Source organism: Sipha flava, unplaced genomic scaffold (genome assembly GCF_003268045.1).
Source record: "Sipha flava isolate LNK unplaced genomic scaffold, YSA_version1 206_pilon_pilon, whole genome shotgun sequence".
NCBI lineage: Eukaryota > Metazoa > Arthropoda > Insecta > Hemiptera > Aphididae > Sipha > Sipha flava.
The window spans coordinates 448,119-584,574 of record NW_020272810.1 but is presented as its reverse complement, the minus strand read 5'-3'; the positions used below and the strand labels follow the sequence as shown (position 1 = coordinate 584,574).

General features: G+C 29.0%; 4 protein-coding genes across 5 annotated transcripts; 2 read left to right on the top strand and 2 right to left on the bottom strand.

Annotated features, from left to right (window-relative positions):
- Positions 1 to 14,880: 14,880 nt before the first annotated feature.
- Positions 14,881 to 82,146, bottom strand: LOC112682533 (vesicular acetylcholine transporter). Of its 2 annotated transcripts, XM_025553162.1 has the most exons (11): positions 82,058 to 82,136; positions 55,639 to 55,760; positions 32,153 to 32,341; positions 27,720 to 27,895; positions 27,059 to 27,239; positions 26,552 to 26,965; positions 26,267 to 26,490; positions 25,605 to 25,727; positions 23,514 to 23,697; positions 17,913 to 18,107; positions 14,881 to 16,610 (listed from the first exon to the last, which is right to left on the bottom strand). In XM_025553162.1, the coding sequence occupies exons 3-11, from the start codon at positions 32,198 to 32,200 to the stop codon at positions 16,404 to 16,406; spliced, it is 1,752 nt and encodes a 583-aa protein (XP_025408947.1). In that variant the 5' UTR covers positions 32,201 to 32,341; positions 55,639 to 55,760; positions 82,058 to 82,136; the 3' UTR covers positions 14,881 to 16,403. The 2 variants fall into 2 exon arrangements, with proteins under 2 accessions (XP_025408947.1, XP_025408948.1); XM_025553163.1 differs by lacking the exons at positions 14,881 to 16,610; positions 17,913 to 18,107; positions 23,514 to 23,697; ... (5 more) ...; positions 32,153 to 32,341; positions 55,639 to 55,760 and adding an exon at positions 67,385 to 69,709 and having other exon boundaries at positions 82,058 to 82,146.
- LOC112682551 (protein GVQW3-like) lies at positions 75,609 to 76,040 on the bottom strand. Its single transcript, XM_025553181.1, has one exon. The coding sequence runs from the start codon at positions 76,038 to 76,040 to the stop codon at positions 75,609 to 75,611; it is 432 nt and encodes a 143-aa protein (XP_025408966.1).
- A 16,787-nt stretch (positions 82,147 to 98,933) lies between the features above and the next one.
- Positions 98,934 to 101,112, top strand: LOC112682550. Its single transcript, XM_025553180.1, has 5 exons — positions 98,934 to 98,970; positions 99,266 to 99,315; positions 99,807 to 100,022; positions 100,505 to 100,601; positions 101,075 to 101,112. The coding sequence occupies exons 1-5, from the start codon at positions 98,940 to 98,942 to the stop codon at positions 101,110 to 101,112; spliced, it is 432 nt and encodes a 143-aa protein (XP_025408965.1). The 5' UTR covers positions 98,934 to 98,939.
- Positions 101,113 to 112,786: 11,674 nt separating this feature from the next.
- LOC112682549 lies at positions 112,787 to 114,315 on the top strand. Its single transcript, XM_025553178.1, has 3 exons — positions 112,787 to 113,626; positions 113,688 to 113,771; positions 113,842 to 114,315. Exons 1-3 carry the CDS (start codon positions 112,787 to 112,789, stop codon positions 114,313 to 114,315), a joined length of 1,398 nt encoding a protein of 465 aa, XP_025408963.1.
- Positions 114,316 to 136,456: the final 22,141 nt, after the last annotated feature.

Below are 136,456 nucleotides of genomic sequence, written 5' to 3'. Positions count from 1 at the left end.
ACTTATAAGTAATTTATATTTTTAGTGTAATTTCGAATAAGAATAAATAATCTTAACTTACCTCGCAAATCACAATGTAATAACTAATAATTAATTATTGTTCGTTGTCTGTCACTAGGCTGCTGTAAATGTATTACGTGTGTGTTTGTCAGTGGTCGAACTACAATTAATGTCGTCTATAACAGTTTACTTTAAAATGTTCTGACAATTTAAATAAAATATTTACATTTATACAAACAATATTTCCACAATATTTTGGAAATATAATTTGATTGCGCGGGAAATGGTATGGAAAAACACCTCTGCAAATTTTTTTCTATTCATCTTATTTGTCACGTCATTCTAATCGTACTGTTTATGAAAAAAAAGAAAATATTTGTAGGATATCTGTGTCATTTTGCTCATTTGACATAATTTTTCCCGTTATTTTCAGGTTGACAAGGTGTGCCCTTGGTGTTTGTCTGGAAAAGTGTATAAGGCATTAGAAGAATACGCTGTTAATGTGAAGTTATCCTCACGAACAGGTCGCTGGATCAATCGAATCATTTGTGAGAGAAATATTAAGTGGCTCCCCAAAAGTCGAGTTCTCCATAATTTCCCTCCATAAGGCCAACCCCCCAAAATATTTTTCTGGCTACGCCACTCATCGTGGGCCAAATTGTGTTTAAATTAATTTTTTAGTATATAGGTAAAAATAAGATCTTATGGTTCATAAATAAAATAAAATCTTATAAGAAAAATGTATGTACCTATGTAAGAAAATAATATTCTACATGAGCTCACATGAAAATATACTGATATAATATGAAATATAAGGAAAATCTAAGATGAGATTACTCTACTACAATGTGATGTCCAAAATAAAATACGAATTTATTATTATAATTTTCTTATCACCGTCTATTGAAAGTTTTATTGCACGTCATTGAAAATCCAAAAAATATGAAAATAAGAAACAATACTCTAAATTTGATTATTAATTTTCAATTTTATTTGCAATGATATAATTATACGAGTATATTTTAAATAGAAACTTTTTTTTTGATTCATGTATATGAAATTGTTTCCCCAAAATCTTAATTTTTATTCTTATGAGTATAGATCAAACAACTGTATTCAAATAATTGTAATTAAATTGTAATTGTAACAGCTATGGTACTTTTATATAGAATTTAATTTTAGAAAATTAAGGGAATACTTGTACGTTTTACCACATCCATCTCCATTCTGTATAAGGTTTAATTAGGATGGTGTTCTTTGTTTATCTTAAAAACATTTTAATTAATTTAATATTAGATAAAATTATGAATAAATATCTAAAATGTTTAATAACGATCTACAATTTGTTCGAATCAATTTGATTGATATGAAAAATTTAAGACTGACGCCATTTTTTGAAGGTAGATATTATGCATTTTAAAACATAGATTTCTAAATTAAAATTCTATTAAAAATAATTTTTTTACTATTAAATCGTAATAAACTCTAAACATTTTAAAATCACAATATTTGTGTAATATAATCTGGCGAAGTGTGAATACTATGTAGGAGTATACATAAATAATAATCACATTTAATTATAATTGCATTATTATTCAAATTATGTGTACAATTTTTTTTTTTTTTTTTTTTTCGGTCATTGAGACCATACCGCCAAACAAATTTCTCTCCATCTATCTCTATTTTCTGCCACTACTCTCCAAGGTATCTCTGGTTCCATGTTTTCCACGTCCCTTTTCACACAGTCTTCCCAGCGTAAGCGTGGTCTTCCCAAGGGTCTCTTACCGACCGGGTTCTCTTCGATAGTTGTTCTCACTATGGATCCTACTCTCCGCCATGCATGTCCTGCCCAGGTTAATCTTCTTTTCTTGATTTCATTCGTGATGTTCGGTCTCTGGAACAGCTCTTCGAGTTCTATATTATGACGTTTACGCCATTCACTTGTGTTTGTGTCAAAGCATGGGCCGTAGATTTTCCGTAAGATTCTCCTTTCAAATACTTTTAGTCTGGTTTCTTCTGCTTTCCTAAGTGGCCATGTTTCCGCGGCATACAGTACTATGGGTCGTATCAGGGTCATGTACATTTGTATCTTCAGGTTAGTCGATAATGTTCTTGAACTCAGTACTTTTCCAAGACCGCAAAAACTTTTGTTGCCTTTTTGTATCCTAGCACTGACTTCCATCTTCAGATCGTTATCTTGTGTTATCAAGTGCCCCAAGTATTTGAAATGTGTGACTCTTTTGAATACATGCCCTTCTACATTCATAGATTGTCCTTGTTGATATTCTCTGTCCTGTCGACTTACAATCATGTACTCTGTTTTTTCGTCGTTTATCTCCAATCCGACCTTACTAGCCATCGTGATGAGTTTCCTGCATACTTGCTTAACCGTTTCTTCAGTATCTCCTAAGATCGCTATATCATCCGCATAAGCCAAGATATTTATGTTTGAGTTTCCCAGTACTATTCCATTGTTACAATTTATTGCTCTGATTACCTTTTCTAATATTAGGTTGAACAATATTGGTGATAGCGCATCTCCTTGTCTTAGACCTGTCCTAACCGTTGCTGGTTCTGACAATTCCGATGCTACCTTTATTTTGATTTCTGTATTTTGCAGAGTGGCCTCGATTAATTTTATTAGTTTGTTTGGGAACTTAAACTCTTTTAATATGTTTATTAGACTATGTCGGTGGACAGAATCGTATGCTTTTTTGAAATCTACAAATAGTATACATATGCTTTTATTGAATTCCCAGTATTTTTCTATGATCTGTCTTAAGCTGAAGATTTGATCTGTTGTTGATCTGTTGGGTCTAAAACCACCTTGATAATCTCCCAGTATCTCTTCCGCAATGGGTTTAATCCTATCTAAAATGCAATAGGACAATATCTTGTAGACCACATTCAATAAGGCAATTCCTCTGTAATTATTACATATTTGTGGGTCACCTTTTTTATGGATTGGACATACGACAGCGACATTCCAACCTTCTGGTAGTACTTCCTGCTCCCAAATGTGGGTTAGTAACCTATGTATATGTGTTAATGAATCTTCGTCTAGCATTTTCATAATTTCACCTTGTATACCGTCCTCACCAGGTGATTTATAGTTCTTCAATCGCCTTATTTGTAATTCAATTTCTTGTTTTGACGGTATTGTACATTCGTTTAGGTTGGGTTCTGTCCTTGTCCAAGTAAAGGTTTCTATGGGGTCATTGCAGTTAAGAAGATGTTCGAAATATGTTTTCCATCTCACTACAATATCTGATCGTGCAGTAATTAGTGTTCCATCTTCCTTTACTAGGAAATTTTCATATTTTTTGTAACCTCCCTTTAGTGTATTAATTGTTTTGTATAATTGGCGTGTATTATGTTCATTGTGATATTTTTCTGCTTCTTCCAAAATGTGTACAATAGTTTCATTAATTATTTGATTGCTGAATTTTATAGAAATATTGTTATAAAATTTGCCTATAAATAAAATTAAATATTGGTGTGTATAATAGCTATGGTCCTATCTACAATTGTCTGGTGCTATTACTGGGAATTGATTTTTGAAATATATTTATATTTGATTTAATTTAAAGATCTAGGAACTTACGGATGTTATTCAGTTGCATACAGTCCATTCTTAAATATAATGCGAATTTTCTTCCACATAAAAAATTATACCTATTTTGGTTATTATTATTTTATAGGTTTGTATGTAAGTTCATCAATATATCAGTTTTTCTTATTTTTAAATAAGTTACATTAATAATAATGCATTTTCTCATGTATACCGTGATATAAATAAAGAACCAACAAATAGAAATGTACAATAATATTATATATTACAAGAAAAAATAAATATAATGAAATAAATAAATATATGTAAACAAAATGAAAAATGTTATAAAAGTATTATGTAAACAAAATGTAAAATGTAAAATAAAAATAATTTGATAAAAATAGAAAAAAAGTGTAAGAAATCAAGCATTTATATAATATTTAAAGTCATCTTCAAAATCGTTGATTATGTATTTCATTTTCGGTGAGTTGGCGTTAACTTCTTCATCGTGATGTAATTTATCGAATCTATAAAATATTAAAACATTAGTTTTATTTATCTATTATAATATAAATTCAAAAATATTAACATTTACCCTAAAAATACCATCGTTTTTGACAAGTATTTGGCTTTGAAAAGTTGTACTAATATGTTTGTAACACTTGATCTAGTTAGAAAGTTTTCGTACAATGCTGCACGAGTTATCAATACAACAAAACTAGTTTGATCGTTTTTCAATAGACATAGTATAATGGGGGATAACTGTGGAATAATATCCTGTAAATATTATGATTAGATTAACTTTATTGTATGTTGGAATTTAAAGTTGAGAAAAAAATTGAAAAAAAATATTTTCTTGACTACTTAGATATAGTAATTAATTAGTTTTACACAACAAAATTAAACAATATTTATAATTCTGTCACAATTGAAAATGTGAAAATAATAAATCAAAATATTTTTATTTAATAGTAATATAACATGGTTTATATAAGATAAGAGTATATATTATATTATATTGTTAATAGTATAATTACATAATTGCCATCCATTTTTTCTACGAAATCGTATAGTAAATCGTAGCAATCATTTTGAATGAATTCATTTATTAATTGAAAGGCAAGTGTTTTTTGTTCATATTTAAAACGAGATCCTTTCGTAATCGACTGATCTGGATCTGAAACAATAACCGACAACATAAAATAAACTCGCACTGGTTTTAAAAAATCGTTAAAATTATTTGAATCTATTATTTAAATATTTGAATCTTAGCTTAGAATAATATTATATAGTTACCTTCATGAATCCATTTATCGAAATACATATCCGTTATATCGTGTATTAACGGTCTTAACGTTGTTGACATAACTATTTCTCTGAACGAATCACGTTCTAGTATTAATAGCTGTGCAACAGCTTTGGCCATGCTGTACGTCTAGAAATAATAAATCATAATATTAGGTGAACTATTAATTTATTTCATTAATATAAATAATAATAAAAATAATAAAAATAAATTGTTACTTTTGATAATTTCGAACCAGTCAATTGCAATAATATGCATAAACAATGAACTTGTAGATCTCCGTTTTCTTTTAACAAATCTGTTATCAAAGTCCACAACGACTTTTCAGGAAGCACCCCTTGGTTGTATAGTTCAGCGTTAAATCTAACAAAAATGATTAATAAATTGTTTTACTATCAGTTCACTTTAACTATGTTATTATTATTATTATCATTATTATTTAATGATAAGAACACATACTTGCAATTGGCCAAGTAAATATTGTATTGATCAAATTGCGATTTGTTCAAGTCGCTGTAAAATGTAGGCTGTGAAAAAAAAATTAATAAATTAAAATAAAATTTAAGAAAAAGTATTGTAATTAGTATAATAGTATAATATAAGCATATAAGTAATGACAAAATTACGTTAAATTTAACTAATTACCATTTTGTTGTCCAATGTTTTTAAGGTCGGATTATCCTTTGACTTTGAGTATAGAATTCCGTAACACGTGGATAGCAGAACCATTTTGAATGACTTCTGGCTTTTGCGTTTTACAGATCTATTACTTTCGAAACCATTTACTAGGGACGTGCACAATTGAGCGTACAGTACAGTATAGTCCGGTGTGCTCAGGGCCTAAAGAGAATAAAAAAATTAAAATACAGATTTTAATTATAAATCAAACAGTCGAAGTTTTATTCTTACTTTTTTATGAATAATACGAGCCATGATTTCAAGTTCATTCACATTGTGAGCACGTAGTGCACACATTTTTTTTGTCATTTGTATGACGTTTTCAGGGTTTACACGGTCAACCACTGACTTTACAATGTTTGATATACACTAAAAAGAATATTTGAAATTCAACAAACTTGTTAAAAATTGAATTTAAAATATATACAAATAAATATAAGAGAGGGTTTAATAAGGGTGGAAATATTTATTGAAACGAATTTTTCTCCCCATCCCCCACCATCTGGCCAAGTTTTAAATAATTTTCCCAAATTTTACTTTTATAATTTCATAAATGCCAAGAACAAAGAACATAGTATTGATTGACATCTAGGTTAATTATGGCTATAATTTGTAAAATGGTGGAGTACTCGTTCCGCTTCCTTCAAATGACACTCTTAAATTAAAAATATTATTTCTTATACTTACCATAGACTTAACCATGTTTTTGATTTCTTAATAAACGTAGAAAAAATGTAAAATATAATTGATACGTGTATCTGAAATAAAATTTAACTAATTTGATAGTTGGATTTAACAATAATAATGTTTGTTGATTTCTTATTGTGTTATTTAATTGTTGCTAGGTACGGGTGTCTGTTGAAAATTTAATACTTATATTCAATAAACGAGTCGTTGCCAAAATTTAAATTTGTCACTATGTAGACTTTTTTGATTTATTTATTTTACATCTATTGAGTTTTGTGGCCAACTGATAAATTTTACTTTAGTTGTTATAAATTATTATATGGTTTTAGTTACTAATTACATGGAGATATACATAATGTTACTGTATTTTATTTCATATACATTGGATTCCGCTAATATGAGCACCGGTTAATATGGACATCCGCGTAATATGGGCAAAATGGTCTGGCCCCAAATTCAATGTATACTAACAAGATTAAAAAATACCACATTATATAGGCACTCAGTTCGATTTAAAAACGACTGGTTTAATCGAGTTATATCTTGTCTATGAGATTGTGTTTATTGAAATTAATAAAAGCATAACCATTTAAACCTTAATGAGATTTATTTAATTAGATAAAAGAGAAGTGATATACGGCTCTCGTTCTGTAACTCGATAGTAATCATTTCAGTTTCAACGTGACACTATGTCTTGAAAAGATCTCTTTCTAAAAAAAATTCAGGATTTTAGATCAAGCTAAGTGGCTTCCTCCAGGAATTTCACAACGTACAATCGTGGAAGAATTATGCGTTCCGAAATCAACCATGATAAAATTGCTCAAAGAAGAAGTCATTTTACGTGAAAAATTCAATTCAAATCAAACTGGCAATCAAAAACGTAAACGAGAAAGGAAAGATCCCGATGTTGGCGATTTTTTTTTTTATATAAATTTTTTTATTTTGAAATAATTTCGGTTATTATGGGTAATCGCTTAATGTGGATAATAAAACTGGTCCCAAAAGCCCAATCAACTGTATTATTATCAGGATTCAAGTCTTATATCACTCAAAAACAAAATAATAAAACTGTAATCGGGAGATTCGGAGCACTGTTAGTAGTTGTTCACGTTATGTATGATAGCATCGATATCTTTAAAATACACTACCTATTATTGTGATAGATTTATAAATATTTACTGTTATAAGCGTTTTAGAAAGCGTGCCCAATTGCCGAATGGTTTATTTATTACTATATTTATCTGATAACTCATCTATATCATATGATTTAAATTCTGAATGCAAAATTAATACGTTTTCCCGATTATGACGCTATTTTGAGTCTGACCTCTTATTGATGAGCGTCTTCACCTAGTCTTGTTTTAATTTTTTTTTTTTTTGTATTTTAAAACTAGTTTTTTAGAAACCAGATATCTCTTAAATTAAATTTAAAATTTTTATTTAAAATATTGCATAATTTGATTGATTGCTATGTACTTCTTGAGCGATTTAACTTTAAAATAAATTAATGAAATTCTAGGAATAAGCAAACATTTTATTTTCCACTTATAAATAGAAAATATATGTTATATTGTTCTGCAAATATCTATATGTCTGCAGATAATATTTTAAACAGTTTTAACTTCTTTTTTACTGTATATATATAGAAATATTCTCTTACATATGTAAGTTAAGGATAATAATGCTTTTTTGGGTAGGTTTTTTAAGACATTGTTGGTTATTATGTCATGTACTGGAGCTTTTTTGGTTGTGAAATTTAGATAATATATATTGAATATTATTTTAGTAGGTGAAGTGGGTTTAACTGGGAAGGACAACAGAAGAGATTAATTTTTGACTTTTTCAAATATTTATTTATTCATTTATTGAATTATATATACCCTAATAAATTATTCAAATAAATTGTATTTGAGAAATACATAAATACATATATTCATATATAAAGACAATAATATGAAGAATATAGTGTTATATTGTTATATCAAAAAATAAATAATTATAAACAAAAAAGTTAATTCTATAAATGTAAGAATGCACAATTCGGATTTTTACAAAAACCGTGTTTCATAAAATACTTGCATAATTAATTACCTGTGTATGGTCTGTATCTATGGCCTCGAATATTATGCTTCATATCTCCACTGCGAAAGCGGTCATCATAACCTCTTTTCACATATGGTGATTGTGGTGCATTGTTGATAAAAAGCTGTTCACAATGTTGTTAATTGTCGCTGCATTGATCATTATACATTGGAGTTTCTAGTGGATTTCATATATTTAATATAATATATACATTCAAATAAAATAATAGCATGTACATAATGATATACATGTAAAAGAACAAAACCAGAACTAATTTTTATATACTTAGAACTTGTGTGTTTGTTATAAGTAGTAGGTATTAGGAAAAATATGTACTGTAATATGCAACTATGTGTCAAATTTGCTGTGATAAGGTATTTAAAATTTGCTTCAATACATTGTATCAGTTCCAAATAATTTTAATATTATTATCACTTACGTGTTAATGATTCATTCATGTAAATGAAGTTGTTTCCCCAAAATATTAATTTTCTTAGTATTCATCTTAATGAGTATAGATCAAACACAGCTGTATGCGCATAATTGTAACAGCTATGGTACTTCCTTATAAAATTTAATTTTAGAAAATTAAGCAAATACTTTTAGTTTTACTACATCCGTCTCCATTCTGTACAATGATTAATTAGGATGGTGTACTCTGTTTATCTAAAAAACAAATTTGAAAGTTTAAATTTATTGTATAATTTAATTTAATATTAGTTAAAATTATAAATAAATATCTAAAATGTTTAATTACGATGTACTATTCGTTCGAATCAATTTGATTGATATGAAAAATTTAAGATTGATGCCGTTTCTTGAAAACGGATATTATGCATTTTAAAACATAGACTTCTAATTTAAAATTCTATTAAAAATAATTTTCTTACTAAAAAAAGCGTAACGAGCTACAAATAATCATGTATCTAGTCATACATTTAGTAACAGTGTTAGTGTTTTCTAATCCGGCGAGGTGTGTATGCAATTTCACTACATACTGGTGTATTTTTCTAATAGTATTATTTTTAAATGTTCACTTATGTGAATATTATGTATGAGTATACTTACATAATTACATTTGCAATATTATTCAAATTATGTCTACAATAATTTTATTAATTATTTGATGACTGAATTTTATAGAAATTTGATAATAAAATATGATATTAAAATATGCCTATAAATAAAATGAAATATTGTTGTGTACAATAGTCATAGTCCTACCTAAAAATGTCTGGTCCTAATACTGATAATTGGTTTTTGAAATATATTTACATTCAATTTAAAATATAGATCTAGGAACTTACGGATATTATTCAGTTGCATACTGTTCATTCTTCAATATTATGCGAATTTTTTTCTACGTAAAAAAAAATTATACACATTTTTGTTATTATTATTTTATAGGTTTGGATGTAAGTTCATCAATATATAAGTTTTTCTTAACTAACATTCTTGATTGTTTTGGTACTTGTTGTGAGATCTTGTTGTTTAATATTTATGCAATACCCATCATTTAATACCAAAAATAAATTCAATAGCTTTTGAATAGTTTTTTAATAATATAATTTAATAATTTATTTTGAATTGCACAGATATCAAAAGGGTCAAAAATTATTAAATTAAACTATGATTTATTAAACAATAACACTTAGGAGCATAAGAAAAAGAAAAAAACCTATTCACAGACCTACCAAATATATATACAAAATTTCATTAAAATCGGTTAAGACGTTTTGGAGGAGTATGGTAACAACCACAGTGACTAACTCCATGTTGATCCATTTTTTTGGTATTGGCCGAGGGCCCCATTTCAACGTTTCATTATGTCATATGGACAATTTTATAAGATAAAACTTGCTGTAGCTTTTTTAATTCGAAAAAACATTCCGGAATTCAAAAAATCAATCATAACAATTTTTTTAAAAAAAAAAATAAAAAATATTTAAAAAAAAGGGTTTTTCCAATTTTTTTTTCGTAAAAACCTTTTTCTAGCAATTGAGAACAACTAAAAAAAAATTTGAGCCAGATCGGCCTAGCCGTTCTCAATTGATGAAATGTTACAGATTTTTAACTCCATTTTTATATATATATAGATGTAATTGAAAAAACAACTATTAAGTATCATACTACGAAGTTTTATGCGATTGTATTAGTAAGTCTCAAGTAAAACCAGACATAATGACATGTAATACGATAAAGACAAAAATGTTTGTCGAAAAAAATGAATCCATTGGGAAAGAATGTACTTATACACTGAAGAAAAACGATGCGTCCGTTGTCAAACCAAAGATGTCTGTGTTGGATAAAAACTACGACAAACCGTTACCATACCAGACCACCACGAATCTATCGAGAGGCCAAAGGTCAAAGATACTTCAGTATGAATCAATAATTAACGATAACAAACCTAAAAATATAGGATAAAACAATACTACCACTGGCGTTATAGCAAATGAGCGATCTGATAACATTCTTAAAACATCAAAGAATTTTCGGGTATCCACAATATGTTCCAATATGGAGCACGTCTCGTTGATAGAATATACTGCTAAAAATGAGATCAATTCCAATGCAAATTATAGAAATTTAAATTCGAAGACACGGAGATTATGAAAAAATCGAATTAAATATACTAAGTTATACGATCTAACAGATTCTAGAAAGGTCCAATGTTTACGCGTGTTGTAAATCAAGATCATCCAATGTGTAAGAAAAACAGGTAAGTTCACGGGGAGAAATAGTTAACGGACAAGTGCTTGTTAATAGTTTTTGTACGGTAATAAAGAAAAAAATAGTGGATAAATCGTCGATAGAGCCAATTGTCCCTGTCGTTACTACAATGAGTGAGTTATTGATTGCGACAAAATACGAATCGTACTAATAAAATAACCAATAAAACTATAAATATTATTCCAATTTTAGAAAAGGCGGGTAATTTTTTACAAAAAAAGTCGGTTCTCTTCGATGCTAAGGCAAAGCAATCTAAAAATATAACTTCTAAGAAATCTAAGAATCAACGAAAAAAACTGTCAAAAGTATGTTCACGTGTCATTATTTCGAACGAATCTCTTAATGTAAGAAGTGCTACGAGTGAAATCAAGACAAATTTCTGTGATTTACCTAGGATTTTTAATAATAAAACAAAGAACACAGGTAATTGTTGAATTAAGAATACAAAATTGTACGATCAAAGAAAGATTCCTTAAAAATCCAATATTTGCACGTGTTGTACACCGATATCACCTAATTTATAATGCAATAATGAATGAAATTATAATAAAAATAATAATACTGTGATTGAGAAAATATAACATTTAAATGCGCAGTTAAATATAATTTCAATGCGTAATGTTGCACCAGCATGACAATTTTTAAATAGATGAATACTAAAGCGTTATTAACAATTTTATATTAGACGATACTGTTTCTCTAAACTTGGAATTCTGTTTTACAATATCAGGCTCGATTATTTTTAATAATAAAAATAAATTTGTTTTGGACATTTGCGTAAGATTTCCAAACAGAAAGTCTTTGTTCAACTGCAAATCTTTAAAAATACTAATAATTAATAAGTTTCGTGTTTTAAAATAATTTTTTTATTCCATTGGAACGTTTTTATCACGTATTTTTCATATTCGCGATTATATAGTAGGTATGCAGCAGATATACCGAGAATTAGTAAATTAGAATCTGACATATTTTTAATTTTAACTATGATTAAGGTGACCAAATATATTTTCCAATCATAATGGAACAATAAAAAAGAATTATCATTATTTCGATTATAAATAATAAACATTTTTTTTTTATTTAATAATTATTCACAAAATGAAATACTATTATGGTTTCAAGGAATAAACAAATTTAATTAATTAATTAATTACACTTATTAATAAGTAATTCGTTTTTTACTATAACAACTTTTGCTGTTGTATAAGAAAAAGCGTCTACGTAAAGAAAACAGTTGTCGATCACTGTAATACTTAAATAATGTACCGTGGAAAATAATTTGGTAATTTTGTGTTAGCACTGATCCGTGTCGCAGGAAGATTCGGTATGGCCTTGGTAAATTTTGTATTTTTATTAATTTTATTAATTTTCAAAAGTATAACTTAAAAAGTATAGACAATCCTGATTTACGCTTTGAAGCCAATCAATATGTTTATAAATTATTATTATATAATCATTTAATTATATTACCATGATTTATAATTCTATATAATTATTGGAATCGCAATGAATAAACATGCAATTTTTTGAATACATCAAAAACACTACATTTAATCTATTGATTGGTTTTCCAGAATCGATTACCGTTTTTTTTTTTATTATTCGCGTTACTAACATTGATTAATTTTCACTAATTCCATAACACTTTCGTCGTCCGATGAAGATGACATAAATAAGATACTGGCGCTAGTATAACAAGTTACTAGTTATGCATAGGTGTGTACAATAGTCATGGTTCTACTTAAACATTTCTGGCCCTATTACTGACAATTGGTCCGTTTTAAACGTAATAATAAGATCATTTTTAAGTAGTAGAAAATGTTTTTATGGTTCACCGTAGAAGCAAATAAATATGTAATTAAGAATAATATAGATACTAGGTATTCACTGTAATATATAACGTATATGGCAACCTAAAATCGTCTCTTTATATTTATAGTCAATAAATGTATTTTCATTTTTGCAAATTTCGACCTTATCATTTTGTGGTCTACTATTTTGTGTTAGCCCGTTGTGCTAATAATAATTTACATTATGATTAAATAAAACATTTATTTAATTGATTAATAAGTAATACCAAAGAAGTCTCCGCGAGACCTGTTAAGACTTTAAAAAAAGTTATAAAAAAATAATAAGTGTAAAAGATTGTGCCTACTTATTGTTTTATGTTCAAAATTCAAGGATAACTTATCACTGGTAAGGCTTGTAGTGTGGTGTCTGAACCTAAAAGTTGTTGATACGGCTATTCAATTATAATACTAATGTTAGTACATTTCAAGGAATTACATATCAAAGAGAAAAGTTTAAACATTAAACTATTCGCGAGGAAGAATATTTCAACTATCTTACATAAAATGTTTTTATTTTATTAGTTGTATGAATAAATGATTTATAAAAAAATTATATTAGTGGAAATGGAAATAGAGAAGTTTTAATTTATATAAAATTATTTACAAATAATAATAATTGATTATTCATGTCTAATGGTTACAATATATTGTATTCTATTGGCTGCTTTCAAAAAAGCGCTGACATTCATAACTTTCAAATTATTCGAAAATTCAGAATCTAAAACAATAAAATAGTTCAAATTTCTTTCAAATGTATATCCCACTTATTTATTATTTATTAAGGTTTATTTTTGACCTTGTACATTTTAATTATAATTTTAAAAAAAAAATTTACTTGATGGGGCTTAATTTTTAATTGAAGAAGTTGTCAAGCAAATAATAATATAAAATAAGATAATAATTTGACCAAGATGTATAACGTAAATTGAAAATTACACATAAAATATTTACATTCATTAAAAAATTATGAAATAGTAAGAGATTTAAGAAGAAAATAAATATATAAATTAGTTTTATTAATGTCATTCCATTTTTTTTTTAAATTCAAGTTTATTATACCATCATTGTTTTCAATTAGTTATATGTAATAGTATTATAACATTTTTTTTCTCTTATGCGCAAGTATTTTATGTGTTGAAAACTTATCTTCTAGTATAATTTTGAATAACCGTTATGTAATATGTTATTTCGATTTCTACTAAGAGGAGGAAAATGAATAGGAAACCTATACCTATATAAAGATTATAAAGATCTTAAAAAGAAGAGTCATGTGATATTTTTATAAAAATGTAGTCATTGTTCCAGTTATTATCCTTTAAAATGGTACAACGTTTCTATGACTTCACATCAGTTGGATAATGTGTTATATTTTATTGCCCAAGTAATTCGATAGTGAAAGTATGCTAACGTATAAATTGACATTTAGTCTTTTGTAAGATAAAGAGTCTCTTAATGTCTGTTTTGAACACTATTGATCGATGAAAATAAAACTCCAATTATTTTTACTTCTGATATATCTATTTTATTTATATCTAATAAGAATGATAAATAATGTATAATTATAACAGTTGATTAATAATAAAATGTTCTAGTAGACAGGATCAGACTGGAAAATAAATTGCATTGGAAAACGTATTTAAGTTACACTATTCGTGAATTGTTATTAAAACCAAATACGATTTATTAACAATATTATTAATATTATCATTAGTTTGTTCATAATTCAACGGTGTATATAGTAAAAGTGAAATTATAGTGTGACTTTGAAAGTGAATTAATAAAAATGCCCGATAGGTATATAAAAAATATTTATATCATAGTTACCCAACTTTTAATATATTTTTACACACTTTTGCTTTTAAGTATATTGGTATTCCGTAATTTGGTTGTTATCTCTTAATACTTTACATTATTTTGTTATACGCTGTTTGCTTAGAGGGATGAAACATACGATATTGTGCTATCGCGGCTATTTGAAAACTCCAACACCGTAATTTAGTACTTTTATTTAATGTTTTGTTATACATCCAGTCCGGCCCTATATAGAGACGCATAAAATATTTCTATAAGTATTCTATATATATATATAGATATAACTAGAGAGAGAGAGAGAGAGAGAGAGAGAATAAATAACAATTTAACAATAATGGATAATGTTATCAAAGAATAAATGTCACAGTTGAAAATTGATGTTTGCTAAAATATATGTCGAAAAACACAATACATATTATATGATAAAATATAGTGATGTATCTACGAACATTGTTTTCTACGGTCTATGTACATAAATTATGATGGTAGTATATATAAAAAAAAGCGATTGAATTAGCGTTTCTTTAATAATTAGCCAATAAGACTAAAGTTTTAAACTGTAACCGTACGGGATTATACATAAATAATGATTATAATTTTTATAATTTTGAAAAAAAAAATTACTTCGATAGAAATTCAACAACATTTAAACGTAACAGTGAAAATATCTAACAACCTTAGTAAATATTAAAATTATAATAAATTTTATAATGTTTATATATTTTCGATATAACATCGTCGAGTATCGAGTCTTGTATTTATTATTATACTTATAGTTGTAATTCTAATGATATGCAAATGTCAAACAATTGATATGTGTCGAGTGAACTTAATATATGATATATAATGATATGTATGAATTACATTGATATGTCTAATTTAACAACAACTTAGTACCTACTTAAAGTAAATATCTGATCATAATAAAAGTATAACTATAAATCAATAAAATTTAGATTATCTTATAAGTCGTGACACATTGTAAATAATATAACAGTAACAATCATAATAGTTAATATTAATAAAAATAATATCAAACAAAATTCAATGAACAGTACATTATTGGTGTTTAAATATGATATAGTGAATATTATATTATGTTTAACATGAGTATTCGTTACATAAATAAACGGTCACCGTTTATAAAATCATTTTGAATTTAATATTATTAATAAATTATATCTAAAAAGTCCATTTAAAAAATAATATTTTGTAACTTTATTTTTTAATTATTCGTGAGTTCCTGTATTTAAATTTAGATCAAATTTATGGTGGTTTTTACGTAATAATTCAGTCGTATCTGCAAGAAATTCAATATGAATAGCAACACGATAATATATTTATGTAACGAAGTCAAAATAACTTTAATCGTAGAATATGAATAACGTTAAAAACATACATTAACAATTGTTGATTAATGAATAAATAAACCGAACTAATAACATTAACAGTAGTGCATTAAAATTTAGATTATACTTCAAGGTGACAATAATGAATAACGATCAATAACAATACGTGATGCAATAAACGCATCTAAAATATAAAGTGACAATTATAACCAAGTAGGTAACTATAAATTTCCAAGTTTTAAGAAATATAACAGTTTTTTTATCATTCGAAGATATGTTTACGGTACTATAATATTATATGAGATAAGACAATTTGTATTTATAAGGAACATGCACATATGATCAGCGTCATCTTAATTTTTTTTCATGTAAAGCATCTTCTGCATCGCCATCAGACTCTGTTCAAGGGCCGCCGTGAACGCATTGTTGTTCGTGATCTTGGACGATTTGAACGAAGATATGCAGAATACTAATAAATTGCTCTGGGGGTTGTAGGAAACACCGTAGCCGTCGGGAACAACTGGTCCGTAGCCCATAAAGCTGTCCGTCGAAGTTAATAACTGCAACAGAGACACGCAAAAAGGTGATTAAAATCTGCATGTAAAAGTACAAGAATTATATTTATATCATTGTCAAATTTTTTAAGGTTTATTGTTGAGAATAAATGAAACTAATAAGTATTTATTATAAAATTGAAAACACCAGAACTGCAATTTACAAAATTAGTCTACCTATATTAAGTTGATCATATGTAAGTACTTATTCATGATACAAATACTGTAATATTGGCTTCGAATCCAACCAAATATTTGAAAAATCAACTCTCCATTTTAAAATATTTATTGTATTTTTGAGAAAATATTATTAACAATAGGTTTTGGGGTTTTTTGAGTTCTATAGAAGTGCATATTTAAGTAGTTTTTAGTCTACAGAATCCAATTATTCAGAGTATATATTTTTAGTGTTTTAATTATTATTATACCTAAATTACACACGTTAGCGGGTTTCTACAGAATACTATTTCATATTGCTGTATCATTGTTATAGATATAAAAATGTACAGTAAAAATACGATTTATTAATGTTCACTATTATACTTTTACTAGCTGATGGCAAATATAAATCAGACGTGCAATCATCTCAGAATGGATATAAAGTCATCGTATTATATATATATGTGTGTGTGTGTGTGTGTGTGTGTGTGTAAAAAATGTTTTGTTATTCTTAAGATTGTACCATAACATTTTGTCAAAAAGACACGGTTGTTATGAATTATTCACGATACAAAAATAATCATATGGAATATATTATTGTACAATTCAAGATGTGACTACCTGTTTCTTTTTTTAAATTACATATTTTACAATTATTTCTAAGGACTGCACAAGACAAATTAAGCAACTTGATTATGTTATGTAACTACCACTATATTTTTATTATTTTTTAAATTAAGTATTTCGGTAATTGATTTTCCATAGTACAAATAAATAATCGTATAAGTAATTATACCACTAAATAGTTAACAATACTTTTAAACAATTTGTATAATTATTTCGTTGTTTCAAATGTACATAAAATACACTATAAACACGAATAAAAATGTATATTTTGATAGTAACAATAGATTTTCCCATTAGGTTTAAGTGATAATGTAACGTATTAAAATGTAAGCTTTGCAAATTATTAATAACATTATTATTATTCTACTCGAAATTTCGTGTGGTGCATTCTATTTAATTAGTTATCACTCTGGTGTTTAGAGTTAATAAATGGTTATCATATACCGTATTACCGTATATCTATTTATTTTAATAATTTGCCTAGGTCATTAAAATGAGTTAGAAAAATTTTAAATAATTTACTTGACTCGTTGATAGGCTAAAATGATTAGCAAGTCTGAATGAATCATCTTCGAATATTGCGCAAGGTATAGCATTTTCTCTTGCTGCTTGCCTCAATCCCAATAAGTGTGCGTCTATGCCCATTCCAAGAATATTATCAATCATGATGTCAGTCTGTTTTTTTACCGCTGTTTCAAAAAGTTGAATTTTCTCGTTCTGGTAACATCATAAAATACCAAATAAATGTTGTTTCCAATAAAACATAATACACATGCATGTTTTATACATCTTACAACATTAAATCTAAAGGCCATTTTAATATATCATAAAGCATTGTCAGTTTACGTACGTAGATCATGTGGGAGTTCAAATTTCAAAAATAAAATGCATTCTCAGAAGCATTTCAGCTGTGCTGAATGTAAAATTGTTATGTTCGGAGTTAGGTGTATTAAACCGCAGTATTATTTTATTATAATATATCATAGTATTAGCGAGAATAAACATAATCAATTTGTAGCTTTTGAGATTATTCCCTTTGTAAATAACCGTTCGCTTTCAAATACATTTTGAAAAGAAAAATATTTTTTTTTTTTTAACTTAATTTTTTATTTAGCAATCTGTTACAAATTAGAACAATAAGTTTATTTGATATAATAATAAAACAAAACAGGAATGACGGAGTGAAAAGAAAAATATAATAAACATTTATTACAGGATTGTTTCCAACGCCAAGCTTATTATAAAATTAGTGAGTATATGAAATTGATCTTTACCAACCTACTCCAATAACTCTTAGGACATTGGGCTTTATAAATTTCAGTAACTAAAGTTATTTTGCAAGTCGGTTAATTTTACAAAGGCATCAAAGAATCATAATTAGTAGGATGAATTTACAAATCTGAATGTGACATTTTATTTTATATACTTTAAATTTTGAGTGAAACAAAAAAATAAGTGGTTTTACCACGATGTCATTTTTAGTTTTTGTGTTTATGTATAAGATCTCGACTACAACTTTTCCGATTATCACTATTATAAGACATTTTCGATGTGAAGTGTTTTTTAGTTGGTACTTTAAGTGAAGTAATTTTAGGAATTTTCTAACAGTTTTCTGGCGAAAAACTAATAAATAGTTATAAAAATATTACAACATTTATGGCACATCGTATTTCATTTAAATCGAATTTTCGTTTTTATTGTTACTCAAAAATAGTTATCGTAGAGACTTGAATTGATTACTGAATATTTATATCATAGTTTTCTAAAGTTTTCAAAAGATTTTTATTTTAGCTATATACAGTAGAACCTCGATTATCCGGGATAATGGTGGGGAAAGATAACACGGATAAATGAAAAACACGGTCAATCGAGACTTTTTATTAAGTTAATTATGAAAAAATATATAATTTTTGTATGCATATTAAGTGTGTATCTCAATGACTATTTTTGAAACGACTATAGTAAATGCTAAAAACATACTAAATAGTATCTTATAATACTCCATTATTTCATTATGGAACAAATTTCACAGAATTGAAAATTTCTCATATGTATTAGTTATAACTAGAGCTAGGATAGTATAGGATTTTGCATTTTTTTTTTAGGATTTACAGGACATAGCTTTTCAAGCACAAAATATGATTTGGTCATACACGAGTCCAAATATATAGTTTTTATTTTGCTTTTTTTTTGCATTTTTTGCACTTTTATGGATTTAGGGTCATTTTGTAGCATTTTTAGGTCATTTTTTCAATTTTACGGGCATTTTTATACTTTTTTGAAATCTTGGTAATATTTTTATACATTTTCATTTACACTAGATGTTCTCGATAAAAGTTTTGAATTTGTAACAGAAATAATTATATAAATATTTCAATTATAGAGATAGTGTGTTAGTACTCGTTATCGATAATAAAACCACTTATATATTACAACAATAAACTTTGATACCACGAGTTATCTTAATCGTAAAATTAGATGACAGTGGTGTAGAGTGTACCTACGTATGGTTTTGTTTAATATCTATTTAGTTAGTGTCTTCACTTTCGGGATTGCGTATAGTGCTTATACCGAAATATGCCGAAACAAAAATCATCGAAATCGAGTCGTATGCGGCTTTATGTTTCGGAATTTGGCGCCGACGTCTTTTCTACCGATGGTTTGGTGTTATATTGTAAATTCTGTGAAGTTAAAGTTGCAGCAGATAAAAAATATACAATTCAGCAACATATTACACGCGATAAACATTTACGTGGTATTCAAAAACGAAACGAGCAAACGACTTCTTTAACACAACCAATGTATTCTGAGTACGTAAATTCTAATTTTAATCTAGATTTGTGCAGGGCATTTTTAAGTGCAAATATACCGTTACATAAATTATCTCATCCGATTTTACGAAATTTTCTTGAAAACTATATAAAAAAAAAACAATTCCGGACTCGTCTACATTAAGAAAAAATTAGGTAAATAAATGTTACGAAGAAACTATGAATAAAATAAGAACATATGCCTCGGGGAAAAAAATTTGGATTTCAATAAATAAAACTTCAGATTCAGCTGGTCGATATGTTGCTTATGCAATAATTGGAACGTTGGAAATTAATCATCCAGGTAAAACTTTTCTTTTAAATTCCGAATGCCTGGAAAAAGCTAATCATGGAACAATTGCTAGATTTTTCGATAAATCTCTTTTACTTTTATGGCCTGATGGAGTGAAACGTGAAAACGTACTTTTATTTGTAACTGATGCACCTCCATACATGGTGAAAGTAGCCACATCTTTAAAGCTGTTGTATGCAAATATGGAACATGTTACGTATTTGGCTCATGCTCTGCATAGAGTATCGGAAGAAATTAGAAAATATTTCCCTTTAGTAGACGAATTCATATCAAATATGAAGAAGGTATTTTTAAAAGCTCCATCTCGTACTCTTATTTTTAAAACTTTTGCACCCGATATACCTTTACCACCTAACCCTGTGATAACTAGGTGGGGAACATGGATAAACGCATCTCTATATTACTGTGAACACTTGAGTTCAATCAAAAATGTTTTGAAAGAATTGAGTAAAGAAGAAGCCACTGCCATAGCTAAAGTCCAAGATTTGATCGACAATCAAACTCTAAAATGTAATTTAATTTACATAAAAACTAATTTTAGCTCATTGCCCGAGTCTATTAGCCGTTTAGAAACTTTGGATTTGCCACTAAAAGACTATAAAAATAGTGGTCGATTTACAACAGAAAATTCAACAATTTAAAAATGAAACTGGTATAGCTATACAAAACAAATTAAAAATGGTTTTGGAGAAAAATACTGGATTTGAAACGTTAAGTAAAATATCAAAAATAATTGAAGGAACTGAATTAGACACGGCTCATTTCCTTGATGAGTTCAATATCGACGATATCACGTTTATGAAATTTGTTCCGATTACATCTGTGGACGTGGAAAGGAGTTTTTCAACTTACAAGACATTGCTAGCAGATAATCGGCGGTCATTTGTATTTGAAAACTTGAAGGAGCTACTGATTGTCCAATGCAACAATACAATTTAAACGTAATTTTTAGAATAAAAAAAATATACGTATATATTTTTTATTTTATAGTATTTTTGTTGTTTATTTCAGAAAATTTCAAGCTGGTCATTGCATGATAAGTCCAAAATTCAAACTTGAGTTTTTTTTATGCTATTTTTTTATAATATTATAATTTAAATAATTTTCTACCGAAATATTAATTAATAAATAATAATTAATAATTATAAATTATAATTTATAATGCATTTTTATAATATTTTAAAATCATTTTTTATCTTTTGGGCATTTTTTAAGGTCATTTTTAGGTTATTTTAATGTCATTTTTTAGGTTTTTTTGGGTCATTAAAATCCTAGCCCTAGTTATAACGTTATTATATAAATATGATTGTCTCTAGCAACAACTAACAAAAAAAACGAACGACGACGACAAAATAATAATAATGTTAGACCGTGGTGCAACAATCGCGACCGACGAACGAACAACGACAAAGACAAAGAAGAGACGAAAAAAAGGGCGTTGGCCGCTGTACAAAAATAAATAGGAAAAAGACAGATTACAATTTTCAAACTAACATACGATAATACGAATAATAATAATAAAATAAGAATATAAACAGGCAATTAAAATTCACATATACAGTTGAGAAGCCGGAAGAGGGAAACAGATAAGGAGAGTGAGTCGCCATCGAGCTAATTATAATAATAATAATGATAATAATGATATCGTGCATATTGGCGCGAACATGTATGAATTTTCATTGTTTATGTTGTTATTTTACTACTGAAAGTTATGACTTCTAAAAAGTCTCAAAATGTCTTATTCAGTTCTCCTGGATTTTCCCGAAGTATAATTTCAATACAAGGTGTCTGTGTCGAAATATATTAACCCAAAATATGAAAACTCTATATAAGTTAAGCCGAACAAAGCTTTCAAGCGCTTAGCCCGTCATACATAATAATTTATACTCCGAATTTCATATTTACGATTTTATACTGTGTGGATTATAGTCTACTAAAAGCGACATGAATTAAAAGTTTGGATTATTTAAAACGAGTGTTTTTAATGTTCTTCGAAAAACCTATAACAATTTGATGAAAAATAGATACGTATATATTCCGTGTAATCGTATATTATGTTATTCGGTATTCTTTTGGTTTGCAATAAGTATTTATTATAAACGAGTTTTAGGTACGAAAAATAAATAACAATACGAATAAAAGTATGATTGATTTATATGAACTTCCGCGACTAGTGTAACAAAACATCAAACCGAGTTTATTGACTTTTAACACGTATATAGTATAATACGATTTAAAGAAAGATAACTCGCTAAAAATCATCACGAACAACAATGATTAAGACCCGTGACTAATGATATTATCGGTTGCTTGGTAACCGCTGTCACTTTAAACGACACCTGGTTACCCTAATCCGTGAATTTATTAATCACGCGAAAACGAACGTTTAAAGCAAAAACGTGCAAATCGTTATTTAATAAATTGGTCTAGAGAAGCGTATCGCGTAGCGGCTATTACTCGGAATGCGAAAAAAAACAGTTGGAAGCGGTGGCGTAAATCGGGTCCAATTTCAGATGGTGCAGAGGTGCATATTCTTAACTTATAATTTCTAACCCACAAATTTTACAACTTCCTAAGTAAAATCCTTCCCAATAAACTATATATGTCTATATATTTTCCTTAAATAATTAATACATTTCGAATTATTTTAGCAGTAAAACCTTTATTACCATAATGTTAATGAAAGAAACGATCAAAATTTTTTTTTTTAGTATACCGGTTTCTTTGGTTCTTGAAAACAATATAATAGGTGTACAAATTATATTCTGGTGGTGCAAAAGCGTATCTTTGCAGCACCACATTTTAGATGGTGTAAGCGCGCATGACAGGACACCGAAAACACGGCCGCAAAGGGTAACAAACGACCGACAAACGGAAAACGACGGACCAGGAAATCTAAAAAAAAATCTTCCCCCCCCCTCCTCGGGTCCTGTAGATCCTGCGATCCAGTGGTCCGCGCACCCGTTTACCGTTACACGATCATTTTACTGTTATTATTACGTCGGTCACGGTGTAGTAGATCTTCTTCGTGCCCAACATGCCGGTCTCGGTGACGGCCGACTGATTCATTGCCTTGGCCCATTCCAGCGCTTCCGCGGTCGCCGCCCGTATGCAGTCCACTCTTCCCAGCCGGAAACGTCTGGTGGACGCGCTTTCGTACGTGGCCACCAGTTTGCCATGCAGTCTGTAACGTAAATGCGCGTACCGCCAAAATTAAACGCGACTCGTTGTTGCTACGCTATGGAAATATGTATCGACTTGACGTTGGGTTGTAACGTTCACCGTGGTATTATTTATTTTTTTTCGTCATTCGGTTCCCTCGATTTTTAAAATGTTAAAATGCTGTACATTCGAAAAATCGGATAAAGTCTCGTTATTATTTTTTTCGACCGAAAAATCATTTTCAATCGTTATGATAACGATTGATTATAAGTGTAATACAGTCCTCGCTTATACTCAGTTGTATTTTAATTATAAAATTGAAGGGGCCACATTTTAAACTATAGCCTCGTAAGAAACAATGATAAATTTCTCGAGGAGGCCACCTATCACCCATCTTGTTTTCTCTGTTCATGAATAACGCTAGTCGAAATTTGTCCAACAGTCACATTCTTTGTTTTGCTGACGACATGAAGTTACGTTCCCGGGTCGACTCATTAGATAGCCGTCTTTGTCTTCAGGCTGATCTAGCTAGGTTCTTTACGTGGCTCACTGACTCGGTCATTTTTCTCCATCTCGCTAAATGCAAGGTTATAACTTTCTCCCACCGTCGTTTTCCGCTCATATTTTCTTATAACTTTGATACCTCTATTTTTTCTCGTGTTTGTGAATATGTTATGGATTTTGGTCTTAAGCTAAGTTATATCCTCGATCCCTACTCACATATCATATCGACCGTGTTTATATGAAGGCCTTCAAAATAATTTTCTTTATCATCAGACTGGCAAAAAATTTCCGTTCAATCTAGTCTGCGAAGATATTATTTTTTGCTCTTGCCAGACTCATTCTTAAATATGGCCCCCTAATCTGGAATCCTCAGGCTGCCTGTAATATTCAACAACCTCAACGAGTCCAACGTAAGTTTCTCAAATTCCTTAGCTTCTCTTTCCATATCCATTGCGCTTCTCGTGACTATAATCCTGTTGTTTCCTTATTAGACCTTTCCTCTCCAGCTGACCGTAGGCGCTCTGCTGGAATTAGGATTTTAAATGGACCCCTAAAAGGTAATATTGACTCTTTTGCCCTCCTTAACAATTTCCTTTAAATCTCCCTAACGTAATTCTAAATTGCATGCTTTATTTTACTTACATCTTGCACCTACTTATTATTTAGCCAATGAACCTCTCTCTCGTCTAATGTTTAATGCCAATGTTGACCCTTCTTACACCTTTGGTTAAATTTTCTCTGTATATTTGCATTAGTTTTAATTAATTTTCTTGTAAATTCTATATTAATCTATGTTAAAATGTACACACATAGTATTTTACTAAGGGCAACACCCGTATATACCAATAATAAATAAATAAATACATATTGATCATCACGGAATATTAAAATTAAACGATAATAAATAGATTGGATTGTATTAATATTACAATAACATTGAATTATGAATTCTTTAGTATTATGGGTACGCAAATTGCTAAGTGAATGGAAGATATGCGGGTTAAATATGTATTATTTCCAAGTTTATTAATAATATCTAATAGGTTTTAATAATATCTATTTATTATATCATAACATGATATGAATTTTTTTTCATCAATTTTCTCCACATGACTTTAAAGCATTACTTAATTATACCAACCGATGTTTTGTTTATATGTTAGATATTATTATTATGTGTTTTACTATAAGTATACCTGATCTAAAAATGTACCACGTTAATCTGTAAAGAGATTCTTTGAAAATAAGTTTTTCAAATACAGTTTTTATTTGATTCAAATATGTGTATAGTATTTTATATTTTATTCGATTGATAATTATACATTTAATACAACGTTTTCTAAGTCGATTCATAGTATTGCAATTAGGCCACAGTATCGTGTGCATCATGAAATAGTTATAGTAATTGTAGTGTGGTATACTTACTTATGATAAGCTAGTTGCATTGCGAGTTGTATATAAACATCTGGACTGATCTTAGAAGATTTTATGAATCCCTTTCCATACTGAGTGAACCGGAATACATGAAAGTTCAAATCCTTGACTGACCTATGAATTTTTTATATTAGCATATATATTACTTCATTTAAATTTAAACGCTACTTTTAAAAGTAAACATTTCTATTTTATGTTACGTATTTATAGGTCGTAGGTAAATTAGAATTTTATGAGTAAAACGTAGTGGTTAATTTCATGTTGTCAATAATTATTTAGTAGATATAATATAGAGTTAAACTAAATAAATAGTTTTTTGAACATGGTTTTGAAGGTATTTATTATTTAGAGTATTGACTAAAGCAGCTGATGTACATACTATAGTAATTTGTATTTAGCAGTAATGTGATTTTGAAGCTTTTTATAGTTTTTACACAATGATTTCAATATAATCACATAGGTACAGGTGTCGTTTCTAGTATACATATTAGTTTAGGATAACTCATTGTTTAACAAATAAATAAGTAACGATTTACTATTCAATAAGAAGTTGAAAAGCATAAACAATTTTTTTTTACATTTCTTTTTTAATTCAATAAATTTTGTTTGAAAAAAAAAAAAAGTTAATACGTGTAATTACTATAATATCTTACTTATCTAAAACTGTAGAAGCATCGCCTATGTGTTTTATGAGTTCGTTATTAACACTCCATATGAGTTTTTCCGGTTTTTCTGCTGACGGCGATAAATCCATTGATTTTTCCTCCAAGTCTTTAGTGCTTCTAATCAACTTTTCCATTAACTCGATAACTGCAATACCCTCGGATGGCGAATGCTCATAACACAATCCATTCGCGCCGTCCCTTCCGATTACCAACTGTAAATAGTGTTGACGTGCATAAATATCATTACGATTGTATTATACTATTTCGGTTCACCTGTATAGTCTTGTCAAACCAACGGTTGCCCGAGCAGTATTCACTTCCTCCGCCGTGGATCATTTGATGCATCATGTTTGTCTCATCTCTGTCGTTCGACAGTCTATGACCTTTCGCTCCGACCTTACATACGGAATTGAACTCCGGACCAATCGTTTCCAAGTCAAAGTTTATGAAAAACAAGCACCGTTCGATTAACGCCAAATTATTGCGATTAGAAGCACTTTTCATCAACAACTCCCTGCTGTGAGCCCAGTCGTCTCTCTTTTGCGAAGTCAGAATACCCACGGAATACGTGCGAGCAGTGTTAGCGGTCTTTTTAGCGTCCGTTATAATGTTCAGCAGCTTCGTTGCGATTTGCATTTCGGTGATGGGCGTATCATCTTCGCCCAAAGTCAATCGCAGCACGTAAAACTTTGAATACATTTATTAAGTTTTAATAGACATATTATATTATTTACGACAAAACTACAATTTAGCGTGATGTACAGCGTGGAAAAACCATACCTGCGATTTACATGCAACAATTACGTGTGGTCTCGACAATGTTAGATCTGATTCGACGTCTAATAGTCTGTCCTTAACCAGTCCTGGTTCTCTATATGATTTCATCAGCCTGTAGTACTGTGCCATGCATAGTGGTTGTCCTTTTTCTCTCGATGTAGCCTTCTCTATTGGCAGTTCTCGTCTGTACATAAAAGTGTATAACATAATCCGTACTCCGAACATGTTTTTTTAAAGATTAATTTATTTCTATTCATATTCTGAAGTGCAATGACTAATTAAATTATTTTTCAAATTTTCATATTTCTTAAAATGAACGCATTCATATTTATACGAAAATGGAACATATCAAATAAAAAAAAAAAACTAATTATTTATAATGGATTTTGCATTATGCAAGTATATACTTTTGTATAATATTTTTAGTACTATATATCATGATAATGCATATTATTTATTTATATTCATTTTTAAATTTTAAATTTTCATTCACATATTAATCGTTCTCTATAAATAACAATAAATAATGAATTACTTAAAGTAGGATATATTTTGAGAAATCTTTTCAAACATAACATATAAATATATATAATCGTAAATTAAACAACACTGCTAAGCAATACAATTTTTATTTTATTGAAATTATTATGATACTATGATTTACTTGTCCAATATGCGTTTAAAATTCATCATTTCCACAACAAATCGTGCTGAAAATTTTGCCATCTGTATTTCGGATGACAGATTTGGTAACGGTGGAAATACCATTCCAGGATTCGAATTGATTGGCAATGGTGCTTGATTGCAAAGATACATGTCATGAAGCCACCAATCGTAAACCTGAAAATTATTTTTATAAAATCGATTTAAAAATATGTTACAAGAGAAAAAGAAAAAAATGTCTCAAGAATTCCTTATTATAGTGTCATAAATTTATATTTTGATTGAAATCATTTATTCTAATACGAATAAATTATATAAAAATGACAGTGTAAGAAATCGAATTTCATAAAAAATCTCTAAATGAATTAAATATTTAAATTTTTTCACAATTAAATTTAAGTGGAAATAGTTTATTACATTTTAATACAACTTGATATAAATAGTGACATATCAATGGTATAATAATTTTAGATTTGTTGTAGTTTACATTATTAGGTAACGTGTAGACCAGGAACAAAGGCGCATACCTGTTCATCTATTTACCTTATCATTAAAAAAAATAATATTGTAATCCAAAACTTTTGTGTTTTATTAAAAGTTTATAAAATGAATTATGAATCAAATAATATGTATTGTATGTGATTTTATAATAATAATCATAATAACACATAGTAAATATGTACCGTATTTTTTATAATTGTATACTTTTTATGTATTATGACAAAAAAAAATTAATAATTGATAATATAGGTTTGTTATTTATAATAATTTATGATATGAAGGATATTGTTCAATATTCATTATTGAGGAAACTTTGACAGTTACAATGGTTTTTTTATTTTTAATTACATATTGTGTAATTATATCATGATTAAAAGACTAATTTTTAAAATAATTATCGTTCACATTATTATTGAAAATGACATAGAATGTGATCATAGTCGATATTAGTATTAAAAACATTAGTCTTACTATTGCATTAAGCATATATTTTAAAATATATTGTAAAACATATTTTATTATTTTATTTTAGTTAATTGGGTATTATTGTGAGATGGAAAATTATACCATTATTGAATATTTAAAAATTTTTCAGCGAACGTAATTTTTTTATCGTCAAGATTTATAAGTAATATAATAAAAAATATGAATAAATATATATATACGTGAATATATATTGTATATGTTTAAATTACGTCAGTCTTGACAATTCTGAAGCGGGTTTCAGATAACTATTAAAAACGATTGCTATATAAACATAATAATATCCATTATCGTTATCTTGTACGCAGTGCGATGGAAAGGGTAAATTTATTTCGACGGGTAGGAACGCAGAAGGGTAATTTAACTGTTGTAATTTTTCGAAGACCCGGGGGGGGCCGTTGTATAGGAGCTATATATAGACTCGAGCAAAGGGGGTGTAATTCATTCGGTACCCACCCGGTGGCGGGGCCAACGCTATTCGGTCATTGGCAGTCGCATCGAGACTGCGTGCCTTCAGTGTGGGCGGTACACTATCCTCATACTTCACACATTATATATATGGTCGGGAAAACAAAAAAATAAAAATATATAAAATAAATAATAATAGAAATTAAAAAAGACAATGCCGTTTTTATCGTTACGGTAATACTTATAAAATAAATTGCGAGGTAAGCTTCAGTAATCTTTATTCACGACCAGTCACCGTACAGTGTAAAATGCCATGTGAATTATTCAAAACCAAATCCCGAAAAGTTACGCCCGTGACGCTGTCGCCACAGTCGCGCCAATGTTGCATTTCTCAGTGAGGTTGATCATTTGTTTGGGTTGAAATCGGAGGTTAGAAAAATAAATTTTCCACATTATTGGGGAAGGGGGAAAAAATCTTAACGTACACTTATGATATATATCTAAATAAATAGATCTCGGGATAACCGAAATAAATACATTGCAGATGTAACAGGATCAACTAGCCTTAAATCAAGTTATCCCTACATTTACGTTTGTATGTACGAAGAACTATCGATAAATTATAGTACACAACACTTTCATCGAAGAGCAATAAGAGTGCGTAAAATAATCTCTGTTCTCAATCTATCTGCACTCGACGAGAACGAGGGGAAAATTTGAACCGTGACTTATCTCAATTTAAATAAATGATATACATTTTTTTTTCGAGTCGTAAGGGATTATAATCACAAGGATTATTCTCGATTTTAGAGTGAATTATTTATTCATTAGCAATTTCGAAGAAAAATAATGGGTATAGTATTATTATTTTTTTCACATTTTACCATTGATTATAAATATCTTATTAAGCATTTAATTTTAACTTAGGTATTACCTAAATCTGGAAAAATTGTTTTCCTAAAATTATGTTAAAACGTATATATTTTATGTTACATTCATTATTTTTTATAATTATATACATTTTCGATTATAGACTGGCATCTCGTAGTTTTTGAAGACTACATTTTGAATGCGAAAGATTTATCAACAAAAATCTAATTTTAAATTTGAAATAGAATATTATTGGATAACCTATATGGGTTATAAGGGTGGATCTATAAATTATACAAATAAGTAATTTAAGATGTATATATTCGATATGATCGATAAGATAATATTTTCTATTTCAAAGAACATAATTAATAGTTTTTAAAATGTGTAGGTATCTGTAAGAAAATTATATTCTTAACATTTTTTAACTTATTTTTAGTCAAAGATTAAAATGTAAAAACATTTGTTATCTAGGATGTTTCAAAATATTTTTGTTAGATTTAGAATATAAATGAAATGTGTATTAAACTTTTCTCTATTTTTTCTATAATCAGAAATACAATAGTAAGTAGTGTTAACTATTATTAAATTCTACTCGATACTTATACAGAAAAAAATTATACGTATATACTAATATACGTAATATTTCACTGAATACACTCTTTTCGACACAAATATTAACATTATTTTAGTTCCTATAGTTCTATGTTAAAGCGTTGTTTGATCAGGTAATATGTATATTCATAAAAGTTGTTATACTTATAATAATTGTTTTCATCAATTGGCTAATGTTCTGTCTGGCATCGATGAATGGCCCTTTTTTCAAATAAACAGCTACTTTAACTATTAATGTTTTTGTCAGTGATTTAAAAACGTAAACAAATTATTTACAATTACAGTTGAACTACTTGACTAATTTACATAATAGAATTTAAAAAAAATGTTTTTGGAAATATTTAAAAAATTCGGTATCGGCATTATTTTAATACTCGATAAAAGTAGGTATTAAAAATATGTGGACATAAAAGTTACGAAGCATACATTATTTATGATCCTAAACGCTTTAAAAATAATAATTATAAAATTATAATGACTTTAAAAAATTCAGATGATTATTTGTTCCAATTTTCCAATGGTTATGTACTACGTTCATCGATAAAATAATTATCCGTACATATTTATGTATAAGAGAAGTTTTTGCGGTTCTGATATGATTAATATGGAAATATATAATTTATTACTGGTGTTCGATACAAATATTTATTTATTATATTATAATTATAACATTTTTTATATAATTTATGCAGTATATTTATTTGAATATTATTATTTTTTGAATATGACAACTATAGAGTAAAAATACTACACCGGGTTACAAGAAACACAATTTTTGATATATCGTCACAATTATGTGAACCATTTGTCAGTACGACAATGTAAAGGGTGGTAAAGGGTGTAAAGAAATACGTTATACATGATGATATATGAAAAATAGAAGTGGCCGGTAATACCAGAGAGACGTTCTCATAGCATTTTCCGCATATCATAGAATCGTCCGGTAATCTAGTATCATAGTACGCGATTACACTGTATAAAAATAAATTAAAAAAATATGCGCAGATAAATTCAATAATTAATTATAGTGATATATTATAAAAATTCATAAACGTCATATATTTATAATTATAAATATGATTTGATTGTTCGAGCGTGGGAATCACACCAGGAACTGTAGTCTAACCGATTGGCGTTGGCACATGAATAAAATTCCCGCTTATCTCGTTTTAGAAGGGTCCTTGGCCCGTTGGGAAAACTCGTCATAGAAACAGACTCGTCACGTTTTCTACTAATTGGATTTACTCCCAGAACCGAAAAGTATCCCTCCCCCACCAGTATGCACGTATGAAAACTCAGAGCATTCGCTACTCTATTATTGTTCACGTGAGTTGAATTAATTATTTATACTCTGATATTGTAAAATGGTTTATACCCTTTTCGACAATCAGTTCCTACAAACCCAAATATGTAAAAAATTAAAATTAATTAAAAATCGTGTTTTTGATTTTATTGTTTGAAATTTTTTAAACTTTTACAATTTGAGTTCCATGTAGCCGTGTATTACAGCAGTTTATGCTCAGTAAGTAGGTATCAACCAGCAGAACAAGTACGTACCCAATTGTCATGTTCTTCTCTGCGTTCGATCAATATTTCCTGTAACATCGGACCGGGTCCACTCGTAAAATCCGCAACTAGCTTTCTAACATGTTCGTGTTGTTTTTCATTTAATATTGGTTTCAACGTTTCCAAGTATAATTTCGTAGTGCGTTCCAATAAAGGCACCGGTAGTTTCGGTAATTTTGTCTGAAATACAAAAAAAAAAAAAATAAATAAAAATATTACACGCCGTACTTAAAAAGGCAAAACAAAACTTTGTTCAGATTTCTCGACTTTTAGTTTGATTGTAAATTATGGTCTTTAATGTTATACACATTTTGTGGTTCCTTCGGATGAAGATATTTATCAATAAAGTGTCTATGTTTTATCAACACAATAAATGCATATTGCCATTGCAGAGAAGTTAATGACACTTGTGACTATTGAAATAAAAAAAATATTGATAAGTACATAGTAATAAATTTAAAAAAAACCGTTAAAATTTTAATAATATTAGTAAAATATTGATTACTAGTCTTTTTATAAGGTGATCATATAATGTAGAATGAATTATTTATATTGTAAAGTAACTGCGTTAACATTTTGGACTAATTTGAATGTTATTACATTAGTATTTTATTGTGCGTATGATTTGGATTTGGATTTATTCTGTTTTTCTTTTTCGATACGGTTGAAGAGTAAATTAAGTTTAATTTTCTAGCCACTGTTATTTTTTCTTTTGAATGTTTTCGTTTAATCATAAAACTCCCCAGGGTCGGTTTTCCACCACAGCAGTCTAATAGAAGACACGTGGTGGTGCATCCCACGGTAGCAAACAAAAAGTGCCTTCGTCAAACAAAGAGTCCGTTCCCCAAAATAAATTCCATTAATTTTGATTACAAACACTATAAAGTATACAGGTTCAGGTAGACGTGATGTCATAAATCATCTATTCCCAAATGATAGGTGAGAATGAATTGTGCATTACTCTAATAATAATATTAATCATATTAAATATGACTCATAATTGATTTAGTACATATAGGCAATAAAATAATTTAGTCATTTCATATGTGTATGGTGTACGAGTAAAATTACTCGTATAATCGGTTTTTTGTTTTTGATACATAAATTAAACAATGATAACCCTAGCCATGAAACTTCTAACAGGGATTCATTAAAATCCTAAAATAAAGTGTTTAAGCTTTGCCGACCACATTCCGGTTCAACGTAGATTTTCATAAGTTGAGTTCATATTTTAAGTGATCATGTAATAATACATCATAATTAAGATTTTATAATCTAAAATTGAAATATAGAATATTTTTATTTTATATGATAAAAATCAGTTTTTATAGTCATTGAATTAAATGATAGTGATTTTTATTATACAAATGGTTTATAGTTTAAGTTATTAAGATTTGTCACGTTGTCAGTTTTTTAATCGCACCATATTCATTATTGTATTAAAGTATATAAAAGTTAATATAAATTGTTATTTTTGACTATGATATATTTAATACAGATAATAAATTTTCATTATTTTTTTTCGCGTTCATTTTCAATTAAATTAAATAAATTCAAACTAATAAACCAACCGTTAAGGTAAATAATATATAAAGGAATATGTTTTCAATGATTTATTGTTGTTTTTAAATGTACAGTTCTCCATTGAAGTAGGAAAAACATGACATGTTGCTCTTCAGCAAACATTTGTATACCTCCGTTTACTAAACATATACATATATGTTTCATTTAGATATGATTAGTAACGGCGAAAAATCTAACTAAAATCAAAGTAATTTTATTTTATTATTTGTTTAAACTTTAAATAGGTATTAATAAAAAGTTGTGCTTATTTTCAAAAATATATGAAATTATTATTGAAGTTTGATATTAATTTATAGATAATTATATAGTATTTCCTTTAATATTTTGGACATGTTATAAATATTACGTTGAACTAAATAGAACCGTACACACTATTTCTATTGTGGCTTATTTTAACTAAATATTTATGAATTCAGAGTACCTTTAAAAGTTTTTAGCTACCTACTGGTATTTTTAGCATCAATAGTTTGTGATAGAATAAGAAAAATATAGTGAAGCGAAGTTGAAATGCATTATAAATTAATGTTTTGATGTATATGGGATATTAATATTGTATAATACCTAAATCTATATAATAAGAACGTTGAAGTGTAACTTTAAAAAAAAAAAAAATTAAAAATAAGTATACATTTTAATAATCGTAGTTAAAAAGTAATTTAATATGATTAATAGCGTATTATCATTTCAAAGGTTATTTTAATTTTAAAATCAATTGAAATATTGAATATATGATGGAAACTAAAAACAATTTAATAAGTTTCAAAGCTTTAACTATAGAATTTGTTTCTTAATTATTCACTTATAATGACTATTTTAACTTTTATTTTGCAGAGAAAACCAAACATAACATTTTATTTTTTAAAAGAGTATTTTGTCGGTTTTTAATGTATTAAATTTTACTTAGCATTCAACCCAAACGGCTGCATAATTTACATATACAACTGACTGTGAGCTGTTTAGTTATATTTTATAATCAGAATGTTCTACCATTGTAGGTGCGTACAATCAGACACGTTTTCAAATCGAATCGATCGGACTGAGCACGGTGTTGGTTCGGGTGTGCGTAAAAATTGGCGGTTATATTTTAAAGTGCGAAATTGTGTGGTTCAAAAAACAAACACACAGCGCTGAACGGTGTTATTTTTGTACGCCGAGTGGCGCAGTCAGTAAGGTCCCTGGCAGCCAGGTGAAAATCAATAAGTTGCCCTCGGCACATAGGCCGACACGCAAACGCTGTGGTCGAATTATATGTTACAATAATTCTACCCAGGGTTCCGTTTGAAACGAGGTCACCAACATTCTTGTTTGTACATGCGTTTGAAATTTTGCTGAAAATTCTATCACAAACTTGGTAAATTGCGATAAATTTGTAGAAAATGTATGCATAGAAAATATGTGTATAAATAAATACATAATTTAAAAAAAATTTTGTGCCAGCATACCTACATCTTTTGAAACATTCTCTTACTGATGTTATACTATAATTCCGTCGGTGTTTAGCAATCAACGATCATAACAATGTAGTTCGAATAAATTTCATACATAATATTAATAATACAATTCGTGTATGAATAATTGTTGGTTTTATAACACTTATCACGAGCAATACCATTGTTATGTGCCAGTTATTGTTACAAATGTATTTTAATTGTGGTTTTTAAAATTTAGGCTCTCGTTTGTCAGTTTTAGTCATCGCTCTCAAATTTCACGTTTTTTTGATAAGAAAATAACAATAAATTTATTTAACTATAATAATTTGTAATATTTTAACTTGGGGTATTTTTTTTTTTTTTTCAATATTTTATATAAACTGTATAATATTTCAAAGACCCTATTTTCTTTATTGTTTGATTATTAAAAAAATAATTAGATAAATTATTGCTATTAATAAAAATTAAAAGTACTTTTCTATTAAACTTTGAAGCGGGTAAATTACTTTTATCGCTAGTATTTTCTGATTTGTGTTCAACATTTTTGTTATGCATTAAACATTTTACCAAAAGCTCAATAAGTCGCATCCGACCCACACGTCTTTTTTATACGGTGCGCATTAAATATAAAATTTAGGAAATTTCATTAAATATCATATAAATTTTGTATGTTGTCTGGCCCGCAAAGACAATATGAACATTTTTAACATTACGTACTGTGCTTATTTCATATTTAGTTTTTAAAAGTATAAATTTCTATGTATTTTTTAATAATATAATAGTTATTTTATCTCATTTGTCAATTAATTTAAATATTGTATAATTATTAAATGATAAAGTTTTATACCTATACATTGTATTTCGTGATACTCCGCTTACTTAGTGTAACTTAACTTTTGGGCGCTTATACATAAACAAAAAAATATATAATGATTGGTTTTAAATAATATAATTAGTATTTATGGTATTTTAGGAGATCGTGGGTAGTAAAACAATACAAAATTATTGGTGGTTGACTTCGTTCGAAAAAGGTTAAGAAACACTGGTCTATACATTATAATATAGTCTTGAAAAATTATTTATAATAATGTACACGGATATTACTACACCCGTTTTACGTTATAAACCGTTGCTTTATGCACTTGAAAACGTGAAAAATGACGAAAAGTTTTCAGCTCGTTAAAAACTGCGGACCCTATGCTTCTATTTGTTTTGGTTCGACAATTTTGTTTACTCACTGGAGCGTTATTGTTTGTCCAATTTGTTTTTCTGTTCCTCGTATCCACCCTTCTGATCCAATTAAACGAATAGTTGGACTCGTCAATTAGTGAGTATGGGTTGTACAGTATGCAAGCAGTGTATAGGGATCTCAGAGAATCCCCCGATAACATGGAAATACGACGCGCGTTTTGTTGTTGTTACTTTTGTTTTTGTTAGTGTGTGCGCCTGCGCGCCCGCATGTACTTGTGTTCGAATGATTTTAAAACGTACACGAAGTGATCTGAAGTGAAAAATTATGGCTTTGAGAAGTAGACACATAAAAATATACGATATGATACAACTCAATTGAAAAACGGTGTACGGCTATAATTCTGTATTGCAATTTATTCTCGTTTTTTTTTTTCTATTTCTTTTCATTTTCTGTTTGACTTTATTGATCTAAGCGGGCAAAGAAAATTACTTATTTCTACAATTTTGTATTATAAATATTTGTATTCATTTATCTATGAACGTGCGTGTAGTATAATTACATTAGTACACGTAAGGTATAGGATTATAATATATTTGTACGCGGTGGAGTTGAATAAAATTTGAGTTATGCTTAACGTCGCCGAACGTACACGCAATTTATGAATTCTAAACGAAGCGAGTATAAATTATACTCGCATTATACTGTATAATGTATTGATTATTTTACTCTCGGGCGGTAAAAATACACTAAAACATCTACAAAGTAATTCTTTCGTTTGAAAACATTGTACCGGAGAATTATGGTGGATAGGTAATTTTTCAATTTCCTCGATAGTTTCAAAATATTGAACGTTTATTTTGAAGTTCTACCTACGGTCCCATTGTGCTGATTAAAGTAATGTTGATGATCTATAATTTGTATCCGTTGTAATGATTTTTCGATTATTAAAAGCTGAAAACGATTTTTTGTCCTAGGTCTCGAAAAACCTACGGATGTCCTTGACACACAAATTACTATATTCTATACCGTCGTCGTTGGTAACACTGTCCCATGTTCGGGAAAATGGCAGTTTTCCAGAAGGTACAAAAATGTTGTACGCTAAACTAAAAATATTTTAATGTTTATCCAGTTTACTATTAACCTATTAACGAATGTAATGTATTGTCTTTACGATGTATTCAAACCAGAGTTCAGATCGTTTTTGACGGTAAACACCGGGATTCTTTTATTCGTTTTGTTTATTACACCCATTGTTTTGTCGAATACGAGATAGCGATACATTACATCGGTACGTATCGTCGCGGTATACTCGCGGTGCGTACGAATTACGCCGAAAAGCAAATACCCAAATGCCAACAATCGGCCATCTGTCGGACCCCTTTTGCGGCGGCGGATGTTTAGGGGCGCGCGTGCAGCGCGTGTACTCGCAATTAGACACGTGTCACGTTGGAGAATTATATGCGTACGGTTTTTGTTATGGTAAGCAGCTAACGATGATGGACGATACGTTATCATGTTATCGTTATTAATATCATACACACCGTCGCTTGGACAATGATTTCGCAATGGCTGTTGCGTTATTACCGGTCAATTGAGTTCTGGTGCATTACCGCCGCAGTATCGTGACAGGGAAACTGAATAATTATAACTTTGCGGCGGGGACGACGAGCCGACGTACCTACCCGGTCTGACTGCTGCACGTGTCGCGATGGCCTGGCTTTGCGCTGCGGTTTCTCCTTTGCAGTTAGCAGTTTGTCAGGTACACGCGCATAATATCGTTTCCGACGCACACGACCACGCATGTTGCTGAACGGGTCATGTACCACGTACCAATCAATGTATTTCAAATGCTTTTGAACAATGCGGACTCTCGTCGATTTAAACGAGTCAAACGGATCCGAAAATTTAATCAAATTTTAACTGAATACAACGCGTTGGAAAATTTGAAATATTTACATTCGACCGATTCCACTGTACCTACCGCTATTAGGGTCGTCGACATCCTTATCAATTTATGGTTCGATATATTCGGTAACGCGCATCACGTCCATCGAGATTTCTTCTTTTAATCACTGAAAACGATTTAAAATTACCTTAAATCATGTCATGCGTCAAAAAATGAAATGAAATAGTCTTCAACATTTGAGTACCTACTGGTACGAGAGAAAATCTTTGCGTAGAAATATGTGTTTAAATGAATAATTGCGAAACACTGTAAATGTTCGTGCAAAAACAGTTGGATCGAAAGAGTTTTTATTGGCTTGTTGCGGACGTTTAAATTCACCCCGTTGGTCGGTAAGGTATAACGATTGATATACACTCATTCTGTTTCGAGTCTAGGGCGGAATGCGAAAAACGTCACGGGTACTTGCTGAGATACGACAACATCGTAAAGGAGGATAATGCGAATGCGGACGGTTCGCATGCGCGGGCAGTCTGCAGTTATTACCAAGGTCTAAGGCTTGAAAAAGGTATACAATGCAACGTATCAGTTTGGATTAGACTCAATGGATCGTAGGGAGATGCGAGGAATTTCAGAGAATATGTTTCCTTTCTTACATGCAAATAAATATGTTTCCGTTCGATCACACGTCGAAAGATGGACGTACCTGACTACCAGCTGGAGCAGATACGAGACACTGTATTGCATGTAGACGTGTATCGATCGTCAAAAACATGATTACAACAAAACATGATCGTTGGTGGCGGCTTTAATGGCGGTTTAGACGTCGAAAATGAATTAATAAATTCATCGGGTACGTAAGATTGTGAACGGGTTAACGACGTTGCAGCAGTACAAAAACGGAACATTTTATACGTTTACGCAATCGTTTAATATACAAAACGATTTCATTTGGTTTTCGGGAGGTCCTTGTTCGCACACCGGGTCGATTATTATAACACGGGACGGGAATTGTTGACCAGCAATACATACTTATACGCTAATGGTTACTGACCGTTCGGTGGACAATTTTGAAAAGTATGTTTTTCGTTTCGCACCGATCGCGTTGCAAAGGATTGATAACGGGAACGGTGAATAATGTAAACCGTGCTGGCAAAAAGAAAAAAAATGAAAACGACTTTTGATACTTATCGGAGACGACAACGTGTACGGTTAGATGGGCGCATGTATGCCGTATTCGCATAACGGTCGGTTTAAGGTTACCGCGCTGACGTTCGCGCGTATTATTATCATCGTCGACGTAGCCATCTTGTCTAGTTGCCATCTTCGTGTTCACGGAGAGCAGAATAAAAAAAAAAATAGAAATAAAAAAAATAAGAAGATGTATAATACACGAAACGTAATGCGTTTTCGAGTCGACGGGGCGGTGGCGGGGCGTGTAAAGCATACCAGGTGCGCGCGCGTTTCTACAGTCGCGAAACCATCACTTCGGCGGAACGACGTAATAACCGCGTGGGTTAAGGAACGCGTGCAGGACGTGCGGGTTCGTATGTATATGAGGGAGGGGGGAGGAGAGATATGTTTTAAAAAAAAATAAATATTCATCACACGGTGGGAACGGTGGCGTCAAAATAACGGGATGAAGGAAGATGATCCCCTGACGAAGGGGTCGTTTTATACGCGGTCGGTGGTCGGGGTTGAAGTTACACTACAACAATAATGATTATTGTTTCACCCCACGGTCCCTTTGTGTACACCGCGACACTACTACCACTACACCACCAACCCCAATCACCACGACTACCGCCACCACTACTACAACTACTACGCTATTATTGCATACCTACTCATGTACACACGCGTTGCAACGGCAGCATTATAAGCCCGCTCGGTGCACACGTGTCGTCGTTTCCCATTGCGTATTTATAAACGCACTACTGACACGCGCGTATTGTACGCTGCACCTACACTTATGTGTACACACACGATATTTATTACCACGTCACACGGGGTAACGTGTGGACATAGTTTTCATAGTTTTTGTTTTCGTTAGGCGTAGACTCCGTACTAAGCGTTACATTATTGTTATGTTATGTTATGTTACGTTACGTTATGTTCTATACTCGGTCCAATTTTGGTCTTTGATTAACGTTTAAGTGTGGTCCGGTCCGACTTCGGTTCCCTGGTAAAATTTGAAGTCTTGTCTGGTCCTTTAAATAACGGACCGTGCAGAGCACTAGTGCTATGTAAGTTCCTATCGCGCACAAGTCGACGAATGCGCCAAGAGAACGGTTTTAAGTGTTGTTGGTTAACGTTTTGGGTGCGACACGGTTATCTTCGTGAAACGGACAGGTGTTCCGGGTGTCCGGACCGGAAACGCGACCAAATCATACGCAGTCATGTGAAACGGTGGACCGCTGCATTGTTGTTTTCATCACGAAAGCTGTCGATACAGGGCCCCAGAAATTATGTATTACGAATATCATTTTATTTGGAAAATAAAAATAATATAGGCCCGGTACGCAAATCCGCTAACTCGCGTGAAACCTCTCAGAAAACGGGTTGTTAAATTAAGGCGATACCAATTACGCATAGCTTTGAAGTGTTGTACGCGCACGCACATGTAAAATTGTTTATCGTCGACGACGGTTCGAATTATAATTATAGTATACATTTAGCTGTATGATAACATGAACAATAGATTTCTATAAACAATTATTGATAAATTAATATATATGGCCCCGCAAAATTGGGCCGGCGCTGACCGCGGCGTAGTGTTATTGTTCCGTTGGATATCGTACGAATAGTTGGGGTAGTCGACCAAAGGCTGTACGCGACGTACTTGGACATGGTCTGCGGTCCTCCGGATCCGATGTGGACGTCACGGCGACGATTCGCTCCTACTTCTGTTACGGTATTGAAATCGTCGTTCGTTTAGCGTACTGAAGATATCGTAACGTTGGCCGAACATGTGTACAGATGTACGTTCCATTTGTGTTTTAAGTGATCAATTGCAATGGACATTCCGCGGCAACGAACGGCCAGGAAGACACAATACAAAAACGACTTCGTGTGCCACGTATACGTTATTATCACGTGTTTATTATGTTTGTAATGTTTGTACGGTTCCGTGTCGTGTCCGCAGGCAGACAAAGCGCGAGCCTGACAATTATTATCACCGTAACAATTACAATAACGGGACGGTCGAACAACGGACCAGCACTCGGTTTGCCGCACATTATATTGTACAGTTGACGGTCGGACGGAAACACGTGGGTGTTGTATGATCGTATCTTACGCTGTTTCTGTCGGCGCCCGAAACGTAATCACAATAATAATGTTGTACAGATTTTAATAACCGTCGCGATCATAAGCGCTCTACAATGATACTGCAAGCCGTCGCAGTGGCGACGTTTCACGAGCGCTTTCAAAGAATTTAAGATCATTATACGTGTAAACCAGTTGTTATATCGCTGTTGTACCGCGGTCTGGGTATTGAAAACATAACGAGCGCAGCGCGAATCGATATCTGCTCGTCGGTAATCCAATGCGTTTCTAAACACAAATCCGTTACGCGAACATCAAATGTTTTGAAGTTCAATTATGGTTGAAATAATTGAAATCATTATTTTCAGTTGGTTTTAACGTCTAACCATTAAACAATAAATTGATCGTTATGCGACGAGGTTTTGATCAATTATATCCGCTATTGGGTTAATGTTGCATACGGGAACGTGTAATGCGGTCGTAGCGACGCGATACGTAACTTATAGATATTAACGGTCAACGTTAAAACGTGAAGACCTCCAATCGTTTGATGAATGTTATTATTTACTTATTTTTTAGCTTCACGTTATAGAAACACTATTACTCGATGGTTTTAATTTGTATATTTATTTTAAATATAGATGATAAGATAACATGTATTCCTTTGAATGTATTCATTGGAAGCTTGTTAAATTTGAGTATCTGACCGTAGGTGATTTTTAACGCATAAAATATTGTCTGAATTCTGTTACTTTCTCGTAATATTAATTCATTCATATTCAATACTTATAGCCATTTAGGTTGTGATTCGATTATGATTAGTATTTTTCTCGTTTTCCTTAAGGAAATATTCTACTGCACTGTCTGCTACGCATTTGAATTATCATTTATAATTTTTCAGTTTAAAAGAACTAACTAAGCGATTGAATTCGCAAACAGGATTTGTACGCATCAAGCTGTGTGCTCGTTTTGTCGCGTGGGCCCGTCAAAGCGAAAGTAATAATATAAACTGGGTATATAACAAGGGTGAAAATGCTGTGGTAAATATTGTTTTATATATGTATAGACGTGGATGCATAAAACAACCGGATGTAATAACGAGCAGGAGGTAAAAAAAAAAGATAAAAGAACCGACGTGTGACTATTCCTACAGGGGCGGAAGGTATAGACGTCCTGCTGGCTGGCTTTTCAAATGTTCATTAAAAATATAAATAAAAAGGAAATATTATAATATTCCCGTTCTATACTGTATCGTGCTGCGACTAAGATAAATAAAAATACGGTCGGTGGTAGTTCGAAAGGTCTGTAGGTATTTAAGTTGTATGATGAAATTACTAAAATAATCATAAATCTGAATATTAAGCATATACTACTATTTTATAAAACTGAAAAAAATTGGAACTAACCGAGGCTTTTACAATTTAAAAAAAAATGTACAGTAATTATAGCAAAATAATATTATGTAAACACAGTGTATAGGGCAGAATGTAAACCAATTTTTTGTATTCTATTAAAACATTAATGTTGCGTTTCTTTTACTTATGCAGTTGTAATTTTTGTTTTTGCACTTTAATCGTATAAAACTGAAACTAAAGGTTCGGTGTTTTACTTCATAAATTAATTAAAATGTTTAGAAAATAATTATATTATTATATATAATGTTGTAATATAGTACTGTAGCCTCAAGGCAACATCCGAACATTAGCGGAACATGATGTTTTGTAACTTTTAAGTGCAAAATGTATACATAGCTATACAAGTATTATTATGAATGACGTTGTTTTTTTCTAGTTAGCTTCTGCCAAAGTCCAAAATATTAACAGACATGTTCAGGGAAAAATAATAACGAGTCTGAGTATGGTTTAAATGTGCAGTAAAATTATGATTTTTTCTATAGCACTATCAATGCTTAATTATTTATCTAAATAGTTGTAACGCGAAACTTTTGTTGTAGATTTATTATTTAAAAGTTTGATTACCAATAAAAAGTATCTAAAAACCAATACATTCCTCGCTTCGCTCAGAATCTTAAGTGAATAACTGCAAGGTTGGTGAGTTTTTTCAACGTGGTAGAGTATCGACATATTTCATTTATTTAGTTCGAAAGATATGGTGGATAGGAAATTCTTTATTTTATAAACACCAATTTCGATACGAAATAGATTGTTAAAGATTGACAGTAATGTATTCGAAAAAGTTGTATTGTAATGTATTTACCTGGTAGATTTTTGTATAACTATTCTTCAATCTTCGATAACGTTATTGTTTTATATATTTCTTCAATAAGTTTTCCATTAGAATGTTTTGTCAGGGATTTTTTTTTTATAATTTAAACATATGTATACATTTTTGTGTATTACGACTGTAATTATTTTTTAGAAGCTATAAAATATTTTCAAAGTGATAACAAATATTATAGTTTTGTTATTGGAATTATTTCGTACTATTAATTGACATCATATTATCAATATTGATATCAAAAATGGATTTTCTATTTTATCTACATCTTTTGTATTGGTATTTGTAATTTTAATGTAACAATTATTTTAAATATTTATACTCATTTTATTTAGTAACGCATGTGAATGATTTGTAAAAACGTTTTTATTGAATTTAAATAGTCAGTATGATTATGCAACATTTAAAGGCAAAAAAATATGATAATGAGCTTTTTTATTTTTTTTACTTTATTCAAAGGCAACACTGATTTTTATTTCATATTACCTTACAGAATTACTTTATATATCTATGCATAAAGTAGAATATTAAATCAGTTATTATTTTTTTATTAGATTTTTTAAGTTTAAATTGGTAGAGACGCGCATAAACATTTTCAGGGTAGCTTCCTCCGCTCCTCTGAACTGAAGAAGTGAGTTCTTAACGTTAAAAATCGCATTTAATATTATGTCTTATTAATAATAAAACCAAAATATTATTCATTTGTGTTGTTTAGTATTTTAGTAAAAATGACATTCGTTTGATGTAAAAGTAAGTTGAAACAATAAATACTCGTCCAACTTTCAATAAATTATTCTGTTTTTAGAACTTTTTTCTTTTTTAAATGTTATACTTTTTATAGCTTTTTATAGTATATGAATAAATTAAACTTTTTAGTTTATACACATATAAAAATAATTGAATTGGAACAGTGAGAATAATTTTTTGAGTACATTGAAAACAGCAAGTATGATATTAGTTGAGTATGAAAAATGAAAATAAAATATGAAGATAAGTAATAATGTAACAAATTAAAAATAAATTATACTTCTCATCAATATATAAAACAGAAAATAATGAAAAATGTATTTTCTTTCTTTCTAAAAGAAGGGTTTCGGAAAGGATTTAAAGCATTTACAATGTATAAAATTGTACCAAGTATTCAATAGTTATATAAAAGATCGACAAAAAAACTTTTCAAGAATACGCGATTTTTATGTATTTAATATAACGTTGGCATGCAGATTTTTTGATGTTTTTCACGTCTTACACGTCTTTTGTAGGATTTTATATGGAAAAGCATTGAAAAATAAAAATAGATAAAATTTATCTATAATAGATCACATATATAAAATAAATACTTATGGTATTTATTCATTTATTTCTTATACCTCATTGAATGACTTGGGACTTATTCACACTCGAAATTTAAGTCGAAATAAGCATACACAACAAATTTGTTGTAAAGATCTCAAACTGCTGGGCTTCATAAATCGTGTTTCAACAAAATTTAAACTCATCTATTCTCTGAATATCCTTAATGTTTTCTTGTTTGTCCTGTTCTTGAATATAGTTCTGTACTTTGGGACCTGTCCACTGCTTCTGCTCATAGTATGATTGAAAGGGTCCAAAGAAAATTCCTTCGTCTTGTTGCCAATAAACTCAATATCCACTATCCTCCTTACGACTATACACCAATCCATTGCCTTTTATCCATAGAAAGTGTCACTGATTGTCGGCACTCAACTAACATATCATTCCTTTACAACCTACTATCTTCCAAATTTAACAGCCCCGATTTACTATCCCGTGTTTCTTTTAATGTCTCCGTGCGCTCATTTGTCCCTTTCTATACAGCATTATCTACTACAAACTACTACCTTAACTCTCCAATCATCCGTCTTATGCGCGTCGCCAATATCGACCCTTCTTTCACTCTTTAATATAAGCTATAGATCCACGAACCTTTTCATTTTTTTTTTTTATATTATACCTTAACGTCTAATGTCTTATATTGTACAACTAATATTATTTATCTCTTACAACATATTATATATATTTTACATTTTCTTAGTCTTTTAAACTGTTTTTATTCTGCAAGTATCAAATGTTACTATAATTTCTGGGCCGGCTGTCCTGTATAGTATTATTAAATAATCCTGTATGGTATTATTAAATAAATAAATAAATAAATATGCATACTTACTATTCAGACAAAATTTAGTGGGTGGATATATCATTCATATCATACACAGTTGCTGTATTTAATCCTTTGAATTAATATTAATTTTAATATAATGTATAAGCAGAAAATACTCAAGTTACGAATAATGCATTTCTTTAAATACAATTACATTTATAATTGAATAATATATGTTAATTTAAAGGTGGAAAAACATGGTATCTAATTTAACATAATTACAATTACATTGGTTGTAAATCTAAAATATTAAATACAATTAATGGATCCCCTTATCTTATCACTATGTGTTGTACCTATTACGTGCTGCACATTTTGTGTACCAGGTTTTTTGATACATTAAAAATTATTACTAATTTATTATTCGAATTAAAAATAATCAAGTACTGGTATTCGATGTCTTATATGTTTTATATATTCAGCGTGTATACTTATATTACTTTTTGTCAATGTCTTTTATATCGAAACAGAATAATTAAAATGTAAGTACCTATAAAACGTACAACTATGGGTTTACAGTGAAACGGAGTAGAAAATTTGTTAACCCCTCGTCGTCCCCGTAGAGCATTAAACGATAGTCGATAAAAACTAATCTAGCAACGACTCATGATGGTACGGGTAGAATTACATACTTTTTAAAAAAAAAAAAAAAATGATTGTACTAATGGTCAGTTTGGAAACCTCTGTGAGTATTTCGGTTGTCGGACGGAACGATCCCGGACAATTCAATATATTTTAAAATTTTTTGCACCCCATTCAAATTATACCGTTGCATAATAACCGATGCAGTACGTATAATCATTGTTGACGACAACCAAGTTAAATCATCGACCGTTCGCTGACTAATGACAATATATTATGTATACGTTCAAATATAATAATGATACATTGCACACGGTTCGTCGCCGCGGGTTAATTCACCACCCGAGCTCGCTCGCCATATCCACGCGATTCATTGCAGGGACTTGGCCCAGCACCGCGGACGCCGCCACGGGTTTCGGTCCAGCCCCAAGGGTCATTAGCTATGTAAATGGAAACACGTCACGTCTACGAAGGCGAACAACATCGCCTCATCGTGTCCCTGCAGCGACATAAAATAACGGCGTTACGGTTACGAGTGGCGGGGACCCTTTTCGAAGACAAAAAAATAAAAATAAACCCGTCGGGCGTATACGCCTATTATGTACACAAACACACACACACGCAATACACACATACACACATACACACATATATATACACGGACGCACACGAGCAAGCGAATACGCTGATTTTCTACTAAACGATTCAATCAAGAATCGTTTTCCGCAAGCACAACGCAGTTCTTCTTATCTCGATTGTCAATTTTTATTTGAAATTTTTCGAAAATTACGTTTTCAAACTTAACACGCTCCATCATCATCTCTAGAAAATATAGTATAGCTGATCGACCAAACCTATAACGGCAGCGCAGTTTGAAAAAAAGGGCAAGTGTAGCCTCGAGGGATACAATGACAGCAAACACATGAAGGGCGAGTGACTCATTTTTTATTTTTTTCTATTCCTTTTTTCTATTCTTTTATTTTATTTTCATTTTTTCGGTGCATGTCCCAACAAAACGCTTCAAGTGAACAAGGGTGCTGGTGTTACGAGTAGAAAGGCTGACTTGATCTACTTTAAATGCCATAGCGAGAACAAAAGTCAACATTGGTTTTTATATAGACCATAAAAACATGTTGAACGAACTTCTTTGTTTTATATATGTGAAGAACGTGTTTTTTATGAATTGTTAATAATTTTAATTGATTTTATGAAATATATTTAATTTTGTAATATATGTGATATGTGTAATTTGTTAAATGCATATTTGAACATAATGTAAATAGATAAGTCCCTGATGACATTTTATGGTTTTCAGTTACTCAAGTCGAAAGTATGTATAAAGATATGCAAATAAGTTATTAATACGATTAAAGTATAAGTGTTATAAAATTACAATTGAATATGAATTGAAATATAAGAATATCAATATTGCACAAATTAAAATATAAAGATTAATAATTTATAACAATTAAATAGTTATATTATTATAGTTATTTGAAATGTCCTTACAATGTCGAAATAAACAATGAACGAATATTATAGGTTTAAATCTAAATAACTATATCCATCTGGGAGTATTAAACGCCAAATAAGTAAATGGAATTAATGCCAAAATAATTTTTCTCTAAAAGCCGGGTAATAAATTGTAACACTGAGTCTCTTATGCTTCTCATTAGGATTGTTTCGTAAGTCATGTGCAACTAATTGCAAGTTAAAAAAATCCTAAGAAAATTATAAACATATATTCACATTAATTAAAATACTAAACTAAAGATATTTTGAAAAATAAAAGTAAATAATTTTATTATTTCTATATTCCTGTTATCTGAATTCAAGAAATCCATTTTTGTAACCCTTGAATATTTTTTTAGGTTTACAAACAAACGAAAAATGGTAAAATCAGTGTAGATACAAGCCTCATAAATGTTGGAATAATGTTTTTGACTTCTATAGTATTTCCTCTTATACGTTTGTATTTGCCCTCGGAAATGGTTTCGCTTTACGGCTAACAACCATAAAAGCTCTGATTTAACCCAAAATGCTTTTTAGATCCAATGGTTGTTAAGTAAACGGTCTTATTGACGTTGTTAGTGTGGTTGTTTTTTTCTTTTTAAACTATTTGAATAAATACATTCAAGTAGATATTTAGTTAATTGAAAATTAAACTCAATGTGTTAAATAAAAATTCATCGCTATGGCTTCTATATATTAATTAAAATAACTAGTTCAAAATTAATCTTGTGTCGAAGTGATTAATCTTAATACGTTTTTATATGATAGATAAATAATATCAAAATCGAATTTATGTTAAAGTAATTTAACTTAAGATATATCTATCAACCTAAGATTACATTTATATCAGTATAACTCATAACAATTCTTAAATTTAAATTGAATGATTAATATGTCAACATTTAATAGAAAATATAAATTAACTAACCAAATAAAAAACGTAATATTATATTAGTAACAAACATGCCATTTACTGTAATAAAACTTAAGGTAAGGTAGATAGTACATATTTACTAAAAAATGCATATTTTATCTCATAAAATCGGAAATTGAAACGGTGTAGTTTATAATTTATGAAATTTTGTAATTTGCTTTCGTTATAAGGGTAAAACTGAAAACATGAAAATAGTTACGATTTATCGCTTGCCAGTTATTATCAGTAAATTATCCGATCAACCAGGCATAAGGTCGAGTATCTTACTCTTTGGTTTTACTCTCGAACATCGTAAAATTAAATAATGCATAGGATTGTTATAATCAATTTGGAAGTTTTTATAATTGTTTTACATGTAATAATTTTGTTAAAAATTAGTCATACTTATTACAGGTAAACTGGTAGTACACTTGGTACACTAAACTTACAATAAACTTAGTATACTACGAGATTGGGTTTTGTTTTTAAATACATTTTTCTTTTAATTTGTATATACATTTTATATTGAAAGATTCATTAAAAAAAAAAAAAAAAAAAAACGAAACATTTTAACTATTATTAAATAAATTATCTTTTAGATGAAATTATATTTAAAAACCGAATGAACACGTATTTAGTTATTGGAGTTTTAAAAGTAAAATAGATTTTATTATTTTTATTAACACAGGATTGATCGAAATTAGTTATTTCCAATTAATATTTTTACCATTTTATGGTTATGAAATTATAATTAATCATTGTTTAGCACTCGTTATACGAATACTTATAAGAATATAAATTTTGAATTTCAATTTATTTTCGATTATGAGTAGAGTAAGAAAATTATTTAATAATAAAAATTTTCAATATTGAAAACACCATAGGGTAATATAACGAATTGGAAAGTGTATGCTTTTACAAAAAGCTGCCAAAAAAGAATATTTTAATTAATTTCAATTAAAATAAGTACTTACATTGTGTTAATTATCTTTATATTTCTGTGTATTGAACTTTTTCCTATTATAATTTTTTGCGTATATCTTATAGTAAAAAAATATATATATATCAAAATATAATTTAAGGATTCGGGGAAATAGTTTTCAACCGAAAACTAAAATTAAAAATATGAATGAAACTTACGGATTTATGATTTTCTATCAGGTATGAGGGTAATAATAATAATAATAATAATAATAATAATAATAATAATACTATCACTGTATTATTTAATTTATATTACCTTTTTTAGAGTGAAAATGCACTAATTTCGGTACGAAAGGCAAGTGCTTTTCATAAACAAAACTTTCTATCTAAATATAAATATTTATCCAAGTGTTCCTTTTCGTTATAATAACGTTACGACGTTCTTTACAAAGTACGGTGGTTTTCCATTAATTTTGCAGGCCGTAACCAATATAAACTCGATATAATATAATCATCGGGACCAATATTATTATCGGGCCACGACACGAGTACCTGATTCGGGAATAATCGTTTTCTCGCGTCAACGTATCTGCCTGCGATACCTACACCTAGCGCCGCGTTATTTCGACTCGTTTAACATACCAGTGCCCTGGGCGCGTACGATCCTCTCATTGAAATCGAAAAACAAAATAGAATAAATGGATCGAGTTCGTACATACAGTGCGAGTTTTAGTAATTATTAATTTGTTCGACGAAAAGAAATAAAATAAAATAAATAAAATGCACGATATTCACACCGTTGTAATACCTACACGTAACACTGTTATACAAAAAGCTTTAGAGTGCGCTAGTTGGAGGTCGCTCCGTGAACTTTTGGGCCTCGTATTGATCCAGTGCCCTGCGTAGTTGTGTAGTGCGTATAGGAATATACATGTATACGGTTGGCGGGACGTTTGCTCGGTTTTGCCTACAAACGTTATTTCCCCATGCTACGGTTAATTGTACTTGTACACATACAAACACACACACACACACACACACACACACACACACATATAATAATAAATACTCATACATATACGAATTTATGTACGGATATATCTTTGTGCGTTTTTGTTCTATTAGTTATGTATCACACTCATGGGAATTCCTTGTACGACTGCGAGTATTAATCAATTCCTGAGGAAAGAAAACTGTTTTCTCTGGATCAGTAAGACGATCGACGTGTCACCACCGCTGGGAGTCGTATAGTTTTCTGTACACGCACACATATTCAGTGTGCCGCTTGACATCGAAATGCATTTTGCGTTTTCGCAATCCGATCTAAAATGAAGAGAACGCTAAAATTGCGGATCGATTTTTAACTCTTGTTATCAAGTTGCTTACATTTTAAACGTATGCATATGTTTTATACGTCAAAAGAGTATAATATTCATAGATTTAGGTAGTGATTGAGGCAGATACGTTTTATTGTATAGTAGTAATAATAATAATAATAATCATAATTATGATAATAAAAAAAAGGCGAGAAAGTAATTTGTGACCATGTGCACGCCGCCCAGTAAATATAATGGCTAAAACTGTAACGGATTATGTAATATTTCGTATTAGAACTTTAAATTGCATAAATGTTTATATAATTAGAACATATAAAATACGAAAATAGTACAAACGGATCAGTGTTCGAAACTTGAGGTGAAACAAGCGCTTACTGATGATTATTTTGAGCATCTATTTATATTTATAGTCTTACAAGTTTTGATAATATTTGAAGATTTTGGTTTTTACTGGTTTGAATACGCCAACGGTATGACCAAAGAAAAAAGATAAAAATTCAAATTTGATTGAATCGATTCTCGGCTTTAACCACGTTAGATATAATTTTCCGATACGTTTAGTGCCCACCACATGGAATTCGATTATTTGTCGCGCCGACGGGGGGTTTTCATTTCTCCGTGAAAAACTCATTTTCTTCGGTTCGTTCATAGGAAGTTTTTTCACCCCCTCCTTACACAATCGTCCCCAGACGGAATTACCAAAAGACACGCGAAACCGTATATAGGTGCTTAAATTATTATCGCGATAGGATTTTAAGGGGGCGAAAATGTTACGTCGTTTTCATTCGTGAGTAGGCTCATGTACATGAAATAATAATGCATAAGCCTTAAATTACCGGCACGCAATTTAATATTTTTTTACTATTTTTTTTCAGCTCTAGATTATTATTGCACTTAAATCATAGGGCCGTATTCTAATCGAAAATCCTTTGCATAACAAACTTTACTATTAATTTTATTTACTAGATTATACATAGTCCACCCGAATAATGAAACAAATATTAATGACTCATCAACCAATTCTCGCGTTTTCTTTTGATGTGAAGTTACAATGTTTTTCCAGTTTTTCTTCAAGTTTATTATTTTAATGTTTGAAAAAAAGTACACATTTTTGCAATATTAATACAGTATTCACTTTATTATCAATGTTTTTTCAAATACCAACAAGGCGCCAACTAGGTAGGTAAAATTGAAAGTTTAAAACGATTAGATTCGGTACTCGGTGTAAAGTAAAAAATTGGACTAACTAAATTGTCTTATATTTACTATTAACAAAATGTAATACTTTAAGAATAAAAATATGTTAAGAATTGAATTTAAAAAATATGTTTCTCGTAAATGTTTCCTGAACATTCAATTAACACTAACTATTCACTTGGTTAAGTGCCTATTAACAAACATTGTAATTTCTATAAACATATAACATCTATTTTTGTATATGTACATAAAAAATTATTATACACAAATACACAATCATGCTGCCAAGATGATCATATCGATTCTTTTGAGATTTTGAGAAAATGTTCTTATTACCAAATATAGATGCACTAAGAAAGGATTTTTCGAAAATCATATGTTTAAGAATTGAAACAGTTTTGAACTTTTTACCTAATGTATACATTTTTTCACTTTTTGGTTACTTATCTAGAAGAAATATTTTATTTTATTTAATATTTAGGTTTTAATAATTACCAATAGTTGTAAATGCTCCAATTAAATTAATATTGTATAAACAAATATCAGCCGAATGTTATACGAAGTACGAGTAAAATATTGTCATTTTCCAAACTGAGTTTGCTATTTACGTCAAAATAGTAATTGCTCTAATCTAAAATAGTAAAATATCTACCGCAAGAGGTCAGGTGATTCAGCTTTTGCTATAAATTGTTATATTGTTTAATTTTAAAAAATCGAATCACATGCAAAGCATGTAAAAAAAAAAAAAGATTGTAACAACTTGGATTAAATTTGTTCACAATTTTTAACCTATACGATGTTTAAAATATATCCGAGTAAGTGCAAAATTGTATGAATAAATTATTAGCAACGATGATTATATTTATTCGTTGTAACGGTATTTGTAACGGCGGTAGACGCCGGTCCACACGTATACCTACTTGGGTTATGGTAACCTATAGAAAATATAGAAAATAATAACTAAATTTATAACTATTACGAAATTAATAAAAACAAACACAAAAAATACATTATTCGCTTTGATAGAAATCCAGACTAGCAAATTAATGAAATTTCGTATGAAAACTTTATTATTGTTCGGATGCAACGTAATAGTTTTCGTTTAAACGTACAATATGTTAGCAGTTTGATTTTTAACATTGTTTACGAGTTATAAGACCAAAATCTAATTACAATATAACGTGAGCTAAGGGTTCATTAACCTTACACTTTGCAGACATAAAATACAATTAATCTACCACGTTTAATACCCTAGGCTTATTAAAATTGACATACCTAGGTACGGCTAAGGTACGGCCTAGACCACAGTATAACTTTTATCATATTGATTTAGGTGCTTTCGCGTCACACGCGTTTGGTAGGTATACGGAATTGTTAGTCACGATATTCAAACGCAAAGTACAAATACATGGTCAAGTGTATGGCAAAATGTCAATATGTTACAGAACAATATTTTTCAGTAATTTGATTTTAAATATAACATTTCAGTAAACTATTTGCAATATTGTGAAATGCTGGAATGAATTATTTCAAATGTTTTTTTGAAAAATTGCATACAATTCGGCTTCTTCGTTTTAACATACTATGAATAAAATTATACTCGGCAGTCAGTTTTAAACTATACTAATAGTATCTTTTTTTTTTCCGTTTTAACCGACGACGCCGCGGGATCTGCTTTCGCATTGCTTCCGCGGCAGCACTAATAGTATCTAAAAAATTAATTTTGTAATTTAATTGTTTTTTAATTTTTATACACCTCAATTTATGTTATATTTTGTCTCATGAAGTATTACTAGACCACATTATAAGATCTACAACGTATTCTGCATATTAGACAAGAATTTTTAAAAACGTTTCAATTAGAACACAATTTTGAATATTTAACGGCAGTTTATTTTTATCTAAAACGTTTTACATATACTTCTGAAAATGGCAAAATTCATAGGTCGTGTAAAATACAGAGATGAGTGAATAATATTGCTTTATTAGTATTTTATGATTGAATTGTACCATTATTTTCGAAAAAAATATTTTGAGTGAAAGAGGTCGGGTGGATTAGTTTATATTTTTAATTATGATTCATGTAACCAAAATTCTTAATTAGGTATATTGAACTTTTAATGTTATAACTTTAAAAAAAAAAAAGGAATCTAAATTCTGGGAAAATCGAACATTTCTAGTGCCTATAAATAACACAAATTTTATTATAATTGTTTAAAACAGTGAAATATTTTTATAAAAGGCAATAAATACTCAGTATATGTTAAGAGCTGCAGAAATTAATATTTATTGGAGGAGAACAACTAAATTATTAATATAATTTAAAGGTAATATGTGGAAATATTTTATTTCGTCAAAATTACATATTTAAACGGTCGTAAAATTATTTTTTGGATATAAGTTCATTTATTTTCATTAATCTGTAATTGATGGGTATAAAGAACTTAGAATTATATTTTTATTGCTTTTTGTCCAACTAAAATTATTTTATTAATATTTTCGAGAAAATAAAGCTAAGAAATTATCATAATTTAATTTAGCTAAAAATTATAATAAATAGCTCAAAAAAATCTTAAGAATATTTTACCGATTTTTAGAGAACGGTAATATAGTTTTATTGAAATTTAAAGTCTGCGAGGAAGAAAAGTGAGGAATAATTAAACTAGTTTTTTTTTGAAAACTGCTATACAGTAAATTTTTTGGTTTTTTTATAATTTTTTATCGGGTTTTCACAATTATTCAGAAAGCCATTGATAAATTTGCAAAATGATTGCCTCTCAAAATATCAACCAGAACCCATTATATGTTATGTATTTTCTCATTTGGTGATAATTGATTGGTGATCACACAAATAATTGTTTAAAATTAATTAAATATATTCTTTATTTAATTTGATTACTTTCTTAGTAAGATTCTAATAATAATTAGGTTGTTAACCAATGTTTTTTTTAGACTTTTCAATGAATAAAGTCTTTTTAATAAATATAAACTATGAATAATTTTGAATTTCATTGTCTATTGGGCCAATAAATTACTAACTCTGCCCATATCTATTGGACATTCCTAGGTCAAATATAATTGAAAAGTCTAGTATTACGAACGAACACGGCAGTTATTGGTATAGATTTTCGGTGCAAAAGGTTGTAAAAGAGTCCCTAGGGACAAATATATTTAGTGTATAAGTCTATTCGCGCAAGTCCTTTTAGGCCATTGATTTACCTCTTCGTCCGGAGTTCTTGGCCGTTGTTCGCCCGAGTCTGCAGCCACGTCCGAGTCGGTCCGTTCGGTGTTTAAATTCCACCATCCTTTTGCAATAGTTTCCTTGATATTCCCCCGCCATCCTGTGGAATAAATTGTTTCTTATATATACGACTGAAAATTAAACACCGATTAAGGTCAATGTACGAGTTCAAATGTGAATTTGCAGCAGTTTTACGAAAAACATATATTGCATTGCACGATGCCAATTTCATTAATTATTCATCGTTGTTTCGCCTGACGAAGACATCCGACCCCTACGTGACACTAATTTTCCTTGATTCGATCCTATACCCTGTTAAAGTATTACTGAAATAATTAAGTGCCTGTCAAACGAGTGATTATAAAACAGCTAAACAAGACGTATATAGTTTCAACCGACCGTGCAAGTAAAACAATTCACGTTTCACGTGATCCGTACTGTTACAAAGTAAATCATTTGTTATTATTCTTATGTTTGATCCAGGATTCTATTGTCATTGTGTAAGTGAAGGGTATCTACTATTACAGCGAATATTAAAAAAAAAAAAAAAAAAAAAAGAGAGAGGTTTTAAAAGCGCACGTGTAACATGTAAGCTGCTAACAGTGTCAACGAAAACATTATGATTTTTAACCAAAGGAACATCAAAACAGTAAGTGCTGTGTAAGATTCTGGAGATCACTTAGTTGAGTTTTTGATGTGTTTCGCAAAGGTTACTAGAAACTCCACCGATTCACAGTTCTACATTTATGATTAAAACTTGTATTTTTCCCTCAAGTTTGGACGAACTACCAACATGTATATACTATGTAAGTTTAGCCGTTATACGTTACTATTAAAGCTTTTCATACGAGCCCCATTAACGTCGTGCGACCGCCATCAGTCTCTTGTAAAACGCATTTAGATAGAAGATTATTTAATCGGTACCTCAGACACGAGTTTCCATTTGTAAACACAAACACACACACACACACACACACACACACACACACACACATACACATGCATAAAACCCAAAGCGATAAAAACCGGAAAGTGCGTTACTATTTTTATTTCCGGTTAATGGGCCATTTGCTTACTAGAAACCCGTATTCCTAGACGTAAATATACATCTATAATATACGTATATACTGAATTGTTCTCGTTTTTGTATAGTTCTTGCACGCCGTCAGGTGGAGACTTTTCGGAAATAAAAACGTCTTGCTTTCGTTAGACGCATCAATCACACACTCCGGGTCTGCCGGTCAGAAGAACCGTACACGGAACGTACACGTGTACACGCGGTGCGGTGCGACGCCCCCGGAAATGGTCCAGGCGATTTGTCCCCTCCAGCGCAAGAGTATAACCGGCTGATTAGTTCGCTCTGACTCAGACACCGTCCGTCCCTCACCGTGTACAGTGCAACCCATTTGCCGAGCTATTTCCCCCGCACACTAGCCAGGATAGAATATATGGTTCGCCCCCTCCGTTTTTCGAAATTACTTTCGACACGTTTTTTCCGACCCCTCGACCTTTCCCCTTACGTTTCTGCACCTCGTGCCGCGAGGATACTGTTTCCGAGCACACGGACTCGGCGCAATTCCAAGCGTAAAGAATGAAAGAAGACTTACACGCAGAGTTTCCGAGGGTTTAAAGGATTTTTCACCGAAAACGAGTCACGGCGGCCAACTATAATAATCAATTTCGTCCTAAGAATTAATTACTACGTACGAGAGTTTTTTCCTATTCCTGGTCCTAAAAATCTGAACTACGATTTAAAGGTAGAAATATTTTCCTATTATTAGCTTGATGATGCTTTGCGTCGCGCAGAGAACAGGAGTTCGAATATCGAATAATGTAATATATACACGTGTACACTATATTATTCGAATATAACTATATTTCTTACATTTTTAACGAAAACATTTATATGAATATAAGATATATAAGACGAATTTTATACAATAAATCGATTTCGTTTACGATGTCTATTTCATACGGCATCCTATTGTAGTACACGTGCGTGTGCAATTGCACACAGTATTACAAAAAAAAAAAATCGCGTTCGATAGGACGACAGGCGACGGGGACTGTTGACTTGAGATAGGTAAGTTGAACAGAAAGGGATGTCTGGCTCTGTCTTTTTCAGGGAACCTTAATGTTTGTTATTCGAATGTTTTAAGATGGAAGCAAAACAAACACGTGGATGTGAAGGGGAAAAGTGACATTATATATACGATAAGTTATCCCTGCGGCTCCCTAGGGATTTGCGTACACCCAGATGGGGGACAAGGTATTTCGCTCCGGTAGTAAAAACGCTTTTGTCCCTGCACTTCCCCTAGGGAATCAATGTGTATACGGAACTTTCGTAAAATTATACAATAATATAACGGGTTTATGCGACAACGATTCGTTGGGGATTAGGACTTTTAACAGTAAAAAAAATATGTATCCAAAATGGACATTCAACTATTAAACATCATATTTCAACTCACTCGAGTCGTTTATATGTGTAGTGGTTCTTTTAGTGCACTTTATCAAAACATAGACTTAATACTTTTTGCATTCAACATTATATTTTATGCTATGTTGAATAATATACTCCTCCGAAATAACAACACATTAAAGTAATAAAAGCATTTTTAAGTCAAACATTAATTATTGTAAGTGTTGTAATTAGAATTTATGCCCTGCTTTCATATTACAGTTTTTAATTTACAGCCGATTTTATTTATTTTGAACACAGAAATACCTCGGGAATTATAATTCATTTTTTTTTTACATTTAACGATGTACCAATTATATCACTTTTTATCCATTATCATAATTCTGATTCAACTTAAAAATAAAAACGTATGAACATTATGAATAGAAATCAATAGTTTTTTTTTATATTGATCCAGAGTGCAATTTTATTTTTTAGAAAATATGTTCGAAAATTGATCTAATATCAAATAAATGGTTAACAATAATTATTCAAAAAGTTAGTATAGTTATTTAAATTTTATTATTTATTGTTTAACGTTTAAATATAATATTAATTAATTAACCCTTCTTTTTTTATTATTTACAAATTTTGCTTCAACAGTTTATAAATCTTACCCAATATATATTATATTCTGTTGTGAAGATTAAAGAATATTTTTATAATCTATTATATAATGGCGTATTTACATATTAATATTGTAGGAGTATTGGTATCTTTTTATATATATACATATGCGCGACGTAGTAAAAATATTATATTGTTTTATAATTGTATAATGTAAAAATTAATATTTATTTTTATGCCTGATAGACAATTTAAAAATAGTATATTATAATAACTATTATATTATTTTTATACTCGGCAAAAATATTTGGAACGTAATTAAACGGTTTAAAAAAAACAATAAGTTTTTAACAGAAATAACAGAATATGTTAAAAATATAGTTTTAAACAAGATAAAACAGATTTTAATAAAAAGTTATTTTGAAGAAAAAAATACAAACCCCTGATTTTGCAACTCAATGTTGATTAAAATTTAAATAGCTTTTAACGTGTCGTTGAGAATGAAATCATGTTTTAAACTAAACAAATATATAATATATGAGCTATCATGACTTTACAAATTATAAAATTTTGACACTTTAGAATACTTTTCTCTTTTCTACATATTTTTCTTATACGAACAAAAAGATTCCCGGGGGTTGTGGAGTTTAAAATTTATTTTTCAAGGATTTGCCGAAGTGTGTTGTTAAATCTTATACACATAGCTAGATAATATTACGGTCCACATTCTACACGTTATTACCCGTGAAATATAATACAATGTCACGTGTCAAAAACGGAAGATATCATAATGTGTGTGTGTGTGTGTGTTATTTATTGGAGACATATTGAAATTTGAAAGCAGTGTACTATTGAGAGGTTTCTTTAATAATCAAAGACCCATCGTGGATGGATCATCCTCAGACAACCAACACAGGCCCGTTGTAGGTCGCAAGCACGTTCAAAGCTTCGTTCCGTCCCGTTCAGGACCTCGGAAGGTAATCCCACTAATCCTCAGTTAATCCAAAACGCGTGCTGCGAAGCTAACCATGGCTATCCTCATCCCCCTCGACTGTCCACACACGTCGACAACGTCGTGCCTGGATTACCGTCTGGGAAAGAAGGGGCGAACGACGATGCGACGCTATTCATCAACCCTTACCGCTTCCACCACCTCTACACTGTTACCCAACGGGGTCGTGTCACCGCCTGGATTAGCGCGTGGAATACTTTCAGCTTGCGCAGGGTTTTTATTAATCTAAATTTTGGCATTGATTTAGGTCCACTAGTACGTATATAATACATCCTCTACTTCTACGTTAGGTCAGAATTATAACGTATCAACAAACGTGTGGTATGTTGCAGTACCTTTAGGGCGTAAAAATCACACACGTATATTGTGGGACGAACGCGATGGTAATAATTTCTCGTCCTTCAACACGAGAAGGTCGTATATATATATATATATATATATATATATGTATATTGATATTTATATAAATGTATACTAGTTCATGTACACCATTTGGAGGGGAGTAAGGGGAGGGAAGAGAGAAGAAAAAATTTTTCGGCTTGGTTTATTACCGATAACCTAGCAATAGTATGGAATAAGGCTTTTAAATTTATAGCGAAAATAAATGCGAGTGTTTAAACTTTTACGAAGCTTCGAGAAAAATAGTACTGAGTAAAAATCGTCCATGTCCGTTTAAATTTCTCAGTACACCATAAATTAATTAAATGTTATATAATCTATTTAACAATTAACACTTTTTTTTAAACATTCATAACAATAGACGGTGTTGGATTAGTTGTTTATTTAAATCTCTACTACATTAGTGATTTTTATTTTTATTTTCATTTTTTGTTAGCACTTAAAAAAATGTTCATGTAAGAGTAAATGTTATTGTGATGGTTATTCATCATTTCGTATGAAATTAAATATAATAGTGTGAGATATTTGTGTGTGATGGAAAACTAAATTGCTATCATAATTTAACGAATGCCATGAAAACCGTGTTTTTAATAATTTAAAATAACTAATGGTTTTTAGTGAACATAATACTAAATATTTCAGAGTTGTTTTAATATATATTTTATAATGTTACGATTTGTTCCGAAAAATTGAATTTAACACTATTATAACAGCTTCGAATTTTTTTCGTTTGTTAATAACTGCATTTTTAGTTACTAACTATATATTTTTTATTAAAGCATCCCATTTATTGATTATGTTTTATTTTGTTGTTGTTTTGTAGTACAAGCGTAACTGACATTTTCGAAAGCTCGTGAACAAATTTGAAGAAGAAATACAGTTTGTAAACAATAATAGGTTTTAGAATAATATTAATAAACTTAAGTTATGAATACCGGTATAGAAATTACCTTCTATGAATTTTTATTGTTTTTTCTATAATAACTTTTCGACATGGTAAAAAGTTAAATAATGTTTATATTTATCGATTATCTTTGAGCTTAAATTTCTTATAAGGGATTTATTTAGTTATAATAGTCTTATTATTGAATATCATCCATAACACTGATATGATAAACTTATCATTAATAGAATAACTTCTTATTATATAAAGAATATTATTAATTTTATTGTATAATACACATTGCAAACATCTTTTGAAAAATTTTGTGTAAAAATAAATTGTTATCATAACCTTTATAGTGAAAATTTTTTAAAATCCTTCAGTGGTCTATATTATTTTTGATTTGAAAATCAAAATGATTACCAATAAAAATTGTTATCATTTACGACTCAACTTACTTATTCGTATTGGTTAATCGATTAATGTCTGTGTAGGTGTAATGTGATATTATAATGCGATTTTATCGTGATGCAACGATACGTTGTCTAAATTTGACATTTCGGTAAACAACATAAGAATTCCGTAATTGGTAGCTGTAAATCACACGCACTGTCTATAAGCGTCTTATAATTATAATATTACGTAATTGTAAGCTTTTTTCGTGAAAAGTGCTAGTGTGGTGGAAACAAAACAGTTATGGCAATCGTTTCAATGTGTTATCCTGGAGTTCAATACCGATAGGTTATTACGGTCGCACGTAGAATTGTTATCGGTTCTGTGCGTCGAGGAACTCGCGTCACCCCGTGGCCATAATATTTTCAGGCACCATCATGTTTCCAATGTACAAAGCACTGCACGTTCAGAGGCGTTCTCAAGAATTTTCAATTAATCAAAAATCACTTGACAGTAAATTATTATCGACATTTTTTTCGGTGCACCAAATATATTATTGTAAATAATAAATATATAATTGTAAATATGAATTATGCGATGACACAATGCATTTCCACCCACGTTACAAATATAATATGAATCGAAAAAAAAACCTGTCAATGGAGGGAGGGGATGAAGTTAACCCTATGTTCCCATTCTTCCCCGTGAGAGTATGAAAATGTATACGTTTCGAGTTGAACCGTGCGAATACGGTCTCCTGTTGCGGGCAGCAATCACTTCACAGGCCCAGTTCCAATTAATATAATCACCACCGGTGCTTTACCCACTCCAACGACAATAATAACAGTTTATCAATGGGAATGCACCGTCGAGGGTTTATTGAATTGGCGAAAAATCCATATTTTTATTGAACACGCGCACGGACCGTGCTCCGAACGAAAAGCACTCGACGGTGTCTGAAAGCGCGCCTTTGATGGTCCCATCAGATGATTAAATTGTACAGACTTTTGAACTCGTGCGCGCGCGGCCCCGCGAACGCGTATTCGGGGGTGGGTTAGACATTTTTCCAGCTAAATCCGTACGAAACAGCGGTGTGCCCTCCTGTCTACCATGATCGAGCGTGCACGGTAAAACGAAACCTCTTCAGTTTCGAATTTTGACTATTCGAGTCTCTTTACCCCCAGTGCCCGAGTCCGATTCCACAAAGAAACAACGCTAACCCTTTCTACAACCATACCGTCGACGACACTTGACGGCCCAACGTGGAATCGCATTACATTTCGATGGCATCAACCGTGCGGCGCACGTGTATACAATTATTAAAATAAATTGTGAACCGCACGACCATGAACTATATAGAAAGTCGAAACATTTAATAAATATAAATCAATCTCTACGTTGTGTCCTATCAACCGGATTTCGTATTAGTTCGTAAAAATTATAAAAAATATTAGATATTCCGCGTAACTCAATATAAATGAATTGAGTTTTCATCATTCTATTTTATTCATTTATTTTTTCAGTTCGTATTCGATAAATGTATTTGATAAAATTTATGAAATATGATATTTCTTAGGTAATTAGTGAAATTTGAACATCGTTAATCCATTTTTTAATACGATTAAGACTGACGTTTCTATTTTATGACAACGATATACTAAGAAAATACCTCACGTTCTCCAACAATAGTATTGGTTAATCATTGTTTGAAACGACGATGAATTCTTATATTGTAAAGTTTTCCAGTGATATTTTAGTATAATTTATGTAGAACTGTAAATTATTCGAGTGACTTTATTTAAATAATTTTCGAACTTAGTATTTGTAATGTTATCTTTTTCTTCTGTCTAATATATTTTCATTCAGGTACTTTAGGCCAAAAATTAGTAAAATTGATACAATTGTATGACAATTGAAACTGTTACAAATAAATGATTATTAATTTTTTGATGTAATTCATTATATTTCAAATGATCAAATAAATTATTTGAAATTTACAGATTGTATTCAGATTTTTTTTGAAATGTATACAATACATACAATAAATATGTAATAAATACCTAATAAATTAAGGTGATTTAAATTTCTTAGAATTTTGATTGTAAATTAATATTAACTGCAGTATTCTGTTTAGCAGGTATTTAGAGCTATTCATTTGTAATACAAATAATATAGAATTTTTTTTTACTTACAATCACCATGCTTGGTTTTTAAAAGTTTGTATTATGTACTCTTTGTAATAAAACGTATAAGACTTACGCAGATAGTGTCAGTCGAAAAACGATCGAATCTCTTAAAGTATTCAAAAGGTCTGATGGAAATGTTGTTAAGCTTTTTCTTTGGGGACGTGTGTTATGGAAGGGACATACATATTTAATGCGATGGCTGGGGGCTTACGAACTAATACAAATGAAAAAGGGTGCATCCATCAACAATACCAGCAATAATAGTGCACGGGATTAATTTTCTCTTCTAGCAACGGCGCATTAATCATTTAGAATGTAAAATTGATAATTAACCAGCAAAAACGGTAAATCTTTGAGTTAGTAAATTTAATCAAATATCTACCGTTACGGCCATAGCCATAAGGCAGATAAGAGCATTTCTCCTAAAATCAACTTTAATTGTTTTCCAATAGACCAAAGTTCTTCTTGCATAACAGAGACTTCAATTAGTAACTCGAAATCGGCTTTCTAACCTAAGAAAATGAACGTTTAATTCAAAACAGCACAACTCTAATATCAGTAAATCAATGGTTAAAGATTTCAACAGAAATTCAAACTGGAAATAAAATCTTGATTAAGTACACTTGTCCTAATAGCTTTGAATATTATATTTACGGTTATTTTAATTATAGATACCAATGAAGTTATATATTATTATAACTCGAGGAGACAAATTATTACATTGATGCATTTTTAATCTCGATGAATTTTTCTAATCGTTGTCAAAAATAATAAAAATTGACCTTAACAATACTTAGTCTGAAAAATCAAGGGAAGAGAAATTTCCAATGCTATTTACTATGGTATTGGTATATTATTATTTAAGTTACATTTGTACTAAAATTGTAAATGTCTATTAAGTAAAATGTACTACATTTTCTTGTAATATTTGAAAAAATTAATATGTCACAATTTTTCATTAAAATACATGTCAAGGTATATTTTGTACTAAAATTATTTTATTTCGATTTAGAGCTAATCGCGAGATAATCAAATAATATATTTCTCTTGGAAATAATAACCATTTAATAAATGTTTGGTCAATAACTCATGACGTATGTCATTTTAGATTCCAGGTTAGGATTGAGATAGCATGTAAGCTTTTTCATAGCTACACATGCTTTTTTTTTTTTTGTTAATAATTTTTTCGCCATAAAAGGTCAAAAATGTTACGCATCACGCCTATAATTGAACATAAATATTGTACTCTAGAGAGGTTATATTTTGAATTCCTCAGTAGTTCTTGTTATCCTCGTAAAAATGGAGTAGACTAATAAAAATAATTTAAATTAATATGCCTAAAAAATTCAATAGTAAATACGATATTTTTTTCTGTAATATAATGTTTTATTCAGGTCAGATAACAATATAAAAACATGATAAAAAAAACATTTTAACGGCTGACTATTGACCATGAAATAAGCTTTAGGTATGTATTCTAATGCTATTATTATTTTAAAATTCTAGCTTCTAGGACTGTAACAGTAAATAGGTGTAATGTGTTCAAACTGTTATTGATATTTAATGACAGATATTAATTTACAAGATTAAATAACAACTAGATAATAATAATATTCATACAAAGAAGTGTAGTAGAGTAACCTACAGTTAATATCATTATTAATTTGCCGTAATATGTACACACTTATGTTTGATAAAAACGAATAAGTCATTACCATTAAAACACATATATGATTTATATATTTTTTTCTAACATTTATTTAGACTAATGGAAAACAGAGTAGTTCTAAATAATAAATGAAACAAATTGTTTAGTGTTTACTTAAAGTAATAATTTTACATTATTATTTTTATTAATATATTTTAACATTAAACATAATGAAACAAAAAAATTAATAATAATTATTAATCACGAAATTAATAATAATAATTATAATAATAATAATAATAATAATAAAAATAATAATAATAATAATAACAATAATAATATTAATAATAATCATTTTGACAGTAATAATAATAATTGTAATAATAATTACAAAAGGAAAAAAAAAAGACTTATAATATTTACTATAAATGTATAACTTAAATAATAGAATAATAAAACCGAATAAATTGGTAACAACATAGATTTGACTTACAAACAAATAACGTTTTGTTGTCAGTTAACGAGAAAATTATTTTTAGGAATTAAATTACACAAATTACATTAGTTTTTATTATAATTCATAATATGCTTAACAATTATACTTACTGCAATACTCCTACATGGCTACGAAATTATTATTAGAACTATAAATATTAGAATGGACATAGATGCATAACATAAGTAATTAATTTCAAGTACCTATGACTATTTAGTTTTTAATAAGTTGAAAGCCAAAAATGAAAAAAAAAAACTGTAAAACTATAGTTTCCGCCGTAGAGATAAACTTATGTTAAGTAATTATTCTTAGCCAAATGATATTTATTTTTAATATTAGTCCTTAGCTTAGATTCCTTAAACTAGTAATAATTTCGAACAATGATATGTATCGAATTTGGTTTCATGATATGTGTGAACTTGGTTGCTTACACAATAGAGTGTAATTATTATAATGTATAATATATAATATATATGCTATTGTATTTACATTATACACACATATATTTATATATTATATATAAAAATAGTAATAATAATTATAAAAAAAAAATAAACATTTCTTGTACATGTTTATTATTAATTAGTATAATAATACTAATTTATGTACAACTTAAAATGTATTGATATGTGTTGATATGGTTGGTTACCTTATACGATAATTTATTATCTACACCTTAATATATATCTAAAATTATGTTTTTGATACTTGAAAAACTATAAGACGAATAAGTTAATGTATGTATAGTGATATAGGTATAATGATTTTACTGAATGCTTTACCTAATATATTAGATGATTCGAGAAGCTAACATAGTTTAAGCTCGTCTTTTTACATGGATATGTAATTGAATTATCGATGAATCGACGTTTTAAGTGTAAAAATGTTAATAATTGAATCGTAGTTGATATGTTTAATGATTGAGCGTTACTAAAACTAGATGCTTTTATACATTTATTGTGTCAGAAATTGATAAATTTTTAATTATTTTGTCCATTACTGTTCTTTTCTAGCGTTCACAAATATTTGTTTCTCAGGATTTAGCAACAATCATTATTTTTGAATATTATTTTCTCTTATAAACAGTCGTGCATTATATATTTAAATTTCAAATGTTCTCTTCGTTATCATTAAATTTAAGATACGAAAAGTGCAACATTATACTGGTTTTTAAGGATTTTAGTTTTTAATTAAACTTTATAATAATATTAGCTTAGTTTTATCATTCTTATACTCAAAATATACACTATTGGCTATGAAATATTAAAATATATCATTTAAAATTGACCTATATGATATTTTAGCACTCATTATCGACTAAATAAACTCAAATGGAATAATTGTTAGTAACTTAATCACAATTTTTATAAAATTGAAATTATTGAAATGGTATTTTTCTAGGTTTATATGTTATTATAGCTAAATAATAATCTAAAATAAATATTAATATCATATATTAAATTAATTATTATATATAGCAAAACATTTTTAAAAAATTAATTTTATTCGAAATTATATTTTGTATTCTCAGTCGAATATAATGCATTTAAACTATTAATATCGAAAAAACCATATAATTGTTTAAATTACAAAATTTGATCAACAGTGCGTGAGTTTTTTAAATAAGATATATTACTCGTAAATAATAATAATGGTGTTAATATGGAATATATTTAATAATATGGTATCTTGAGATTTCAATAAAAATAATGTAAATAACAGAACATATTTTCGTCTTCCTAGTTACCTCTGTGTAGTTATGTAATTAGTTTTAATTTCATGAAAAAAGGTACATTTTTAGTTATTAATGTAGAAGTGAATAATTGCAATAAAGCAAATTTTCATTTTGTTTTTTTGTGTTGACTTATAATTATTTAATAGTATTTAAGTTAAAATTTTTATAAATTTATATTTTCAATAATTTAATGAACAGTTATAAATACGAAAGTATGATTAGAATTTTTAATAAGTATAAATTTGTTATAAATTATTCTATTATATTATTTTATTTGAATAATATTTCCCATTGAACTCAAACAATCGCCCGACCACTAAAAACAATTAAGGAGCGATTTAAATAATTTATAACATAATAATAATATGTGTATATTTTCATTCATGTTTAACATGACTGTGCTACACAACATAATATTGCTTAGTCTACACATAACATTTATATTAAGTCTTTTTTTTTTCCCAAGTAACTATTCTGTAAAAACCGGTAGATATGATATAAAGTATCTCACCTTCTGTTAATAACAGAATAACGATTTTCTCGGTTAAGCATGTTTAATACTGCTGTTGCCTAAATGGATTCCTATCTTGGGTGGGCTGTGATGGTCTTCTAAAAGGATTAGTGTCTTGAGATTGATGGAATGTTGCATTTTCATTTTCGATCGCGACATGGCCATCCACATCAGTTTCAAACTGTCCTTGTAATCTACCATACTCATTGCCTACTGGTATGGGCTGCTCCTGCATGGCATATGTTTGATATTCTTTATCAGGTGGATCAGCCATTAGTATATTTGCCTCGTTTTGGAATGGTTTGAAATCGTATATATTCCGCAGTCTCATCAGAGCCGGGGCATACGCTAAATTTGAGACGGCTATGATAACATTTAACCACGTGAACCCAATCATTTCGACCACTTCGCCTGCCACTATAGGACCGATGGCGTAAGCTAAGGAATACGAAATGTCTGCAATTGCATAAATGCTACCGTACACCGAAACATATCGGACGTCCACGATGTAGCCGAGAGTTGGCAGAATAGCCGTGTCTACTAACGCTATTCCAAAACAAATGATGCAGATAGGAATCATCAGCATTTTGTACGAGGTTGAGAATGGAATTATCAAACAGCTCAGACCTTCCAAAGACAATCCGACGGCTACCATAAGCCATTGATAGTTTGGGAACAACTTTGACAGTTTTACCGTCAGCATAACGCCAAACACGTGCGGGAAGAATGCGGGTAGCCATATCATACCCATCTTCCAATTATCATGAGTAATGTTATCTTCCATCCACAGGGATATAGTTGGTTCTAGAAATGCGAGGGCGACGTTTGACATCATCAAGGCTCCGGAACACACGGCTATATAAGGGTCCATAAAAAGCTTCCATATGGGTATGGTTGGTACTTTCTTCAAATGTTTTTGTTCTTTAAGTTGTTGTTTTATAGGTTTCATGACGAGAAGTAACATCAAGCCATCGACGAGACAAACGAACGCCAAAATAAGGAAAGGAATTTCTTTGCCTGCAAATTGATACAGAGCACCTCCGAATGGTGGTGCTACTAAACATCCGAAACTGATAAACGCCAATGCGATGCCCAAAGCTTGGGCTCTTTCGTTTTCTTCGGTAAACCGATCGGCTATCATTGCTAAACCAGATGTATCAGCGAACGCCGAACCTACTCCTTGAAGACTTCTAGCTATAAATAGGACGGAATAGCTTCTTCCGCAAGCAAATATCGATGTAGATAGAAACATAATTGACAAGCCAATCATCATTGGTATATCGTACCCAATACGATCGATCAGAGCGCCAGAAAACGGATTAACCATGAGTTGTACAATTGCTTTGGATGCAAAAAGTACTCCAGTAGCGGAATCCTGTCCGTGATGTACAGGTGGGGTATCGGCATCATCCGTAAAGTTTACTCCCGTAGGCAAATCCCCCCAAGAATCGACGTACCTTAGATAATCTGGTATGATTGGTACAATGACCATGTACAACATATTGTCCAGTAGCAAGGCTATAGATACAATGACCAGGATCAGTCTTCTTTGAATAACTGGTTCTTGAATCTTTTCCCATAGTATTTCTTTCAGTTCGTTGACTTCTAAATTAATGAGTGGCACTTGAAACGTGCCTACAGCGTCCCAACACCGAAGCAATGGATTTCCTGACGGTTCCATGATGACGATAGTGATATCACATTACATTACCTCCCCCGATGAAACGATGATGGAACTCACCATGATTGATCCCAGACCTTCAACAAAAAGATACAAAATTATCGTGTTAGAAAATTAACGTAAAACAATAGATAAAAAAAAAAGAAATAAAAAAACTAATGAGTGTATCTCATTGCAAAGGTATGAAATCCATCATGGAAAGTTCTTCAAGAATATAGATAACGATAGTTTACATAAATAAATAAAATATGGAATCTGCAACCTTTGCTGTGAGAAAAATGTTGTTAGCATCATTCATTTTATAAAATACAAATTATTCTTATTACACGGATTATAACAGTACATTCTATTAAATAATATTTTTAATAATAGCAACGGCTGAACACACACAATTTTACTTCATTATTACTACGTAATATTATTACATGACCGACTATCGAATAACATTAATTATTTCAATGTATTAATATTTTTTCAAAGGAATATGGTGATATATTTTCTATTGAACCTCATCGCGACCCCATCGTGTAAAAGACGTGATAATTATAGACGTTATAGTTGCTATTGGGGCTTATATATGTTTAAAGTTGCAAAACTGTCAATGAAAGGGACTGTCAATTGCACCCGTAACCTCCCGGCGTAAACGATTCTCTTTTACATTTTCAAAATAAATTGCATGCCTGCTAGCATAATGAACCAACTCAACTACCTCTGATAATTGAGTTAGGTTATGCTCATATGAAATATGATTATTTTTTGGCTACTCTTTTCAGTAATAATTTTTCATTTATTTCATACGTAGGAAACAAAAAAAAAAAAAAATGCAATGTTAATTCGTTGAATATTTATATCGAGATTAATATACGATCTAACTAATCGAGTTAATCAAAAATCTCTTGGTTTTATGTGAAAGCTGTTATAAAACAACGAGCTTTGTAATATAATATTTATTGAATTATCATTTGGTCGTAAAACATTTATCAATCTAGAAAAAATATGGTTTATTTCATTCCGAAAAAATATAGTGTTTACGTTTAGTCATCATCTCCCTCGAAAATTATTTTCGTGTTTGTGCTGGTTCCCCGAAAACATTTCGGGCCCATTCCATGAAGACATTCACGACCCTAACATCTCATTATTTTTAATGATGCAATTTGCTAATTAACTGGTCACCCATACACATCGAGAGGGAGCGACCCTCCAACTAAGTTTCGTTATAGGGTTCGAGTGTCGATAGTCTACGTGTTTCACTTGATGCAAATTCGTTTGACATTAATAGACCCCCCTCCCACCCTTCTCTGAAAGTGAAATAGAATAGTACATGTTATTATTATAGTTGTATAGTTTGGGTAATAGGAAGGAATAATTGGTCTTGGGGTACCTATCGAAATAGTTACTTTAATTTCAGGATTACATTTCATCTTGAACATTTTGTTACAGGTAATTTTATTAATTTTAAAATGTAAAATAATACAAAACAATGTTTATAATATTTATTGTTCTCCAAATGTTGCCATTTTTATATTTAATTAATTGTATTTAATTAGATTAAATACAATTTATGATGGCATATTGTACTTTCATATGTAAATCAACCTAATAAATATAATTAAATTATTAATTCCTATACACATGAGTCTAGAATAATATTTTTATTTTAAAAATTATTCGAACATTTTATTTGTAAATTATCATATAAATATAGTTGATTTTTATGAAAAAATACGAGTATTTATGTATAATATTTATGTATTTTAGTGGCAATAAATAGATTTCCACGTTTATTTGTAATTTTTGATTAATACTTTAATTTAAAGCCATTGGTTTTCTATAGTTAGTTATTACAATTAATTAATGAACAATTAACTTTTTATCGAAATATAATTTGTACGGAAATGTACATATTCGTGTTTGTATAGTTTATTATTAGAGAATAATAAATGCACTATAAACATAATTTTACGAAAAAAGTCAAATTAGAAAATATAGTATTTATTATTTTAATTATGAAAATGATTTAATGTTAATCATATGATTTCGGTTACTATGGTAAATGTCTTTGACTCGAATGTCTACTGATGTAATCACATAAAAATAATAAGTGCTAATACTTACTAATAATTACTTTTAGTAATATTATTGAAATCAACTTAATTTAATTTTAATTTTAGTTTGAGTACATTTTTAAGAATATAATATATTCTTAAATATTATAAATATTATTACAATATTATTGTACTAGTATTATGAAAATATAAAAATTGGTCCGGGAGAGCTCCCTATTGGCTATGTTATAAAAATTGAAAAATGAAATGTTATCAGACTGCGATTAAAATACTAATGAAAAATATTATTTACATTTATCTGTTTGGAAAATTCGTTTACGCAAATACTAAAAAAGGGTAGATTGTCCTTAACGCGACGGAAAAAATATTTTTTTACCGTGCGCACCTAAGTTAATTTAATCACGTTTCAAAAATTCAGTATTCCGTTTAAATTAAATCAACTTACATAAACAGATTATATTCTTTCTTCTTGTTTTATAAAAGTACGTCGAAGTGTTTATTTTTAAACTTTGATTGCCAATTTTCTTTGTTTATATGTGAAACAGATTTAAAATATAAAAATCACGATAATCATGATGTAAATTTATAGAAATCTTTTATTAATCTAAAAATAAAATAATAAAATAAAATAACCAATATATTTATTCGAAGATAATATTAACGCAATAATTTTCTAATCAAATAATTTGAATATTTCAACTAAGTTTATTAATTTAAAAAAATAATTACATTTTTTTTTAAATGTTGGGTTATAATTACTGAAATTAACTAAAACCAATAAGAAATAATGATGATAATTTAGTGAATAGGTTAGTACTATTTTAATAACTTCATTCTTGATTTATTGGTCAAACGTTCCGTTAGTTATGTGAAAATGAATTGCGTACCAGAGATTCGAAATAAGAAATATTTTTCTGATATTTCAGTCAGTTTTCGCGATTAAAAGCGATAAAGATAGCTCGAGTGTACGAGTACTTTAAGGCTGTGACCTCGAGGGACCTTATGGGACCCTAACGGATCATTGCTGTTCATCACATCTTCGGTTTCGGAAAAATCTAAACCCACCGTCGGACAGGCGAAATAACTATTCAGTTACTGAGGCTGCACCGTACAGAACTCTACAGACGGTAACTTCGTGCACGGAATCGAACAAGATAATTTATGCGGGAAATGGAACTGACAACTTTGGCCGAATAGAGGTCGGGACGACGCGAAAAACCGTCGACACAGCATAGCACAACAAATTTCGAAATGTTTACAGCATTTTTCCGCGGTCCCCATTCCCCTATGCCGAGTAGTCCGGCCGCTTTGTTTGCACAGAACGTCGCACGCCGCACCTAATCAACCCCCACCATGGCGGAGCCGGTGAGAGGGTTGCCACACAGTTTGTCGCTACAACCCTCGTCGCGTGAGTCGCATGTCCGATTTCTCGAATGTCGTGACCGCGCGCACTTTTCCTCCGTCTCCGTCAGCTCATGTTTACGGGTCCCTTCGGCCGCGTAACTGCGGTTTTACGACCGGGACGTTTCACGGTGGACGGCAGGGATGGAAAAACATTTGCCGGTGCAGAGTACGATAATATTAGTTATGACGATGACAACGGAGACGATACAGATATGATATTTATAAAGGAATTCTCAGCGGAAATCCGCAACCACGATTGAACTATTTCTTTTAAATCCAAGTCGTTTCACTTCGATCCCCGGTGTGCACTCTCGTACAATAACGTATGCCATGTTTAAGTTTGTTGATGGTATTCCTTACTTACCGGTATCCAGAATTTTTGGTATTTAAAACTTCTGATTTATTGTATTTCTGGTAATTATTACAAATTACGTCTTTATCGTAGCAGTGCCGTCAGTACCGTGAACACCGATAAAATGGTGACAAACAAATGCTTAATTTTTATTAGGAATAATTATTTTGTATTATTTTCCTTGAAACATAAAATGTAATATAAATGTAAAAAAAAAAACAAATTTTGTTTTCTATAAGGTAAAAATATTTATTTTTTTCATAACACTGGTTATGAAATACTAAAAAAATGGAAAATTCAAATTTTATGTTTTACATAAAGGTCATACTGTCATGCTAGATTTTTATTAGAAACTATTTAGATGTTGTTTGATTTTTCGTGCATTATCGTTATCTACAAATCTGAATTGCACTGAAAATCTTTGCATGAACGTCCAGTGGATCGCGATACTAACGATTTAAGCCGAACGGCGCGTAATCAGGTTGACTTTATACAAAACTCGTTGGATGACTACGTGGTTAGAGTCCTCGTGGTCGCGACCGACGAACGCGGAAACAAAGAAGAAACGATGTAATAACTGCGGTGGTGGTATGAGTGCCTATCCTGAGGGCTCTCGCGATTTCCTGCGATTCCCGAAAAAGAAAACCATCGTTAGAGGGCGGCTTGCGTGATACGCACCGCAGTGGGGTGTAGTAGACTCGTCGGTGAGCGCGCAGGAAGTAATTGAGTTTGCTCGGGGGCTGAGGGTGAAAATGCCCACGAGAAAAAGCCGCCACAACCGCTGCTCGCCTTTTGTTTCTGAAGCCGAATGCAAACGCGGTCGTGTTTCCCACCACCGACGCCGCCATCCCCTAACATTCGCACATACAAGTATAGCCGTGATGGGATCAGAAATTGGGTTAGTTTGCTCCCCTTTTTTTCTCTTTCTATTTTTTTTTTTTTATTCTTTCCTCAAAACAAGAACCCATCCGACTGCCGCGACGGATTGATAATGTGGTTAATATATATGTATATATATGTATGTATTTGTACAAATGTGTGTGAACGTTGATAATTCCGAAAAAAAATATTACCTACCTGCGGTTGTTTGGAAACAGATTTGTCTGTACTATCTGGATTTGAGCAGTAGAAGTTAAAAGCCTGTGAAAAGAAATGTATTCATACGCTATCCGAAAAAAACGTAGATTTTATAGTTACGGTGCAGCACAGAAGCCGTTCGCATGTCGTGTTCTTAAAAAGAATTTTTTTTGATTATTTGCAAATTTTTTAATATTTAGCCAATTATTCGGTATTCGGTCTAGCTTATTAATAATCATGTTCCGAATATTAATCTGCGATTCGGTAAATGGTATGTTAAGACAGTATTTTAAGGAATATTTTATACAAGGTAATCGGTCATACATTGTGATATGTGTAAAAGTTTTCAAATTGCGTTTACTTATTATAACGCATCTGTGAATCATTATTGACAATGCCATCTACATACTTTTAATGAAATAACTGATCCAGGGCTGATTATTTGATTGTATAACCGTACTTTTCTACCAAGCTGAGATTAAAATATAAACTAAAAGAATTATATTATTTCCCGTTTCGAAAAAAAATCCATATTATCTTCTTCGATGTACTGAAGTTTCGGACCTTTTGCAGGCTTCCATATTCAGAGTGCTCACAGGCCACAATATCACTTTAATGACGTAACGCTGGATTAATTTTTATTTCGACCTATACTAACATTATTAGATGTTGCACTCTTGGTTAACTTTTGTTATCTTTTGATGTTTGTACCATGTAGGCTATCGACGAGTAACAAATTAAGAGAAAGTGACTGGTGCGTACAACTACCAAAAGGTGATAACAAAAGATAAAATAGTGAATCCAATAGTATAAATATGGATAGGAGATAAAAGTAAAGCAATAAGTATGTTTCAATCAACGAAAATGCGAATATGCACTTTGAAGATGGAATCTGAGATGTGCACGAAACGTCAGTAGGTACATTACTACATAATGGTATTGATCGTTCGTAAAAAGAAAATACTGTATAATATCAAGCTTTAACCAACTGAAAAAAATACATTTTTTAAACACTTAATATTTACCAAATATTCTGTTCATAATAGTATAGAATATTTAGCATAGAGTCCTAAATAATTAAGTTTCGCAATATAATATACGAGACATTCGCACGTGTTTTTGCTCCGCCGAAAGGTTCTTCGGTACCATCTTGGCACACAGTTTTTTCATGGACAAATCATCAGTTAAAATTTTTATAACGGTTTCTCGTTTCAAATTAAGTTCATCAGCCAATATTCGAACGGTTAAATGCCGATCTTGACGCACGAGAGTGCGCACACGCTGAACATTGTTGTCAGTTCGAGATTCAACCGGTCTCCCACTTCGCGGTTCATCCCCGACGCTTTCACGACCATTTTTTAAATTTTTATGCCATCGAAACACCTGAGCACGACTTAGGGCTTCATCACCGAACACTTTCACCAATTTACCGTACGTTTTCATAACGGAATCACCGAGTTTAACGCAAAATTTAATCGCGTACCGCTGTTCAATATTACGTTGTTCCATATTTGTGACACGCCTTACAAACACGTTGTCGAAAACAAAACACAACTGGAAAACTAATTATCGTACGAAAATCGCAATAACATGCATCGATAGAGGAGAGATGAGAGATTAACCGAACGAAGTTTCAGATTCGTAGTGTTACCACAAGCGTGGCAAAAAAAACAGTCTCATTACTTATTGGTCAGACCTTGTATTGTCCAGTATTTTCAGTAAAAAATAACCATGGGAGTTTCAGCAATTATTCTGTGTTCATCCATCCTTAATTTCGTTGAGTTGGTACAAAACTCATTACAATTGTATTCTTAACAATTCACCTATGTATTATGATACTTGATTTTTGTTCAGTTAATCAAACACATTTAATTGATACGACAACTTGGAATAAGATTTTCTCAATTCATAATTTTTCACGATGAATCATGTCATTCTTTCTACTCATAAAAAACAACGCCGTAATAACGACAATTTAATATACAGTTGTGAATGAGATGTTATTTAACCTATGCGTTATATTAGAATGAAACTGAGAAACTGTAGTAGCTGTGCAGCTATATCAAAGTGTAGAGATGAAATTGTTTCAAGTGTCGATTTTGATGTCACCATAATAATACGTTGAAGTATTTAAAGTCTTAGCAACTCGATTGAAATGTTGAAACACATGATTTCTAATGTTTTCACACCAGTTGGTTTTTGATAATTTTTTATTTATTACATTTAATTACGCTATACACTTACGAATTTTCACTAATGAACATAACCAATGGTTCATTCAGTGGTTATTAATTCTAATTACGAACAAAATCGAATCTTCTTTTTTAGGTGTGAATAATGAGCTAAACATTGAAGTTATACAGAGCTTCTACTGTATATAAATACATGAATATTAAAGAACTGTCTTCAATATCAGTCATGAATATTAATTCAACAACTACAAGTATCTATTTTACTTAGGTGGTATAACGTGTCAAAGACGAAATTTGTAAATTTTCAATAGGCACGTAGTAATATATTTTTATAAATATTTTGTCTAGATGATTTCTATTTTACAGAATATTTTAAACTAAATTTATGCCCAAGAACATAAAATAAATATCAAATAATTAAAATTTATAATTTCATTTAGGGATCTATTTTCTACAATTTATATTTAATTTAAAAAGGAACGTGAATAATTTTGGATCAAACAGTTACAGAAATAAAAAAATTAAAACAATTTAGAACACTTTTAATTCGATTGCAGTTAAAACACGATCATTAATTTGCAATAGCAATCTTTAAATAAGTTATTGGTTTAAAGAATTAGTTAATAATTTTGATTTAGAAATAAATTATATTTAGAATAATTAAAAGTTGGCTTATATCAATTTATGAAACTTATATATTAATTTTATGTCACACAAAATAACGGATTATAATTCTTAGTTATTTTTCTATAACTTTTTTACGTTAAAACAAAATTTAACCAAAATTAAAGATTTAAATAAATTAAATATTGTTCAGAAGTTATAAATAGCTAAATATAAGTAATTTTATCAAATCTTGATATTGTTTATTATATTTTCTTCAATTATTTTATGGCTTTGAACAACAAAATAATTAGTTTGGTACTTTATTAAACTGGGTTTAGGAGTGAAATGCTAAAAAAAAGTTTGCCATACATATTGATTAAATTATAATATTTTAACATCTGCAATCAATCGTTTTAAAATAATGTCACATGTTACGATTCACAAAATTTTTATTTTGTACGTTATTATAGTGTATAAATTATTGTAATTTTACAATTTTTCTAGATTTAAAATAGAGTACCACACTTGTGTACTATATATTTTATTGATATCAAGCAAAAAGCTTCCTTTTTTTCACATCTTGTATCATATATTAATCAAGCATATAGCACTTATTTAACACTTATGTAGTCGGTATTCTTTTTATGTAATAATCAAACTGATTTCACATATAATTTATATTATTTATATTTAAAGAAAAATGTCTCATATTCTACCTCAGTATTTTGTTTTCTTATTTTACTAAAGACAAACCATTTGCACATTGAAATTGTAGAGTGAAGACATAAAAAAAATAAAAAATAAAAAATACCATCAAAGGCAAATGAAAACTTAATTTTGTATCGGTTACAACTTTTTAATTTTTGCTCGTTTTTCTAACGAAAGATATTCTGATATTTAATCTTTGTAGAAAAAAACGAAATAATATAAATCGATTATTTTTTTTTTTTTTGTATTTCCAGAAAATAAAATAACTTCCTGCCGTCATAAACCTTAAAGTGAAACGAAAATAAGCAGCAGATTTTATTGTATATTTTTTTTGTTTTTTTTTTCGCATGTCCATGAATTCAGGTCTATTCTAAATTTTGTAAATTTTCACCTCATGTTTTTGCTTACTTCGACTCGCTTATGTGATATATAATATCATATATAATTTCACTGATTTATTTATCATAAAATTAAGTTTTTATGAACTAAGAAAATATATGGTTCTTCATAGGATAAAAATAATGTTAGATTTTGAGGGAAGTAAAAATGTATTGGTTTTATTTGCTGAAAATACTTTTAAGAAATGAAATCAGCACCAAAAGATTAATACAACCTCTTAGATTAGAAATAGGTCACAGATGGTATTTTAGTAAGGTTATATTTTTTGATCTTCTTAAGATATCTACTAAATGCAAGAAAAAATTGAACATAAGTAAACAAAAACATATTTGGATATTATGGAAATTATATTACATACAATAATGTCTTTGGTAACTTAAAAGTTTTATTTAAAAATAATCTAATTCTTATAAACTAACTCTATCAATTCAAAAAAGTTAACTCAGTCATGTGTTTTTAAAAAATTAATATATTTTTAATTAATTATACATTTTTTAAATTTATTTATTTTTAATTTTTTTAAATTTTATTTAGAACTACACCAAAATTGTCATGGATACTAACGGTTTACGAAGGTATACTTATTTTAATGTATATATATATATATATATATATATATATACGTCACATAAACTTTCACATGAAGTCGTTTTCGAATAAAATAATCATTGTTTTCAAATATGTACAATCAAGTCCCAACAACTAATGCAATTAAGGAGTTTCCGACTTCTTTGTTTCTACAGATCAAAATGTAAGACGAATATATAAATTCTCAATAACTGAAACTGTCGTAGTTAATACAATTATATTGTTCTAATAGACATTTCAAATCACACCTACTCGTATGTTGACGATTTACATCTAGTGATAGAGCGTTTATTAATTGCGAATCGCAATAATGTGTCGACACAGGGTTGTTTAAAAATAATCTTTTGATTTGAACACAAATCGTGACGTGCTAAAACAAAGAATACTGTGTTAGGTTATTTCCTGATCTGGATCCTAAATGCCGTGGGGGTTTGGAGAAGATTGTAAACGACAGTTTTGAATCGAACTTCATTCAAGGACGACGGTGGTGTGTGATGAAATCTTATACAAATACGTAGTTTATCTTACTGATTACCCCGTAGATACGTGACAGTGAGGTATGTGTTCCATTCGTATTAGACAGACGCAGTTACGTCATATTTTTGAAGTGACAATGTCCATTTAAAAGGATGTATGACAACAATTATGTGTCGATTCATTAAATTGTTGGTGGTAGATCACGTATTATTAATTCGGCACTGCAGTTTTCCGCAAATCGAATAACATATTATGTAAATATAATGTTGATTTTTTTCAGATTTATATTTTAAACTACTTATTCTTTATTCCGACGGAATTCTTGAATGACCGTATTAATTCCCCGTATAGTTTTTGTTACATAATTGCCATTAAAAAAAAAACTAAATTTACTAATTTCTAAATGCGCAATTAGACTTAATAGTTGAGTATTTTAAATCAGACTTATAACTTAGTAAATATAGAAATCGATTTGGAATTAATAAAGTTTTTTTATTTATTCATCTTGAAAAAAAAACTGTTCAAGTTTTGTTGCTCTCGATTTCTACTGTACCTATATAGATTAACTATCAACCAATCAAAAATTATGAAATAATTTGCATGTTAAAGATTATTTAATTATTAAAGTTATTTTATGGTTTAAGAAAATAAGTTTTCATTGAGTTAATTTATTTTAAATTTCTAAATTTGTCAAAATTGATGTGTGAAACAATGAAATATAATTTTTTTTAAAACTTAATAACCATAAGCTAATGGGAAAGCATACTTGATAATTTATTTTGCATGAATTTCAGACATTGCAGAATACAAATAAAGTTAAATCAATTTAAAATAATCAGAAATTACCTAATAGTAAGAATTAGGTGGGTCTATTTTTTTTTTTTTTTTTTAATATTCGAGTAAGAAAAGGAATTTCAGTAAACTAATAAAACTTGTTTAATGTTTTTCCATTTAAATAAATGTAACTGTGATAAAAGACAAATTTAAGATTTGTGTTATACTATGTGATAACATACTAGATAAAGTTGTGATTATCAAAAGATTGATACACAATTTGAATAAAATATAATGATTTATATTATTTTTATATACTTAGAAAGATTCTATGAAAAATCGGTATTTCAGAAAGAAAGAATTAAATTAATTAAATCAAATTATTTTACACCTTATGAATTGTATGTATGTTTCCTAAGACTTCAATGGACGGATTCTAAACACAGCATTTTCATAACGGTAAAAACTTTGACAATTTTTCTTTTGTTTTGTTACACGTTGATCCACGTAATAATAATTTGTTATACATTATATCATTACAATTAATTAATTAAATTATGATTGATTCTTCTAAATCCTTATGTATCAAAAATTTTGTTTTCATCGCATTTTTATTATTTCTTAATTTCAGATATAAATAGATAGTTATGTAACCCAGAGAAAGAAGACAATTTTCTATTCATCTTTCTATAACCTTTGAAAAATGGTGTACCGAAATACTAACCTAGTATTAAATTTACTATTATTGATATCATTGACGTATCAATAAATATATATTGATTTAAACTAACAGTAACAATTTCTTTATTTAATAATATATACACTTTGAAATGTCAAAGAATATATAATTATACAGTCAGATGACATGACTTGAAGAAGATTTAATTAGATGACCGAGATATAACGATGAAACAATTTCATTATTACTTGTCTACACTCTTAAATGCTCATAAGCAATGTATATTTTTTGACAATATGTAAGTCATACATGATAATAAGTGATGGAGCCGAACTTGCATGCAAAAGATTCGGAATTCTATTGAATACTAAAAATATTATTCATAATCAACTACAATTTTCTCGTATACGCAAATACACATTTTCTAGAAAAATAAAATCGTTTAGAAGCAAAGAGGAAAAAGTTTGGTTGAAACAACTGGCGAGTAAACTGGTGAGCATAAACGGGTTATCGGCAGTGAAACTATGAGTTCAAAAGACAAATTCTGTAACTTATTCTAAATTATACAAACGTTATTATATGATCATGTTCACGTTGTAAAAAACTTTGTAGCGTTCTTTGCATCTTAAAATTACAAGTTTATTCAAAGAGTTTCTGAGATGTGCATGAAATATACTTTAAAACAAAACAGCTGAGTAAAATACACATTCAAATAAAAATAAATCTATAGACCGTATTTTTGTCCGACATCTTTAATCAGATCTCGAGCTATACTAAACGATTTATAACTGTTAATCGCGTGCACTTAGAATACCATTTCAAACGAAATCATCGAACCCATAGGGGGTCGTTCTTTTTGTACATGACGAAAACCGTCTTCGCAACAACGATCGCGCAGCAACTCAGCGTACCGGTAGGACCGTACGAAATCCGGTGAAAAACGATAATCATGTCGAGTAAACACCTCGATCGAAAACGGTAATCGAACGAAATCCCGTCCCGGTAAACGGTGCACGGGTGGGAGGTTAGCCGGTAGGACGTGGATGGCGGTAACGCGATAATCGAACGATCTACGACAGTGACAAAAAATGGTTTGTGCTCACCTAGAACCGAGTTCGCAGCCGGGCCCGCGGACGTCTGCCAGAAGCCCCGGATGGTGGTGGCTATCCTCGACGGTGACGCCGTGACGGACGCAATGGCCGTGTGCAACCGAGTGCCCACGCCGGAGCTGGCAGCGCCTCCGTTTTTTGCCGCTGCAGCAGCAGGTCCGCCGGCCTGGTCGGCCGTCGCGTACGTCGCGTTCGTCTCCACCTTGACCCGAGAGCCGACTTGGCCGCACGCGATCCCGTGGCCCCCACCCCCGTACTCGCGCGAGCTTTTCAACGGAACGAGCACGTCATAAGGGTATGTGTCTTCGGCGCTTGCAGCGGTCCCGTGCTCGTCGTCCGTTTAGTGTCGCAGACCAGTAATGGACGCGTTGCGATGCGAGATCGCTGCGAGTTTTGCGCGAGACGAGAAACACGGGCGACGGACAGATGCGACAGTCCTGTCCTAATGCTGCAGGACGGCGGCCACGGTGAGAGCAGCGGGTACCGTGGTCGGGGGTGGGGGCTTCTGGCGGCTGCTGATCTTGAACCTGATCCTCCTGCTGCTGCTGCTGCTGCTGCAAGGGATGGCGGGGGAAAGTGCGGCGGCTACAGTCGCGGTGATCGAGCTCGGGCGCGTGACGAACGCTCAGTGCGACCGGTCGGTCCCTTCGGACACCGGCAGCGCCGAATCCGTTCGTGGGCGTGTCCTTGGCACTCGGCGACACGCCCGAGCGCCGCCTCGATTCGCATAGGTCGCCCCTGGCCGTCCCGGCGCGTATCTGGGTCAACGCGACCAGGCGCAATGCCCACGATTCCTTCGGATCCAACCCCGACACCCCCAACACCACCACCTACCGGCACACCACCCACTTTGTATGCAAATTAAGACCGAGAGGACTAACTATACGTACTCGCCACCGAACACCTATATTGTCTATATACGAACGCACACACAAACCCACACGCCTACACAGCATGCAAGCTGGAGTTTTCGCAAGGAAGATATTACAGAACGGGCGATGTGAAAAATATTATACACAAAGCAAAAACTGTTGCGAAACAGAATAATCGTTGTCCTAGAGAAATATGGCGAGAGACGGGAAGAAAGTTAAGGAGCGATGGTGAGTGGGAGGGGGAGAAAATAAATGACGCTTTCCTTATACACGATTTCTCGAGAACGCTGCATTCGCGAACATAGACAGGGTAAACGTTCAGTTACCTATAATATATAATATATAATTTGGACGACGTGGTCCTAATGCGGTGAAGGGACAGAGGGGATGAGAAATTGTACAAGTCGGATTTTAACATTTTTTTTACAATATTCTACTTATCGATTTCGAGTACAAGATGTCTTGTACCACGACCATCGGTGTCACTGCGTTGAACGCATGCAAAACCGTTGTCAAATTATTTAATAGTGCAGTAAGTCATGACTTATGAGTCATGTTTAATTTGTAGATGGGTGGGAAAAGTACGATCTAAATAGGATTTGAGAGAAAAATCACTTGTTTTACATCTTTCCGTATTAACACTCATAAAGTTAAAAAAAAAAAAATTAGTTATAGAAAAACCTACTAGTTTTATTATAAAATTTGATGTGATAAAGTGCGACATAGTGGCTATAAGTTGTTTAGTATTATCGATTCAGTGATTTGGATGTGAGTGGTAAAACCAAATCGATTTTTCATGTAACATCGAAGTTAAAATATTTAAAAAAATCTTTATAATGTTAACTGCATATGCAATATCTAACACGTATTATAATTAAATTTTATTGCATTCAAATTATTAAATCCAAATTATCAGTTATTTTTTAGCCTTAACAAATCAAAATACTATGTAGATTGATTTGATACAAATGTTTTTAATATAATATAAAATATTATTTATCATAATAATTATAGTATTGTCACTATATCAATATTTTCTATCTATTACACATATATTGGTAAATCTGATTTAGAGTTATATTTTATAATTTTTTATATAATTTTAATGTTGCATCAATAGAGGTTAGAAATATATTTTCTGTGAATTAGAATATTAATTGTTTTTACTAAGTACATTATTACATGTTATATAATTTACTTATTAGAAATAAGTATAAGTTAATTATAAAATATTTGTTTATGAGCTATAACAAAATTCTGCTCAATATAATCGTAGACAATGATATCGGTAGTTCAGTATAAAATTGAATTAATTACAACTACCAAAACAAAAATGTTATTGATGTTTTTTTTTTTTAGATAATTCAATTTATGATTATACAACTGTGTAAAGTAGATATACATTTTTTTTTTTTTTTAATTTACATTGAAATTGGTGAAGATAGTCAAAGTTAGATTTCAGAAGGTAAAAGGATAATTGTAAGTAATTTTTAACGATAAAATTATAGAAATCATGTGAATATATTCGTATAATCCATATTGCGATGATACATTGAAATGTTTATTCATAATAATTCTTACAAAGGAACATCATACTTTTGCCTAAAGAGCAGTAAGAATAATGTAGAAATTATATGCGTTATAAAAGTGAGCAATTTATAATAGTGGTAATTATAGCGTTCACATCAGACGGAAAAAATAAATATTAACTCAACATAGCCATTCAAGTAAAATAACTATAGCTGAGAGTATGGTATATAAAGTATTAATATAGCTTGAGTGAACACAAACTAAAATTAAGTTTTTAAAAAAGAAGACTGGACTAGAAATTAGCGTAAACGAATTTGATTAAAAATGAACGTACATTAATAACTTGTCACAACAAAAATCATATTATTTAAATAAAGGTACAATTCGAAAGTATTTTTTATTAATTGCTTACCTACCCGTATAATTTATATTATTACTGCGTTTACTCGGTTTAACAGCTCGATGTAAAATCATAGATTATTAATTAATCAAAGAAATTAAAATAGTTTGAAGACGAGAAAGATCTCTTTTTTTTATTTTATTTTTTTTATTTTAAAGAAATTTACAATCTATACATAAAAACAAAAACAATAAGTAAATATGATAAATATTATGAATAACAATAGCATGAATAGCATGATTGGGGGAGAGGCCCATTGGCAACACCCTCATAATTTGTAATTTGGCAATTTATTATAATAGGTCACGGGATCAGTTCCTTTTTAAACGTCGTTTTGGATTTCCAGGTAGAACGTGAAAAGACATATTTTTTATAAGAGGATTTTTATGAGAGTCGAGTTTGGAATATATCAATTTCTTTTTCAAATAATAAGTTATGAAGTTCTTGTTTGGTTGAATGGCACCGTTTGCGTTCCAGAGTAAAATGTTTAATGAGGGATGGGATTGGGTGGAGTTATTCATTATTTTTTATTAAAAGTTTGTTGATAACCGTTGGGAGAAGTGAAATAAGTGGATTAATAATTAATTTAAAATCATCTAGGAATGAGGTGAGCTGTTAGGAAAAGTAATTGGTGATTTTTTCATGGATTTTTGTATTATTAAATTGACAAGAGGCATCTGCGTATGATTGAGTGTGAGGCTGATTATTAGTATTAATATTATCATTTGGGGTGGTGCAATAGACCTCTTTAACAAGTATGGGATTATTGTTACTTAATAATTTAATATCAGATTGGAAATCTTGGTTAATTTTATTTTTATTTTTCTGGTGTCTTTGTTGTAGATTTTTATACACAACGCAACCTCGATAACTTGGTGGGTGTTGTCCTTCGCAGAGTACGCATTTTGGTGGTTGGTGGATGGGTTTTAAACAGGCAGAAGTATTGTGATTTTCCCCACATTTCACGCATCGAGGTGCGTGATTACAGTATGTTCTCGAGTGACCAAAATCTTGGCATCGGGGGTGTGGTTCTACAACTTTAATTTTGGTGTAGCATATTGAAGTTAATTTAAATATTTCTTTGTTATTTTGGTCAGGTTCAAGGTCTATGAAAAATAGGGGTAACGGTAGTTTTGTTGTTTTATTTTTTACATTTACAACTTGTCTTGCAGTGAATTCGTTTTCATTTAATTCTTGGATAATAAGATCGATAGGCGTGGTATGATGTAAGTTCCGAAAAACGACTCTGTATGGTTTATCTTGTTTAACTTGATAAGTGTGAAAATCAACTCCTTTTTCTTTGAGCAGTTTAGTTACTTTTCGGAATGAATCAGCCGATTTTGTTTGAAGTTTTAGGTTATTTATAAGACTTTTGCAAAAGAATTCTTCGGGACCGATTAATAGTTTGATAGCGTCACAGAAATTTTTATAGTTTAATTCAGATTTGATAAAAATTGGAGGTGGTAATTGTGGTTTGGTATTTGGTAATTCAGACGTTTGATCAGTATCCATTTCCTGAGTAGATAAGTTTTCAGAAAGTGAGGCGTAACGATTTTTTGTTGTAAACTGACTTGATGTATTGCTTTGTTTGGTTTTGGGAGACGTAATAGGTGATGGAATGTGCTGACGTTTTTGGGAGTAAGGAGACATTACCAATGTCCAATCAACAGATGATAAATCGTCCGGGTCGGTGTTTACTATTTCATTTTGTTTAATTATTTGATTGCCATTTACAATTTTAATTGGAGTTATCGGCTTGTTGTTGTATGGCTTCTTTTGTGGTGGTGAGCGCAGTGACGTGTTATTTTGGTTAGATAACGAGCGCGGCAGCGTATTATTTTGGTTAGACATTTTGTGCAATGGTAATTAAAAATGTGATTTTTCTTACCTTGGGGCTGCACAGACCTCCGTAGTGGATAAGACCTGAAATACTAATGATTCGTCTTTTTTTTCCCCTTTTCAACGGTATTGATTTTGTTAAAATCGACAATGTTTTATAAGTGAAACATAAAAAGAATCGCGGACGTTTAATAAACATGTGTGCTCGATAAAAGCTGTGCACGGAGAGTGCCGTTAAAAGTTAAACATTTTTTTTATACTTTTAGTCAGTTAATTATCATTAGTATTTTTTTTTTTATAGATATTTAATAATATTTATAACTCTTCGTTGTTATAGGACTTACTGAAGGTAATAATTTATTTTCTTTTAAATTAAAATAAAAATTTTAAATTATGTATACTTTTATTAAAAATATTGAGAAAAATTGAATTTAAAATTGTGAAAATTTAAATTTAATCCATCTTGTTTGCATTTATAATATAATTTTTATTATTTTAATTTTAATTTTTAACTACAATTTTCATTATTTGCCTATAAATGTGCATAGGTTACTTATCCAATACTCACCAATAGTATTTATACTTAGAAAAGCTATCCAAAATTGCAATATTTTATTTGTATTTATTTAATTTGCTTTTATTTTTAATATTATAGTGAATATTTTATTTTTATTATATACATTTAAGCTTACATAAATACATACATAATAATCTTATTTTTATTGGTATAAATGCATTTAGGATTCATTTTATTAACTGTATTAAGGCTGGTCCTAAACACAGTTTATAGTTCCTGCTTTAAAAAGTTGATAAATATAACTTTGGCTCCTACCATTTAATTTTATTTAATTTATAAATTTAGAATATTGTCTACTAAAATTTAACAGAACTACGTGTACTTAAAAAAAGATAGTAAAAATGTTTGTACATCAATGTAACTTAATACAATGACTTGTATTATCCATGAGTATTGTGGATTAAGAAATTTCAATGTATGTTATATTTTTCAATGTTAATGAAAATTAAGTTACACATTGATTTTTAAAGTAAATTCACAAAATAAACAAATCTCACGGTCAATTATTGATCATACTCAAAATTTTAAAGCCAAAAAAGCTACTATTCTTGAGATAACACAGAATGCTATAATCTCCCAGCATGTATGTATTAACTGAATAAATCCAATATTCATAACCATAATCAATAACTCTTGGGGAAATCAAATGATTAAAACAACCCATCATTTTCTTTATTGAATAGGTAGGTATTATTGAATTTTTACTTAGGATTTGAACATAATTGTTAATATATTTGTGGTTATTGTGCTGTGCTAGGTTTGAAGACAAAAAAAAAAAAAAATCAAAGTTCAATTATGTACTCATAAAATTTTGAGTAACAATATGACCTACATGGTTAAAGAAAAAAATTAAATATCAATCAAGATTTCTTTTAACATGATATAAAATTGACCTTTCATTTAGCTTTAAATATTTAATAAATAATCAATGGTTTAATTACCAAGTGTTCCCAAAAATAATTTGTTTTGGTTTATAAATTTTAATAATTGTAAGTGACATCTAATATTTTAAGACGATATTATTATCAATAAATTATTTGATAACTCGACATTTTCATATATTTATAGTTAAAGTCATCGAACTTCAACATTCTATCAAATATTAATTCGTATAATAACCTATATACTTGGATGGTTACTTGTTAATATACCTATTTACTATACACATAATTACTGCAAAAATATATTAGCAAATGATGGTTTTAGAGGTTTCTTCATAAAATACTACCCACGCAAAGAATAAATGTTGTAACCGTCATAATCGTTAAACCAAAAGTTTTTTTCCTTCCATTATGAAAATAAAAAATCGAATATTTGAAAGTAAAGTAATTGAGGTATAATCTAAGTTGAAATGTATTTGGTTATCGATGAGTTATATGCTCAGGTGTGTAAAGAAGGTTAACAATAAACTATTGAAATTATAATTTATGAAACGGTGAATCGTCAATGTTAAATTTTTATTGTATACACTCAAAACTGGAATTATAGCTATTGGTGAAACCAACATTTGATGTTATATAATTTTTTATCTTTTTTTTCTGTCAAGAGTCTTGATTTATGTTATGCATCTACGTAAATGTGTAAAATAATTACATAAAAGAATAGAACATATAGTTAACCATATCATCGTGAGTTTTATTAATACATGTCAAAATGATAAAATAAATGAAAAAAATAATATTTGAAATGATCTAATTGAAAGTTCATCATCAGATTTAAACGAAGTCAATAAAATCGTTGAAGAGATAATTTATTTAGGTAGGATAGAATATTTAAAATAATTTTTATAAGACATATGTATGTTAAGAAACATAAATACTTTGGTTATCTAAAATGTATTGAAATAAGATATTATTTTTGAATAATATTTTTTGTTCGCACGTTTAAAATATTGTTAAAATAATTTTTGTTTATTTCATTGTGTATGTTTAACTTATCTAAAACTGAGATATTGACTCAGACGGTCTACATTACGACCGCGTTATGACCACGATAAAGCGGTCCCTCGTGGTTGATACATTAAAAACAAATAAAATAATGTGATAAACGTAATCTTACTCAGACGGATATAAATTAATAATATATAAATCAAAATATTACTTGGTAATAAATAGCGACAATTTCCGTTGTATTAATTCTGGTTTCAAGAAAGAAAAGAACAATAATGAGTATTCATCCCTCGTCTGCAATCCTCTGTAGACAGGCCCCTATAAAATATATACTATACATATATGTGTGTATTTATCTCGCAGTAAACGCAATTTGTTACTGAAAATTACGTTTGTTACGATTTACAAATAATAATGTTTCACTTTTAACGTGGTTGATTTCGCCTCGTTCTGTCTTATATCATGCACAGTATGTACACAAACATCACTTTCGGTGCAAAAGTTCTAACCAGCTAACCCGAGTGACCAAACAAGTATTTTCTATGAACGACAAAGCGTTCAAACATTCAACTATAAACCATAAACTTTTATTTGGATTGGTACGTATATAGTTTAGTGTAATTTACTTAATACATTATTCTTAGTGAGGTAGGAATTAAACGGATAAACTTTTTACTTGAATAAGTGATGACTATGACTATGACTTTGGGTTTTAGAGCGAAAACATTTCGTTTGTGTGCAGTGTGTTAACTTTTACACAAATTTTATAATTTTATTTACTTTTATGATCTTATATCATCGAATTAATTAACTTTTTTTTTCTATTCGTATTTTAAATGTATAAAAACTAGTTATTTGAACAAAATAATTTCATTTAATAATGTTATATTGTTGGTGACAAATTATAATATTTAATAATATTTAAGTGATAAGAAAAGTAACATTGATATCGATAAAATAACGTGACATTAATTTCACAAAAAAATAAGTAAATATCTAAGACCTGATAAACAAACAAAAAAATTTAGTCAGTAAGTGTAATGAAGGTAATGAAGGGTTTTGCATTTGAATTATTTGAATTTTATACTTAGTATATTTTTTAATAATTAAGATATAGATATTATTATTTCTCCAAATCCATATTATCATACTACAAACGACTAAAATTTGGAAATCATTAAAAATTGCTAACCTATACACAGCACAAATTTAATTAAAATATTTAGGAAAAAATTAAACGTTTTTAAAATTCTAATATAAGTACTCAGTAAATATTTCGTGTTAGTAATACTAGGACTAATATTTAAACAATAACAATTAAATAACTACAGTAATTTAATTAAAATTCTTTGAAATACTCAGTTCCATAAAAATTTAACACTTTAAATTTTTTTTATGGAATAGAGCTAAATTTGTTTTCTATCAACCAGTATAGAATTTGAAGAACTTTGTAATATGTTTTCAAGGTATTTTTCTAACCTAAATAATTTATTGACAGTTTACGAAAAAAAACAATAAAACATGAAATTTTCAAGTTTTTTAAATGACTTAAAAAAATTCAAAATAAATTGAAAACTAAGCCATCGTAGCACTATATAGGAATTTGATGAAAATATTAAGTGTCAACGATTATTATTTATTTAGTTACAATGATAATAAAAATTCGATTTTTCCGAAAACTGGTGTGCCGTGAATATTTCCGGTTTTGCATTTTTTTTCCAACTATTAAAACTGTTGGGAAATTTGTAAGATGCTTTCTAAAAGTACCAACTATCCAAAATTAACTATTAGAAATCTTCAAATATTGTGTCGATCAGACCTTCTGGTCGAAATCGTGTAAACAGACAAAAAAATGTTTAAAATACACATCATGGTGCTTAGTGTGTATATGTAACTTGGTGAATATTTTAACCATTCTCCGAACTATAGGGTAATAATCAGTGGTCAAAATGATTCAAGATAAGTGGAGGGATGCCTTACAATTCAAATTTTCTGATATCATCATAACATTCTTCACACCTTGTGTACCTATAATATATATATATTTTTTTTTTTATAGTTCACATAAAGTATATTATCCTAGTCCGTGGCTCTAAATACGGGTATATTACGGATTGCGAAACAGCTTTTACTAAACAACACGATAAGCCGGGCGCCCGGGTCTGAATGTTAAAAACAATTATTTTCACCGAAAAAAAATAATTTCTTATAAATATAAAAATGATAATAAGTATATCATTTTAAAATACAAGTCTTAGGAGGAATGCGTTATTCTAGACAAAACAAGTAGAGGGATGAAAACTGTAAATACAAAAAAGTAGAGGATGCCATCTCTCCGTTCTCCCTACTTCGAGAACTGGTGATAATAAGTTGTCACATACAGTGAATAAATGATGTCATAGAATATATACTATTTTCGAACAACAATTTTGGGTGACATAATTTTTGTAAAAGTATAAAATAATTGTCGAATAGTTTACGTAATATTATTAAAATAAGTTTTTTCAATTCTTTCTCTTAGTCTACTGCATAGCATTTTGAAATATCATTAATAATAACAAGCACTATGCGTAGGATATTAATACTAACATGGTTCAATAGTTGAAAGAAAAATAATTATGTTTCTCGTACAAAAAAAAATCTACGTGTTCTTACTATGGTGGCGAGTGGGATTAAGGAGCACTATTCAGTAAATATTTATCGACAAATAACATTAAATATGTACACACTTAAAGAACTAAAAAAAAATGAAATAAATTACAGGAATATATAAAAAGGGAAATATTTTTCGATATGGTATTTTGGCCACGTTCATGAACTACTGTAAGAAACGTATATAGAAAGTGTGCATGATTTTCATTTTCCGTATGCTACGGAAAAAATCTTTCTCGTGCAATTGCGTAAACTCGTAATCTTCAAGAGTACATAACGTGAAACTTTACCGAAACTGAAAGAACAACTTTCGCATTTTCATACTATTTTATTGTATATTTTTATTCAGTAACTATGTACACGGGAGTCCTGTTCTAGTATTTTTTTTTTTTTTCATTATTATATAGTGCGTACCATGGTATGTAAATAAAACAAATCACTAAACCAAATAGGTACGTTTTATGGTACGTGAAAATAATTCAAGTGTAATTATTTATTCTTAGCTTCAAAATCGGATTTTATATTATTGATGCTCGAAATCGAAATGACAAATTTGACAAATTGACAAGTACGAAAGATGGAATACATTAAACATGGGTATCGTAGGAAGTTAGAATTATGAAATATAGTTATAGATTTCTATTTATGATCGTATTATTGATATGTGACGTTTATGATCAATATATTTATATAAATATATTAATAATAATATATATATAAATATATAAACCCGTATGATTATAATATTTAAAATTATAACTAAAGCACAGCTATCATATTACACAAGATTAACGTTTTCAACTTTTTTCATAAATAATCTTTATACAACAATTTTTAAATGCTTATATAGTGATTTACACTTTGTGATAATTTAAATTATTTATATACAACTATGACCTAACTTGGAAATTTCAACTGAGTGTACAATAAATTATGTTCTGTTGTACGCGCTCACGTATATAATATATAACTCTGAAAAAAGATACCTGAGAAATTTCGAACGAGTGTGGACCAAGATAAATGGTTCTCTCTGCATTAAAAAATAAAAGATCATTGTGACACACACACAGATATACATTTTTTATTCGCCTATGAATAATCACTCAATATGCCCATTCATGTGACCTAACAAGTAATGCAAGTTATGCAGTAATATAGTTTTGGGTTATTTTTCATTTACTATACTCAATGAATTTTTTTTTAATACTTGAAAAAATTCAAAACTTAATATAACATATTTTCTCCGATATTAACAATGGTTTTAAATGTTTTTAATTTGTCGAATGATTAAGCACACATTGTGTTCTTAAGAAACCCAAGATCATCATTCGTTTACCAACGTTCAATTTCTATGCTGTAACATTATGCACTGTATAAATTGTTATACTTACTATACTTTAGCAAATCGTTTTTCATTTCCATTTTAATTAGATAAAAATATCATCAAAAGCTCTTTTTAAACTTTTAAAAAACACACACACACATACACATATATTCATGCACATATCACATATTATACAATATGTGTGACATAAATTTTAACAGATTTCTTACTGTATACTTTAAAAGTTGTATTCAAAAAAAAAAAAAAAGTGTATTCAAAAGTTTTTAATCCCAAAGTTTTTGGTCGCGAAAAATTGAAAACAGACTTTTAATTAGTTATTTCCTAAGAAATTTGATCAAAAGCCTTATAAGTTAATTTGACTTCGAAATCCAATACACGATACAAACATAATATTATACTCCATTTAAACATTATACGAGTATATTCGGTCGTAAAACAACTAACCTATAAAACTAATAAGACAAATAATTCATGCAAAATGCAAAAAACACTGTAAAATACTTTGGACTGCACTGAGATAAAATGTTAGAATATAAAATGTTATAATGTTTTACAACTTCATACTTTTTGTTTTTAATGGTTCTAAAATCTCTACGTATCGTAAATAATTTAAAATATATGAAAATAAAAAAAATTTGCCACGGCAATAATCATTTGTATAAAAACGTTGTTTTTTTAAAACCTCATAAATAACCCAAATTAGTTCATTTGTTGAGAATTTAAGTAAATAATCAGGGAAATGTTGGTGAACATTGAAAATAGTTATTGATGAATATTGAAATTTGTATTTTAGTTCTAGAAAAAATTTTAATCCATCAATATTTGACTGAGAGAATTTATAACACGAAAAAAAATGTCTTAGCTAGACGTTGTATTTGGTAGTTGTGGCGATTTTTTGTATAATTTCTGAATATCACGTATTTAATTCAGAAATTATACAAAGAAAAAATAGTTATTACTGATTATACGAGGACTATTAGGAAAATAATTTCCCAGTTTTTCACAGTAAACATTTTTTATAACTATTTATCGAATTTCTTTAATTCAATTTAGTATCTATAGATTTATCATAGTATACCATAGTATGCTTTAAGAAACAACTCTTTCGTTCAATTAATACGTAGATAAACACTCAGTATAATGTGAAGTGTTTATTAAATAATATTTTCGCGTTGCATAGAAAATGCACACACAATTATATTTATTCAATACATAATTATTGTTTAAAAACACTATAAACTATTATTTTAAACACTGCGACCATGTGCAAGAACAATTTATAAATTTTGTACAGTTGTTTATAATTCCTTTGTTTTTATATATTTATATTAATACTGATCAAAGTAAATAATTTGGTACATACTTATATGTTGACTTTGTTTTAAAAAGTATTTTTTTTCTTTCCTAATAAAAAGTTATAACGTACCGGACGGAAATCAACAAATGCAAGTGGTTTTTGACAATACTATACAATCGATCTTATTTATTCTTTTTTTTTTTTTTTTTTTTTTTGTAGTAACCACTAAAATATGAATGCACGTACTGCATAAGGTTTAGCATTTGGTACAATACAGTGTTACTATATAATCCATTACCTTCATTCGAACTATGAGAACTAAAAAAATCTCAGGGCTCTTGACATTCAGAAAATGAACACTCGTAACACTTAAGCACGTGAGATATTTACGCGAAAGGTGATGTAGGTACATAAATGGCGTGAAATATAATGTTGTGGTGTCATTTCCGGAATTCTCGGTTCAACGTAAGGAAACGCATACATTTTCAACCAAATAATGCAGGTATTTCGAAACAGTTCATTATAACGAATACACTCATAGCGCTTAATCCGATTTAATCTCTTCGTTTACGAAATATTTTTTCACAGTCCTTTTTAATACTTGAAACTCCGAATGGATTCAAATAGCATCGAACCATTCTACAAAATGAACGGTTAGAGATCTTAAAACGAACCTTTCTTACAACTAAAAATATAATATTTGTTTATAGTGTACTAGTATTTGATGTTTATTTCAATGGCGTTTTTAAGTGGCATAAAATGTGATACCAGAAAACGAAAACATGTGATTATCAATCGACTCGTAGTTGTTGACTACAAAGTGTTATGTGTAGAACGAATAGTTCCATTACGCAATACGGAATACGGAATACCTATGAATAATTTCTCCGATCGTCGCTTGTGACGTTTGTTTTGTGAGTGCATATTTTTTGTGTCACAAACAGCTGAAATGCACTTTTAAGCTATGTGTAGACATTAAAATTACTCCGAGAGTGATCAGTAAACTTTAACATTTAAAAAAATATAATTTCAATGGTTCGGTGTTTTATAAATTGTGATATCATAAAAAATGTAGATATGTTTGAATTTTTCATATACAAAATTATTGAGCATATGTATAATACTTATATATTAACTATGTATATCAAAGCAGGACCAGTGTAAAAGTGTTGAATATCTCACCCCACATATGAATAACCAATTTAAAGGAAAAGTAGTTGGTATCTTCAACAAATTACGTAATATTAGTATTGTACGATTTTTCTTTAGAAAGTAATCGGAAAATTTGTATATTTATAGTAAATCCCCCTCCTATCAATATTTTTTAGCACCGGTCCTGCTTTAGAGCATTTAAACAATTACAAAAGATTCCTTTGTATTGTAATACATGTCCTTTCAATTTTGTTTCTTACATAGAAAATATCAATCAGTGTTGCTTACGAGATTATTTTTTTGATATTTTTAATTATGGTGGAAATTATGATCATGGATATAAAAAACAAATATTTCCTTATTAAGTAGTATATGGTTCAATATATATATTGTTATAATTTTATTTCAAGTGATTACCGGTAAATTGTGACTGCTTATAAACCTTGAATGTTCTGAATGTGTGATATGACTTCTTAGTTATCATTAATTTAGTTGAAATCCATTCATCAGAACTGATAATAAAATGTTAAACAGAAAAATTGAGAGAAGGGATGATGTACATTTACTATTACGTAAGTCATAAACCTATTGTTCTATTGTCTAGTGAAATTTTTATACCTTTGATTATGGGATTAATCCGATACATTTTATGAATGGGTACAACCATCGTTATGTGCCTATAATGAAAAAAAAAAATATGAATATTTAATAAATTAGCTTATATTACACTACAAATATTTAAATTAAGTGTACAGTTTTTGAAATTGAACATATGTAAAAAAATTAAAGTTTCAAATTCATTCGACCTTATTTTTTAGAAATATACAAATTTAATGATTTTTACTATTTTATTAGAGGTTGAAATGTTTATTAAGTACCTTATTATCGATAGAACTTTTCTAACAAATAATTATTCATCTGTATGGAATCACAATTGTATTACACGAACATGTAATTGTTTACTGTAGGTAACATAACGCTTTTCTGCCAAATATAGTATACTACTAAAATGTAATGCATTAAAGATACATCAAAGGTAAAAAACATATATTACTATAATAGCAAGTACTGTAATAATTAAAATTAAAAAATGAAACAAAAATGAAAGCTATAAAAAAGTTTTATAAATGTTTAACGGTATTAAGTATTCGTGTACTTATCAAATTGAGCATTGTAATTTTAACAGTGTCGAATGTGATATAATGAACCATAAAAATAAATTGTTACGTGACTGAAAACCATTATTAGGGTGGTTGAATGTTTATATAGGTTTGGTTAATGGATATATCTTTTTAGAAGTATACTTAAAAACAATTTTTGCCTTCAAACGATTGCAACTAATATCCTAGTAATCGGTCCTAAAAACTGATTTAAATATCTATGATTCTTATATTTTGCTTAAATGTAATTATGAGTATTTAATACATTTTAGTATTTTAGTTTGTGTGAGGCAATGTAAATGTATTTTCTTTACGGTAAGATGTCATGTTTTTGATCTTAATTAATTAATTTTTTTACTGATTATAACCTGCTAATTATTTCTAAGCTTCATGTATAAAGAATCGAAGAGTCTCGCTAGAGACTCCTTTCTGTGAGTTTTAGGATGGTGTAAATTATAGATTGTTAACAAAAATTTTAGAAGGGCAGATTAACTCGTAAACTCCGATTTATTATACGCTGTTCTGTTGTAATTTTTTTTTAATATTTTTTACAGTTGAAATTTTAACTGTAAACTGTTAAGTTTAACTTGAAATTTTTGTGAATTGATATTTTTCTAAGTTGAGTCACAGAATATTGGGATTGATTTCACTTCTTTGTTAACCCCAAAATTCAGGAACTTTTTCAACAATGTGCCTTTTTGGCACAGAATCTGGGTGTTGATTTCGTAATTGAACGTACCTGATTAAGTTTTTAAGAACAGTTTTAACGCTGTAAACAAACAAAATCAAATGCATTTTTTTTTAAATACATTTTATTTTGCTATTCTGATTCAAGTTGAGCATGCGACTCCATTAAACCATTATATTTGTTTTTTATACGCATTTAGTCGTTGTTTCTTTGCAGGTTTTATGTACAGTTTCAAATTTTATGCAGATCAATGTTCATACGTGATACGTTAAGTAATACGCAATACATTAAGTGATAAATTACACTATATGAATTGCAAAACATGTCCGCATAAATATGAGCAAAATTAGTGAACACTCCTTTGAAGTGATTGTTTTCAAATTGAGAGTAAAAATTGTATATCCTTGTGACGTGCTATATTGTCAATGGTTTAATGTATGTTAAATGAGTTTGCACATATTTTTTGATTTAATTAGACGTCTATGATGAGTATAAGATAATGCAATTGATGAGTGAATCAGTAATATCATTGGAAATTATATATGGACGTAAATATATCGTGTCTAACCACCATTAATAAAATGTCAACGTTTTTTTTTTTTTTTTTTTTTTTAATACTTCAGTACGATAATACAAATAAAAAATATATATTGCTTGACTGACTATATCTAAAACATAATAGTAGGTAAGAACTGGTCTTCAGCATTAAACCAAATGTTGATAGTGTAATTTAGGAAAATTAAAAATTTTAAGGTCTCTAGGATAGGTACACAGCATTTCATTAAAATAATTCAAAACTATAAAATATCTTAAGCTAAATAACAAATACTGCAAGGTCCATTTCTCCAACACCCCCATTTTCGAATTTCGGAACCGATCCGGTCTCAATCGTTTGTACCTAATTGTACCTCTAGTCCCTTCGTTTGTACATCAAAAGTTTCTAAGTTATCCCTGTTTTACTTCGGAGGATACAAGTAAATCCCATTTTTACTTTAGAAAATAAAAAAAACATTGTGTGTAAAGTTTAATTTGGTCTATGATACATAATATAATATATATAATCTATAATCTTTCAAGTCAAATATTTCTGATCATTGTGATGATCGGAACAATTTTTTTAGTCGAAATTGTGTACAAAAATAAAAAATAAAAATTTATTTTTATTATTAAAATGTTATTGTAATATTTATTATTTTGATTATTATTATTAGTTATACTAAATTTAATTGCATATTTAAATTACATACAACATATTTAGTTTGGCTCGAATAAAACCTTTTGTTGATTTTCGTTTATTAGCTATAAAATATAACAAACGTATTTTTTACAGTACACCATTAGATTCTACCTTTGAATTATCTCGCATCAGGATTTATCCAACAATTTGAATAGTTATTATACTTATCGACTGCAATTCTTCAGTTGATTATTAGTATTAAATCTATTTAATTTTAATAATCATATTCATATTCAAGATGGATTGTCAAAAGAACAAGTATAACATCAGTACGTAGAATTCATAAGTTTATTATTTATTTTACAAGAATATATTATACCTTATTATACAATTGTAACTGTAGTATGTTCGTGTGGAATATATTCGTCAGTTATACAGTGTATATATACTCTTTAAGTTTTGAAGAAGAACCTTTACAATTAATTTTATAATAATTATTTTATATTTTACACATTAGTTGAAAACTGTTTCTATAATCATTTTGAAAAATGTATTGCTTGATCTATTTAATATTATACTGACACAATAAAACAAAATTATATGTACTTTATTTTTTTTTTATAGGTGTTGTAATAAAACCTAGAATAGGACCAATTCCTGAAAGTGTCCATCGAGTATGTCATATTACGTTGTTTTATTTTACATATTGTAGATGTATTTATAAGTATTTTAAAATATTAATAATTTTAGTAAATTTATATTTACCTACCTCTCTTAATTTAATTGGACTTGTATTATTTATTTATTTATAAGGATGGTCTGATAATAAATAACTGTAGAAACTTAAGTAATAGAGGTATGATTCTGGGGTTGGTTAGTTATCATTGTTAAATATTTCAATAAAAAAACCATCCGACTCTTAGTTGCTCTATTCTAAGTAGATAAAGACTCGGGAATCTAACATATATTACTACTACTTTTGTTATGTACTCTAATTATTTCAATGTTTCCCAAATATATATCATTTGACCAAGAGTGCAATGTATAATTCAACAAAAAAATATATTTGTGTTAATCTTGAAATCTATAAATACGTCCTAGATCTATTATCTTTGATATTTTCCATTAAGTTTTCATTGAATTTGGTATAAAATGTTTATTTTAGCTACCTGATATCGAAGGTTTAACGCAGGATGAGATGAATAGAAAATCAACTTCTGATAGAAGAAAACGGCGCATAGCTCACGTGCCAAAGTACCCACCGATCATAAAAAAGCCAGTTATTCCGCTTTCCGAGGAACCAAAAAAAAAGAATGCCACTAAAAAATCAGTTAAACCAGCTGTACCGAAGGAGACAAAGAAAAAAGAAATAATACTAGCCGTAAGTGGTCAATAATGAATGATACATGTAAATAAAATTATTGTAATTATGTAATTATAAGAAGAATTTATTATTTGTTTAAACCATTCAAGTAAGTATTAGAATTTCAACTTGTAAAAAATCTTATATGAAGAACTTATTTAACTATCCATATTTGTTTGATGCTTTATGCTATTTTGATGAAAATCAATATTTCCAAATGAATGTTACATTTAGATAATAATAAATTAAACCATATGCTTTTAGTGCACACATCCCGTGACTCGACCAGACTTTTTAAGTTTGTGCATATTTTGTTTAATTTAGCACGTTCATTATTGGGTACTCTTTTTTGTATAATTATGATACAGAATAGATAAAATCCAAATAAATTATAACGTATATTTATATGATGTATTCATATTGTAACTGCTATAAAAATGTTTTCTTATATACGAGTAGTTAGCATATGCGCATAAAAATAATATAAGATTAATTTTCAGAGTTCAGAACTGAATAAATATATGGCCCAACCTATAAAAGTGAGAACAATACCAACAGTCGATGTCCCTTGGGCATACCAGGGACCATCGAACTCCAGTAAGAGAAAATTGTTCAGTATCTTAATCCATTATTTTTATAAAGGTATCACATTTCTAACGACACTATTGAACATTTTCTCTACACATATATTTTTCCACATACTCCATTCAAGTTTGACACTCGGGTTTTCAAATGTATATTTGAAAAGACAGGAAATATCATATTAATGCACTTTGAATATTCATATTTTACGATAAAAATTAATATTTTTTTGTATAGTTTTAATTTTAACATTTTTAACGATTTTCTTATTAGATATTATCATGATATTGTATAATCCATGAGAATTAGTATCTGTTAGTTTGGTTTATATTTTTTAGATCAAACAAACAAGAGAAAAGCTGAAATGGAGAATTTCAACAACAAAAAAAAAAAAACTTATGCTAAAAAGTTTATTATGTAAAAAAATTTAATAATTAATAAAAAAGTTTTCATTTGTTTATTCTAATAATGTTTTATTCACTGAATAGGAGATAATCCTCTATTTTTGTATGTTCACAATCATTAAATATTTTTCTGGTGAAGCAAAATGTATTTTATAGTCAATGTTGGGGAAAGATAAACAACAAATCATCTAGATAAGATAATAGAAAATTCTTCCAACATTTATCTAGATAAACATAAAAATACATATAAATTAGTCTAGATAAAAAAATAGATATTTTTTTATTTTACTTCTATTATAAATTTATAAATAGTGAATTTGTATAATACACATGTATAATATCATATTACATATCCTGCATACACCTTGGCAATTTTGACCAAACTTCAAGGAGGGTATTTAAAATTTCAATTCCCTTTAGGGGGGGAGGTTAGCCACTCTTAATCATACTATATTGGCTCCACTAACTAAAAAACCGCTGATATAAAATTATTTTATTAATGTAATAGTGTATAAATGGTTTAATTCCAAGTGATTGGTATCAAAACTAGCTAAAAAAATTTCAATGTATTTCTTCCAAATTGTTTATACTATAACTTATGTGTGTATTCTTCAAATAAAGTATTTTTAATTTAGGACTGCATAAAATATGTAAATTACAATAATTAATCACACTATAGTGTAATATACTGTTGATTTTAATTAACTGTAATTAATTTTAAATTTTAATACACATATTATACAAGGTCTTAAATGGTAAAATATAGAAAATAAATTTTATTTCTTCATCACTTTATAATCATACATAACAAAATATTTAATATATAATAATAATAATAATAATATATATAATAAAATATACTTAAATTAATAAGATAAAATAAAAATGTGCTTATTAACAAGTATTATATGCATTATAAAAATGATTGTGAATTGATATTTTTTCAAGTTGAGGCACAGAATTTGGGTGTTGATTTCATTTCTTTATTAAGCTCCAAATTCTACTTTTTCAACCCTAGGAATTTTTGGCACATAATATTTTGATTTCACTTATTTATTTACATCGAAATTCTATCTTTTCTCCCAATCGCTTCAACTTAAGCACAGAAAGCCTTTTTTACTTCTCCGAAGTAATTTTTTGTGGTTGTATATACCTAGATGATATTCGAGAATCAATCATAAAGAATAACACTAAATAATTCTAAACATTTCAATACAATACGTATAATCAAGGTAGTAAATATAAATTACGGTTTTATCATATTTAATCAATGATTAAATATAATATACGTACTATTATTCATATTATTTACACAGTGTCAATTAAAATAAATGGTACCTACTTTTTTTTCTACAAAATTCTCATTTTTTATTTTATTTTTAAATGTTGAAATATATAATAAAAGCCCAACACTAATGTGGCAAAATAAATATTTCTATAACTAACAGGTACAGCGTGTTTTTTGAAAGCGTATTATATTTTCAATTAAATTTAATTAAATTGTAATTAGTTGTAATTTTACTCCACAACAGTAGATGTTCTATCAAATAATTTATGTAAAGATTGAATATAATTTATTACTGGATAACTATATTTTACTTGTTGTATTTTCTATTATGAAATATTTATTGTTTTCTTCTTTTTTATTTTAAACGATGTTATACTTATTACTTAGTGCTTTCTGGTATATTAGCATTACTCAAAGAACCTCTCATCCTTGATATTTAATTTCATGTTACCGAGCACTCCTTCCAATATTGATTTTGTGCCGTAGTATATTATTTGTTAGGAAATGTAATTGTTTTACTCGTAAAACAGGTTTTTTCTTAGTCTACAACATTTATTTGGACACATTTTTTATGTCTACTATATTAAAAGTAAGGTAATGAAGTAATAATTTCATTAAATAATCTGAATAGTCAAAAACAAACAAATATATTGTTTTAAATGTGTGGCTACGATTTTTTTGTAGTATGTAAATTGGTATAAAAAAAAAAAAATGTATGGTTTTTGACAATTTATATTATATATGTTTTGGATTAAAATGAATTTTTTTTAACATTTGTTAAAATTGTTATCGTATAAAAATGTATAATAGTTATATTATAATCAAATCTAAACTTTTATATAACTTATATAAAAGTTTAGATTTGATTTTTATGTTGTAAATATTATTACTTTTAAAAGCTTATTACTGAATAAGATTCTACACTTCATCTCCCAAAGATAAGGTTTCTTAACTATTTAAATACTGGACAACGGCCTAGCAAGAACTAGGGGCCTAGGGCCTAAGATAGTATTAATCCGGACCTCCTCACAGATATTAAAATTTATAAAATACTTGTCTACGAGACATTAACGTTTTATTCTTTCAATTATTAGAACTAATTTTACGAGACACGAAATGGAAAGTCTTAACTGAAAATACATAAAATATTTTTTTTTAAAATGATTTAATTCAAACCATGTGAAGATCATTTAATTTTTGAATATTTTCATCTTGTTAAACTGAAAATTAATTTTAAACTCACTGATAATCAAAATAACTACAAATACTATCTTTGTTTCACAAAATATAAAAAAAATATAAACTAATCTCAAAATGTTTGAACATTTTACTAGTATTAAAAATATGTTATAACATTTAAGCTAGATATTACTTTGTACTGATCCTTTGAAAATGCAGTGACATCACATTTTTAAAAATTCTATAAAGAAAATTATATCCAAGACATCGTTTAAACAAGAAAGTACTATGTTTTTTGAACACAATTAATTTAAATAATTGTTTATATTTATCAGAATGTTATTATAACTTTGTACAAATTTAAAAGGTACAAATTTATATTATTATCTACAAAATTTTAAACTTTTTGAATATATATCTACAACATAAATTTATAAATAATTTACCATTTACTTGATTAATAAAAATGTAATTGTAATTTTACTGTTTATAAATCAAGAAAAACAACTAGATTATTATATGAATAATTGAAAAGCAAATTTGTTGAAATGTACAAGAGATTTAAGAATAATAAATTATGAATATACATAATTATATACAATTACTACCAAAGAAAAACATTAAAACATTAAAACAAAACGTAATCTTATCATATGTGACATTGCAAATTAATTGATCGTAGTCCATTTGAAAATTTCACATTTATTTTGATAAATTTTTAATTTACCAATATTTTGAAATTTAATTTTTATTGCCTTACAGTTAATAAATCATGATGGATCAGACGGCCAATCATAAGCGGATATTGGGGGGGGGGACTTGAAGGGCATAAGCCCCCTCTAAACGTAATCAAACAACATCAGATGTCAAAATAAATTGTGTATTTTAATATTTGATATTTATAACTTTTATTTTATTTTGTTGATATGCGAGAATGGTCTGGAATATTTATGGGCTATTGTTATTGAAGAAAACTATAGTTTATAGGTAATAAAGGAAATTAAGAAATAGATTTATACTATTAAAATAAAAAAATAAAAATGAGTAGATATTTAATATTTTATATTTTTATGTTCCTATTACTTGTATATATTTAGTGCTTCAACAAGAATAAACTATTTAGTGGATTGAAGCGTCTAAATATATTTGTTTACGCTGATGGATAAGACAACAATGTTAACCCCCTACCCACAGATGTGACCAAATATCCATCTATGCGATCTATTATTGGCAAGTATTTTAATCAGAACTTAAAACCGGTTAAAACTGTTTTTTTTATTAACCAGTTTTATTGGAAAATATGTATGAACGAAAACAAAAATGGTACCACAATTACTAACTTTATAGAACGAAAACGAAATAGTTAACCAGAAAAACATTTTTCGTTCTCGAACGGAAATAAATACATTTTTAATTACGAAAAATAATTAATATTTAATTTTAGTTTTTACACATTTCGTTAAGTTGGTCAGCCTGTTTTGTTCGACAAAAAACATGTAAAAATTATTAGATAAACATAAAATAATTCACAATATAAAAATTGAACAGTTGGTAAGTGGGACTACTGATCGTAACCCCACATTACTTTAGGTAATATGTGAACACGATTAATGACAACCAGAAATCACATTATTTATTGTTACAATAGCGGTATTAATGAACGATGTTGTTATTTTAAATTACATCAAATATTTATACATTTGTTCAACATTTTGAATTAATATGGTTTTTCTTTTTTGTCTTACTCGATAATAAATATTGCAGTTATATTGTTCATTATGTGTGTTAGTATATTCAATATTGTAATAAAAACTTAAAATTGTGTATCATATTATCTATTTTATATTAATACATTATAAATATATAAATTATGAACTTTTTTTAAGAATATCTCACGATAGTTGAATTTTCTAATTAATTATTTCATAATTATGATCATGAATTGTATGAGGTATATAATTGTTATAAAAAAATATATTTTTTCAAAAGAACAAAATTAACCGGTTTTAAAAAACTATAAAATAAAAGATCAATATTAATCAGTTTTTAAAACTAAATAATATAGTAGATGAACTAAAACCATTAACCATAAAAATTCATTGTGGTTTGAAGCCCTGATTTTAATTGCCTAAGCAACTGTACTCAAATAAATGTGTAAATTGTTAATAAAATGTAATGGTTAAATTTGTACGATTAAATACTTATATTTATTTATATCCGTTAAATGTAATAATGCAATTTAATTACTATTTGTGACAATTTCCATAGTAAAATCATGTTATGCTCGATTTGTAATAATAAATAATATATTTTGATGATCGTATGTTAAAAATGTCAACTGAACCCTAGGATTGAATGATAAAACTTCGATATAATGAAAATAGTTCATATCTATAAATCTTTAATTAGAATCTTTTGGTAAGCTCGATGATTTTCCTTGTAAACCCAACAAAGGAAAAACATTAGGACTCACGTATTTTAGTGTATTTTACGAGTTCCTTAAGTTTGTATCCGTTTGCTATGAGCTTATATAAAACTAATTATATATAATCAAAGTAGATTAAAACATAACCATAAATCTGAGATCATAGTTATAAATAACTATTTATGTTTTGAAATGAAAAACTTCAAAAGATTTACGATACAATGGTTTATAAATTTTAATATTTTAGAATCTTTACTGGCAATGAAATTTGTAGTAAATTTAAAATGTATTTGCATTTTCTTTAGTTTAAAGAAATTCAACCGATTTTGATGTAATCGTGTTACGTAAAATTCATCGGGCTATACAATTCATAATTAGTTTTTTCTTACACTAAAGTATAATTTACTATTTTTCCATACCGAAAACGTAATTAAAGTAATTACACCCATTACGCTCGTGCACATCGAATAACTTCTGAGATACTACTCTTGTAATGTATTCGTAGAAGTATCACCACTTAAATACGTGTTAATTAATTCTGTTTTAGAGTTCATATGAACGAAACACTTAATAATAAGATCCATATCATTATGATCCGGAGCAAATCTCATAGCTGTGATAAAATATTAGCATCTAAAGTATAATTGTACAATATGACATCACGTGAATTAAACTACTCTTAAACGCCGATAGTATTGCTGCTATATGTATATATTATATACTAAATAAACACTAGTTCATTGAGCTCAACTTAAAACATGAATAAAATTATTGAATTTATTATATAATGCGATATGAATCAAAAACCAAGCATTGTTGAAGTAGAAAAGTTTTTACTAGAAAAAACCGATAATTGGGTTAGAGACTTTTGTTACAGTTCAAACATTATCCAGATATTTGGAGTGTTAAGTATATTGTTGCTGTCGAAAGTTAATTAAGCTCCTTTGAAATTACACTTATCTCAATACATCCGAGGAATATCTCGTTAAAAATCGAATTATCGGCACAATATTTAAACATAATTGGTATGTACCACGAACACATATTGACTAGTTAAAACGTCTTACACGCGTTCTGATCAGATTCAATTTGTATATGCAATTAGTTTTTTTTTTTTTTAGAATACGTTGGTTACTCATTGATGTAAAAAGTATTCTACTTTAAATTTGGATTTTCGATGATTCGAAAGAGAAAATTTCAAGAGTCATGAACACTTTTAATATGCGATTTGACCAATACGGACCATATTTTTCGACGGCATAAGAAAGAATTAACTTATCATTAGAAATGTTCGGTATCCCGAGTTGAAGCGATGTCGTATCAGTTCAAGCACACAGTAGGGCAGAGAATTCCCAGTCAACCTCACGTTTTTATTATTGTTATAATGTTAAAGGTTATATATAGCTAAAACGGCTAAAAGGCTACGTGTGGCGCACGCATAGCTATAAAAAAGTTTCGTTTATAAAACTGACACATTTTAAGTACTGATAATTCGAAGATGGTTTCTTGGAAATAATAGATTTTCCGACGAAAAACTTTATAATACATTAAAACTATTGTTAAAAATATTTAACGTTACGTATAGGTACTTTTGACTACGAATTAGGTTTTACGGTAAGTACTTATACGATAAACATTAAAAAATATTCATTATTACGCAATAAGACATTTCAAGACATAAAGAAACATGGTTTTCTGCGAATTACTTTCAAGTTAATATTTTAAAAATGTAAGGGTGGTATGAATAGGATTAAAGTAAACTTAATTAATTTTTCTAGAAAAAGCGTAAAAAATATATAATATTTTGTCATAAGTTAACATAATATGAAGTTTAATTATTAACTCTCAATGAAATATTGATATTTCTACGACGATTGAGATATAATTATTGCATAGTAATAAAAAAAGAGAGGTTTTCATTTTGTCCGGTTTGATTCCACTTTTAAGCAGTCATGAATAAGGATAAATAAAATTTAACTAACCAAAGGTTCTTAATTATCCTATAAAATTATTAAGAAATGTAATTCTATAAGATATCAGTAACATCTTTTGCTCCTGTAGCACATTTTTCATTATTTTAGTAATTAAGAATTTATTTATTTTACATCGATTATATTTTATCAGTTGTTTGTTTGCATTGATATTATGGCCATCATGAAAAGCATATAGGACAATGAATACAATTTTTCAGGTAATTTATAATATCCATAACAAATGATTGCACTTACATGTTTATTCAAGTATTAGAGGTGCCAATTATAATGAGCTAAGCGAAAGTCCGTTTGATACATTTTTAAGCCTAAAACGAATACTATACATAAAAGTTTTATTTGAATAATATATGACTGCGGTAAAATTTGATTATGTATTTTTTTTGATTATATAAACATGCTAGCTATACACAACGTGAGGAATACAGTTATCAACTTGTATGATAAAATCTTCGATTTAATCCATTTAATTATTGTTATTATTATTATTACTATTATTTTAATTGTTGTATTATTATACTATGGTAAACAATTTAATGGTAAATGCTAATTAAATACGATACATGACAATTTGACGGTCTTTGTATCTATAGCTTTATTGACGAAAAAATAAAATAAAAATATTTTCAGATATTCATCGTTATCATGTTGATGGTTTATTTATTTTAGTTGATGATTATGTTAGTTTCGTTTGAAATAGTTCGAAGACAAAAAACAGTAGTCATCATGGTTATAGCAGTTGCAACCGTTGCTAGTAAGAAAAACAGTTAATATAAAAATAAACATGTGCTATTTGTACTTGATTTTAAACTATGCTTATAATGAGAATATTGATTGCTTATACGTTAAAATATAATATCGAATAAGTACCTACATTGATAGCCAATAATCCATCCAAAATCGTTAAAAAAAGATCCACACTACACTGTAGTTATTCAGTGTAAATAGTTTTTATTTGTAAACATTTAAATAACATTTGAATGCATTCACTTCTTTAAGTAAGTGCCCCTTAATGCTGTAATAATTGTTAATAGTTTTTATTTCTAACGTTTTTAAGTTCCATAATATTTTAATGCATATTTTCATAATCTGTACTCATAATATTTTTATAGTTTAAGACAGTATAGTAGGTATTATTTTCCTTATAACAGTTAAAGATACGTGCGTTGTAAAAAAAAAAAAAAAACTATAGAATCAAATAGTTATATAAATATTTAGTAATATTTTATATTTCTACATGCTTCTTTATCAATACAAGTATTGTGGTGAAAATTCTTTAGTGTAATAAATGCCAGTAAAATAAGAAGAAGAAAAAAAGAATGATCAATATAATTAATGGATGAATACATTTATCAGATCTAAACAGTCACGTTTTAAAATACAAACAGTGCAGCACAAAACGATATATTTGTTACTATTAATATACTATTAATCAATATATCGGATTCAACATGAATATGGTACGATTCAACACTAGTATACTAGTATAGTTTATAAAATTATATTAATTAAACACTATACATTTGTTATTGAATATATTTTATTTTCATGTACCCGTAAACGTAGTATGAAATACGACTATGGTCTCCTATGGGACTTTTAGCTCTTAACTTCTATATTCGTAGTTACAGATTACTACATCAGCGTTTCAGTAAACATAGTTGAATTCTCTATGTACCATAAACTTACTTATTACCCAGTAAACAGGGAATACTGGTTATTCTCAAACATAACTAATGAATAAACAAAACACCAAGTGCACTGGGTAGTGTGTTTTTCTAATTAAGTTCGACTTGAACTATAAGTGCTTGTATCGTATATTTCAAAACGCCCACATACGATTCTCAACTGTTATGTTGTTTTTTTTTTTTTGTTTTACAATAGAAAAAGTTTGTACAATGAAACCGTTTTACACGAAGTAAGACGACCTAAAGTATTCCTTATTACCGGATTTCAGTGTTCCCCAGCCTATATGTTAAGCCGGCTCATATTATAATATAATAAAATAGCTTTAATGCAATAACATTCCTAATTTTTTTATTATAAGAAAATTTATCATTAACTTTAACGCAATGCTGCAAAATTGAATTCTAATACATACAATTATATTTAGTCTAAATATATCTCTAGTTATATATGAACCGTGATCTATCAAAAAATATTTTGCCACTCAATGTTGGCTCACCATCGGTAGGATGGAAAACGATGAAGTTTTGGATAATATAATTTTTTCAATGGTTCCTCCAGTGGCAATGTAAACGGATTATTCTTTTAATATTTTTGACCCTTGTGATATGATGATAATCTTAAAATTAAAAAACAAAGTGCCTAGGTGATGCAAATATGGTTTTGGGGATGACTAGATTTATCAATAAAGTATAAATGTAACTGATAAAATATTTTAGTCGAATTACGTCTTATTATTCCATGCATACATTATGTTTAATACTGATAAAGTGATAACTATATATATCCCGAATCAGTACGTCAGAACACAATTACACTTTTCAGAACATTCCCTCGTTTATCGTTTTATCGTGGTATACTTTGGCAAAACATTTAAAGTATATTATAGGCCGATATACAGAACAACTGAAGTGTTGTTATACTTACAAACGTAATTGTTATAATATATTCTGATCAATTAATAAATTAATAATAAGAATTACATATTTCAGTTTTTAGATTTGAAACTACATTAAGTGATCGATACGTTGGTACGTTGAACCAAGAGTCAAAATATACCATAATTATTAAATTATATCATCAAATAAAATATTACTATAATTAAATAAATCACATACATTCTGATTCGCAATTACTTCACGATAAATGGCAATTGTATTTGTCGAAATCTTACTTAGATCTGCAGTGTCTTGGCGATTTACGGACATTTGAACCGGCGGGAATTTACTTAGGGTATTGATCACATGTTGGTCGGATATTTAATATTTGTACATATTGATTTTATAAATATTTTATAATTATTTTTCGAAGTGGTCAATTTATTTTTATACTAATATCGCTGAAGAAAAAGAAATTCATGTACTACTCAATAGAGGATACTATATGAGCTATTTGGTGTGATGCGATACTACTATGGATTATGAAGTAAGAGATAACAAACAAATATGACTTCTGTAAATTTTTTTTAACTTTTATTTCGCTACTAGATTATAATTGTAAAATTTTCTGGACTTTGTGTAAAAATCAGAAATAAAATTATGTGAAAATAATAAATGTTTAATTTACGATTTTTTATAAAGTCTTCATTATTTATACGAAATTAAATTTAAATCTTAATATTTTAGTGTTCGTTCACAAAGTATAAATTTAACAGTAAATATAAAATATTTACACACAATTTCGTGATAAATACTTTAAGAACAGAGATAACTATTTTCATTAAGTAATTATTCAAAATGCATTTATAATGCACCATGAATATCAAAGAATGAATACAAATATTCTACACATAACGTATTGACACACAAAAATAAAATATTAAACTGTTTAAATCATAAATTATTTTATTGTAACAGTTCCGACTTTCAATAATGGTATGAATATTGTCTCTATATATTAACCATTCCATTGGTCTTACGTTCTATCTAAATTGATTAGTCTTGCCTAAAACTATTTCTCAAGTGATAATGGGTAGTTAAAATTATTTTAGTGTTTTTATAGGATAATTTCTATTAACTAGTGTGCGTTTTATTTAAACTATCATATTATAATTTGACACATTTCGACAACATTTTTCTCTGAGGTTATATATTTTCTTGTTGGTTTTCGGTTACCATTACTGACTGTCAGACCTACACACGTATAAAATATATTTATAATTAAATTTTGAACAATCAGTCAATTGATTTCTGATATTATTAATTTATTGTATACCAGATGAAAATATCGCAGACAATTGTTTTGATGTGTTATCAACAGGTCAACCTATCAAATAACAAATGTTAATGTCATTAATTTAAATTGAATATTTCATAATAGCTTATATAATATGACACTGAACTTATTTCTTCGGTAAACCTTGGCAACTACAGTAAGAGTTAAATGAACCACAACTTAAGCTATTGGTAAATCGATTGCTAACATTTTGTTATGTATATCTGCATTATATTTAATATATATCACACTAATACATGACATTGCCTTGTTCAAAATAGCAATGCATTCAACTTTGAAAACTCTACTATAGTTTGTTCTACGTAAAATGTTTACTATATGCGCAAGTTTCGCATGAAAATTAAACATCGATCAAACAGAATGAAATGTAAAATCTATCATGTGCGTGCGATGAAAAATTATAATTAAAATAATTAAATATCAAGTAGGTTAACTGTAGGATTGAATTTAGGAAGAAAAAAAAACTATAATGAATAACTTAATGATTATATTTTTTTAGAAAAAAGTGTTGGGATGTCTGTTGTTTTGATAGTGAATTATTTTATTTCAGCTCCGTTGTATATGTAAATTTAATTTAGGGTTTTTGATTACGGATAATCTTTTTTTAATTTCAATTATTTTAATGTAATTTATTGCTATTTTCCATCGTATTCCGGATTCGGTTGCAATTATTTCGTGTTCGTAATCTATATAATCAACAAAGAAAAACAGAATTTTTTAAAAAACTCTTCACAATTACATTTCCCATATAACAACATATTTACATAATATTTATTATCTATAGATATAATACCTGATCGTAGGGCTAACAACCCTACATCGTAAAAGAAACCATGTTTCGATACCACCAATAAAAAGCCTCGGAGATAGATTGATAACCCTGGAAAACTAAACGGAAATGTAGAGATATAAGGATCGCGACTTGGAACATACTAAGTTTATATCGTACCGGTGCATGTCAAAATCTCACCGAAGTGTTAAAGAAGTACAACATGTCAATAGCAGCGTTCCAAGAGATACGATGGACTGGCACTGGACAAATAAGGATCGGGGAGTACATAATATACTACAAGGGAATGAAAGATAAACATCACTTCGGTACAGGCATTGCATTACATAGAGAATATGAATCACGGGTTGCTAAATTTAATCCAATATCTGAGCGGGTTAGTTCAATAAGAATTAAAATGGCGCCCATAGATCTTTTCATAAAAAATATACATGCTCCAATGGAAAACAGCGAAGAAGACGTTAAGGAGTCCATCTATGACGAATTAGCAAGAATATATGACAATATACCTGGGAACACGGTTAAGATAATAATAGGGGATGCTAATTCTAAGATAGGAAAAGAAGCATACTTTGTACCAACAATTGGACTCGAAAGTGCTCATGACTTAAGCAATGATAACGGAGGAAGACTAATATCATTTGCGGTTTCTAGAAATATGATCATTAGTAATGCCACTTTTCCCCATAAAAGAATACATGAACTGACTTGGAATGCACCAGTTGGACTGACGAAAAATCAAATAAACCACCTCCTCATATACAGAAGGTTTAGATCTAGCATAACAGATGTAAGGAGTTACAGAGGAGCCGACTGTGACTCTGATCATCTTCTAGTTATTGCAAAATGTCAGGTAAAATTGCAAAGAATGCGAATACAAGGTACCCAAATGCCCAAGTTTGATATAGAGCAGCTAAAATGCGACGTAGGAAGGAAGAAGTACACTGAAGAAATTAAAAAAGAGTTAAATACAAATATGCCAAATGATGGACGTCAATGGGAGACAATTAGGAATACAATTATTAAAGCAGCAAAAAAGACAGTGGGAATATCAAAAAGTCAAACAAGGAAATAGTTCAATGCAGAGTGTAAAAATGCAATAGAAAGAAGGGGAGAGGCCCGGCAAAGCTACCTTAGGTCAAACACACCAGAAGCAAAAGAACTCTTTAAACAAGAACGCAGATTATGTAAAAAAATCTTACAAAAGGAAAAGAGAAGTTATATGAATTAATTAATACCGAACAAGATTATTCACAGGGTAAGGTGCGAAATTTTTTCGCGAGAATTAGGAAGTATAAAAAATATAACCCTACGTTGAAAGCCGTCAAGAGTGTAGATAGAAGGTTATTGATGGAACCCGATAAAAAAATAGGTATGTGGATGAAATACTTTAAAGAGCTGCTTAATGGGGAAGTACCAGGGAATCCAGTGCCTAGATGGGAAGAGCAAAGACCTGAACCGGAAGTATGTGAAATTAATTTAAATGAAACCAAGATGGCAATAAATAGTCTCAAAAACTGGAAGGCACTTGGCACTGATGGTATTCCGACTGAACTACTGAAATACGGAGGCGATGAACTGCATAAAAATATCCTCGAACTGTGCTTGACTATATGGAAAGAAGAAAAGCTTCCGGAGGATTGGAACAAAGCTATTATTATCCCATTACATAAGAAAGGAGACAAATTAGAGTGTAACAGCAGGAATTGTCCTACTAAATACAGTATATAAGATGTTTGCAAAAATTTTATTGAAACGATTGCAACCTATAGCAGAGGAGTGCATAGGAGATTACCAATGTGGATTTCGGAAAAGTAAATCAACGATTGACTAGTTATCAGAAATCAAACGAATTATAGAAAAGAAATATGAATTTCGTCAAAATATATGGCAAGTATTCGTCGATTTTAAAAAAGCATACGACAATATACACCGGGAAAGCTTGTATAATATAATGGCCGAATTTAGGTTTCCAGCAAAATTAATAGCGTTAACAAAAATATGCATGGAAGGTATGAAGTACCAGGTAAGGATAGACCAAACCGCATTCGAAGAGTTTCAAGTAATTACAGGTCTTAAACAGGGAGATGCACTCTCTCCCTTGCTATTCAATATAGCATTAGAAAAGGCGACAAGAAGTATACAGCATAATGGATATAGATTAGAAGTCGGTGCAGCGAAGTTAGATGTGTTAGGGTTTGTTGACAACCTAAACCTAATTGGCAATAACAAAAAAACCGTAGTGAATAATATAGCCACATTAATTGACAAAGCTAAAACAGTGGGCTTAACAGTAAATCAAGAAAAAACTAAAGTAATGGAGTTATTGGGAAACGACCATGACATATTTGCAGTGGAAGGACTGGTTTTTGAAAAAGTAAACCCGTTTAAATACCTTGGAGCTACCATCAAGAGTAATAATGCCGGGGTAGAAATAGTAAACCGCATACACAGAGCGAAAAAGGCTTATTATAAATTTTTAAAGTTTTTCAAATCCAAATTATTCTCGAGAAGTACGAAATTAAGACTGTATACGGCTGTAGTTAGACCAACGCTGACATATGGATGTGAGGTGTGGACGATAACAGCGCAAATGGAGAAAAGGTTACTCTCCTTCGAGAATAAGGTATTGAGAAGGATTTGTAGTGCGATATATGATAACGAATTAAGGTGCTGTTGTAGAAGGACAAACGCAGAAATCCGAGAAATTACTAAAAGCCCGAAGATAACCAACTACATAAAAGCACAATGACTGCAATGGTTTGGACATGCTATGCGGAGGGATGAATCGAAGGCGGTAAGGGCAGCCATAGAATACCAACCAAGTGGGAAAAGATCAAGGGAGACCAAGGAAGCGATGGTTTGATGGGGTGAGTCAGGATTTAAGAACACTGGACGTAGAAGATTGGAAAGATATAGTACAAGATAGGGAGAGATGGAAACGCTTGGACGGTGGTGGCGAAGACTCTTGGAGAGTCATAAAGCCAAGAAGAAGAAGAAGAAGAATAGATATAATACCTAAATTTTTCTTACAGATTACCTAAATATAGTTATTGAATCATAAATTTTGTAGACTATTGGATTTAATTTTCTTACATTGTATGTAATCCTTGGCCCCAACGCCCCATCTGGGCATCTCATTCTAATCAAGATTACGTCAATAAGTCTCAACCAAAAAAAAAGTACAATGTTTTATAATAGGGAAAAAACTGATATCACTAAAAACATTAAAGTGTAATCATTTTCAATGTCAAAATTACTTATATTAAAAATTACATAGACATCCAACTGAGTATATTGAAAAAAATTTAATCAATATCTTCAGCCTGATAATGAGTTCGAATTCGTTAATTATTCTCAACGGACTATTTGTTTAAGGGGATGTTAAGAGAGGTGATTATTTTATCACTTAAATGTTTATTATATGAATAGTTGTTTGACTCAAACATAACAATAGAAACTTCTACTTTGAAAATAAATAGATACTATCAAGTAATTATGAGTTTATCGACATACCTAGTGGAAAAAGGTTTAGTGTAGCACAACAACTACTTTTAAAATAAAATATTGTTAAATATTATGAGATAAAGGAGATTTAAGATTAATGGTGGTATAAATTAAAATAATCTTAATTTCATCAGAATATCAACCTCAAGATAGCACTAACTTAATGAGAATTTTTTTGTGATTATTTGAACGTAACAAATTCGAATCTATATTTTTATTATACACATTTTTAGTAAATATTTATGAGAGAATATTGGGCTGAAACATTGTTGAAAATCTAAAAAGGGTATTAAATAAAAATATAGGAGAAGTTATTATTATGAGCTAACCCAAAAAAAGTTCAAAAACTACATTTAGTATTGGCTTACACTAAAGTACATTTTTATAGACTACATTACCTATATAGTGTCAAATTACTATTTGATTCTATGTATTTTTTTTTTTTCATATTCTTAATAGTTTCAATGGTATTTCGATTTTAAATAAGTAATATATATATATGCAGATATTTGTCAATTATGAGATTTTTTTTTATTTAAAAAACCGTATTAATTTATACATATATTGTACCAGAAATAGCATGTTTAAAATACTTTTTATTACCATCCGTTAATAATAGTATAATTATTCTGACCAAACATTATTTTAATAGTTTAATAAGTGAATATTTTGAAAGTAAGTTTTAACTACGAAAAAATCAATTAAAATCAGTGTATATATGTATAATATATTAGATGTATAAAAAGTTTAATTATTTAATAACAGTTTAAAATATTGTAAACATGAAAATACTTGAATACCTAGTTTAATTTGTTTTTTTTTTTTAATAATAAAATGATTTAGAAAATGTAAACTTTTATACATAGTTTTTTATAATCATATTTTTAATAGATATTGAAAATACATTAATACTTGTTATCCGTATTATATTTAAACATCAAAACGTATTTTTTTTTTTTTGTATCAAATCTTCTTTAAAAACTTCGAATTTTACTTTGTAATTATAATTTCTAATTCTACTATATTTATTTGAATTTTAATATGATTCTAATAATATGACAATACTTTATTTCAATCATATTTCAATTAAATTATAAAGTAGAATCATTTTTAGAATAATAAATAAATCAATGTTTAATTTTTAATTTTATCGCAATTAAATATTAATGGTCATTTTTGAAATACAACATTATGTTCTAATAAAAACTTAAAGAATAAAATTTAAAACACATCATTCATCTGTTTTTGAAGTTTCGAATATTATATTAAGATTATACCCTAAATATACTTCATATGAAGCCGTTTTAACTGAACTATTCAATAGTTACGTAATAAACAATACATTATACATTATACTTGTCAAGTATTAAATAATGATTCCGTATAAACCACGAACACTACTTGTACTGGTATACCAAAATGTGAAAATAATCATACCGGTTTATCATAACAATGTAATATGAATTATGAATTTTGATTTTCTCTTATAATATATTTGGAACATTTTCATTGCTTTTAAAATATTTTTTTTAAGAAGTATATACATAAGTATACGGTTTTTATTTAGAAATATCAAATATACACTTTACCTAAAAAATAACTATGCATTTTAAAACCGTTACTGTTTATTTTTGTAAAACTTTCGTTTTCTACAACTATGACATTGTTTGATAATTTATTTAATTATTTTAATATCTAACGAGGAAGTGATACTGAAGATTAATAAAAATGATCGAAATTATTTAGAAATACATAATCAATCGCATTTGCATTAAATTCGAAATAGTTAATGGTTTATTAAAGTTTAGTTCAATTCATTAAAGTAAACCAATATTTTTAGTATAAGTTATAAAACATTAGTTGAAACACTAATTAGTTATGTTATTTTTATTATCATTGTTCTTGCTTTAATATCTTAAAATTAAATAAAGTATGTTAAGTTTCAGCGCGTATCTGCATATAATGCAAACTATTTTCTATGTTTTCAATTAAATCCTAACAATAATTGTTGATTTTGATTAATTTTTTTTATCGCCTCTTAATAAATACCAAAAGTGAATTTTAGTTTTAACACATTTTTCATGATTTTTTTTCCCTGAAAAACAGTAAAATATTTGATAAGCAAACGTCAAAAAATATTTATCGATTTAAATTTAATTAAATTTTATCTTTGTAAATTTTAATAGTCTAACCATTTGATTTTAATAAAATTGAAATTTCTATATGAGAAGGATTATAAATTATTACAATATAATTAAAATTTGATCAAAAAGTAATAATTGAAATAGGAAATTAAATGTTGAGAATTAAAAATTGCGCAGAACATAATTAAAAAGTAAACATTTAATGATAAAGTAGAAAAGTATAAAATCATACTTTGAGTAAATAATAAATTACACAAAGTGACAAGTATAATTCCATGTGGAAATAAAATGCGTTTACTGAAAAATTTGAAATAGTAAATAAAACTTTATCCTAGGTAATAAATTTATGATATTAAATATTCTCCATAATAAACTTAAGTGTACTCGTAGCTGTTATTATTTTATATGAAAACGACTGAAAGTATAAATTACGAATATAGTTGGAGATTTTTATATAAATAATCAAATAAATAAAATATATAATATAACACTTCGCTGTTATGTGAAATGCGAAAACATTAATTTCTTCAGGACTCACGCTTAAATCATGTATATTATGATGGATAAAGAAACCACGAGAGATTGTTCTGGTGAGGTATTATGAAATTTTGAAGTTTGATAGTAGATTATTCCCAATTTCATTATCGAATAATAATATAAAAAGGTTTGTTTTCATTCAAATCGTGTATCTATGTAAACACTAATAAATACGATTTGTAATTAATAAAATATGTATTTAATATTCTGCTAATATAAAATAGTATCCAAAATATTATCCAGTAAGTAGTGATTTTAGAAAATGTAATAGTTTTCAGTTAAACATACTAATAAACGTAGAATTTAAATCGATTTTGTGTTAGATTAATTTATGTATGTTTAAAATATATATGATTTAAATTTAGGAAATCAGACATAAGTACGTGTCTTACTTACATACTACTGTCTGAGATAATTATGAACGATAGAAAATTAAATTTTTTTAAAAAAAAAAAAAAAAGTAAAAGTGTCTGTGTCTTAATGTTTTCTCATCTTTTACAATAATAATTGTTATTTTATTGTTTACAATTTCACAAGTACAATGTTGAAAGAAACTCTTCGGGTTTGATAACACGAAACGTGAACCCTATATCTTCAATGGACTAGGTTTCGTCGGATGCTCTTGTGTATCGGTCCTTGAGCTCGATTTGTCGATCGGCATATCGGCGTGGTCCTGGTTCGCCGGCACATGATCTACCGGTATCGCTCAGATGTCGAGGGTAACACTACTGGTCACCAGGGAACGAAACGCGAACGGTTTTTACTGGAACACGAAAATGGAAATGGATTTCCACGAGACGTTTATCAATCGTAATGGTTTAGGTTTCGATTCCGTGCGTCGCCGCAGAATACGTAACGACCGATCGATTCGGTTTTGCTTGGCGTCGGCGGCGTGGTGACGAGTGTCTGAAAAGTTAAGGAATGAGAGTCAACGCGTGAAGGTGAAAACGAATAACACGCCGTAACGACCGTTACGGTATTTATCGCCGTGAACGATACACACTCCGTAGCTTACTCGCGGTGAACAGTATAAATATAGTATAAGTATTATAAGTATATGGTATTACAGCAGCAGCAACAGTAGTATTGGACCGGTGTAACGTCCGAACACACTTTTGAAACTTACCGCGGTACCGGTACAACAATGGCGCGGTGTACGGACCGTTGTTGCGACGACGACCGGTTGTTACCGCGCGGAGTACAATACGCGATGTACAATGCATAATTGCGGACCTGTTAATTGCCATGAGGGGACGTTCGATAGAAGCGTATGAATTACGCGCGCGCGCACGTGGCTGCGGTGCTAAACGTATCGCGTTGGCCGCCGTGTACGCGATATTATGATCCCTTGTTAATGCTTTCGTTTGGAAAACGCGTTCCTCGCAACAATTGTGTATCCATAACGAAATCCCGCGGCAACAACAACACGAAACGCGTAACGCAACCACGCAGTAATTACCGCGCCATTTCATTAAACGATCTTCAAACTTCCGTGACCGAATAGGATTTCCATCTCGTTCCAAGTGTCCATTATTCGGCCGGACGCACAAGCTTTGTGTTGTACATTATTTTTATTATTATTCTTTATTACCATTATTGTTATCATTATCATTAGTATTGTTATTAGCGTTCCGTAGTGTTGTGTACACTTATCGCGTCCGTTACAACTGTCAATTACCGCTTGGTCGCAACGGTACGCAATAAAACATCGCTCCGAACGTTTCTAATGTGTAAATGCCCGTGTGTTGTACGTATCATTCGCGCTCGAAACGGACCTTTCGCCTGCGTCACGTGTTGTTTATTACGCACCGCAGCCACGCGCCAAACGTAACCGCGTACCGAACAACGTTCGTGTACCCCAGCCATGGGCGGCTCAAAGTTACTGGAGGGTCAATTTTTAGAAAATCTAGCGAGCCAGAGCATGGAAAACAAAACGAAAAAAAAATTCAAAATTCCGAACATGAATTTTAATTAACATTCATATACACGAAAATAATAAATTCAACGCACGCAACCCGAATGATACGAATAAACCGATATAGTTCGGTACAAACAGCTATGGTTGAAACCTAAACTTGTGCATACATATGACGTTTTTAGACATTTAACGATGTTTGATACCGGATAACAATTATTATATCGATAGGTCAGAGTATAGACGATAAACTTTAAAATTGTACGATGTTTCCACCTCTGGTGTACACCACAAGTACGTCTTAGCTTAGCTTTTAGCCGATGATGAGATGCACAACAACACGATTGTCACCACCGATGGTCTGCGACCGGTCCGCGTCGTGCGCATATAAGAGTGAACACGTACGCCTAATAAACGTACACCATAATATATTAGTTTCTTATATTTCGTATGTTTTGAGTTCAATAGTTATTCAACATCTGCACGATTTATATGCAAACTCTTAGTCGTGTACCATAATATTTTTTCAAAAAGAAAAGCATTGCGAGAATCGGAACGAAATGGATAGTCCTGTTTCCAATGATAAAGCCTTCAAAAATCAAATTACTCGTTCAAAATGATATATAGTTATTTATATTTAAAGCTTATGAATAGTAGTTGTGCACTAATAATTTATAAGGTATTAGTTTTTCCACTTCATTATTTTGATGAAATCGATGAACAACTTTTTTAAAAATATTCCGAATTAGAGTTTATAATTTTCGTAAAGTTAAAATATAAAAAAATATGTACAATAGAAATGAAAAAATAACATGATATTACTTTTTGAGAAATAATTTAAGATACTATGGATAAAACTTTTTATAAAACATATACATCTTCCGATAAAGTAAATGTTAGTTAACGTTTATAATTTAAGTAGTAGCTTATTATAATTTATTATTATAAAAAAGCAACAAAGAAGTTTAATTAAAAAGTATAATAATGACAAATACATTGGGCGATCGGCAGTCAATTGTCTCGATTGCTCAGAAAGTTCTTGGATAAATGTTTCCGTAACTTACATTTTAGTAAAAGTTAACAAGCTTATTCTAAGTAAATAATAATTTTAGGAGTAAACCTATCCAAGTCATGTCCAGACTAGTGGACGTTCACTAGAGCTTAACGAATTTTTAAATATTTAACATTTCTTTAAACAGGTTTAAATGCATCGAGCAGTGATCCGAGATGAAAATTTAAATGGCATTCATATAAATTTCATAAAACATTAAATGGTCTACTATGTTAATTACATTTTTATTCAGCCGAGCGTCAATTGTTTATTACAATTGTATAAAACTACGAGAAAACCATATAAATTATACCAAACTTTTAATTTCAATAAAACCACTGTTTTTCTCAAAATAAAATAGGTAATGAATAATGATAAATAGTTAACATAAATTAACTTTTTCTGATTAAAATTATCATGTAAAATGATAAACTGTAATAATGTTTTATTTTGAGTTATAAAGCGTATACTATAATCAAAATGTACTATTATAACAGAGTTTATAAATATTTCGTTGTTAACCAGTTTTATGAAATAAAATATATTTAAATTATCGTTGAATTTACATTTTAGGTGTATTCAAATTTTCAACTTTAATTTATTTTTAATATTTATCTTTATATAGTGTTATACATTTTATTTAATGGATTTCAAATTTTTAAAATAAAATTTAAGAGAATATTTTGTTATGAATTAATTATTTATATTATTTTGAAAGTTATAGACGCCTATATTATTTCCATATAAAATAAACTGTCACTTTAGTAAACATAATATTATTTCATTTTATAATATAAATGCTATCTATATAGTAAAGCTTTAACACTTATTTATTCTTGATGAATTCACTTTGTGACTTATATCCGATTTAAAATATAATATTTATGTATATATATTGTTGTACTCTGTACAATTATGTCTACTCTGTATATTTTATTTTTGTATAGACAATCAATTCTTTCACTGGCCTACGTGACTGCGGACATGCGAGCGAGCCTTTGGAATCTGCCGAGTGGACATATTCCAGGACTCGCTCGGGCCGAGGCGCTCACACGGAGAGGGTCACGTAGTCAGTCGGTCTAGACGCGATTACACGGCTCCACGGTTTGCCGTGTTCTCAACTCCAGTTAAGCTGGATCTAGTATATTATACATTATTTTATCCATTATTTTATCTATTATTTTTAATTACAGTACACATTCATTATTTAAGTGTTTTGTTTTGTTTTAATTACAATTAATCCTCTCACTCTCTACCGTAACGCAGTGTTTAAAGAATAGATCACGGTGTGAATACTTCAATATACATATATATATATATATATATATATTACAGTTAAAACCCAAAATTCGTTAAAATTAGTTTTAAATAGTCAGTACTAGTTTTCACAAATCAATTGCGTAAAAACTGAAACTGACTAATTAATCAGGATTTCAATGTTGGTGTCACAGTTAATAATCGGAATACATCTAAACTAGTTTTAATTAGTTAAATTATAGAATTAACCAAGACTTCAATATTTTTACTAGTTTTTAAATATCATTTTGTAAAAAAAATAAATTTGAAATAAGTATAATTGTTATTATTTTTTTTTAACAATGCAAACTACTGTGGCATTTAGAGTTACATCAAATAAGAAAAAAAAATAATTTAAATACCATTTATTGTTTTTAATTTGAATATTGTCTTAACACAATGTTGAAACAAAAATATGTGATATTATAAGATAAAAACACTTGCCAAACAAGAGCACATAGTTAAAAGTAACTAGCGGTAACGGTCTTTGATAATTGATAAAGTTATGTTAGATGTCAACATTAGTCAATATCACGATTGAAGATATCTTAAATCATGTTTCGTACACTGTGATCGATGCGGTCTTATTCTTTCCATCGTTATCAGCCCGGGAGAACTAGAATGTAACCCACTGCAGATATCTTATCTCCCATATTAAATTCAAACAATGTTTATTTCTTATGTAGCTACATAACATATAACTAATGCAAAAAGTGTTGGGTTTTAATTTTGATTTATTTCAATTATTAATTATACGTAGTACCTATGTACAGTTGTATTACACCCACAATTAACTATTTTTCCAACGCAATAAGTTGTATAATGATGGTACGTTATTTACGACAGTGAAATTATATAGTCTTATTAGATGTTACAAACTTGTAAGGAATTAATTTAATTTATTGGAGCGTAGCAAGAAAAAAATTGCGAGCGAAGCGAAAAAATTTTTTTGGATTAATATCCATATTTTATTAGTACGTATACCCATAAATATATTTTCTTACACCAGTTATGTTATTTTATTAGATTAAGTCTATTTCTTGTAGAATATATTAAAATAAATTCGATGAAGAAGGATCAGGGATAGATTTCTCCAGATCTAAACTTGTAAATGTTTTATCTATAAATTGTGAATATTCTACATTGAAAAAATCAATTGTAATGGCGAGGTAACGGAGAGTAACGAAAACATAAATTAAATATGCGCCAATTGTATCTTGCAACGTGGGTATATATTCCGTTTAGAATGGTGATCTTAATTGTATTTACATCATTGTTTTTAGCTGCTAATATAGTCCACGCACTGAGCCACTAACGATTTCTGTAATCTTGTCGTAGATTTGGGAAAATTTTGTTAATTAACTTATTGATCGTTGCTATTATTTTATAGAAATTTATTGGCAATGTGATACACTGTGTTGATTTATCAATCGATGATTTCCCATTCCCCCTATATTCAGCAATAGTTTTTCAAAACCATTGGCTGATGAATAATTTTGTTTGATCTTTTTTTGGGAGTTTTATTCTAACAAAAAAATAACAAAAACCAAAAAATATCAATAAAAACTTTTAATGCCATAGACGCAAGTTCCAAATAATAAATAATAATAATAACAATTCAGGGATAATAATTTCTTTCACACTAATTATTATTATTATTAAAACTAATAGCAACCATATACAAACAATAATTTTCATCGTAATCTCAAAATTTCTGTTCGAGCACCTTCCGAGGTTGGTTCTATCACTTTTTAACATAGCTTATATTCTGTCCATAGGTAAAATATATATCTGTATTAAATTTCGTCGCAATCGACATGTCATAAAAAATCGTCTTATTTTTATTTTGTATTTTATAAATTTTTTTAATCAAAAATGTATAGTTTATTAAAAGTTTTCTAAAAAAATTTGTTTTCAAATTGTTTGCATATTTATTATATGAACCTGTATATTTTATATATATATTTTTTTATTACATTACAGGTAATTTAGACCCTTTGCTGTCAAAACTAAATTCTTCCACTCCTCTTTATTATACGTTCATATCTCCATTACAATCTGGTCACAGATCTTGCATATCACTTTTGATTACGTCTAACCACTGTTATTTCAGTCAACCAAGTGGTCTCTTCTTGTACAATTTGTTAACAAATTCCATTTTAACAATACTGTTTTCGATTCTCTGGACGTGATCTGCCCACTTCAATTTGCTCCTTTTAAAAATTGTATTATACTTCCTTTTCTATATAATTGTTGCATCTCTTTGTTTGACGTTTGACCTTTTCTCCCACACTTCAGCGTTAAAAACAAGACTATATATTTTCCTTAACATATTTCTTTCAAAGATATTAAGTTTATTTTCATCACCTGTTTTTATTGCATATAATTCCTGGCCTTACTTATAACAATGGGCGATGGTCGTTAGGGTGAAGGTAATAATTTGACAGAAAATAAATAGTTCGTTTGGGTGAATAATATTTATACTTGCATGAATTAAGAAGCTAGTTACGGATATCAGATATTTTGACACTGGCAATGATACTAATAATTATTAACATCTATTATTGAAAACAAGATTAGAGATATATATTATAAATTGTACATCATAACTAGGACTGAGATTTTAATGCTTTAAAAATTAGCAAAAAAAGCTCTAAAAGTTTTTTAAAAAATGCTTTAAAATTTATAAGAAATGTAATTTAAAAATGTGTTAAAATATGTATTTATTATATTTTAAAAACGATATTAAAAAAATCATGTTACCAAACATACCCGTATTTAATTATATTTATTTAACATAATAATTATAAATAGGTAACTATTTGTTTAATAATTACATTTTATTTTATTTGGTTTTAATTTAATTTATTTCATAACTTACTGTTATGATTGTCATTAGACTCTTGTAATTAGAAAAATTTCTTTCGACTATTTTAATTTTGTTGTACTTTTGATAAAATAGGTACAAGGGTCAAAATGTTCATATTTGTATCAATTTAGTAGATTACATATTAAACGTGCAAATTTTAATTGAGCAAATGCCAAAACGTATATTAATAGATAAATTCTAAAAAATACTCTTAACACTTGAAAAACAGCAAAATTTACCCTAAAAATGCATTTTTTAATTAAATTTGTTAAAAAAAGCAAAATAAAAACTACATTAAATCCATCAGTATTTCTTGAAACACGTTTTTGCTTACGCACCTCTATGTTGGGAAATCAGAAAAATATATATACCTATATGCATTAAAATCTCAACCCTAATCATAACGCTTTTTAGCACTGGTTCGTCGCTGATGTAAAATGCATTAGTTATGGCGGTATTTCAATCCGCATTCGAACAAAATTAATTTTTGTATATTTTTTTATAAATTATTTCATGGTATATATTCTGTATTAATCAACCAACCACCCAGACAATCCTTTCCCTACTTAAAATGAATCGGTGCGAAAAACTGCTATATTTGGTGTAAAATCCGCCCGACGAAACAAAACCAATATCTATAAAAAGAACCCATACGTATTTACCAAATTGGTATGTTTAGTAGAATATATACTCGCCCAAATAGTATGTAAGTAATCGCTCAAACAGACCATATTTTGGAACAATGGACCCAAATGGTCTACGCTCCTTATAACACTAAAGAGTATTGATATTAATCATAACTCATAAGATTTATACAAATATTTGAAAGATAATTAATATGCAATGTTGGGTTTACATTTAAAAAAATATACACAATTAAGCAATGTATACTATTATACATTTTATTATAATATACATATTATATGTACTGAGTATGATTTAACGATGTATAAAAAAAAAGTCGTTAAAACTTTTGTCTTGATTACAATCTTATTTGATTCATACTTATGTAGATTTTTCTTGTGAAACCAAGTTTCATTTTAATATACCTTCGAAGCTTTGTTCTAACAACAACCAAAAACTGAAACCGTGATGAAAATTACATCATAAAACATGTTGAAATTAATATACCCAGTTTCCAGAAAAAACTTATACTACCTATTGATAACATAAAACTGTAGATTGTCGTGTAATCAGTGTGCAATATGCTGTTCATTAAATTCAAACGTTAGACAAAAATGAAAATATAGTTTAAACAAGTTTATACCGTTTCGAGTCAACGCCAGACAGTAATATTATAAGATTAATAATAAGTGGAAAGTCAGACTTTCGTGTAATCGTTTGGCTGTAGTCAATTTGCACCAAAATTGACCTTAATATATACAATATGTGTAATTTGCACCACACTCAGGTAGTAAGAAAAATAGGAATTATAGTTTACACCAAAACTAAAATCTATTATTTTTTCGATAGTATTTTGATAGTACCAACGTACAAGTTCTATATATCGATATATAAGAAGCTAATAACACAGAATTTGAAGTTTTAGTTTCTAAGCCGTTATTTAATTTATTTATACCGAGGTCTATATGGTACTTCAGTATTGATCTCAAAGCTACCTTATAAGAACAGTCAATAATGTATGATGACAGTATAATAATTTAAATATTTTAGGCAAAAAATTATTATTGTCATTCAAATCTATCTAGTCTCGACGTCGATGAGGATACTGAGGAATGACCGAATATTATAATATTATTATAATCGAACAAATAGATATTAATTTTAGTGCAAATTACAAATTCTACTTTCGACTACCTGAGGGTAGTGCAAATTATAATATCCTTATTATGATGCAAATTACAGACACTACTTTCCATTACCTGGAGTAATGCAAATTACACATCTTTAATTATAAGCAAATTATAAACTCCCATTCGTTTTACTGTCATAATTCGCAGTAAATCCCCTAACGCTGAATGATTGTCCATGGGCAATTTTCAAAAGACAGGCTTTTGACCATGCTGGTAAGGTATGAGGTTAATTTGAACCATAATAAACGAGGCAATTTTATAAATTAGTGACTCTACGTTTTAAATTAAAAGAGAAAAGTTAAGATTAACTTCGTAGTCAAAACTGTTCAAAGTAATTATTGTATTATTTAATACAAGTTGTATTAATAAAATAAATATAAAAATCACCAATAAAAAAATTCTAGAACTCTTGAGTCTTGGACAAATTTAATAATTATTCATATATAGTAGCGTGAGCATAACTTTTGTATGGATCATTTGCAAACAAATCATTATTATTGTTTTATCATTATTTTTTTTTACATTTCTAACGCCCTCACACTAAGAACATTATTTTATAAAATTTAAGAAAAGGCATAGATGCCCCCCCTCTATAGCTAACCCCCACACCCACTCCTTATATACTCCGCTGTTCGTATAGTATTTTCAATATTCGAATGCAATAAACTAAACATAACATTTTATTACAATCGAAAAAACGTGTAATCGGCTAATTTTTGAAAATTATATCCGACTTACGTAAAAATCTTACTGTGCAGGGGTAAAAATATATTGAATTATAAATGTATTCATTGTTTTTAAAAAGCGCTTAGATGGGTTCCTTATACAAAAACGAAAAACTTAAACTGAGTAATATGAAATATATATATATATATATGTGTGTGTGTATGTGTGTGTGTGTAAACACAACATCAAAAACAAAGAAAATAACAGTATTAATAGTCTTATGCTGTATCATTTAAATATTTATCCGTTTAATGTTTATAAGATTATAATTCATTGAAAAAAAAATATATTCTATTTGATTAAATTTATTAGTAGAATCAACGAAAAAATATCAATAAAATTATTATTATTATCGAATTATTAAATCACTTCACGTTTTTATGTAATTCACTGAAGAAATAAGTGTATTCAATTACTTTGTTTTAATTTTGAACCAGGAATTCGATTCACCATCTTTTATTTTGTGAATGGAACTCAGTTCACAAAAAAAAAAAAAAATTAAAACGATACTCAATCTACCAAATCCTATGCGCAGTGTTACCATGGGTGAATCATGCAGATGTGTGTATGTGAGTGTGTGTGTGTGTATTATACAGAATGTTCGTCATTTAGACGCAATTGATCATAATGGATTTTTTTTGTTTCGCGGGTCGTTATATCGTGTTTGTTGCGTGGCCGCGTAATAGGACACATAAGGAGAAAGCGATATTTATTTTTTTTTGTTCGTTTTCACGGCCTTTTAAGTAGATTTACCTAACAGGCAAAGACTGATGTCCCGTCGACTCGCACGTATACCGCAAGGAATCCCATTGCGGTGCACCAAAACGCGCGTGTTGCAAAATACTTAACAAGGTATTCCCGACGCTTGCTGATTTTCATTATTTTCCTTTCGAGATTCCCAACCGTCGTCGGTGATCGGTTGAAGCAACGATACAATGGGTTTTTTATTTTTCGATCCACGTGAAACACTATGCCACCTACTTGTCTTGGTCGCGGTCACATTAATACACAATAACAATAATATTATTGTAATGTCACGTCCGTGCGTCGATCAAACAATAAGTGAATTAAAAAACAAATAAATAAAAACGAGAACGTAATCGATTTTCGTTACATACGTATACAATATGCATTGTATATTATTGTTATGTACGTCCGAGAATTGATGATGAAAGAAAAAAAAAATATGAACAAGAAGGATATACAGTAGGCTATTCGAAATACACATTAGATTCGTTGAATTAATATGTATTTTAATTCAAATTAATTACATCGGGAATTTCCAATAACTCGATATCAATAAGTTCTCTTCGGATTGAATAGTCATAGATGGTACTAGACCCTCTTGGCAGGGAGGCAGGAAATACTTTAAGTTAAATATTAACACTATTTTGCCTAAATCTTTAGACTAGCAATACTATAAAAAAAGTATTTTATTGATAACTATTTTAACTTTACTTTTTTACTTTTTTTTTTATTTTAACTTTTTTTTTATTTCAAATAAGATTATTTAGTAAAATGAATAATACACTTACAAATACCTACATTTATATTATTTTATCTTATAAAATTTTAAAATAATAACTTACCACAATTTAACTATGATGGTTCTCATAGGCAGATTCAGAGTGATACATTTAAGTGTGCCCTGTCATTTTTTGGTTATTTTTTCAAAATATTAATGGGAGGCTATAAACACTTACGCGTAGACTATGTTATAATTTAAATTCTAAAAATAAAGGCTTCGTTAATGATGTAAAATAACGATTGGTAAAATATACACATAATTATTATTTCAAACTTATTCTGAACACTTGCAATATTACTTACAAAAAACTAAAATGTAATTAATGTGTATGCACATATATTCTCAAATGTAACTATTAAATTTTTTTATTCGCATTATTTATGTTAGAGTGTACCAAGGCACATCCGGCATACCCGCCTATGATGGTTCTTGTATGACAAAGTCGTATACAATTTTTATTTTATTACTTTGGTTTGTGTTCATAATTTTTATTATAATTAGTATTATCCAAAAATTAAAGAATACTAAATAAAATACACACTTCAAATCAAATTAAAAAAACATACAAAACGTTTGTGATACAGATAATAATAAAGTAATAATATTGGTTCATGATTTGTCAATGATAAAATAAATTATAATAATATTGAAAATGTTGACGTAAAAAACCTTATCGGCATGTTTACATGAATGATTCCCACGGTTGTAGATAATTATAATATTACTTACAACCATGCAGACTTTAAATAAGCATGTACTATGAGGGGTTACCAACCAATATTTGAAATATATAGGGAGAGTAAGAACTCGCAAGAGAGGAGCCGCCTACAATGCCCCTCCCGTAGTACCACCTATGATTAGAGTGGATGATCGATTCCATGTGATCAATTTTGTTATGAATGCAAATTAATAAAAGGAAATATTCAACGGTAGCAGATTTTCTTTTTCTATATGTATAGATGTGGATAAAATATTTCGTAACGGTCGATTTTATACTGTTATATTTTGTTTTTCCAGGGAAATTAATTTATTACGGCATATTCTGAAATCAATTGTTTACTTTAAAATTAGTAAAGACAAAACATCAAATTTAAATTTAAACCAATTAAAGTTATATACTCATAGTAGTTGGTATATAAAAAAATTAATATTAATTAATTAATATTAAAAATTAAAGTCAAATTGTGTATTTATATTTGAAAAACTGACTTTCTTCAAATGATTCCAAGTTATGCACACAATATTTTTATAAAATACAATTTTTTATATTCATTTATAATGGTTAGGTCATTATCTTTTTTTTAAATAATTACACATAAATCTCATAAAATACCATATAAACAGAAGAAAAAACCTTTAAAACTTTATTACAAACGGTTTTGTTGAAATAATTACTTTTCAAAACATATCACGAATAAAATACTAATACAATCCTGTTAAAACCTAACCCATTAAAAAATCACCCTGTATAGAGGTGCATAAATAACGTTAAGTTTGTTTTAATTCAGATAAATTTTTCATAAAATTTACAAAGGCTTGTGAAACATTAACTAACGCGTCTCTCATTTAGATTGATGCGAAAAATAACTTCAAATTAGAGCAGTACTAATTCATCTGTACGCTCTGTCGTTATTATTTTACATAGATATGTTATTTAAATGTCAACGTAAAAAAAAAAAAATCAAAACAAATTGTTATAGCATGTATAGAAAGACATAGTGTAAAATTTGTTTCCATTCATTTAATTGACTTAAATAATAAAAATGTATTATTACGACAAACTGTTGCAATGGTTAGATAATAAACATTTAACTGTGATTGTTATAACCAGAAATTAGTCATATACTTAGATACAAACATTGATTATTTTAGTTAAAAAACTCGTTAGGTCTTTTCATTATGCTTTCTATAAGAATTTAACTTAAAATTCAATACACAAACAGTTTGAAAACTAAGTTATACCATAATTACTAGAGTAGGTATTCACAGAAATAAACAAACAGAAAAAGCAAAATTTAAGTAGGAAGGGAAACGAAACTTTCTGAATTTTAATCAAAATAGGTGAATGATTGTTTGATAATTAGACATCTTAATTTCTTTTTATCTACATAAATTAATAATCTTAGTCTATACATTCATATGTATACATAATATATATACATATATATATATATATATATTATATATATATTGTATTTATAGTTGGAGCTGTTCTTAAACAAATCATGGTACTATGGAAGAATATATTTGGTAAGCTCGCTTAAATTGAAATAGATACAATTTAATAGAAATATTATGTAACAAAATTACTTATTGTAACCATATAACATCAGTTAATAAAAATAATGTTTTTAAACCATATTAAAAAAAAATAAATAAAAACATGGTGTGACTACCGGAGTAAAGAATAATTTCATGGATGAACCTTAGTTATGCCATACGCTGACCTGCAGATAAATCAATCGGTGCACATGCGTTACTTTTGGGGCATCTAAAAACAGTAGGTAAAGGTTGGTACGTTTAATATATTTTCATGAAAAATTAGTGTTTTTTTTTTTTTTAATTTAATTTGATTAGTAAGTGTAATATATTTTTAAATATTTATGAACTAATTTCATTACTATTATAATACAAAGAGATTATCTAATATCACCACAAATTATTAAAGAATAGAATATGTTTATGTAAAACTTTAAGATAACTTAATGTGCAATTTATTGTGATAAATTAACGACTATCGTAAAATGTTATCAATAATTCGAATGATTTCCTTTGAATATAGTAAAACTATGTACTTATTAGTATTTAAATTAATTATTTTTACATATTCATAATAACGTTTGTTTTCCAAAATATTGATAGTATCCCATTGATAATAAAATATTTATAGAAATGATAAAAATGTAAATACATTACAAATCTGTCAGCAATGTTGAGTAGATTGTATAAGAATAAAATATCAAATATATCGCCCGTCAAAATGTAGTATGTATAACAAATATTTCAATATATTCGGTGCTTTGCAACCATCAAAGTTACGCTCGTAAAAATAATTTCTTGTCGAAGTGCGTATAATATCAATGGTTAATTTTTAATAAACCAATTTAAATTTTCCAGCAATATCGTCACGGCGCGATGCGAACATATTACAATAATAATTCATTATTATAACACTACACTGGATGTCGCCATTACGCTTATAACGCTTTACCTTACTATAAGCTGTACACAATGCTATAATAGTTTTGCAGATAGTAATTTCGTTACATAACATCGTATGACGACATTAGTCAACGACGAATCCCGAAAGTAAAAATTTAAAAATCATCATGGATAATAGGTTTAAAAATGCGTATAATAATATAATGTTAAAGTCAATAATATTCTGTATTACAGCACAACAATGCGGGTATTGAAGCAGTAGTTGGTTATCGTGATGCAAATGAAACGCTCTTATTGCCATAAAATCATTATTATTCGTTATATGATATTTAAAAAAAAAAAAGTTATAAAACATTTTCATTAATATTGGCTGTTGTACAGATACATAGACAAAGTAAATATTTATACCATCTAGAAGGATGTAGAGATAAAAAATACATATAAAATAATATCTTAGATAAGATCCCAGTCCAACCATATCTCCGCGAAAATGTTTGACAGGGCTTAACACTAATTCAATTCAAGTTATGTGTTGAAAAATCGAATACGATTATTTGGTACTTGTGCCTTTAAACAAATTCAGTATACTTTTTACTTCTTTGTCATGGCTTAGTAAAATATATAACTTAGTATCCTTAGGAAACAGTTGTCTATGTATCTACTTTATGTGTCTATGTATATTATTTTACTTTTGAAATCAAGACTCTGGTAAACAAACTGTTTTTCTTGGTACTAACATGAAAACAAGAAAAAATGCTAATCTCTTTTGGTCTAAACTACTTCGGTCGAGCTAAATGAGTAGGTAATTTTTGTTAATATTCCCTGATTTATTAAACATTATACATATTATACTAAAAAAAACTGCGATAATAGTAACAGTATAATAGCAAATCAGTTTAAAAATAACCAAAAATTTTCTATTATATAAATAAACTATAAATCGAATACTATTTGATTAAGTATTACGAATGGATTCGGCTAGATGATCATTTGTTTTCAGCAACCATCTAAGTTCGAAAAATTATTTAAACATTGGTTTTAGAAAATAAATTTGCTATCACACTATCTAATGAAACTCGGAGAAATTTGTCGGTAAAAAAATATATAATTTCTTGATCTTCTTAGCGGTTCATTTATATACTATTTAGTTTAATGTATACTTCTATTTGAATTTCTTTTAACTTTTCTATGAACACGAAAATATTTTGATGAGTTATATATAAGCTGGAATTAAAGTGAAAATGAAAAGACTCGCATGCATTTGTGGTTAAAGTTAAAATAACCCATATTTCAGATGAATACTGAGCTTCTTTACTTACAATTACGTCTACTAAAGAATCCGCAAATCGTGTCACTTTTTCGTCGTCAGGCTTTGAGTTCATTAAATAATTGACAAAATACTCAGATACACTTCCTGGACTTAGAAATGATAAGCCGTAACATTGAACTAACCATCTACTAATATCACTATTTTTATTTTTATAGTCATTGCTTAAACCATTTTGTTGGATACTTCTATTCCAAGACTGTGCTAAGTTAAAGCGACATACATAGAGACTTTAATAAGTCAACATTTAATAAGTTAATAAATCAAGCGCAGTTAACACTATACATTTTTAACATAGATAAAAATTCGGGCGTAGTTTACGTATACTCCTTCTTAGTAGTAGTCCTTAATGAAAGGAACACCTGAATAAACCTCGGAAAAATGATTGGTTAGTTTTAGTATAACAAATTTTTATGTTTATTTTAATGAATCAGATGATTTTAATTTGAAATTTTGTATTTGAAAGATGACTTGAAAATTATGTATAAGTAATTAGTTCTAGGCTGTTTTAGCTATTTTATCCTGCATTAAACGTACAGAAAATAGTTAGCTAATGTGTCGAATTAAAAATAGTTATGGCATGATGATATATGATGATATATGATAATATTGACAGTTGCATTTTTTTCACTGTGTCATTTAGGTTTAACTAATTATTATTTATATACAATAAATACTTAATTTAATATCGGCCATTTTCGAACTATAATTATTATATCAAACAATATATCCAATATGAATTCGAGTTGTATAAATATAACACTGAGTCTTACTGAGAATCATTTTAAAAATTTAATGATTTAAACCTTATTATATACGTAGGGTGATCAAATATATTAGGGGGACTGGAGTCCTAATATCAATTTTCAACATACCATTTTGTGTGGACTCTGCCCTTCTACACCCCAATCCTTTACCCAATTAATGTTAATGATATTTATAAATTAAAAAAAAAAAAACCAAAATCTGGATGAAAATAAGACATTTATTTTTTTCCGACTATTAATCCAACGTCTATTATTTTTTGATAATATATTTAAAATACAACATATAATTCTGAGTCCCCCCCGATTCCCCTGCTTCCTTAGATAGGCTTATTAGCCTCGATTACATAGGGCGAATTTACTCGCGGCTCATCAGCGAACAAAGTGGCGCGCGATTGAGCGTGTACCGAACCTGTCCGACTACACTCCAGCTAGTAAACTCACTCGCTCGCTCGTGTATGTGACGTGTCACAACTGCACGTTACGTAGTAAATCATAATAAATATTATTTATGATAATCATATAGTATTGTTTTATTAATTATAAGTTAAAGTGTGCGGTATTTTCTTTTAATTTTTATACAATGGATTGGATTAGTAAAAATATAAATTATCTTTTAAAAATGTACGCATTATTCATATCCCTTGCTTTGGAGAATATAAAACATAACGACAATTGTAAATAAATTTTTATTTTTTCTAACCCTTGACGCAATAAATGAGAAATAATAAAAACACCTGCTACAGCCTCCAACATCCTGCAACCACAACTAGTCGCATACACACTAGCGATTTTGCTAGCCACGTCGATCACACAAAGCGATTTTATTCGTATATAAAATAGTGTACAAAAAACCAACGGGTAGCGAATTAAGTAGCCTGGCTGTCAACTTCAATCGCGGGCAAGCGCCGTATATCTAACACGTGGCGAGTAAGTCCATTACATTAGCGAATTGAATAGCAGCGAGTAAATTCGCCAACGACTAGCGAGTAAATTCACTCAATGTAATCAAGGCATTTTACATACAACCCATCAAAACACTTTTAATTAGAACCGGTATCTTATTGGATTTTAAAAATTGAACGTGTCTATGAAAAATACATTGGTAAAGAATTTCGAAACATACTAAATGGAGCAACACACTGACTGAGTCACTGGCTTTCACAGGTAGTGCGCACTATAATTGGGTTCAAAGTTTTTTTTTGTTATTACACTATTTTGATCCCATGTTC

Bases quoted from the DNA above. Each gene is read 5' to 3' on its own strand.
- LOC112682533 (XM_025553162.1), bottom strand. From the start codon at position 32,200: ATGTTACAGGAAATATTGATCGAACGCAGAGAAGAACATGACAATTGG. The intron at 27,896-32,152 runs GTACGTACTTGT...AATAATTTTCAG, and splicing joins GAGAAGAACATGACAATTGG to GTTTACGATTGGTGGCTTCA. The intron at 18,108-23,513 runs GTAATAATAACA...TGATGTTACCAG, and splicing joins TCTACTACACCGTGACCGAC to AACGAGAAAATTCAACTTTT.
- LOC112682550 (XM_025553180.1), top strand. From the start codon at position 98,940: ATGGATTGTCAAAAGAACAAGTATAACATCA. The intron at 99,316-99,806 runs GTATGTCATATT...TGTTTATTTTAG, and splicing joins TTCCTGAAAGTGTCCATCGA to CTACCTGATATCGAAGGTTT. The intron at 100,023-100,504 runs GTAAGTGGTCAA...ATTAATTTTCAG, and splicing joins AAAAAGAAATAATACTAGCC to AGTTCAGAACTGAATAAATA.
- LOC112682549 (XM_025553178.1), top strand. From the start codon at position 112,787: ATGTCAATAGCAGCGTTCCAAGAGATACGATGGACTGGCACTGGACAA. The intron at 113,627-113,687 runs GTGGGAATATCA...AAAATGCAATAG, and splicing joins TTAAAGCAGCAAAAAAGACA to AAAGAAGGGGAGAGGCCCGG. The intron at 113,772-113,841 runs GTAAAAAAATCT...GATTATTCACAG, and splicing joins TAAACAAGAACGCAGATTAT to GGTAAGGTGCGAAATTTTTT.
- LOC112682551 (XM_025553181.1), bottom strand. From the start codon at position 76,040: ATGGAACAACGTAATATTGAACAGCGGTACGCGATTAAATTTTGCGTT.